General features: G+C 42.2%; 3 protein-coding genes and 1 long non-coding RNA gene across 8 annotated transcripts; 3 read left to right on the top strand and 1 right to left on the bottom strand.

Annotated features, from left to right (window-relative positions):
- Positions 1-30,480: 30,480 nt before the first annotated feature.
- PFKFB2 (6-phosphofructo-2-kinase/fructose-2,6-biphosphatase 2) lies at positions 30,481-67,323 on the bottom strand. 5 transcript variants are annotated; one of them, XM_049858561.1, is made up of 16 exons: positions 67,018-67,127; positions 65,596-65,703; positions 54,802-54,927; positions 54,188-54,284; positions 53,712-53,778; positions 53,502-53,576; positions 53,081-53,137; positions 51,829-51,953; positions 47,300-47,507; positions 46,718-46,864; positions 45,834-45,938; positions 41,909-42,038; positions 41,122-41,184; positions 40,784-40,848; positions 32,319-32,383; positions 30,483-31,688 (listed from the first exon to the last, which is right to left on the bottom strand). In XM_049858561.1, the coding sequence occupies exons 2-15, from the start codon at positions 65,681-65,683 to the stop codon at positions 32,321-32,323; spliced, it is 1,416 nt and encodes a 471-aa protein (XP_049714518.1). In that variant the 5' UTR covers positions 65,684-65,703; positions 67,018-67,127; the 3' UTR covers positions 30,483-31,688; positions 32,319-32,320. The 5 variants fall into 5 exon arrangements, with proteins under 5 accessions (XP_049714517.1, XP_049714518.1, XP_049714515.1 ...); XM_049858560.1 differs by having other exon boundaries at positions 30,481-32,383; XM_049858558.1 differs by lacking the exons at positions 30,483-31,688; positions 32,319-32,383; positions 67,018-67,127 and adding exons at positions 32,498-40,152; positions 67,175-67,323.
- A 61-nt stretch (positions 67,324-67,384) lies between these two features.
- Positions 67,385-68,812, top strand: LOC126061792 (uncharacterized). Its single transcript, XR_007513881.1, has 3 exons — positions 67,385-67,523; positions 67,609-67,848; positions 68,771-68,812. It is a non-coding gene; the product is annotated as an uncharacterized LOC126061792 (long non-coding RNA).
- A 33-nt stretch (positions 68,813-68,845) lies between these two features.
- YOD1 (YOD1 deubiquitinase) lies at positions 68,846-78,687 on the top strand. Its single transcript, XM_049858565.1, has 2 exons — positions 68,846-69,358; positions 70,350-78,687. The coding sequence occupies exons 1-2, from the start codon at positions 69,016-69,018 to the stop codon at positions 71,051-71,053; spliced, it is 1,047 nt and encodes a 348-aa protein (XP_049714522.1). The 5' UTR covers positions 68,846-69,015; the 3' UTR covers positions 71,054-78,687.
- An 18,907-nt stretch (positions 78,688-97,594) lies between these two features.
- Positions 97,595-109,621, top strand: C18H1orf116 (chromosome 18 C1orf116 homolog). Its single transcript, XM_049858552.1, has 4 exons — positions 97,595-97,790; positions 102,997-103,173; positions 105,507-105,690; positions 106,504-109,621. The coding sequence occupies exons 2-4, from the start codon at positions 103,069-103,071 to the stop codon at positions 108,078-108,080; spliced, it is 1,866 nt and encodes a 621-aa protein (XP_049714509.1). The 5' UTR covers positions 97,595-97,790; positions 102,997-103,068; the 3' UTR covers positions 108,081-109,621.
- Positions 109,622-144,179: the final 34,558 nt, after the last annotated feature.

Here is a 144,179-nt window from a genome sequence, read left to right as displayed (position 1 = left end):
TAAAGTGGTTTCAAGACAGGCTAGAGCACTAGAGAAAACCTGTTTTGCCAAATTTGCAAGAAGTGGTGGCTCAGTACCTGTTTTATCACATAATTTCTTAATAAAAAATCACAATGTCAAAATTAAAACCATCAGTAGCTACTTTAAAATACTTTCCAATTTGTGGTAGGGGAAAAAATATCACAAAGTTTACTAAAGCAAAAAGAATGTTTTATTTGGCATATATTCAAAAAGACAAAAGTGGAAAGTGGACAAGAGCTGATGTCTGCCCGAATCCGAGGAAAGTTACAGAGTCATCAGTATATATTATCACAAAAATCAGTAGAACCGTTGAAGGCTTCATCTTTTCACAGATTGGCTAGAAACTGTGATCTTACATTTCGAATTGCCTTTCTTAACAATCATTAGCATAGGTTTCAGTAACTGACATTCAGGAGGGTCTTCATTGGTCCAAGAAATTTCTATTCCCTAAATGTTAATAGAAAAAACAAGAGTGGAAAGTCTTTTGTGTTCTGTTTGATTGGCTTTATGTGAAAAGTTCCCTAAAAGATATTTGTCTTCCCTAAAAGATAATTTCTAAGATAGTCCCATCTATTGTCTTTATCTCAGGACCCAATTGATGTGTCCTTGTGAGTCCTTGTGGGCCCAGCTTCAGCTGGTTCACATTCTGTATGCTCAAGGACGGGGAGTAATAATTCCAATATTATTTTCTAAATCAAATTAAAGAAACTAGCATATTTAAGGTAAAAAAAAAAAAAAGAGAGAGAGACTAGGTCTCTAGCCAACAAAATGAATTAAGCTCAGAAAAAAAAAAAAAATAGAGAAAACCAAAAGCTTGAACCTTAAAACTTAACATTTTTGATAAATGAGCCTGGATTTTCCCTGCTGCTGAGACACTGGTTTAGGGCTCATATTTAAAAACACTATAAGCTGAATATACTAGAAACAATTTAGAATTGCAATGGCCACTTTGGGAAAATTAGCTTCCATTTGTGTTGTCCTGTCTTTTCCTTTTTGGGGAAATTTTGCTTGATGCTCAGGTTTTGTCAAAAGGTCTAATATTCCTCCATCTGAGGCTCTACCAAGGTTATAAACTTTACCTAGAACCTGTTTTTTTCTGTGGATTGAGTCAAGAGAGTGAGAGTGCGGCAAGTTCAGGTCTTCCCTCACCCCCCACCCCATCTTCCTAGCCAAGAATTGATGGATTCATTTACAAAATTGCTAAAGAGCTTTGGTAGACAGCCTTTTAAAATGCATAGGACAACTTAAGCATATGTAAATAAATTGGGATGACCCAATCTTGTCTTCCCTGAGTCAAGAGAATAAGGGAGGAAAGAGACTTAAGGTTATATACATCTCAATGAATTGGTCAGTTGAACAGAAACTTTGAGATTTCCAAAGCTAGTTGATAAAATTTTTAAGGGCTAAAAATTAGATTGAGAAAAATAAGAAGAGTAGTAAAATTTAAATAAAGATGGAATGTTTGAACAAACTTCATTTCAACAATTATGTTTTATGGTATACAAGCTTAAAAGAACTTCCAAGTACTTTTAAGTAATTTACAGATATCAATACTTTGCGTTCTCAAGCCGCCCCTCAAAATCTTCAGTTCAGCTCTTTTACTTCATCATTTCTCCGTTTCACTTTAGCTACTCAACATTCAAGAGCAAGTTTCAGAGTCTCTTCTGACATCCATTTTGGTCTTTTCTTTCTTTCTTGTCTTTTTAATGACATCTTGCTTTCTTCATATATGATGTCCTTAATGTCATTCCACAACTGATCTGGTCTTTGGTCATTAGTGTTTAACACATCAAATCTATTCTTCAGATGGTTTTTAAATTCAGGTGGCATATGTTCAAGGTCATACTTTGGCTCTCCTGGACTTTTTCTAATTTTCTTCAGTTTCAACTTGAATTTGCATTCTTCTGGCCTTGTTCTGACTGATGATGTTGAGCTTTTTTCACCGTCTTTTTCCACAGATGTAGTCGATTTGATTCCCGTGATTCCATCTGGCAAGGTCCACGTGTACAGTTGCCATTTATGTTGATGAAAAAATGATATTTGCAATGAAGAAGTCGCTGGTCTTGCAAAATTCTATCATGCAATCTCCAGCATTGTTTCTATCACCAAGGCCATATTTTCCAACTACCAATTCTTCCTCTTTGTCTCCAGCTTTCACGTTCCAATCACCAGTAATTATAAATGTATCCTGATTGATGTTTGATCAATTTCAGACTGCAGAAGTTGGTAAAAATCTTCAATTTTTTCATCTTTGGCCTTAGAGATTGGTGCATAAATTTGAATAATAGCCATATTAACTGGTCTTCTGTGTAGGCATAATGATATTATCCTGTCACTGACAGCGTTGTATTTCAGGATAGGTCTTGAAATGTTCTTTTTAACAATGAATGCGATGCCATTCCTCTTCAATTTGTCATTCCAGGCACAGCAGACTACATGATTGTCCAATTCAAAATGGCCTGTACCAGTCCATTTCAGCTCACTAATGTCTAGGATATCAGTGTTTATGCTTCCATTTCATTTTTGACGATTTCCAATTTTCATAGATTCATACTTCGTACATTCCATGTTCTGATTATTAATGGATGTTTACAGCTATTTCTTCTCATTTTGAGTAATCCCACTTCAGCAAATGAAGGTCCCAGAAGCTTGACTCCGTCCATGTCATTAAGGTCAACTCTGCTTTGAGGAGGGAGCTCTTCCCCAGTCATCTTTTGAGTGCCTTCCAACCTGAGGGGCTCATCTTCTGGCACTATATCAGACAATGTTCTGCTGCTATTCATAAGGTTTTCACTGGCTAATTCTTTTAATTCTTTTCAGAAGTAGACACCAGGTCCTTCTTCCTAGTCTGTCTTAATCTGGAAGCTAAGCAAAGTATTATAATGGCATGTGCTAAGACTTGGATGTAGAAAACCAAAAGGGAAGAACACACTCAGCATTTCTCAAGCTGAAAGAACTGAAGAAAAAATTCAAGCCTCAAGTTGTAATATTGAAGGATTCTACAGAGAAAATATTAAGTGATGCAAGAAGCATTAAAAGAAGATGGAGAGGCGGAGCCAAGATGGCGGACTAGGCAGACGCTACCTCGGATCCCTCTTACAACAAAGACACGGAAAAACAAGTGAATCGATCACATACATAACAATCTACGAACCCTGAACAACAAACACAGATTTAGGGACGGAGAACGAACTAATACGGGGAAGCAGCGATTGTTTCCAGAGCCTGGAGCCAGCGTACCAGTCAGGTACGGCACAAGCACAGAGACCTGCTCCACCCCCCTGAACTAACCCCGGGAGGGGGACTAGCCGGTTCCACGGGCGGCGTGGGACGCAGCCGTTAGGAGAAGTCCCCGGGAGGCAGTGACTGATCTTGGAGCAGAAAGAGCAGCATCCGAGCCGGGGAACCGTCCCACAGGGATTTGGACTGCACGCAGGCGGCTTCATTAACATCTGAATAGCCTGAGCCAGAGGGAGAACTCTGATAGGGATCTGACTGCAGTTTTTTTTTAGCGGATTTTCTGGAAAAACTAGTTTCCCAGTGATGGCTCGGAGACAACAATCCATATCAAACCACTTAAAGAAGCAGACCGTGACAGCTTCTCCAACTCCCCAAACAAAAGAATCAAAATCTTTCCCAAATGAAGATACAATTTTGGAATTATCAGATACAGAATATAAAAAACTAATTTACAGAATGCTTAATGATATCACAAATGAAATTAGGATATCTGCAGAAAAAGCCAAGGAACACACTGATAAAACTGTTGAAGAACTCAAAAAGATTATTCAAGAACATACTGGAAAAATTAATAAGTTGCAAGAATCCATAGAGAGACAACATGTAGAAATCCAAAAGATTAACAATAAAATAACAGAATTAGACAACACACTAGGAAGTCAGAGGAGCAGACTCGAGCAATTAGAATGCAGACTGGGACATCTGGAGGACCAGGGAATCAACACCAACATAGCTGAAAAAAAATCAGATAAAAGAATTAAAAAAAATGAAGAAACCCTAAGAATTATGTGGGACTCTATCAAGAAGGATAACCTGCGGGTGATTGGAGTCCCAGAACAGGGAGGGGGGACAGAAAACACAGAGAAAATAGTTGAAGAACTTCTGACACAAAACTTCCCTGACATCATGAAAGACGAAAGGATATCTATCCAAGATGCTCATCGAACCCCATTTAAGATTGATCCAAAAAGAAAAACACCAAGACATATTATCATCAAACTCACCAAAACCAAAGATAAACAGAAAATTTTAAAAGCAGCCAGGGAGAAAAGAAAGGTTTCTTTCAAGGGAGAATCAATAAGAATATGTTCTGACTACTCAGCAGAAACCATGCAGGCAAGAAGGGAATGGGACGACATATACAGAACACTGAAGGAGAAAAACTGCCAACCAAGGATCATATATCCAGCAAAACTCTCTCTGAAATATGAAGGCGAAATTAAGATATTTACAGACAAACACAAGTTTAGAGAATTTGCAAAAACCAAACCAAAGCTACAAGAAATACTAAAGGTTATTGTTTGGTCAGAGAACCAATAATATCAGATATCAGCACAACACAAGGTCACAAAACAGAACGTCCTGATATCAACTCAAATAGGGAAATCACAAAAACAAACAAATTAAGATTAATTAAAAAAAAAATACACATAACAGGGAATCATGGAAGTCAATAGGTAAAAGATCACAATAATCAAAAAGAGGGACTAAATACAGGAGGCATTGAACTGCCATATGGAGAGTGATACAAGGCGATATAGAACAATACAAGTTAGGTTTTTACTTAGAAAAATAGGGGTATATAATGAGGTAACCACAAAAAGGTATAACAACTCTATAACTCAAGACAAAAACCAAGAAAAACGTAACGACTCAACTAACATAAAGTCAAACACTATGAAAGTGAGGATCTCACAATTTACTAAGAAAAACGCCTCAGCACAAAAAAGTATGTGGAAAAATGAAATTGTCAACAACACACATAAAAAGGCATCAAAATGACAGCACTAAAAACTTATTTATCTATAATTACCCTGAATGTAAATGGACTAAATGCACCAATAAAGAGACAGAGAGTCACAGACTGGATAAAGAAACACGATCCATCTATATGCTGCCTACAAGAGACACACCTTAGACTTAGAGACACAAACAAACTAAAACTCAAAGGATGGAAAAAAGTATATCAAGCAAACAATAAGCAAAAAAGAAGAGGAGTAGCAATATTAATTTCTGACAAAATAGACTTTAGACTTAAATCCACCACAAAGGATAAAGAAGGACACTATATAATGATAAAAGGTACAATTGATCAGGAAGACATAACCATATTAAATATTTACGCACCCAATGACAGGGCTGCAAGATATATAAATCAAATTTTAACAGAACTGAAAAGCGAGATAGATACCTCCACAATTATAGTAGGAGACTTCAACACACCCCTTTCGGAGAAGGACAGGACATCCAGTAAGAAGCTCAACAGAGACACGGAAGATCTAATTACAACAATCAACCAACTTGACCTCATTGACTTATACAGAACTCTCCACCCAACTGCTGCAAAATATACTTTTTTTTCTAGCGCACATGGAACATTCTCTAGAATAGACCACATATTAGGTCATAAAACAAACCTTTGCAGAGTCCAAAACATCGAAATATTACAAAGCATCTTCTCAGACCACAAGGCAATAAAACTAGAGATCAATAACAGAAGAACGAGGGAAAAGAAATCAAATACTTGGAAAATGAACAATACCCTCCTGAAAAAAGACTGGGTTATAGAAGACATCAAGGAGGGAATAAGGAAATTCATAGAAAGCAACGAGAATGAAAATACTTCCTATCAAAACCTCTGGGACACAGCAAAAGCAGTGCTCAGAGGTCAATTTATATCAATAAATGCACACATACAAAAAGAAGAAAGAGCCAAAATCAGAGAACTGTCCCTACAACTTGAACAAATAGAAACTGAGCAACAAAAGAATCCATCAGGCACCAGAAGAAAACAAATAATAAAAATTAGAGCTGAACTAAATGAATTAGAGAACAGAAAAACAATTGAAAGAATTAACAAAGCCAAAAGCTGGTTCTTTGAAAAAATTAACAAAATTGATAAACCATTGGCTAGACTGACTAAAGAAATACAGGAAAGGAAACAAATAACCCGAATAAGAAATGAGAAGGACCACATCACAACAGAACCAAATGAAATTAAAAGAATCATTTCAGATTATTATGAAAAATTGTACTCTAACAAATTTGAAAACCTAGAAGAAATGGATGAATTCCTTGAAAAACACTACCTACCTAAACTAACACATTCAGAAGCAGAACAACTAAATAGACCCATAACAAAAAAAGAGATTGAAACGGTAATCAAAAAACTCCCAACAAAAAAAAGTCCTGGCCCGGACGGCTTCACTGCAGAGTTCTACCAAATTTTCAGAGAAGAGTTAACACCACTACTACTAAAGGTATTCCAAAGCATAGAAAATGACGGAATACTACCCAACTCATTCTATGAAGCCACCATCTCCCTGATACCAAAACCAGGTAAAGACATTACAAAAAAAGAAAATTATAGACCTATATCCCTCATGAACATTGATGCAAAAATCCTCAACAAAATTCTAGCCAATAGAATCCAACAACACATCAAAAAAATAATTCACCCTGATCAAGTGGGATTTATACCAGGTATGCAAGGCTGGTTTAATATCAGAAAAACCATTAATGTAATCCATCACATAAATAAAACAAAAGACAAAAACCACATGATCTTATCAATTGATGCAGAAAAGGCATTTGACAAAGTCCAACACCCATTTATGATAAAAACTCTTACCAAAATAGGAATTGAAGGAAAATTCCTCAACATAATAAAGGGCATCTATGCAAAGCCAACAGCCAATATCACTCTAAATGGAGAGAACCTGAAAGCATTTCCCTTGAGAACGGGAACCAGACAAGGATGCCCTTTATCACCGCTCTTATTCAACATCGTGTTGGAAGTCTTAGCCAGGGCAATCAGGCTAGACAAAGAAATAAAAGGTTTCCGGATTGGCAAGGAAGAAGTAAAGTTATCACTATTTGCAGATGACATGATTATATACACAGAAAACCCTAAGGAATCCTCCAGAAAACTACTGAAACTAATAGAAGAGTTTGGCAGAGTCTCAGGTTATAAAATAAACATACAAAAATCACTTGGATTCCTCTACATCAACAAAAAGAACACCGAAGAGGAAATAACCAAATCAATACCATTCACAGTAGCCCCCAAGAAGATAAGATACTTAGGAATAAATCTTACCAAAGATGTAAAAGACCTATACAAAGAAAACTACAAAGCTCTACTACAAGAAATTCAAAAGGACATACTTAAGTGGAAAAACATACCTTGCTCATGGATAGGAAGACTTAACATAGTAAAAATGTCTATTCTACCAAAAGCCATCTATACATTTAACGCACTTCCGATCCAAATTCCAATGTCATATTTTAAGGGGATAGAGAAACAAATCACCAATTTCATATGGAAGGGAAAGAAGCCCCGGATAAGCAAAGCACTACTGAAAAAGAAGAAGAAAGTGGGAGGCCTCACCTTACCTGACTTCAGAACCTATTATACAGCCACAGTAGTCAAAACAGCCTGGTATTGGTACAACAACAGACACATAGACCAATGGAACAGAATTGAGAACCCAGACATAGATCCATCCACGTATGAGCAGCTGATATTTGACAAAGGACCAGTGTCAATTAACTGGGGAAAAGACAGCCTTTTTAACAAATGGTGCTGGCATAACTGGATATCCATTTGCAAAAAAATGAAACAGGACCCATACCTCACACCATGCACAAAAACTAACTCCAAGTGGATCAAAGACCTAAACATAAAGACTAAAACGATAAAGATCATGGAAGAAAAAATTGGGACAACCCTAGGAGCCCTAATACAAGGTATAAACAGAATACAAAACATTACCAAAAATGATGAAGAGAAACCAGATAACTGGGAGCTCCTAAAAATCAAACACCTATGCTCATCTAAAGACTTCACCAAAAGAGTAAAAAGACCACCTACAGATTGGGAAAGAATTTTCAGCTATGACATCTCCGACCAGCGCCTGATCTCTAAAATCTACATGATTCTGTCAAAACTCAACCACAAAAAGACAAACAACCCAATCAAGAAGTGGGCAAAGGATATGAACACACATTTCTCTAAAGAAGATATTCAGGCAGCCAACAGATACATGAGAAAATGCTCTCGATCATTAGCCATTAGAGAAATGCAAATTAAAACTACGATGAGATTCCATCTCACACCAGCAAGGCTGGCATTAATCCAAAAAACACAAAATAATAAATGTTGGAGAGGCTGCGGAGAGATTGGAACTCTCATACACTGCTGGTGGGAATGTAAAATGGTACAACCACTTTGGAAATCTATCTGGCGTTATCTTAAACAGTTAGAAATAGAACTACCATACAACCCAGAAATCCCACTCCTCGGAATATACCCTAGAGATACAAGAGCCTTCATACAAACAGATATATGCACACCCATGTTTATGGCAGCTCTGTTTACAATAGCAAAAAGTTGGAAGCAACCAAGGTGTCCATCAACGGATGAATGGGTAAATAAATTGTGGTATATTCACACAATGGAATACTACGCATCGATAAAGAACAGTGACGAATCTCTGAAACATTTCATAACATGGAGGAACCTGGAAGGCATTATGCTGAGCGAAATGAGTCAGAGGCAAAAGGACAAATATTGTATAAGACCACTATTATAAGATCTTGAGAAATAGTAAACCTGAGAAGAACACATACTTTTGTGGTTACGAGGGGGGGAGGGAGGGAGGGTGGGAGAGGGTTTTTTTATTGATTAATCAGTAGATAAGAACTGCTTTAGGTGAAGGGAAAGACAACACTCAATACATGGAAGGTCAGCTCAATTGGACTGGACCAAAAGCAAAGAAGTTTCCGGGATAAAATGAATGCTTCAAAGCTCAGCGGAGCAAGCGCGGGGGTCTGGGGAACATGGTTTGCGGGGACTTCTAAGTCAATTGGCAAAATAATTCTATTATGAAATCATTCTGCATCCCACTTTGAAATGTGGCGTCTGGGGTCTTAAATGCTAACAAGCAGCCATCTAAGATGCAGCAATTGGTCTCAACCCACCTGGAGCAAAGGAAAATGAAGAACACCAAGCCCACACGACAACTAAGAGCCCAAGAGACAGAAAGGGCCACATGAACCAGAGACCTACATCATCCTGAGACCAGAAGAACTAGTTGGTGCCCGGCCACAATCGATGACTGCCCTGACAGGGAGCTCAGCAGAGGACCCCTGAGGGAGCAGGAGAGCAGTGGGATGCAGACCCCAAATTCTCATAAGAAGACCAAACTTAATGGTCTGACTGAGACTGGAGGAATCCCGGCGGTCATGCTCTCCAGACCTTCTGTTGACACAGGACAGGAACCATCCCTGAAGACAACTCATCAGACATGAAAGGGACTGGTCAGCGGGTGGGAGAGAGACGCTGATGAAGAGTGAGCTAATTATATCAGGTGTACACTTGAGATTGTGTTGGCAACTCTTGTCTGGAGGGGGGATGGGAGGATAGAGAGAGGGGAAGCCGGCAAAATTGTCAAGAAAGGAGAGACTGAAAGGGCTGACTCAAGACGGGGAGAGTAAGTGGGAGTAGGGAGTGAGATGTATGTAAACTTATATGTGACAGACTGATTGGATTTGTAAACGTTCACTTGAAGCTTAATAAAAGTTATTATAAAAAAATAAAAAATAAATAAAAAAAAAAAAAAAAAAAAAAAAAAAAAAAGAAGATGGAAGGAACACACAGAGTCACTATACCAAAAAGAATTGGTTAGCCTTCAACCATTTCAGGAGGTACCATGTAAGATGGAACCAATGGTAATGAAGGAAGAAGTTCAAGCTGCACCAAAAGCATTGGCAAAAAACAACACTTGAGGAATTGATGGAATACCAATTGAGATATTTCAACAAACGGATGCAGTGCTGGAAGTGCTCACTCATCTATGCCAAGAAATTTGGAAGACAGCTACCTGGTCAACTAACTGGAAGAGATCCATATTTATGCCTATTCCCAAGAATGGTGATCCAAACAAATGTGGAAATTATCAAACAATACTATTAATACCACACACAAGTAAAATTTTGCTGAAGATCATTCAAAAGCGGCTACAGCACTACATTGATAGAAATGCCAGAAATTCAAGCCAGATTCAGAAGAGGACAAGGAACCAGGGATATCATTGCTTATGTCAGATGGATATTAGCTAAAAGCAGAGAATACCAGAAAGATGTTTACCTGTGTTTTATTGACTATGCAAAGGCATTCAACTATGAGGATCATAACAAATTATGGATAATATTTTGAACAATGGGAATTTCAGAATACTTAATTGTGCTCATGAGGAACCTGTACATAGATCAAGCAGTCATTTGAACAGAACAATGGGATACTGTGTGGTTTAAAGTCAGGGAAGTTGTGCATCGGGTTTGTATACTTTCACCATACCTATTCAATCTGTGGAAACCCTGGTGGCATAGTGGTTAAGAGCTATGGCTGCTAATCAAAAGGGCAGCAGTTCAAATCCACCAGGTGCTCCTTGGAAACCCTTTGGTGCAGTTCTACTTTGTCCTATAGTGTCACTATGAGTCAGAATTAACTCAACAGCAAAGGTTTTTGTTTGTTTGTTTGTTTGTTTTTAATTCCATCTGTAGTTTGAACAAATGATTTGAGAAGCTGGACTATATGAAGAAGAATGGGGCATCATGATGGGAGGAAGACTCATTAATAACCTGCATTATGCAGATGACACAATCTTGCTTGTTGAAAGTGGAGAGGACTGGAAGCACTTACTGATGAAGATCAAAGACCACAGCCTTCAGTATGGATTATACCTCAACATAAAGAAAGCAAAAGTCCTCACAACTGGACCAATAAGCACATCATGATAAATGGGGAAAAGATTGAAGTTGTCAATAATTTCATTTTACTTGGCTCCACAATCAACACCCATGGAAACAGCAGTCAGGAAATCAAAAGATGCATTGCTTTGAGCAAATCTGCTACAAATGACCTCTTCAAAGTGTTGAGAAGCAAAGATGTCACCTTGAAGACTAAGGTATGCCTGACCCAAGCCATGGTGTTTTCAACTGCCTCATAGGCATGTGAAACCTGGACAATTATTCATTATTCAGAGAGACGGGAGAATTGATGCCTTTGAATTATGGTGTTGGTGAAGAGTATTGAGTATGCCATGGACTGCCAAAAGAACCAACGAATCTGTCTTGGAAGAAATACAACCAGGATGCTCCTTAGAAGCAAGGACGGAGAGACTATGTCTCATATACTTTGGACATGTTATTAGGACTGACCAGTCCCTGGAGAAGGACAAAATGCTTGGAAAAGCAGAGGGTCAGTGAAAAAGAGAAAGACCCTCAACAAGATGGATTGACACAGCGGCTGCAACAATGGGCTCAAGCATAACAATGATTGTGAGGATGGTGCAGGTCCAGGTGGTGTTTCATTCTGTTGTACATAGGGTTGCTATGAGTTGGAGCTGATTCAACAACACCTAACAACAACAACAGATATTCAATTGAGTAAATAGATATTTGTCATAATTTAAGTTTATATACTTTTGCTTTTTATAGTACACACACACAAGAAAATACACATATATATGTATGTGTGTATGTATATTCGGGTCTGCTAATGAGTGTGTTCATTTTTGCCATTTTAAAAGGATGCACTATAAAAGATATAGAACAAAGACAACATGTAAGAGGTTTATTAAAAAGAAATTTATTTAATATTGTCAAAGGTTTTATCTGTCTGACTAAAGTTTAATGGTTTATCAGGTTTTTTAGGAGCTTCAATATTAAATAATATATAAAACAAAAATTGTGTTTCCTACTGTTAAAATAACAAAATTTTCTTTGATTTCTGAGTTAAAGAGTTATTCTTTGTATAATCTGCCTTGATATATATGGATATATATAGATACATGAAAGGCTTGTTTAATATGTTATAAATTACATGGAATGTGTAGTCAAAATCAAGAGAAATGCCTGATTCTCTTTGGGTCAAAATTTATACATTAGTATTTACTCATGTTTTTGCCTAATATTAGACAGCAAACACATAATATTATGCCATAATTTATTATTATTTCTTTATTGCTAACTTGGCTGCAACTTTATTTTTTTTTTCTATTTTAGCATCCAATCCAATAGCTTGGCTGGGGCATTCACATCGTTTACCCATGAAGTCTTTTTATTACTATTCAGGTACTTAGAGACTTGATAATCTTGGCATATCCTGACTATATGGTATTAAGTCTCAAAATTATTATATAGTGTATTATATCTGAAGCTCTTTAAACATAAGGTTAATCATTATACTTTAAAATATTTTTGTCTTAAGTTTTTTTTAAACTGACTTTATTTGGTTCTGAATTAAGAGTACCATATTTATAAATTAACCATGACCATATTAAGATTTGTCATCTGCAGATAAGTTTTTACTCTGCTGATTTGGTGAAAATGTTTGACCAAAATATCTGAACAAAAAGATAGACTGTATCAGACTTATGAAAAGAACTGTGACTAGACTAAGATTTCCAAAACTCTTATGTAGAAGCTGATGAGTTCACAGACTGTGGGTGATCTGGAACCATGTGGAACAGAAATTAACTACATAGGCTGAGTAAAAGAATACTATGGGTTTCATGTGGGAATATTACTGATGTTTTAAGCTCCTACTTTGTGAATATAAGAAACCATTTTCCTTTCTTCTAAATTATTTAACTAATGGGTTTAGATATTGTAACTCTTGAATTAGAAGTTCTAATTGGCAAAACTAGCAAAGTTGTAAATATCATGACCAGAGAAGTGTCTGAAATTCATTCAAGTTGATTTTATAAAATAGAATAGCATTAAAATTCCTATTAGTTCTCTCATAAAAACAGTTTTGCGACACTTCTGCTTCTGAGAAAGTGACCCATGACTGTTAATAGGTAAACCAAGGAGGGGCAGCTTGCCCTTGAAAAGAACACGTAGTATATTTTAAACAGATTAACTGAAGACCTCCAACAGGAGAGGTCCATCCCATATTATCTTGTTAATCGTGTATTCTCTAATGAAAATTTGGTTGTCACCTGTGAATTTTTCTATACCTTCTGTTTCCTCTAGACAAAATTTTTGTGCTTTTTATGGATTTATGTTTTTGTGTGGTGGATCCAACTCTACTGGTTTAAATTATTCCTTTCCAACTGACAGTGAGTTTACATGAGCAATCTCTTGTTTAGATTCCTGGTGAATGCATGGGCAATGCACTTTGAGAATTTTAAGACTACCTGTAGATATTCACAGTAATGATGCTAGTGAATATTGAAATGGCAATGTTAAATTGTTACACATTATAAAACGAGAGTCAAAAAGAAATCCACTGGTCCAAGACTCAGGGTTGGTTGGTAGCTTTAATTCCTATTACGGTATAGTTAAATTGAAAAAAAAAAAACTTTAAGAAATCTACCAGTCACTATGGGTCAAATAACAGACAAAGTTGCTAATGAGATAAAAACACAACAGTAATCTCTGGCTTCATTAGCCAAGGTGATATGAAATAACAAAATAGCCTTAGATTTTTAAACCCAAGGAAGTATAATCTGTACTGTAGCAAATACCTCTTGTTGTATTCAGAAAAATAACTCAAGAGAAATAGAACAGAATATACATAGAGTTAGACAACAAGCAACTTGGTACACACTATAACACCCTTACAAACACTGTATTTTGTTAGTTACCATCGAGAATAAATACATGAGCTAAATCAGTATTGCAAGAAATAATAATCTTAATCTTCATCCTGATAGTACTAGGCATAATAAAACTTATCTTCAATTGTTTTACAGTCTTAAAAAAGCCTCAGTCTAAAATGTTGATGTACATTGAGGCTGCTCACTTCAGCAATGCGACCGATGGGAGCGTTGCTCTTACTTAAGATCCTTGTGAAGGACCAGTTGGTATACAGCGGAAAACAGCACTGTGATTTTAAAGAGCCTGCCAGGGCCACCATCTAAGGGTTCCACTAAGTCCAGGTATTAATCATCAATGTGTTATCTCCAATCTTCAATCAAAAGAAAAGAATGACTTAGGAGATAATATTGGAGCCATTATTCCCTGTCCTTGAGCATAAAGAATGTGACCCGGCTGGAGCTGGACTCACAATGACTCATAAAGACACATCAACTGGGCCCTGAGGTATGAAGACAATAGCTAAGACAATCTCAAAAAGAAAAAAAAAAAAAAAAAAACTTTTAGGGAAATATTGACATAAACAGAGCATAAAAGACACTCTTTTTCTTTTAATATTTAGTAAATAGTTATAAACCAACAAGGTTGGTAGCCACAATGAAAGGCCTAGGTCCAATATTCTTCCCTCCCTGAGAATATGCCAAACAATTCTGAGCTGGGCTATCTAGTTCAAAATGGACACTGGTCCCGAATGACCAATGTCTAAAAAGAAATGGAAGGAGTGAGACAGAGTCCCCGCAGTGTTGTATTAAAAATCCTGTTTCCTTTGCTGGGCTTCCTCCCTCCCAGCTTTGCACTTGAATCCTGCTTGGCATAGTGGTTAAGAGCTGACTGCTAACCAAAAGGTCGGCAGTTCAAATCCACTAAGTGCTCCTTGGAAACCCTATAGGGCAGCTCTACTCTGTCTTATAGGGTTACTGTGAGTCAGAATTGACTTGAAGGCAATAGGTTTGGATTTTTGCTTTTTTGTTTCCATTTTTTATTTTTGTTTGGAGGTTACATGTAAACCTCTTTGCACCTGCGTAGTATGATTAAGAATGTTGCTTACATAACTTGTATGAACTTCCTACTTGTAAACCCCTTAAAAGTAGCTTATCTGCTCACCCCTGGGGAGCAGCCCTAGCAGCAGCTCTGACTGACTCCTTTACTTTGTACAAATAAATAAATGTGCCTTTCCTGTTCTCCCACCTAGGTCTCTTGTTTATTGGCCGATACGAGTCATACCGAGAACCTGGGGTTTCTAGCCAGTAACAGGCTCAAGACACAACCCAACCTTGTAGATTGAGTCCTGTCTCATTAACATAGCTGCTGCTAATCCCATCTTATCAACATCATAGAGATAGGATTTACAGCACATAGGAAAATCACATCAGATGACAAAATGGTGGACAATCACACGATATTAGGAATCATGGCCCAGCCAAGACAGATATTTTGGGGGGACACAATTCAATCCATGACACTCCACCCTTTGGCCCCCCAAAATTCATGTCTTTGCCACATGTAAAACACATTCACTCCATCATATCATATCAAAAGTCTTAAATCAATTCCAAGTTCGAATTCCATCCTGGGGCAAAATTTCTCTTCATCTGTAAAATCCAGAATATAAGTTATCTACTTCCAAAATTCTACAATGGTGGAACAGGCACAAGCTAGACATTTCCATTACAAATGGGAAAAATTGGAGGGAAAAAACAGATAACAGGCACCAAGCAAGTCAGCAGAACATATTAGCCCTCAAGGCTTGAAACTAATCCTCTGTTCTCTGAGACCATTTACACAATGGCCTGCCCTACAGACTCTAGGTATTGGCCACACTTTCCAGATTCTGAGTGGAGGCCCCTAGGCCCTGGGTTTCAACTCTGCCTTCCAGGCCCACTGGAACAACAACTCAGCTCCCTTGGCTTTAGATGCACCATTCTCCTAGTCCATCTGAGTGGCAACTCCACCCTTATAAGCTCCAGAAGCAATGGCTCCACGCTTTGAGATGGAGGCAGCTCTTCTTCCTGTGTTCCCTGACTCTTCAGCATTTGGTTCCTGGTTCCTTGGCCTCTCGGCCCCTCAAACCTCTCTGCCCACGTCCGCCCTGCTGGGCAAGTGTTCCAAAATTCTGTTACTCCGCCAGTAAGTGTCTGGAGGTACCCCACTCTGCCAGTAAACTTCAGCCTGAAGGCACTTAGCTCTCTTGCTCCATGGGTCGGCAACCCTAGTTCCACCAATAAGTGCCTGAAGGCACCCCACTCCACCAGGAAGCCTTCTATGCAAATACTGTCAGCTCCCTCCCTCTGTGGGTCAGCTCCAGCGCTGTCTCAAGCTGGTCTCCTGGTTCTGCTGCTGCCATTTCTCCGTTTCTGCCATGTCTCTGCTGCTGCTGGTTCCTTGTTGCTGCCAGTTCTCTGCTACTCCTTCTCTTAATCTGTGCCATCTCCAGTGTAACAGCTCTCCTCATTTCCTTCTGCGTTCTCTATCCATTCACAATTTTAAAGATCGCTTTCACATTTTAGGTATCTGTTAGAGCAGAGCCCCACTCCCGGTACTAAATTCTGTCTTAGTCATGTAGTGCTGTTATAACAGAAATACCACAAGTGGATGGCTTTAACAAACAGAATTTTATTCTCTCACCGTCTAGGAGGCTAGAAGTCCGAATTCAGGTCACTAGCTCCAGGGGAAGACTTTCTGTTGGCTCTGAAGATTGATTGTCATCAATCTTCCCTGGTCGAGGAGCTTCGCAGCACAGGGACCCTGGGTCCAAAGAACGCACCATTTTCCTGGCTTTTGTTTCTTGGTGGTATGAGGTTCCCATGTCTCTCTGCTTGCTTCTCTCTTTTATATCTTAAAAGAGATTGGCTTAAAACACAACCCAATCTTGTAGATTGAGTCCTGGCTCATTAACATAACTGCATCTAATCCCATCTCATCAACATCATAGAGGTAGGATTTACAACACATGGGAAAATCACATCAGATGACAAAATGGTGGACAATCACACAATACTGGGAATCATGGCCCAGCCAAGTTGACAGATATTTTTGGGGAACACAATTCAATTCTTGACAGTTATCTAGTGCTGGTGTAACAGAAATACCACAAGTGGATGCTTCAAAAAACAAGTTTATTTTCTCACAGTCTAGGAGGCTAGAAGTCCAAATTTAGGGCAGGAGCTCCAGAGGAAGGCTTTCTCTCTGTTGGCTCTGAAGGAAGATCCTTGCCATCAATCTTCCCCAGTCAAGGAGCTTCTCAGCATAGGACTCTGGGTTCAAAGGACATGCTTTTCTTCTGGCTCTTGTTTCTTGGTGGTAAGTGGTCCCCATGTCTCTTTGCTTATTTCTCTCTTTTGTATCTCAAAAGAGATTGGCTTAAGACACAACCTGATCTTGTAGATTGAGTCCTGCCTCATTAACATAACTGCCTCTAATCCTGCCTCATTAACATCATAGAGGTAGGATTTACAACACACAGGAAAATCACATCAGATCATAAGATGGTGGACAACCAGACAATACTGTGAATCATGGCCTAGACAAGTTTATACATATTTTGGGGGGATACAATTCAATCCATGACAACATTCTTGATAAACAAGACTAGATTTTCTCACCACCGGGATGCTGGTTTGTGGCTCATTTTCAAAATATTAAAAGCTGCATATACTAGAAGTAATTTGGAATTTCAGTGATCACTTTTGGAAAATGAGTTCCATTTGCATTGTCCTTTCTTTCCTCTGGGGAACTTCTGTTCGATACTCAGGTTTTGTCAGAGGGCCTGATATCCCTCAGTCTGGAACTCTGGCAAATTAATAAGTTTATCTAGAACCTGTGTTTCTGTTAAATTGGGTCGATCTTACCCCAGAATTACTGTATACATTTTAAGAATCTGGGTTTACCACGTTTGTCTCATGTAATGTCGAATAAACCTTCTCATTCATCAACTATCTCGTTATCCAACATTTCACATTTATGACAATAGTAAAAAATCTACTTTCAACTATTAGGAGCATTAGCAATATATGTCTGGAAGTAACGAATGCCGAGGTGTGAGGCGAGAGTAACATTGGCTTTGATGGTTAAGGTTATGTGTCTACTTGGCTTGGCCATGATTCTCAGTGGTTTGGCAGTTATATAATGATGTAATTGGCAGTTATGTAATGATGTAGTCATCCTCCACTTTGTGATCTGATGTGGTTATCCTCCATTTGCATGTAACACTGATTTCACATAAAGACCTGGTCTTCAGAACTTAACCATGTCAATAAGTGAGGGAAGGGTGGGTAAGCCCAGGTTTTGAGCTGGCCTCACAGATCAGTGAATTTATGTGGTTTTCCTGTCTTGTTTTGTGTCTGGGTTTCTGTCTTGTCTCAGGAAGCCATGAATGACTGTTGCTAGGTTTTTACTCACAAAGCATGTAAAAAATGGAATTATGAAAATATAATAATTTTCTACCTCCAGATGGTACTATTAAACTAGATTACAACATCTCTTCAAAAAACTTACTCTGTCAATGATAAATAAGCACTTATACAAATTGAATAGTCCTAATATCCCCAGGAATTAATGAAAATGAATTCATTCAGAGAAAAAGTTTTTATGTTTTGTAGTGTGTTAACGTACGAGCAGTTTCCAAGATCTTTTTAAGTAACTTAGGACTCGACGGCACTAGGTTTTTTTTTTAGGCTAGACTGAGTATGTGGAATGTGTTTTGTTAAGGGAAAAGATAGTAATTTTGTCCAAAAGTAAAAGAGAATAGTTGTTCCAAGATGAGAAAGAGAAAAGGAATTTGGATGGGTGTGGAAGGTTGTAGAATGTTAGAAGAAAGTAAAATAGAAAGTTGTGATAAAAAGAAGGCAAAATTGCTTACCAAGAGAATAGTAAAGGGAAAGAATTTGTTTATCTCTTTTGTTTCAAAATACCTAGACCAAAGTAAACGTGTGTAAATGAATTGGGATGACCAGTTCTTATCTTTGATCATGTGCCAAAGATAGGGAGGGTAGGGCAGGATCAGGCCTCTTCAGCCCCCAGCCTCTGAGGCTGTGTAGCTCCAGGGAAGCTTTTGAATGACCCCCCCACCCAACTAGGTGAAGATTTTTAAGACAAAAGGAAATAAGAAAAATGCTATCTTGTTATCAGAAATTTGGTGAATGCCTATCATAAAAGAACTGTAAACAAGTTCTCTCCATTGTAGAAGAATTCTAAGCCAAAAGATGGAAATCACAATGAAACAAACCAGAAATGAAATGGTAAATGTTCAAGTGAAAATATAGGCTATTTAAACAAACTTTATTTCAACAGTAAATATGTTTTGTTTTATATAGGCTTAAAATAATTTCCAAGATCTTTAGGTAACTTACTGATGCTAAATTCACTTACTAGATATTTGTTAAAATTTAAATTTATATATTTTTGCATTTTATGCCACAGAAGAAATACATAAATTTAGGCCTGTTAATGAGTGTGTTCATTTTTGCCACTTAAAAGGTTGTACCGTGAGAGATAGACAACAAAGACAGTGTTTAAAAGACTTACTAAAACGGAATTTATTTGATATGGTCAAAGTTCTTATTTGCTGCTACTAAAAGTTTAGTGGGATAATTTACGAGAGTTTTTAAGAGTTTTTAATGTCAAATAGCAAAAAACTGGGCTTCTCACAGTTAAGATAACAAGATTTTCTTTGATTACTGGGTTAAAGAATTAATTTATTCTTTGTGTAATCTGCCCAAAAGGCAAGGGTTCGGCCTTTCATTAGAATAAGTTTCCTGAGACGAAAAGCTAAGGCTTTTACCTTTAAGATTCTTAAATAGCTTAAGCACTGTTTCTCAGTGGCCTATGATAAACTCCCAACAAGTATGAAACTTCATGAAAGCCACAAAAGATTTGTTCCTACTTTATAAAAGGAAACATGCTTTAAAAAAAGGGGGGGGGGGGAGGTATTTAACGTGTTATGAATCACATAAAACATGTGTTGCCAAATCAGGAGAAATACCTTTTTTTATGTTAAAATTTGTATGTCGATAATCTTTGCCTGATATTAGGCAGTGCATAACATTATGTCACAATTTTATTATTTCAATTGCTAAATTAGCTACAAGTTTGTTTCCCTTGAATCCAGTATCATCAAAGCCAATCATTTTAACTGAAGAATTCATATCATTTATTCATGAAGTTTTTGTTACTATTCAAATGTTTAGAGACTTGATAATCTTGATATATTCTTGGTATTTCCTAACTATATGGTATTATGTTTCAAGATTACTATGTGTTACTTCTGAAGTTCTTTAAAAATAAGGTTAATCATTATGTTTAGGAATAGTTTTGTCTAAAGTTTTTTTTTTAATTAACTTCATTTGGCTTTGCATTGGTTTTGTAATTAATTCCCATTAGGTCTTTTGTTTTTAAGAAATACTATTATTATTATAAGTTAATCATAGCTATATTAAGTTTAATCATCTGCAGATAAGTCTTTACTGGCTTGCTGAAAATGCTTGATCAAAATATTTCAAATTGGACTGTATCAGGCTTATGAAGAGAACTATAATATTTCAAACATGGATATTATTGCACTAAGTCAAGATTTTGAGGACTCTTCTGTAGAAACTAACAAAGTTTTCAGACTGCTGTTGAGCCAGAATGGCATGGAGCCAAAATTAACTACATAGGACTAAGTAAAGGAATTACTGTAAGGTTTTTATGAGAATATTACTAATGTTCGATGTTCTATTTTCTAGATATAGAAAACCATCTTTATTTTCTTTTCCCTCTTTTAATATAAGAATCAGTTATTTCTGTAACTAATAACATGTTAGGTACAGAATATCCTGTGGATTAGAAGATGTTATGGCACTTTCAAAGTTTGGACTAAATATATTCAGAACGATTTAAATGATTCTGCCGTGGACTCCAAGAAGCAAATACTGAAATGACTATGATGACAGAAACAGTTTTTCAAAATCAAATGGCCCTTGACATCCTTACTACTGCACAGGCACCTATGCCATTATTAAAACCGATTATTAACACTGCATTTTAATGATCCTGTTGCTTCAACTGATATTATTCTCTATTTTTAGAATCTTTCTCATTGTTTATATTATTATAAAATGCTGCATCTGTCATACTTAGTTCTGCTTTGAAAGACTATTTTTCACAGGTTATAGAAGCCTTTAATGACCAAAATTAAAATCCCAAAAATTGCCTAATACTGCCCTAGAAGAATTGTATTGGAAAAGGCATCAAATGAAAGATTCCTTAGAAGCTCACTAGAATGTTCCATACTTAGTCCTTCTCACTAATCCACATGCTGCTAAATTACAGAGTTAAAGTTGGGATTCACCTGTCTCGACTGAAAAAGATTAAGTATCCCTGGACTGTTCAACCTACTGAAGGACTTAAGCTGAATTTAAAATGCCCTTGTGGCCAGAAACAGGTGACATCTGAAGTAGACAACTAATCCCAAGATCATGAACAAGACTTCATGCAGCCTGCTGAAAATTTTGGACTTTGTTTTGTGGTTACTGGTATTCTTATGAGAGTTGCTTTATTACTCGCTTGTGGTGTTATTCCTTGTTTCAATATTTTATTTTTTCCACACAAGTAATTGAAATTGTTGGATTCTGCTTAATACTCATAGCCTTTGAAATAGGTTTGTTTTACCAATTTAGATTTGTTTCCTGATAAGGATACCCTTATGACTGAAGAAGGAATTTGTTTTATAATAGCCATATTTTCATGCTCTTTGCCTTGTTATATTTTTTTGGTTAGCTATCCTTCACTATGTAGCTTTTATTAAGTATTTATTATTTTCTTTCCATCTACTGTGACTCTCACTAACTCTTGGAATAAAAATGTCTTTAATAGAACAACTCAATCAGTAGCTAGCATTGATAATCTAACTACTGGATTTGTCATCCTATTCCAAAATCAGGACATGACAATTCTTGTTAGATGACAGAACTGCCCTTGATTTTGTTTTAGCCCAGTAAGAAGGAGCCTGCACAGTTACCAATACTTTTTGTTGTACTTGGGTAAACACTTCTAGAGAAGTAGAACAAGATATTAGATAGGTCCACCCAAAAGGATTCTTGACTTCATTTAGTACCTCCAATGCCTGAGTCAGCCTTTTTTTTTTTTTTTTAGCTAGTTTCCCACTGGCATTAGCTCCTGGATAAAATGTTTATCAAATGTTTATACTTACAATGCAACACCACCGGCTAGGCAAAACATCCTGTACTTTGAAGAAACAGCAATACCTTGAAGGATAGTTTGGTTCTTTACTTTGGTCAGTATCCTCCTCTGCCAAGCATTCCTGTTAATTTGGCCCAGCTCTCACATACCCTTCCTAAAAGGATCTCGGAAGTAGAGGCCCAAGCTATGGTATGGTGAAGATGGACCAGATGGTTCCTGGCTGCCCTGCATGGATAGTGTCTGGGGTCTTAAAGGCCTATGCGAAATTGCCAACCATCTAATGAGCAAGGAAAGTAAGTGCATGCAGAAGAAGGCACTCTTCTAAAAATTGTGAATTTTTATGGAAATTTTTTATAAGGGGGCTATGGAAGAATCCCAAAATCTAAGTGCTTGGCATATGAAAGGCTTCTACCTAAGATGCAGGCTGAACTCCATCCATCTTATTGCTTAGTGCTCATTGTAGGCTGTTCTCAGAAATCACATGATAAACTAACTGTTCCAGGAAACTCATGTTGAAAATTGCAACTGCTTGCTCAAGTTAAATATCAACCAATCAGATGTAAAGAATAATCTATTCTAAAATCTTTTGTGGTTCTCCCAGTAACTGCTCAGCATACAGTCAATCAAATATTTTGCTCTTAGTTCCTTGTAACATGTAACCCATCAGCAAATTCTGCTGTTAGTTCCTCATATGCATGTATTTAACCTTTGCTGGACCACCCTCAGTGGAGTGCTTAGTTTCATTTTGTGAACTTTGCATTCCCCCAATTCAAATTGCTTCAGTTTCTTCAATAAAAACCTTTATTTTTACAGAGTCTCAAGTTGTGCTCTTTGACAAAACTTTGATTATGACCCAAGACAAACACTACGGCAAGATCAGCCTTAAGGAATAAAAAGTACTCTCTTCTTTAATTTATGGCAGCTTCAATTCTACAAAGCCTACTCCTTGCCTTATTATATCCCTTCAGACTTTGGACAAAGCCCCAATTACCTACTGAGGCAGATTGCTATTTATTTCCCAATATCCATGCCACCATTCTTTAGTAATTAAACCCTAATTATAGCTAGCACAAGGCCACCTAGAACTAAAAGAAAAAGCTATATGTGGCCATTTGACTATGTTTTGCCCAATGGGATGTAAGCATAAGTGTCATGTATAACTTCTAGGAAATAATCCTTAAAAGAAATTTGTGTATCCTTCTTGCCTTCCTGCTCGTGGATTACAGGCATGAGCCTTGTAGCTTGAGTAGCTACTTTGTACCACAAGGTAGAATTCAACATGTTTTGAGGATAATGAGTTAATATGACAGAAGGGACATGGGTTCCTGATGATTGTAGAGCCTCTATATCCATCCTAGACCTTCACATGTCAGTGTAGGTGAGAGTTAAAAGAGAAAAACTGAGGACCAGGGATTGATAGATTCCTCTGAGTACATAGGATAACTCAAAGGTCACTGATCAGTGTGGAATGCGCTCAAAAGCTGATAAACAGAAATAAGGAAACACAATGGTGACACCAAACCCCCCAAAATCAAACCCATTATCATTGATTCTCATAGTGACCTTATAGTCACAGTGACTATGAAATCATGTAAGTCCCTTTTTGTGACATCTGTTAACCATGGAAACCCGGGTGGTGCAGTGGTTAAGGGCTACAGCTGCTAACCAAAAGGTTGGCAGTTTGAATCCACCAGGCACTCCTTGGAAACTGTATGGGGCAGTTCTGAGATCAGGGTGGAATGGCAGGGATTTTCATGGGGAAACATCATGAGCCTCGAGCAAACAGTAGAACACCACACGCTGGAAAAGAACCTATTATCAGCAATATTAATCAGGGCTTGCTTTTAGCTCACTTAACTGCGAGGCTATTTTTCTTGAGCAACCAGGTGCTGAGCATCAGCCGTGAAGGAGATAACCACTATATGACTCTCCACTAGAGACAGGAGTGAGCAAAAGTTCCTCACAGGGAATTGAACTATGATCTTAACAAAAGGACCTCAACTGGGCATGTGCAAAAGTGACATGGCAGGCACTATGCTGAACAAGAGCGACTCCATCTTGAAAGAAATATACACATGCAGTTCATTATAACAAACTACACCTCTTCCTAGAAGACCATGCCTATCCCCAGAAAACCCACGAATAAAGATGACATGATTATCCTACCCTAGGAGCTGTGACCTCTCTGGCTCTGCCGAGTCAGCCTTTTGGAGGCTTATTCCCCCGCTGACTCCTTTTACCTGTCACCAGTAAAATAAACTTGCCAAAGTTAAGATAAACTCTGTCTCCCTCGTGTATTCGCACTTGGGGAAAGACAAGGACCCTTGGTGTCAACTGGATATCGGTAACAGTTCTACTCTGTCCTACAGGGTCACTAAGAGTCGGAATCGACTGGACAGCACCAGGGTTTTTTTTTCTGTTAACCATAAACTTGCTTAAAGTTTGTTTTGTGTAATGAATTTAACTTTACCCAAAATAATTTGGTCTTTGTTTCTTGTTTCCTTAGAAAAAAACCTAGGAATCTGCTGAGTAGCTGAGGTGGCTTTATTATTTAAAACCTCTGGACAACACTTGAGGATATGCGCAAATAGAGGCTGGTCAGGCCACAAAAACAAGCTGGCGGCCAATATCAACTAACCTCAGTGTTAGGACTGAATTGTGTCCCCCAAAATATGTGTTGTGAATTCTAAACCTTTCACGTGGATGTAATCACATCTGGGAATAGAGATTTCTTTGTTATATTAATGAGGCTGTATCAGTGCAGGGTGTGTCTTAAACCAATCACTTTTGAGATACAAAAGGAGCAGTTTAGGCACAGAAGCATGCAAACAAAAACAAGGAAAGATTGATGCCACATAGAGAACTCCAAGAAACTGAGGAAAAGAAGCTGAAAGAGACAAGGATTTTCCCCCAGAGCAGACAGAGACTTCCCCTAGAGCTGGTCCCCTGAATTTGGATTTCTAACCTCCTAAACTGTGAGAACATAAATTTCGGTTCGCTAAAGCCACCTGGAAACCCTGGTGGCATAGTGGTTAAGAGCTACAGCTGCTAACCAAGAGGTCAGCAGTTCAAATCCACCAGGCGCTCCTTGGAAACTCTATGGCGCAGTTCTACTCTGTCCTATAGGGTCACTATGAGTTGGAATCGACTCGATGGCAAAGGGTAAAGCCACCTACTTGTGCTTCTGCAACAGCTGCACTAAGACACTCAGAAAGAGAAGGGAGCATGGTTCAAATTAGTCAGCTCTTTTAGTTAATTTTCTACTCTATATTTCCTCTTTTCTCCTTTACTGTAACCGGCCTAAAATGAGTCTCCCTGTTTTTATAAACAGAGAGGTCTCCCTGTATGCACTCAGATTAACTATTCAAATAAATCCCATATGCTTTCTTTGTGCTTTGATTATTTTGACGGTTTGAATAACCTTCAGCTAAACCCAACTCTAATCTGAGACACCAATAAATGCAATAAGATAAGTCAATCAGGGTTTGAGTGAAATTACCCAGGAATTTAAATTTGGAAAAGAATGTTTAATAACCCTTATTAAATTGTGTCCTGGGACTCTTCCTCATCCCACCCATAAATTCTAGAAAGGCAATAGATGAACAAGGAGAGAACCTAGAAAGTGAAAACTGACTGTAAACAATGAGGTTAACTGATCACTAAAGGCCACCCAGATGGATAAACAAGCTCCTCTTCAAGTAGGTTGGATGCTGGGTGAATAGCATTAAACTTTTCCAGGTGAGACTTCTATTAGGCCTGAAATGCTGCTTCTAAAGATCTTCTATGCTTCTGAAATTATTTCACTTAGTTGCAAGGAGAAACTCACCTACAGAATCTGCCCTGGTTTTCACAAGTTAGGTAGTGGGTGCAATCAAAAATGGTATTTAAAATGCCTATGGGAATTCAGTAGAGCTCCTCTGTCACATGGGGTCTCCATAAAGTGCAATCAAATCAATTAGCACCCAACAGCAACAAAGAAGCTGACACTGGCTTGATGAGAATAAAAGATTTTAATGTGCCTCGAAATTTTTAATAAAAAGGAAGTATTATTCTCCATGAGTACAGTGAGCTAGCTATCTCATTAAAATTTATTCAAATTCTTAAATATTCCAGTGTCCAGTAAAAAAGCAACAATTTCAGTATCTCATACATTCTCCTTTTCTGCTTAAAAAAGTTATCAAATGGATGTCACTTGATTATTTTTTCTTTTACATGTCAAAGGATGGAAATTTATTTTTTCTTTGCGTATCAAAGAAGAATAATGGAGAAGGGTGGTGAGGATGATCATGTAGCTCCTGGTCCTACCCTGGGGTTCAGGAATGGGCTTCAGGAGGTCATGACCCCCCTAGAGCTGTACAGGTGCCTTTTTCTAGGGAGAGAGTTCTTAGCTTTTGTCAAATTCTTAAATGAGTTTAAGACAATTGTAGGTTGAATGGTGCAAAAGAATACTCCTCGAGACCATTAAAGCACATGAAGTACCAGTAGGATTGTCACAAATGAGGGCAATCTAGTGATCCTGAAGGCTGTTTCTCCCTACAGAGTCCTGAATGAAGACGTCAAAAAGTTTAAGACAAGATGTAATAATTAAGGCTACAAAAGAAAAGCAAATAATGACTATAACCTAACACTGGAGTGCTCTCTGAATAGTCATTTTCTAATCCTGATACAAGCATATCTTGTTTTACTGAGCTTCACTTTACTGCACTTCGCAATACTATATTTTTTACAAATTGAGGTTTGTGGCAACCCTGCATTAAGTCAGTCTATCGGCGTCATTTTTCCAATAGCATATGCTTACTTTGTGTCTCTGTGTCACATTTTGGTAATTCTCACAATATTTCAATCTTTTTCATTATTATTACATCTGTTATGGTGGTCTGTGATCAGTAACCTTTGATGTTACTATTGTAATTGGGGGTGCCATGGCGACCTTAATTGGTAAGTGTTGTGTGTGTTCTGACTGCTCCACTGACCAGCCATTTCCCCCTCTCTCCCTCTCCTCAGGTCTCCCTATTTCCTGAGACATGACAATATTGAAATTAGGCCAATTTATAACCCTACAATGGCCTCTAAGTATTCCAGTAAAAGGAAGAGTCACGTGTTTCTCACTTAAAAAATCAAAAGCTAGAAATGATTAAGCTTAGTAAGGAAGGCACGTCAAAAGCTGAGACAGGCCAAAAACTAGACCTCTTGTGCCAAACAGCCAGATTGTGAATGCAAAGGAAAAGTTTTTGAAAGAAATTAAAAGTGCTATTCCAGTGAACACATGCACGATCAGAAAGCAAAACAGCCTTATTGCTGATACGGAGAAAGTTTTAGTGGTCTGGATGGAAGACGAACCCAGCCACAACATCCCCTTAAACCGAAGCCTAATCCAGAGCAAGGCCTTAACTGTATTCAATGCTATGGGGGCTGAGAGAGGTAACGAAGCTACAGAAGAAAAGTATGAAGCAAGCAGAGCTTGATTCATGAGATTTAAGGAAAGAAATCATCTCCGTAACATAAAAGTGCAAGGTGAAGCAGTGAGTTGTGATATAGAAGCCGCAGCAAGTTATCCAGAAGATCTAGCTAACTGATGAAGGCCACTATACTGAACAGATTTTTCAGTGCATATGAAACAGCCTTATATTGGAAGGTGTCATCTAGGACTTTCATAACTAGAGAGGAGAAGTCAATGGCTGGCTTTAAAACTTCAAAGGACAGGCTCTCTCTCTTGTTAGGGGCTAAAGCAGCTGGTGACTTCAAGTTAAAGCCAACGTACATTTCTCATTCTGAAAACGCTAGTGCTCTCAAGAACTATGCTAAATCTCCTCTGCCTGTGCTCTGTAAATGGAACAACAAAGCCTGGATGACAGCACATCTGTTTACAACACGCTTCACTGGACATTTTAAGCCCACTGTTGAGAACTACTGCTCAGAAAAAGATTCTTTTCAAAATATTACTATTTATTGACAATGCATCTGGTCATCCAAGAGCTCTGATGGAGATGTACATGCAGATTAATGTTATTTTCATGCCTGCTAACTCAATATCCATTCTGCAGCCCATGGATCGAGGAGTAATTCTGACTTTCAAGCCTTATTATTTAAGAAATACATTTCGTAAGGCTATAGCTGCCATAGATAATGATTCCTCTGATGGATCTTGGCAAAGTAAATTGAAAACCTTCTGGAAAGGATTCACCATTCTAGATGCCACAAAGAACATTCGTGATTCATCAGAGGAGTTCAAAATACCAACAGGGGTTTGGAAGAAATTGATTGCAAACCTCATGAATGACTGAGAGGTTCACGACTTCAGTGGAGGAAGTAGCTGCAGATGTGGTGTAAATAGCAAAAGAACTAGAATTAGGATAGCCTGAAGATGTGACTGAATCGCTGCAATCTCATGACAAAACTTTAACTGATGAGGCATTGCATCTTATGGATGAGCAAAAAAGTGGTTTCTTGAGATAGAATCTATTCCTGATGAAGATGCTGTGAACATTGATGAAATGACAACAAAGGATTTATAATATTACATAAACTTAATTGATAAAGTTTGAGAGGACTGACTAATTTTGAAAGAAGTTGTACTGTGGGTAAAATGCTATCAAACAGCATTTCCTGCTACAGAGAAATTTTTCGTGAAAGGAAGAGTCAATTGATGTGGAAAATGCATTGTTGTCTTAAAAAAAATTGCCACAGCCACCCTCAACCTGATCGGTCAGCAGCCATAGAGGCAAGACCCTCCACCAGCAAAAAGATTTTGACTCACTGAAGGCTCAGATGGTGGTATGCATTTTTTAGCAGTAAAGGTTTCTTAAATTAAGATATACACATTGTTTTTTTTTAGATATAATGCTACTGCTCACTTAATAGTGTAAATACAGCTTTTATATGCACTGGGAAATCCAAAAATTCATGTAACTTGCTTTATTGCTACACTCATGGCAGTGGTCTGGAACCGAACCTACAATATCTCCAAGATATGCCTGTATCTTCGTTAGGTGACCAGCTGCATTTAAATAGTGAGGTGTGTGTTTGTTGGGTCCTTACTGTCACAAATCTTACCATTTACTTTGTCCTGAGGTATTGGCTTTGACAAACTCCTTCAGTGTTGAGGTGTGTCTCTTAGTATAGTCAATAGGGTCTTAATTTATTTGTCAAACATGAGAATGATCCCAGACAGCCCCAGCCTTCTACAAATGAACCTTGATGGCTGAATAACACTTGCAAAAGTACCTTGAGATCTTTCAAAGAAAATTATACCCTTGACACCCTCATTACTGTTACGCCTCCAGATACACTAAAGCTCTGTATCTTTCTCACTATCCACTGTCTCACTTAATGTCAAACTTGAGAATCCATAAATCATTCCATCAGAGCCCTGGAATTCAGGAGTTTACAAATGCTATAACGGCACTGGGTTTACTGGGTTTTTTTATATTGTCACTGGAAACCCTTGTGGTATAGTGGCTAAGTGTTACCGGCTACTAACCAAAAGGTCAGCAGTTCGAATCCACCAGGCGCTCCTTGGAAACTCTACGGGGCAGCTCTACTTTCTCCTATAGGGTCGCTATGAGTCGGAATCGGCTCGACAGCAGTGGGTTTTTTTTTGGGTATTGTCATTAGAAACATTTCATTTTGTTCCTATTGCTACTGGCCCTAGATAGTTTTCCAAATTCCTTTGTCAAACATATTTAAATAACTATTATCTAATCATGGAGCCCTGGTAGTACAGTGGTTAAGAACTTGGCTGCTAACCAAAAAGCTGGCAGTTTGAATCCACCAGCCACTCCTTGGAAACCCTATGGGGCAGTTCTACTCTGTCCTATGACTATGACTCAGAATCGAATCGACTGGAAGGCAACAGGTTTGTTTTTTTTAATCTAATCATGGTTTTGGCTAATGTCATTCATGAAAAGGAAGACATCCTTTGCAGGGAGGGATGGGTTACAGATCTATTAACCCTATCCAGAGGGCAGAGATTTTGCTTTATCCATTGCCTGACAACAAACAGGTGGTCACCAAATATTTCTTAAATGAATAAAACCAGGGCGTGGCTAATGTTTGGCACTAACGATCCCACTGATAACATTTTGAAATGCTAACAGTGATTGGTAAGAATAGGAGCTACAAACTAAAAACCACTCGTGGGAAATATGCATACATTCTAATAATTTAAGAATCATCTTACAGAAGCTAGTTTCAAATGCATTTTGGACAATATTATGAATATTTTGTGTAAGTATAATGTACCAAATGTTATTTTCTTTTGCGTGTGACTTAAAAAGTTAATTACATTTTTAAATTAAAAATACCATTTATTGCATTTTCTTATTACAAAAGCAATACATATTAATCATATTTTTGAGCATGGTTTTATTATATCCAGGAGACAGGCTTTTCTCTGGAGAAATGTATCTCTTGGTTTATACTTATAACAAAAACCAATGAGAAAACATTCAAAAGAAGTCCACTGTGCCATAACATAGTTATTATGCTTTTATAGAAGACAGATTCCTATATTATGGAAATTTAAAGTAATACTATGGATATTAGACTTAAAACATCTACCTAATTTCTATAAAAAAATGACAACATAAATTACATAACATTCTAATTAAATACAAGCAAACACTAATATGGAAACTTAAAAATGCCCTTCATGGATGGAATAAATAACTAAATAAAAACATCTGATGATCAGAAGACAGTATACTTCGGTGTGGAAAGAAGCCCGCACCACGAGCACAAAATCATCACAGTACAGCATGCTACAAGCACCAGATGAAAATCACCTGCTACAGAGCAGAGGCAGGAGCCTGTCTGAAGGCAGCTTTGTGCGTGGAAAATAAGCTCCTAGCTGCTGGGTGCTGAACCGCCTGCAGCCCAGCTCCGCACATCTTAGGAAACAGAGCCCTGTATTGTTCACAGTGTAAAAGAACCGTTTGAGAAAAGCCGCTTTTCATTACTTTTCTTGCTACTCACCTCTCACTAAGAGGAGGAAAAAAAAAAAAAATGATTTTGCTTTGGGGCTCCCACATCCTCCTTCGGGAGTGAGAAGTGACACATTAAAATCACATTTACACAGACGTAGTGTTATTTGACAATCACTGATCTAGGGAATCACTATCTGGTTTTCCTTAAAGGCAAACCAAATGACTAATGTACTGAGGGCTTAGTTCTACCCCATTCCCTACAGTTTTACCCCAGAGGCTAGATGACCACAACAGTGACAACTAGCTGAAAGCAGTGATCAGGCTGGCTGTTTCTGAATCCACAGCCACAGTTTTCTTAGAGATAATATCACAATGACAGGCCCTGCAGAAGGGCATGTCACCTTCCACTTGTTCTGAGGCTAAAAGAAATCCCTGGTGGAGCTGAATCCCAAGGACCCTTCTTTACTTCTTCATGTGATATAAATGGCGTGCTACTTTTACCTCTAGCCCTCATTCCCCACCACCTGGGAGAACCACATTACCTTCTTCAGCTATGAGGCAGACAACAGCAGGTAGAAAACACAGTAGCTACCAAAGAGAACTTTGAAGATGGGTACCCATTTTGGGGATTCTTGCAGTCACATCTTGCCTTGAAGGGGCCTGGAACAAGAAAAACTTCTCTAAATGAAAAGGTTGCTCTTGCTACAGCTCTTCCATCACCGTAGAAGACTAGAATGTCTCAGATGCCCTCCATTCACCCGGTGAATTTGTCTCTTGTTTCCAATGTGGCAAAGGTGACTGCTAACGTATGTACGCTGGACTCTAGCCTGTTTGCCTGGAATGGGTGCAGAGTAGAGACTGGCTCTTACTTCACAGAAAAGCTTTCTGGAGTTCGGGCCTCTCACTTGGAAACAACTAAACTTGAAGAGATGCATTTGCACTTTAGGCAAGTAGCCACCAGGGAACACAGGCTGTCACAGGTAGGATGAAAAATGCCTAAGCAAAACGCGGTCGGCCAACTTGGGCCAAATCCAACAAAGAGATAATAAAAACTAACTGATTCAAGCTATTAAAGGTTTTGAGGTACAGGAAAGTTAAGTTTTTCAGTGTAACTGATATTCCCATTAGACACTGGGGGAAGAAATGTGGTGGCGTTTTCCAGGCCTTGTTCTGGTGGCCCCAAATGTCCAATCCCCCATTAACTTCCTGTTCTAGCCCCTGTGGAGCTGGCGTCCCAAGTTTTTCAGTAGATCCCAGATCCCCGGAGAGGTCTGGCCTCAGCCTCCATACCATCAGCAGTGCAGTGTGAGGGGTGCCGAGGCGGAGTGCCTCTGCATGGCCAGCTTAGCCTCTGCCTAGGAGCCAGAGAGGAAGAGAAACAAAGCCATTAGACCACTGCCAGGCAATAAATAAAGACGAGCAGAGCAGAGCTCCTCCTTCACCCTCCCGCTGCTTCCCCCACCCCACATCCTCATACATACACGGACACACTTGTGTGCTTGCACATGTACCTTTACTCTGGCAGTTAGACCAACCCTAATGGCATAGCCATGAGCTCCTTTCCCTGAGAAGCCAACCTCGTGGTCATGCCGGACTAGGTGCTCCTTTCAGACCTGGACCACAAGCTACATACCCACGATTATGGTGGAAGCTGAAGGGATCCCTGTGGTAAGAGGAGAACACATAGGCTACCTCAGCCAGCTGGAAGACCATGTCAAGAGGGTGAGACAGCAGCCAGGAGCTACTTGGCTTCTGAGCAGCATCCCTACCATTAGTTATCCCAGTCCACTCTGAAATCATTCATCAGAGCAGAAATCAGCTTCTTCCCAGAAGCTGGGATTTAATGTTTTTCTGTGTGGTAAATTCTTCCCCTCAGAGCAGTGCCTCTCAAATGTTAAATGTGTATACAAATCACCCAGTGATCTTGTTAAAAAGAAAGATTCTGACTTAGCAAGTCTGGGATGGGGCCTGAACGTCTGCATTTTTTACAGCTCCTGGTCCTTGTTACCTTAGGGTAATGAGCCATAAGGCCTGAGAATGACAAAACTACTCCACCTGTACTCCCTGTCCCAGAAGAAGTTAAATGCCATTTTACACCACTGGCTATAATCACTTTCAGAAACAGGCGGCCATTTGTTAGGACAAACAGCCCACTGAATTCTAAATTATCTCCAAAGTTTTTCATTTCAATAGATAGCATAACTTACAGGAGAGTCATAGCACAGTACCGTTAAATAATATGTTTTCCTTAATTCTTGTAAAGGCACCAACAGGGACATACAACAACCCCTACTGAGGTTCATGTGCCTTCTTCTATAATGCTCTTCCTATCTCCTCCAGAAGGGGGTGGTGGAGAGCCATGGCTACACCAAGGACACCAATCACACTGGGAACTTGCTTTGGCATGTCTGCAGTTCAACCACTCAACCACTGTGCAGCATAAGGCAACATTTTGGGGGTGGGGGAGTGTTTGACAGGGGCAACACAACCCAAAATACAAAACAAAAAACCCAGAAGCCTTCTGTAGGTTTAAGTTACTCAGCAATTTTATTTACCCATTCTACACACACAGAGAGAGAAAAATACATTGCAAGTACAGTTATATATACCTTATGTGGATCTGGGTGGCATGTCATGATATCAATGTCACCAGATTAAATCAGAATGCTGTTAAAGACTTACTTTCCTTCTTTCAACAGAGCTGTGCCTAGGAAATTTGCAGTAGACCTCTATTTCTTGGCTTCCCAACCCAGTCCATTCCCACTCACCTAGTGGTGCTCAGCCCTACTCCCTCACCCCTCCAAAAGGCACAGCTTGTGAACAGTCTTCTGCTTTTGCCATAGCAAAACCATTACCATGTCAGAATGAGTTGATCTAGTTATTTGCACACAATAAAAAATGTACACAAGCAATTCAGATACAAACACACTGAGTAGGTAAATACTGGTCACAGACCTCCAATAAAAAGGCTCTTGGAACGAATGCTTTTACCAACTCTTAAAATCGAATTTTGAATGCAAAATTTCCTTTGCATTTTGTTTTATTAGATTAGAAGTAAAAGCCAAATGGATGGCAGACTAAAAATGGCCATATTATCCAATAGGATGCTCCATTCCACAACAGGGAAAGCTGAAGGACATAAAAGGTTTCAGAAACAAATGGTGAACGTGAAGTCCTGCCTAGAAGTGGGGGACTAGGTGAGATGGCTTCAAGTAGAGGTAACCGTTTCAGGCTTCGAACAGGTATCCCCTCAGCTGAGTTCACAAAATACCACACAAGGAAAGTACAACCTTCATCTTTTACAAACTGATGAGAATTTGCCCACTGCTCGAAAAGAAACGTCTATTAAAAATCATAGTGCTTTTTAAATGTCTACTAAAAATCCATAGTGTTTGCTTCCTTCTAAAGCAAACATGTGGAGTGTTTAGTTCCTTTCTTTGTAGCACACAGACTAGAGACAGAGAATGACAACAATGTGCATACACTACCCAGCAGTACAATCAGAAAACAGGCAGACTGTCAGAAACAGGCAGGACAAGAGTCTGTCTGTCTGCACACAGACCCTTCTACGCTCTGTCAGTAAGTCAACACAGAAATCTTGCTAGAGTCTGTCACTCAGTCAGCATCTAAACACTATTAGAGTGTCAGTCAGTCAACTGACTAGTAAGCATACAGATACTACTTGAGACAGTCTTTTGGACACTATGAGTCTAAATTAAATTCCTGGACATATTTCTGGTATCTGTGTCATCCCTGGGAGAAGCTGAAGATCTACCCTGCCAATGTTGCAACCCGGGTTAATTGTTACATATTAAAAAAAAAAAATTTTTTTTTTTTTTCTTTTTTTCCAAACACAAACAAGTCAAAATGCATACTGGACAACCTGGGCAGATTTATCAGATTTCTTCACAATAAACACAGCATGGCTTCTGGGCTTGGCAGAAGACAATCGAATAAGACTATATAGCCCAAATATAGTTTTCTCAATTATAAAACACATTTTCCCTTGTTTTGTTACCCCAAGCACCAACGACTTTCTCTGGAATTCAAATCCGCTCACAGAAAAACCAGAAGACATATTCCTAAACAGCTATATGTATCATACGATTCTTTGAAATGCCAGGGCTCTGAAGATCAAACGTGGGTTACAAAGAGAGATACCCAGAAGTCCATGTAAAAAATTCATCCATTCAGACTAAGAGTACGACTATATTGTACCCCTAACTTTTCACAGAAAAACCCCAGAGACACTGATATAGGACAGACCCCTAGCACAAAGCATATTTTTAAAAAACCTTTTCATATGCTGCTTTCCAGCTTAATGTAAAATTACCCCTCTACCAAAACAAAAAACTATATAGTTAACAGGTAAGAGCTAAATTCCAATTGGGACATTAGGAAATAGGAAAGGAAATGAGTTCTCTGTCTTTAGATTCCTCTTCCAAGTCTGTCACACAATTCCTCATTCACCTTTGAAGCAAGGAAAGGAAAAGTGATTTTTTCCTTTCCCATTTTATACCAATGGATTAAATGCCAAAATCTTCACCTATTTCTCCTGTGAAAAACCTAAAGCCTCAGCAAAGGGTTCTCTACAGTCCATCCTTCCTTCGTAGGATTGTGATACAGACACAATGATAGTCATGTGAGTATGCTCTAATCACTTCAACGAAGACAAAGAGAAGAGGACAGGAAAGAAAAGACGAAAAATAGGACTTCTCTAGGATTTGGAGAATGGGAATTTGAGAACACTTAATTGTGCTCATGAGGAAGGTTCGAACAGAACAAGAGGATACTTCGTGGTTTAAAGTCAGGAAAGGTGTGTGTCAGGGTTGTATTCTTTCACCATTTTATTCAATCTGTATGCTGAGCAAATAATCTGAGAAGATGGACTCTATGAAGAAGAATAGGGCATCAGGATTGGAGGAAGATTCATTATGCAGATGACACATCTCCCTGGCCGAAAGTGAAGAGGACTTGAAGCACTTACTAATGAAGATCAAAGACCACAGCCTTCAGTATGGACTGCACCTCAACATAAAACAAAAATCCTCACAACTGGACCAACAAACAACATCATGATAAATGGAGAAAAGAGTGAAGTTGTCAAGGATTCATTTTACTTGGATCCACAATCAACACCCATGGAAGCAGCAGTCAAGAAATCAAAAGACACTTGCTTTGGGCAAATCTGCAAAAGACTTCTTTAAAGTGTTAAAAAGCAAAGATGTCACCTTGAAGACTAAGGTGCGCCTGACCCAAGCCATGGTGTTTTCAATCCTCTCATATGCATGTGAAAGCTGGACAATGAATAAGGAAGACTGAAGAACTGACACCTTTGAATTATGGTGTTGGCGAAGAATACGGAATACACCACAGACTGCCAAAAGAATGAACAAATTTGTCTTGGAAGAAGTACAGCCAGAATGCTTCTTAAAAGCAAGGCTGGCAAGACTACATCTTATATACTCTGGACATATTATCAGGAGGGATCAGTCCCTGGAGAAGGACCTCATTCTTGGTAAAGTAGAGGGTCAGGGAAAAAGAGAAAGACCCACAACAAGATGAATTGACACAGTGGCTGCAACAACAAGCTCAAGCGTAACAACAATTTTGAGGATGGCACAGGACCAGGTAGTGTTTTATTCTGTTGTACAAAGGGTTGCTATGAGTCAGAACAGACTCAATGGCACCCAACAACAACAACAACTAGGATTTGGAGTAAAAATTCTACTCAGTTCTGTATTCTCCTGGCTTCTTCCTGCTGAACCTTCTCTGAAGGGATCTCACTCTAAAAACTGAGGGATGCTGAAACTCTTGCTGTCGTCAGGTTCCAATTTCTCAAGGCCAGTGGTGCAAGGGTTAAGCGCTCAGCTGCTAACTGAAAGGTTGGTGGTTTGAATTTACCCAGAGGCTCTACAGGAGACAGACCTGGTGATCTGTAAAGATTACAGTCAAGAAAACCCTACAGGGCAGTTCTACTTTGTCACGTGGGGTTGCTGTGGGTCAGAAATGACTCAAAGGCACCCAACAATAAAAACAACAGCATCTAAGGATAATAAAACTATGTGAGGTGCCTTTTTGGGGGGATGCAAACTAGTACAGGGGAAGTGTGAAGAAGTAACTATCAGGCTGAGAGCCAACATCAACATCCCAGTGAGCTGCCTCCAATGCCAGGGTTTATAACAAGGTAACACAATGCTAGTTTGAGAATTCTCCTCACTAAGAGTAGGTACAGCCCAAATCCAAAATCTGTGGATCAGGGTGCTCCCTCTTCTCTTTGATTAACACTCAATACCTCTCATCTCACAGCACTATACCCACTTCGGCTAAAGATGTCACTAGCCAAGCGAACCTAGTCAAGGTAACCTTAAATGAAAAGTGCTGCATATATCCCCGACCCCACACATCTCTTTCTGGCACAGGATCCCATCTGTCCCATTCCCATCTCCCAACTCATGCAGCTCGCAGCCACAAGACATGAGAAAAGTCAGGAGAAGCAATCTGTGCTCCACTCTAATGACAGCACTTAACAGGCTCAACATGCTGCCCTTTTGCGTATGTCCATTTTTTATAAATTACATGCCTTGTCAATAAAATATCCTCCCAGAGGGAAAGAACCTTTTCTTCCACTCCTTTGTATCCTTCCCCACGAGCGTCCTCACCCAGCTCTAAGTCCAACAAACACAGACACTAAGTACACCATTTATAATGGCTAAACAGAAACACCAGGTTACTTTAAGTCTTGGACCAATTGACCAAACAGGATCTAGGTGAGCAACCTTTGGAAAGTGGTTGTGGTGTTCTACTCAGGGTATAAGAGTGAAGGACTCAAGGTCAGGAGCCAGCTGCCTGAGATGAGGACCTTTCTCATCCTACAGGCTTCACCCTAGTGCCTCTCTCCAGGCTGCTTAAAATCCCCGGCTATTATCAAGGACATTTATTGAATTTAGCAATTTGTTCCACATCACACTGCAATATAAAGGTTAAACATGATATGAGAACCTAGAATATTCTTCTAAAACACAGCAGTCTGCCTTCTAAGGAGTTATTTAATATCGTGCTTTGTCCAAACATCTAATTCAAGAGAGCTGTCCTTTTAGAGCCTCAAAGAATTCAGAATTCCTAGGTTGATGCCTTGTCCAAGAACTACAAGCCCAGTACTGCTGCATGCGCCCTCATAAAGTGGAAGTCTTAACCTGGGGTGTGAGTCAGAATCACCAAGGAAGCTACTTACATACCAGTGCAGGCCACACCACTCCAGATTCTGAGTTAGTGCCAAGTCTCAGGTGGACCCAAACTGTGCCTGTTTCCAGAGTTCTAAAGGGGATTCTAACAACTACTCCAGGAGGTCCTCTATTACCAAACAAAAACCAAAACAAAGCGACCTTCAGAAAAACAGCAAACTTGCTCTCTCTGCTTACCTCTAAAAAATAAGTTTATAACTTCAGGGTAGGAGAGTCACCCATGTCTTTTAAAAAATCTCATAAGAACTCTAGAATTGCTCCCCAGAAAAATCATATATTGCTCCCCAGAAAAATTCATATATTTTGCATACAAAGCAGAGGGGGGAAGGTCTGAGCCAGCACAGATCACCCGGGGGGTTAAGAATCTCCGCTCTATATATCTCCTGTTTAACCCCACAAAGAAAATAAAATGATCGAAGTGAATAAATTAGGCTAAGAGAGGGGGAAATAAATACAGTCAAAAGCTAGACCCCAAAGAGTCCCAAGGATTCTTCCGGACCTCAAGATGGGGTAGTTTTTCCCGGTGAATAAAAGAAAGAATACCCCAGTGAGAGAGATCGCTTGTGCAATTCTTTTTTCTCTTTTTAATTTTACTTAAGAAGGAGAATATGCTGAAGGTAACTCAAAAATAATAGCTTTAGTGAACTCTTCTCTGCCTTTCGCCTCAGGCAATTCAAACATCAGTGGCGACTCCTGAATCTAACTCTATCCTTCTAACAGTCCAGAGGTCACTGGCTTTGGCAGGAAAGTTGCTGTGGTTGGCAAAAAACCTGGGAATCACTGGAGAAAAGATCCAACTGCCCTACAAGACCCTTGCAAGAGAGAGAGAGACCACCATACTCTCCTAACCCCACTCCACAGCAACCAGAAGACCTTATGTCAGGTTCTTCCAGTTAAAAATACAAGCCAAGATACTTCCCACATACTCAGAGCCAGCTTCACCCAGAAGGGAAGACTTAGGGTTGTTTCTCATGAAAGGAGGCAAGAACTCTCACCCTAAGTCCACGTGCACACTCTAAAGCATTCTGTGGATGTAGCCTGGAATGACCCTTGCAGGATCTGGCTCGGGAAGAGTAAAGAAGGGAAAGAAAATACTCCCCCAGTGCACTGCAGAGAGTACTCCTCGAGCCTAGACTTCTCTCTCGCCTACCACCCTTCCTTCCTAGACAGAGACCACAATGTCATGCATGACACTGGGCAATCCGAAGGGCAGACGAATGAGGGGGAAGAAAGCAGGCAAGTAAGGACAGAGTAAAACACACATTCAAGAGACAAACAAAAGTGAAGAAACAATGAGCTTGTGTGGGGCTCCTCCATCCCACTCCCTCTTCACCAACACAAATGACATTATGAGTTTAGGCACCAGGGAATGAAAGAAGAACCAGGTGCATGGGGCATGCTTAGCCTCAGCCCCAGCTGTGCCAATCACCCCACAAGAGTGTATCCCTTTTCCTCCTCTGCCACGCCACCCCATCTGAGGACCTGTCCTAAAAGACCCAACTTGCCTCCGAATAGGGAGATGTTTCAAACTGAAGACTACTATAGCTGGTCTGAAAACACACAGCCTCATGTTCTGTGTTACGATTAATGATGGGGTAGGGTTGGGGAGTTGGAAGTTAAATGGTTCCTTGGTGATTAGTGAGGAGGGCAGGAGGCCAGGGCTGGAGGGAAGCACACAGTTACACCACCGGAATGCTGACTTGGGTCTTCGGCTGGTCGGCCCCTTCTTGCATGTCCCGGGCATGGAGAGGGCTGAGGGGCTTGAGGGGTCGGCTCCCAACACTGTAATTTCTCGGGCGCCTTACTGTATCCGAACTGGACAGAGGCGTAAAGCTGTTCCTTCTCATCCTTACAGGGGTTTGGTTCTTGGGAAAGTTGTTCTGATTGGAAACGGAGGGACACCATACAAATGAAAGCCAAGCCAAAAGCTCCCTCAGAAAGGTTCAATAATGCTTGTGACCACAGCTGCATCCTTCACTCCTGCTCCTCTACAAATAGGGTCCCTCATAAGACACGGGACATGTCTCCTAGCCCCAGGAAGCTAACAGGGTTGTAGAGGGAGAAGCTCGTTGAGCACCATACTCCAAAGCAGAAAACAGACCCAGAGTAAGGAAGGGCTTACTTAAGATCACACAGATCACCAGGGACAGATCTACAAGCAAACCTAAATCTCTTGACCCCTCCTTGTAGGTACCTCTGGACACAGCTTTCTACGGGAGAGCTTCCGGGTGGGGGGGGGGGAGGATCTGCATTTCACTTCAGTCAAACACTTTCCATATTTAACTAGAATTCCAGGAGCCAACTTTCAAAGTTAAGACTCATGAAAGAGGGACTAATTAAAAATAATAATTCCAACATCTCTTCCTCTTAGAAGCAAGCAGACTACACAGGACATTTGCTCTGGATCTGTCTTCCTTTTGTGCATAAAAGAACCCTTAGTCTCTTGATGCAAGAGTTCAAAGACTCCAGGTGGCAGGGAACCTGGTGTGTTCACCTGTGGGAAATACTCACAGTCGGCTTGTCGCGGTGAGTGTTCACAGCCTCCACATCAAGTGTAACTGTTTCCACTTTGCATCCTGAGGAAACAGAGAAGAGAAGAGTCCTTACGGAAAAAAGTGTGAATCAATACTCCTTAGTTTCAGTATGGGAAAACATACCTAAAGGTAAATACGTATTCCCAAGTACATACATACACTCGTACATACATCCCTTTAAAAATGGAACACAACTAACAAAACTTTCCTGGCATACAGAGGTGATAAATTTGAACCTTTAACCAAACTTCAGAAAAAGCTCAAATATCCTGCCCTTCCTCAGTTCCCACCTCCTGCCCAGGCCCTCATAGTTACCATAGGCCACTGGAGTAAGTTTGAAGATGGTATGGAGAGGGCACCTCAAGTATGGTAGCTCATCTGAAAGCAGAAAGGACCAGATGAGGGAAGTCTCTTAGCATTATGGAGTAAGGTCAAGTTAGTGAGAAACAGCATCTAAGGAGCTCAGAATGAGCTTTCTTTACCCTGACCACCATCCGGAGTTGTACAACTCACCCCCTTCCCTCCAAACCCCAGACAATTATCAGGAAGGCCACCAAAGAAGCCACCCAAGCTACGGTGTGGTTAAGGAAGGAAATAAGTTAATTTTATTTTACAGCCTTCAGTGCAAGAAAACTAGAAGTACTGCAGCCAGGGTCCCATGGAAGGGAAGACTGTGGTCCACCTGAGTACAATGGGTCAATCTGCCAGCTTCCCAACAGCTCAGGTAGATCAGGAGGGCAGGAAGTATGAGAACTACTTCTCCACCCAGAAACAACTGCCCTACACTGAATCCAAAGAATGAAGGTGCTTCTAAATTACCCCTTCCTCATGGCCAAAGCTGCCAGGAGTGCCAGCTCAATGCCAGCCCTTTAGCTAAGCAGGAGCTCCAGCAGCAGCCCTGCTCCACTGCTGGCTTTTGTGCCAGCAGAGTACATTCAGCAAGGGGCTGACACAGTGGCTGCTGGGAGTCCCACACCGCTGCCTGAAGAATGTACTCCAGCGTGAGCAGAGGAGGGGAAGGTCTGGTTGCCAGGGATCCTGGTACCCCAAGTCCTGCCCTCTCCCCATGCATGTGTCCCCGGGCCCTTCCCACAAATGGCACCTGCACTCTTATCCAAGAAGTAGGCCAGGAGGCAGCGCATGACAGCCTGGTGGGAGATGACGAGGACATTGCCCTGACGCTCCAGCTCCATGATGACAGGCTCTAGCCGCTGCACCAGGTCCTGGTATGACTGTGGGGGCAAGTGCAAAGGCTGGGAGGAGGCCAGGTGCAAGCTGGCAGCAAGTCGGTGGCTGGGTCCCAGAGTGGAGAGGTCACTTCTCCTTCTCCCCAGCTGGCCTTCTTCCTAGAGGCTCAGCAACTTTGTGTCACCTGCTCACTCCCCCAGAGCCTGACAGCTCTTGAGAATACTCAGACCCTTCCAAAGCAAGATTTCAACTAAGAAAACTATAGGTCAGACTTTCCAGAGCCATTGAGGCTGGCAGAACCCCCTGAAACTATTGCCCCAAGATTGTTTCTTTTTTTAATTAATTTTTATTGCGCTTAAGTGAAAGTTTACAAATCAGGTCAGTCTCTCATACAAAAATTTACATACACCTAGTTATACACTCCTAATTGCTCTCCCTTCTAATGAGATAGCACAGTTCTTCCCTCCACACGCTCTCCTCGTGTCCATTCAGGTAGCTTCTGGCCCCCTCTGCCCTTTCATCTCCCCTCCAGACAGGAGATGCCAACATAGTCTCATGTGTCTACTTGATCCAAGAAGCTCGTTCTTCACCAGTATCATTTTCCATCCCATATTCCAGTCCAATCCCTGTCTGAAGAGTTGGCTTTGGGAATGGTTCTTATCTTGGGCTAACAGAAGGTCTGGGGACCATGGCCTCCGGGGTCCTTCTGGTCCCAGTCTGACCATTAAGCCTGGTCTTTTTATGAGAATTTGGGGTCTGCATCCCACTGCTCTCCTGCTCCCTCAGGGGTTCTCTGTTGTGTTCCCTGTCAGGGCAGTCATCAGTTCTGGTGGGCACCATCTAGTTCTGGTCTCAGTGTGATGCAGTCTCTGGTTTATGTGGTCTTTTCTGTCTCTTGGACTCATAATTACCTTGAGTCTTTGGTGTTCTTCATTCTTCCTTGCTCCAGGTGGTTTGAGACCAATTGATGCATCTTAGATGGCTGCTTGCTAGCATTTAAGACCCCAGATGCCACTCTCCAAAGAGGGATTCAGAATATTTCCTTAATAGATTTTATTATGCCAACTGACTTAGATGTCCCCTGAAACCATGGTCCTCAAACGCCCATCCCTGCTACACTGACCTTTGAAGTGTTCAGTTTATCCAGGAAAATTCTTTGCTTTTGGTTTAGTCCAGTTGTGTTGACCTCTCCTGTACTGTGTATTGTCTTTCCCTTCACCTAAAATAAAACTTATCTACTATCTAATTTTACTATCTAATTAGTGAATACCCCTCTCCCTCCCTGCTCGTAACCATCAAAGAATATTTTCTTCTCTGTTTCATCTATTTCTCCAGTTCTTATAATAGTGGTCTTAAATAATATTTGTCCTTTTGCAACTGACTAATTTCACTCAGCATAATGCCTTCCAGATTTCTCCATGTTATGTTTCATAGATTCATCATTGTTCTTTATCAATGCATAGCATTCCATTGTGTGAATATACCATAATTTATCCATTCATCCATTGATGGGCACCTTGGTTGCTTCCAACTTTTTGCTATTGTAAACAGTGCTGCAATGAACATGGGTGTGCATATATCTGTTCGTGTAAAGGCTCTTATTTCTCTAGGATATATTCCAAGGAGTGGGATTGCTGGATCATATGGTAGTTCTACTTCCAGTTTTTTAAGGAAGCATCAAATCAATTTCCAAAGTGGTTGTACCATTTTACATTCCCACCAGCAGTGTATAAGTGTTCCGGTCTCTCCACAACCTCTCCAACATATATTATTTTCTGTGTTTTGGATTAATGCCAGCCTTGTTGGAGTGAGATGGAATCTCATTGTAGTTTTGATTTGCATTCCTCTAATGGCTAATGAGCGTGAGCATTTCCTCATGTATCTGTTAGCAGGCTGAATGTCTTCTTTAGTGAAGTGCCTGTTCACATCCTTTGCCCATTTTTTAATTGGGTTATATTTTTGTGGTTGAGTTTTAGCAGAAACATGTAGATTTTAGAGATCAGGCGCTGATCGGAAATGTTATAGCTAAAAACTTCTTCCCAGTCTGTAGGTAGTCTTTTTACACTTTTGGTGAAGTCCTTGGATGAGCACAGGTGTTTGCTTTTTAGGAGCTCCCACTTATCTGGTTTCTCTTCTGCATTTTTAGTAATGTTTTATATACTGTTTATGCCGTGTATTAGGGCTCCTAACATTGTCTCTATTTTTTCTTCCATGATCTTTATCATTTTAGATTTTATGTTTAGGTCTTCGATCCATTTTGAGTTAGTTTTTGTGCATGGTGTGAGGTATGGGCCTTGTTTCACTTTTTTGCAGATGGATATCCAGTTATGCTAGCACCATTTATTAAAAAGACTGTCTTTTCCCCCAGTTAACTGACTTTGGGCCTTTGTCAAATATCAGTTGCTCATATGTGGATGGGTTTATGTCTGGATTCTCAATTCTGTTCCATTGGTCTATGTATCTGTTGTTGTACTAGTACCAGGCTGTTTTGACTACTGTGGCGGTATTAATAGGCTCTAAAAGCAGGTAGACTGAGGCCTCCCACTTTGTTCTTCTTTTTCAGTAATGCTTTATTTATCCAGGGTTTCTTGCCCGTCCATATGAAGTTGGTAATTTGTTTCTGCCCTGAGATATTCTTTAAACCTTAATCCAACACTATCCCCTGAAGTCATCTTTGAACCAAATGGTAGCTTACTTAATTCGTAAAATATGTCTGTCTTGAGCATCGTACTCTTTTAAAGAATTATCTGTGGGATCAAAGTGGCAACAGCAACTCAAAAAGGGTAACAAGAATGGCTGCACAACTTGAAGAATGTAATCAATACCACTGAATTGTATGTGCAGAAATTGCTGACATGGTGTATCTTCTGCGGTGTATATTTTCACTAAAATATACACATACATACATAAGATGCACCCCTCCACACACACACATATATAAACAAAAAAGAAAAAGAAGAGGTGGTCTGAACTCAGCCTTTTTTAGTTTTTCTCTCCCCATAGATTAACAGACAGTGTGTGAGGCAAGTAAGAGACTCCTGGTGTTTCCCTGGACCTCGGCCATTCTCTTTCATACACCTCTGCCTTGCACATCCCTAGAGTAGGAAGTCACTTAGACCAGGAAATAGCCTAAAACACTAGAGATGATAAGGAAAGAAATCCATATCTCATACATTTACTCAGTGATTATACCTGTCAGGTGGAGGTGGGATGGAGGGGATGGAACATAGGAAGAAAGATTGTTGATTTCTGGATGTGGTGACAAAAATGCTTTGGAAACAAAAAGTGGTGTTGCCTGCACAGCATTGTGGATGAAATGATTAATGCCACCAGACTGTGCATGTAAAATGGTGAAAATGGCAAATTTTATGTTGTTTATACCCAGAAAAAACCAGTGTCGTCGAGTCGATTCCGACTCATAGCGACCCTATAGGACAGAGTAGAACTGCCCCATAGAGTTTCCAAGGAGCGCCTGGCAGATTTGAACTGCCGACCCTTTGGTTAGCAGCCATAGCACTTAACCACTACAGATGTATTAAAATACATTAAAAATTAAATGATAATTAAAAAAAATATATCATGTTGTTTCCCCTACATCTTAATGCAGAGAACATCTTCATCAAAACTTGTCACCCATTTCCCTGGAGATCTAAACAGATTAATGAGGCATTTGACTGCCTAAGCTGAATTAAACACAGTATGACCCCAAGGCAGAAGGATAAACCAAATGGCCCCAAACCACCCTTTCCAGGACCCCAAAATCACATTCAATCTTCCTCCAAATTAGTTAACTCCTCAGCAAAGGGTGGGGCAACCGTGCCATGTGAAGGGAGCCTCACCTCCCCACCGGGGTACCGGTACAGGTACTTCTCTTGATCTCGAAGTGCAAACTCTTCTGGGTACTGCTCCTCAATCTCCGCATAGGTCATCTCCTCACACACGCCCTGCAAGGAGCCACACAGGCTTGAAGAGGTAGACAGACCAACACTAGCCCCACTCCAAATAAGGACAACACCGAACAATGCTGGTTTCTTACTATGTGCCAGGCACCGTGCTGGGTCCTTTCACATATCACAACTGACTGGCCAGGAGAGTATCTGGGACTCACAGGGTGAGGGTGCTGCAGGGAGCAGGTGGCTTCCCTAGCTTAAGCAGCCACTTCTCCTACTACTGTAGGAACTTACAGGTCAAGAAAAATCAGCAGGAACAAATGTGGGGGAGGAAGGGGAGCTGAGGGCACTGGAGACTTTTTGTAGGAGGGGAAAATAAAAGAGTACAGAGGAAGAAAAGAAATGCCAGTTGTGTGCTCAGGGACAGAGAAAGCCAAGAAAACTTTTGGAAAGGACTTTTGTAGAACAGCTGATCAAGAGATCTGTACAGAAATTAAGGACATGAGCTGTTAGCTATTTCTTCTTCCCAGGAAGAAAATACACAAAGGAATAGATGAGGCCTTGGTAGCCCCACTCTACTTCGGTGCCAGAGTGGTTAGGTGAAAGCTGGTTTAGGTGCCATCACTGGCACAGCTGCTAGACGCAGACAAGAAGCCCCAACTGTGAGTGCAATTATCCCCCTTCCTTTCCCCAACGCCTGAACTGACCCTAGATTCAAACTTTCAACTAGGTGGTTCTAACTTTCTAGCTAAAACTGCCCAGACTGTGACTGAGAGTTTTTGCCTGAATAGAAGACTCTTATTGGCTTTTAGCCCTTGGAGCTTCCTACTCACAGCATCAATCTCATTCAGAATCTTCCACTGTTCATAGGTCACCCCCAGGGATTCAGCAGTCTGGATTGTCCTCTTCAGCTGGCTCGTCCACACTTTGAGGTCCACTATCTCCTGTTCCTCAAGAAACTTCCTTAGAGCCTGGGCAAACTGGGGTTTGAAAATAGAAATTCTAAAAAAAAGAAAACACACACACGCACATACAACTGCTAACTCTGCTCATAAAGGACAATGCGTATGGTCACAGTCAGAATCTGTGAGGTGCTACATAGTTACTATAAACCCAAGAGGAAATGAACTTCAACTGGAGCACCCTGTACTGTGCTAGGGACATAAGGAGTGCCCAATAAATATCCGATGGCTGAATGATCACAGCAGAAATGGTTCCAATTTACCCAGATAGATTTCAATATAGAGCTAATGTCAGAGAGCAAGGAAACATCCTTAGCATTTGCTTGAATATCTGAACCCACAGCCTAAGCCCAAACAGGATTTAAGAAGAAGTATGGAGCTAAAGGAGATGACCTCAGGCATGACCTTCCACACATCAGCCTAGGAAATCCAGCCTGCCAGATAACTACTTACCTGCTTTCCCCGCACCGAGAGGCCAGAGTCACCCCCAATCTTCCCCAAGAGATTGAACTCGCTCTCTCCATGCCGGCAAAGGTAAATGGTGCGAGGCTGGACGTGGATATTCATGAGGTAGTAGACTATCTTGCTCTGGATGTAGTCTTGGACTCGGTTCACTAAAAATCGCTGGCCTACATTTATCACCTTGATGAAAGAAAGATCCCTGGGAAGAGTGGGGAGGAAAAAACCCTAGGTATGAAAAGCTGAGGATAACAGTTGTTGTTGTGGTTAGTTGCCATCAAGTCGATTCTGAGTCATGGAGACCCCATGTGCTCTCCATAGAGTTTTCAAGGCTGTGGGCTTTCAGAAGTAGATTGCCAGGCCTGTCTTCCCAGGCATTTCTGATAGAGTCCAAAGTTTCAACCTTTCAGCTAATAGTTGAGGGCTTATCACCACTGCACCACCCAAGGACTCCTCAGTTCCTACTCCACTATTTCCTAACTGTGTGAGGATAACAGTAGAAGGGGAAGGATTTCTATAGTTACTTATAGGCTCACAGCAGTCCTGCCTCCTCTCCTTTGTCATACCCCATCCACATTTATGGATCCAAAATGTAAGAAATGGATTACTCCTCAGGACTAAGATTAAGTCAGGTTTCCTGAACTTCTAGTAAGTCAGTACTATATAAGCAGTGCCATAGTGTGTCATGCAATGTAGCTAAATATGATAAACAGAATTCAGCCTTCTTCCCAGGGGCTGGACAAGATTTGGCCTGAAGATTTTGATAATCCCGAAATTTGTTGAAATGCACAACTCCCCTCTGAGGCGGTCAAGCTCTGGTCAGAATATGGTATCACCAGCAGTGAGGTGAGGGGAGGAGGTGGCAGAGCCACTGACAGATCTCTATGTGGTCCCTGCATCTACCCAATCAAGCCTTTCTCAAAGGTACTTCCATAGACCATACACTTTGTGGTCATCATTAAATTGCCCTCATAAAAGTAGCAAGTGCTTACTAACAAAAAGATTCAGGAAAAACAAAACAAACAGAGATAGAATGATGCAAATAACCCTATGACCAGGGACAGCACCTATAAACACTTTTGATACATACAGATATTGTTTTAATGTTTTTCTAGGTAGGACTTTGAGCTAACCAAAGAATATACTATTATGCCATATTAGGGCAGTGGTTTTCAACCTCTATATTAAGAGAACACTTCCAAATGCTAAACTACCGGGCAATACAACTGAAGGAATTCAAAGTCTCAAACGATAGCAGTTGTTTAACAGAGTATCATGCCCACCTGTCTTGCCATTTGCTTGTCCTGCAGGGCTGTACCCCTTGAATAGACCTGTTAACTGCCCTGTGCTTTCTTTCACAAAGCCACATTCTCACACGTCTCCAGGTGCATATCATCTTTCTCTGGCATGGGCTTGATGTTTTACCACGGCTCTTACACCTCACACAGGCATACCTCGGAGATGTTGCGGGTTCGGTTCCCTGACCATCGCAATGAAGTGAATATCACAATAAAGCGAGTCACACGAATTTTTCTGGGTTTCCCAGTGCATATGAAAGCTATGTTTACACTATACTGTATGTAATCTATTCGTGTGCAACAGTACTATGTCAAAAAAAATGTATATACCTTAATTAAAAAATACTTTATTGCTAAAAAATGCTAACCATCATCTGAGCCCTCACTAAGCCGTAATCTTTTTGATGGTGGAGGGTCTTGCCTTGACACTGATGGCTGCTGAAGACTAGGATGGCTGTGGCAATTTCTTAAAATAACAATAAAGTTTGCCACATCAATTGACTCTTCCTTTCATGGAAGATTTCTCTGTAGCAGGTGATGCTGTTTGATAGCATTCTACACACAGTAGAATCTTTCAAAATTAGGGTCAAGTAAATCCTCTCAAACTCTGCCACTGCTTGATCAACCAAGTTGATGTAATATTCTAAATTCTTCCATGTCATTTCAACAATGCTCACAGCACCTTCACCAGAAGTAGATTCCACCTCAAGAGACCACTTTCTTCGCTCATCCATAAGATGCAGCTCCTCATTCATTAAAATTTTACTATGAACATTCATTAAAATTTTATTATGAGATTGCAGCAATTCAGTCACATCTTCAGACTCCACTTTTAATTCTAGTTCTCTTGCTATTTCCACCACATCTGCAGTTACTTCCTCCACTGAAGTCTTGAACCACTCAGTCATTCATGAGGGTTGGAATCAACTTCTTCCAAACTCAGGCTGATGTTGATATTCTGACCTTCTCCCATGAATCACAAATGTTCTTAATGACATCTAGAATAGTGAATCCTCTCCAGAAGGTTTTCAATTTTCTTTGCCCAGATCCATCAGAGGAATCACTATCTATGGCAGCTATAGCCTTATGAAAAATATTTTTTAAATGATAAGACTTTAAAGGCAAAATGACTCCTTGATCCATGGGCTGCAGAATGGATGCTGTGTTAGCAGACACGAAAACAATATTAATCTCTTGTATATCTCCATTAGTGCTCTTGGGTGACCAAGTGTATTGTCAATGAGCAGTAATATTTTGATAGGAATCTTTTTTTCTGAGCAGTGGGTCTCAATATTGGGCTTAAAATACTCAGTAAACCATGTTGTAAACAGATGTGCTGTCATTCAGGCTTTGTTTTTCCATTTATAGAGCACAGGCAGAGCAGATTTAGCATAACTAGCAAGGGCCCTGGGATTTTTGGAATGGTAAATGAGTATTGGCTTCAACTTAAAGTCACCAGCTGCACTGGCCCCTAACAAGAGAGTCAGCCTGTCCACTGAAGCTGTGAAGCCAGGCATTGACTTCTCCTTTCTAGCTATGAAAGTCCTAGATGGCATCTTCTGCACTGAAAAATCTGTTGTTTAGTGTAGCCACCTTCACCAATTATCTCAGCTAGATCTTCTGGATAATTTGCTGCAGCTTCTATACCAGCACGTGCTGCTTCATCTTGCGTTTATGTTATGGAGACGGCTTCTTTCCTTAAACCTCAGGAACCAACCAACCTCTGCTAGCTTCAAACTTTCCTTCTCAAGCTTCCTCACCTCTTAGCCTTCATAGAATTGAAGAGAGTTAGGGCCTTACTATGGATTAGGCTTTGGCTTAAGGGAATGTTGTGGCTGGTTTGGTCTTCTATCCAGACCACTAAAACTTTTTCCATATCAGCAATAAAGCTGTTTTGCTTTCTTATCATTCGTATGTTCACTGGCGTTCACCGGACCTTTTCCTTTGCATTCATAACTCAGCTGTTTGCTGCAAGAGGCCTAGCTTTTAGCCTATCTCAGCTTTTGACATGTATTCCTTGGTAAGCTTAATCATTTCTAACTTTTGATTTAAAGTGACATATGTGCGGCTGTTCATTTCCCTTGAACACTTACAGACCACTGTAAGGTTATTAACTGGCCTAATTTCAATACTGTTGTGTCTCAGGGAACAGGGAGGCCCAAGGAGAGGGAGAGAGACGGGGGCACGGCCGGCTGGTAGAGCAGTCGGAACACACACGTTTATCAATTAAGTTCACCGTGGCATCCCAAAACGATTATAATACTAACACCAAAGATCACTGATCACACATCACCATAACAGACAATAATAATGAAAAAGCTTAAAATACTGTGAGAATTACCAAAATGTGACACTGAGACATGAAGTGAACACATGCTATTAGAAAAATGGCGCCGACAGACTTGCTCAACACCGGGTTACCACGAACCTCCAATTCATAAAAAACACAGTATCTGTGAAGCACAATAAAGTGAAGTGCAATAAAACGAGGGTATGCCTGTATTCTATACCACACTGCTGAGAGACACTGCCATAGTATTGATGGCTAGCAACTGTTAGACATGTCTCTGAGCCAGGCATGTATTTAAGGACTTTACATGCAATATATATACATTATGTGTAATACATAAAAAAAAAAAAATATATAATGGGTTATATACTACACGGTATAATATATATTACATACATACCTATGTATTTTATGTGTGCTTGTGTGTATACATAAACTTTAAATATCAACTAAAAAGTAACCAAAAAGTAGTGATGTATCTCCTGAGGTGTATCCTGCAACACCTTAGTTCAGAGCTACTAATCTAGGGTAGTGGTTCTCAGTGGGTAGTAATTTTGCACCCCAAAGGCACATTTGGCATTTTTGGTTATCACAACTAGGGGGTATTACTGGCATCTAGTGGGCAGAAGTCAGAGCTGCTGCTAAACATTCTACTGTAATGCATGGGACAGGCAGCCCCTCACAACAAGGAATTATCCTTGTTCAAAATGTCAATAACACTGTGGTGAAAACAGGATAAAAAATGATTAAAAAAACCAAAAACTTCAATGTTAAGTATAATATGCAACCCACATAAAAGCCACAAGACCCACACCTTTTTTCACTTGAATGTTTTACATATTATTGGTCCTGATTGTCAGAGGAAGTTTGGAGACAGAGGGAGAAAGGCTCTTTTCCCAGATGAGACCCCTTCAAACCGTGGCCTCAAACCTTACTTGTCATAGTTGTCTGGGTCCAGGGGCTGATAGGTGACTTTGTAGCACTCGATTCTCTTCAAGAAGTCCTCCATCACGTTCTCTCTGTTCCTTTCAGGATAGTCAGGGCTCGACACCTTTACCTCCTGAAATCATGAGAATGGCAAGGGCCTAGTCACAGGTCTGACCTTAACAGCCCTCTTGCAAATAGCCACTGCTTAAAAAAAAGTTCATAAAAGTGGCCTTTCGGATTAGACAGGCCCATGAAACAAAAGGAGACTCAATGGGCACACCAGCCCAGGGGCAAGGACGGGAAGGCAAGAGGGGACAGGAAAGCTGGTAATAGCGAACCCAAGATCAAGAAAGAAGAGTGTTGACATTTCGTGGGACTGGTAACCAATGTCATAAAACAATATTTGTACTAACTGTTTAATGAGAAGCTACTTTGCCCTATTTAAACCCTCATCTAAAGTACAATAATAAAAAATTGGGGAAAAAAAAGTGGCCTTTCACTGGAGTGCTGGCAATTCCCATTCATTGAGCACCCCTCCCCCATCCTGTGACCCTGGCAAACAACACAAGAAAGACAACTGGGGAGTCATGCGCCTGCCCTTGGCTGGAGGTCAGAGACAGTCAGGGCTGAGGCTGCTCCTGGGCCCCGATCCCTTTATGTACCTTCCTGGGAACAGAATGCGATTCAATTTTTCCCCATTACCAATCAGAATAGGGTGCTTAACCTGATACATGGATGCCTCTTCCCTAGATGATCCTGAGTTCCTGAGCTGCTGGGAAACTACCACCGTGATACCATGCACCGATGTCTCCTCAGCACAGCCCAGCCCATCAAATGGGAACTGTCTTATCCTATGACCCCATAGGACACTAGAAGCTGAAATGCAGAGAGCGCTGGCTGGAACCTTAGACAGCTGGGCAGATGGCCGTCCCATAAGGCAGCCCTGACAGATAAAGCAGAGTGTGATCTTTTCTAAGCACATGCGTCTCCACCCTAACACCCAGAGCCCAGGGCCAGGACTCCTACAGTCTGAGTCTTGGTCTCCATTCCACAGTTAATTCACCCTCCAAAGCCTGTTGCCTCTCTCAAGGGAAGATACGGAAGTGCAGAATGGTGCTCTGGCAGATAGAAAGGATCACTCTGTAATGTGAGACATGTCCATTTCTTTCTGACATTACCCACTTGCCCTCCCTGTCACCCACCAAACACACACAGGGAACAAAGGATGAAGAGGAGGTGGTACGCGGGGGTGTCACTCACCAGGATGTTGGCAGCAATGACATCAGGGTCATCACAGACAGATTCCACAAAGAATACCTGGCCAGGAGAAAGAAGGCAGTGATAAACAAGTCACAAATTAACAGGTCAGGCTGTTAATTAAAACCACCTGTTTACACCACCCTATCCCAGCCACCACATCTCCCATGATTTTCTTCATGAAAGTGGCCTTGAAGGTCTACGCATTGGAAAAATAGCTCTTACCACATGCCCAGGGCCTCACACATATAGACTAAGGGCCTGAGAAAGGACCTGAAAGAAAACACTCAAGGATTGGGGGGTACGTCCAAGAAAGGAGAATCAGATATCCAATCCTGTCCTTACCCACAAGAGCCACCCCTTTCCCATCCCTGCTCCTCACCTCCACTCATCCCTTCTCCCCAGCATGGGAGTCAGATCCTACCTTGAAGGAATTTTCCTTTGCAAAGTTCAAAATCATGTCCCTTCTCTCCCGGGTGGTATTGGTGGCATCAAACACCTGGGAAGAGAGGACACAAGGTAGATCCAGGGAACAGAAAAATGGGATCCCACCAAGGCGAACTCAAAGTGAGTGTGAGCAGCCAGGCTGCTGAAAGGTGAAGACCAAGAAGGGGAGCATGCAGATAATGCTCACCGCAATCTGCCCACTCTCCTCAGTGAGATACGCCTTCACATCCTCCAGTGCCACCAGAGCGCACTGTCTGCCAGGAGAGCAAAAGACATCGGCAAGGCAAGTGGGGCAAGGTCAAGCTCAATAATAGCCAGAGATACAAACAGCTGGATTGCTATGAGTCACATCCCTTCCCACTTACTTTTCCTATTGGTCAAAATTTTTCCTTAACTAGACCTTTCAACTCTTTCCTTGAGGTTTTTGTACTATCCTACATCCTTCCCTTGCCCCAGTGCATACATCTTCTCCCTCTTTAGGCTTAGCCTACAACCATTCAAGCACCTTTCTGAATCTGTTCTTCTACCCACACAAGCCCAAGCCTGCCCATCACATAACTTCCACTTAAAATCCCCACTAGATCTTTACTGAAAAGAAAACAAATCCCTGCCACATCCAATCCCATGATGGCTGAGAGAGAGTTGACCTTAAAAAAGACTTACTTGCGGATCTTCATGGCCTCCTCGTTGTCATGCCGGAAGAAGTCATAGGACTTATAGGACTTGACCGCTTCACGCCGATACACCCCAAGATTAAACACTGCAGGAGACACCCAAACCCTTTAGCAGTGAAACAATACAATGACTCCATCAGAGGGGACTCCTTGGCCTAATGTCTGGGTAGCCAAGAGGGTGAAAAAACATCTTGTTATGTTGGGAAAAATACAAGATTAAGAGTCAAAACAGTTGGGTTCCAGTCCTAATTCACTAGACCTTAAGCTGTCTGAGTTTCAGTTCCCTCAGCCACTCTATTTCACAGAGGTACTATTAGGAACAGACAAGATGACGCATATGCAAGTACTTTGAAAATGTGAAGCCCTAGACTCACTTTGTTCTTAATATTTCTATCAAAGGCATTCCCTCAAAACTAGTCCAATCTGCCCAGGCCAGGAAGAAACAAGTCTGGGGACAGGAAGTCAATCCAGCAAATACAGGAAACAACCACTATTTCTTCTAGGAACACCATGTAACCTTGGCGCCAGAGAAAACACATCTCCCAGAGATCTGTAAGGCCCAGAAACTGATCATTTCCCTTCCCAAGAGCGACTTGCACCTACCTTTGGTGGGCACCCCAATCCAGTTGAGGTAGCGTGTGAGTTTCTTGGACACATAAGTTTTGCCCCGGGCTGGCAAGCCAATCATGACGATGAGAGTCGGGGAGTTGGTCATATAGGAGGCCCATGCTAGAGGGAAATGAAAACAGAATAAAATGAATTGATTAGGGAACTAGAAACGCTTACACACTGGGCTAGGAACTTCAGCCACTATATCCTTTATTCCTCATGAACCTGTGGGGGCATGGGTCCAGGAAGACTGAGAAGGCAAACTAAAGAGGTATCAGGTGGATTTTCCAGAAACAAAGGCAAAGGGTCATACAGACTTTCTGAAAGTTCCCAAACCAGGACATCTCTTCCCCATGTGCCCGAGGTCTTCACAGAAGTATCCCAGGTGGCAAGATGGAAGAAATAAGTGATAAAGGTTAGAAAGAAAGTAACCATCAACAATAGGAGAATGATATAGCTGTCAAGGAAGCTCTTATGCCTGGAGATTCCACCAGCGCAGAACTGAGCTGACTTCTGTAACAGGTCCAGCAGTTTCCAACCCGAGGGTCTCCGCCATCCTTTCATAGCCACTGGCAAGAATTAGCTTGCCCATCACAAAAACGGCCTTGCCTCAAGCTGCTTTGGCCTTTACAGGAAGACCATGAGCTCCTCCTTAAGCCAGGATTTCTAAACTATAGTGAATATTTCCCATACCTCTAACAGACCGCAGGAAGTGTCATGGTAGAGCTAGCCCACAGGGCATCACAGCCAAAAATGCGTCTCAGACATGGGCTAGCAGTCTCAATGGCCCACATAAAGGCAAGACAACTTAAAAGCTGGAATGTCACTGTTCTGTCCTTGCTTTGAGGATTCATTGCAGGAACGCTCATTTACAGAGATATGTCTCAGTGGACAGGTGGGAGCAAAAGAGATGTTCTGAGCTCACCGGGCTTGCCTACGGACACGTAATGAGTCAAGGTAAAGCTACTATCACTGGGATCCAGATCTTGTGCTGCCTCAGTTGTTTCTCTCCAAAGAAATAGGCTGTGACTCCTCGTCAGTTTGCTACAGGGGCTGGCTCCTTCCTGCCCCTCCGGCTCCAGAAGAGTGGTGGGTGAGGAGCCCACACTGCTGCCAGCTGCTTTCCTGGGGCCCGCACCCAAACTGCCGTAATCTGAGAGGCTCACAAAAGCCTGGCAAATACAAAGAAGGCCCTGCACAGGGACAAGAAAGGAAAGATGGCTTTGCCTTCCAACTCCCTGCTCCAGCACTGCTTTCCAGAGGCTGCCCTGCAAACTGCGGCTGCTTTTCTGCCCTGGGACAAGTGACCCTATAATTCTAGGCATAATAAATCAGTAAAATTGGGCTTCAGGGGTGCAAAATTCACCTTTCATCTTTGAGGAAGAAACGTCAAGAGATCTCAATGGAGAAGTGGGAAGAAGGGCCAGAATGGAAGAATGCTTCCTCAGGGTGTTTGCAAGAAGTACTCAGAAGGCGAAGGGAGTGCCCCTGGTGGTAAGGGAGGAGTGCGTGCCTAGACTGAGAGTCAAAGGACTTGGCTTTTAGTCCTTTACCCACTCTGCATGAGGAAAATCTTGACCCTGGGTTGGAGCTCCCTGCAAGGTGGGTACCTGGATAACAACAAACACAGGTAATTTTCAGCCTAGTCCAAATAGGGCATACAGGGCACAGCAAACACCATCTGCAGCCTTGGCTGGCATTAATCCTGGTCTCTGACCCTAACGGCAGGTACACACTGCACGGGATAAGCTGCCTCAGGCTTAAGCAGTAAAACCCCCTGAGTCTTCACTTTCTCCAGCTCAGCATTCTTCTCCTTCCCCTATGATGGATGGGCTCATTACCTGTACCTCTCGGAGGCCTGCTTTGCCCTTACCTTCCAGCCCATTAGGCACTTGCCCCAAAGGCCCTTTACCCTCCTCAGAACTGAAAATCAACTCATCTTGGGAGCTGCTCTACAGCCATCCGGGGGCCAGCTGCTCCATGTTTACCCAACTGGACAGAAAGTGCTAAGAACAAAAGAAAACACCTGCCACTAGGACTCCCCATGGTGCCCTCCAACACCACACCTCCCACTGTACCCATCACTCCCACACACACCTGCCCCCACCTGTGCCCATCACCCCCGACACACCTGCCCCCATCTGTACCCATCACTGCCACATACAACTGCCCCCACCTGCACCTATCACCCCACACACATACCTGCCCCTCCTGTGCTCATCATCCCCACATACACCTGCCCCCTGTGCTCATCACACGCCCCCCACCTGCACCCATCACCCCCCGCACAGCTGCCCCCACCTGCATCCATCACCCCCACACACACCTGCCCCCACCTGTGCCCATCACCACCACACACACACCTGCCCCCACCTGTGCCCATCACCCCGACTGCCCCCACCTGCACCCATCACCCCCCACACAGCTGCCCCCCCTGCACCCATCACCCCCACACACACCTGCCTCCACCTGCACCCATCACCCCCATACACACCTGCCCCCACCTGAGCCCATCATCCCCACACACACCTGCCTCCACCTGCACCCATCACCCCCACACACACCTGCCCCCACCTGAGCCCACCATCCCCACACACACCTGCCACAACCAGTACTTCTCATTCGAGACTTCCGGAGCACAAAGCTAAACCACATCTTCCTATCTCAAATTGCCACATCAGCAAAACTAGGAACATTCTGTCTTGCGTGTTAAAACAAAACCACGACTGCTACCTTATTGTGAATAATACCTTACACTGATAAATTTCAGAGACAATGTAACACCCCACCCTATTCCCAACATACAACAGAAAGCTGTTTCAATCCTGAAATTCTCTTCTACTTTCTTTATGCAAGGTTTAGCTCGCTTCTCAATCTTAAACTCAGTTTCCCTTTATAACCTCGCTTGGAGGAAATGAGGGTTTGATAACTTCCCTCGTACAGACAGGAAAACTGAAGCCCAGAGAAGTCAACACCTTTGTCCACTATACCACAGTGGAAAATCAAGATCAAGGCTCTCACTATGCTCCTGTCCTCATGACTGCCCATTCAGTCCCAGCCACCCGTTCTCATGCCTCCTGTCAGCACTTGAATGGACCCCCGGGGTAAACACGACTGCCCGGGGTAAACACAACTGCATCCTAATCTCATCCTGAAGGATGGTGAGGAGGGTGGTGGTCCCCAGCCTTTCCATGACCATAGTCTTCTTCCATTGTTTTTTCTAAAGAGGCCTCATATTTTGAAATATGCTGCCCATTAAACTATATTTCATTAGTAATTACCTTCTCTTTATTCCTCAGAAGTCATAATTATTTCCTGTTGCTTGGTTGACAGGCATGAAATAACCGAGTTCATATGGCTGCAAACAAACACTAAGAAAACCGACGCTTCAGTTAAGCAGCACAGTTATAGCTGATAATGCCCAATTTTCATCACGCATTTTCAAATATTAAAAACAGCCTCTAATGTAGAACTTTTTGAGAGAGCAAATTAGTAACACTGATCAACATTTCAAATACGTCTACCTTTTCTCCTACTATTTCTGCAGAAGTCGCCAACATGACGTGCAAAGGTGTATGTGCAGGCGTGCTCGCTGCAGCACTGATTTGGATGCTGAAAAACTGGAAACCATTTAAATGTCCATCAGTGGGAGGCTGCTCTAGCCATATTTTCTATACTACGCAGAATAAGGTAAATCTGCATTAATTGACATGCAAAAGATTTCAAAAATGTAGTAAGGGGAAAAAAAATGGAAATGGCATAGAACAGAATATGTACAACATGAATGTGTTTTCATTAACAGGGTACACCGAATAAAATATCTGAAAGAATCAAACTTTACAGAGTCAGGAGAGGCCGAATAAAATGTCTGAAAGAATCAAACTTTACAAAGTCAGGAGAGGTTGTGAGATATTTTTTATTTTCTTTCTTTATTGTTTGAATTTTTTTATGAACACTGTTATGGATTAAAATGTGTTCCCTGCCCCCACCATATGTGTTGTAATTCTAACCCCTGTATCTGTTAATACAAACTTGTTTGGAAATAGTTTTCTTTGCTGTGTTAATTAGATCACACCTGAGTAGGGTGGGTTCTAAATCTAATCATTCCCGAGTTATAAGGAAATTAGATGCAGGTATACGCAGATACACACATACACACACATACACACACACAAGGAGGACAGATGACATGGGAGGGCTGTCTACAAACCAAGGAACAAGGAATGCCTAGTGTTACCAACAAGGAATCAACACAGCCAAACCCTCATTTGGACTTTTACGCACCAGAACTGTGAGAAAATAAACTTCTGTTCTTCAAAGCCATTCACTTGTGGTATTTCTGTTACAGAGCACTAGGAAACTAAGACAGAATTCAGTACCAGTAAGTGAGGGTGCGGAAACCCTGGTGGCATAGTGGTTAAGTGCTATGGCTCCTAACCAAAGGGTAGGCAGTTCTAATCCACCAGATGCTCCTTGAAAACTCTATGGGGCAGTTCTGCTCTGTCCTATAGTGTCGCTAGGAGTCGGAATCAACTCAATGGCAGCAGGTTGGTAAGTGAGGGTGCTGCTCTAACAAACACCTAAAATGTGGAAGTGGTCTTTGGATTTGGGTAATAGGTAGTTGTCATTGTTGTTTTTAGGTGCCAATGAGTTGGCTCTGACTCATAGCAACCCTATGTACAATAGAATGAAACACTGCCCCGTCCTGCGCCATGCCCACAATCATTATGCTTGAGCCCATTGTTGCAGCCATCTTGTCGTGGGTCTTCCTCTTTTTTGTTGACCCTGTACTTTACCAAGCATGATGTCCTTCTCCAGGGACTGATCTCTCCTGAGAACTTGTCCAAAGTACGTAAGACATAGTCTCGCCATCCTTGCGTCTAAGGAGCATTCTGGTTATACTTTTTCCAAGACAGATTTATTTGTTCTTTTGGCAGTCCATGGTATATTCTCCACCAACACCACAATTCAAAGGCGTCAATTCTTCTTCTGTCTTCCTTATTCCCTGTCCAGCTTTCACAAGCATATGATGCGATTGAAAATACCATGGCTTGTGTCAGGCACACCTTAGTCTTCAAGGTGACATCTTTGCTTTTCAACACTTTAAAGAGGTCTTTTGCAGATTTGCCCAATGCAATGTGTCTTTTGATTTCTTGACTGTTGCTTCCATGGGTTTTGACTGTGGATCCAAGTAAAATGAAATCCTTGACAACTTCAATCTTTTCTCCAATTATTATGATGTTGTTTACTGGTCCAGTTGTAAGGATTTTTTTCTTTCTGTTGAGGTATAATCCATACTGAAGGCTGTGGTCTTTGATTGTCAACAGTAAGTGCTCCAAGTCCTCTTCACTTTCAGCAAGCAAGTTTATGTTATCTGTATAATACACGTTGTTAATGAGTCTTCCACCAATCCTGATGCCCAGTTCTTTTTGTAGAGTTCAGCTTCTTGGATTACTTGCTCAGCATAAAGACTGAATAGGTATGGTGAAAGGATACAACCCTGACCCACACCTTTCCAGACTTTAAACCAAGCAGTATCCCTTTATTCTATCTGAACAACTGCCTCTTGATCTATGTACACGTTCCTCATGAGCATGATTAAGCATTCTGGAATTCCCATTCTTCACAATGTCATCCATAATTTTTTTATGATCTACACAGTTGAATGCCTTTGCATAATCAATAAAACACAGGTAAACATCTTTCTGGTGTTCTGTGCTTTCAGGCAAGATCCATCTGACGTCAGCAATGATATCCCTGGTTCTATGTCCTCTTGTGAATCTGGGTAATGAGTAGAGGGTGGAGAAATTTTGATGTGCTTGATAATAAGATTGCCTTGAAGAGACTCAACAGAATCATGGAATGTAAGCTTGATTCTGATAAGGGCTCAGAAAGAACTGACAGCTGTGGAGAAAGCTTCTACTGCCACAAACAGAATGTTGTTAGAAATGTGGAAGTTAAATGTGTTTCTGGTGAGGCTTCAAAAGGAAATGATGAACATGTTATTGGCACTGGAGGAATCCTTTTTATAAGGTGGCAAAAAACTTGTCTGAATTATGTTCCAACGTTTTGTGGAAGGTAGAACTTATAAGTGATTACTTTGGATATTTGGCTAAGGAGATTTCTAAGCAAAATCTTGAGCAAACATGCAATGTGCTTTCTCCTTGTTGTGCATTGTAACATGTGAAAGGAAAGAAACACATTTAGAGTAAACTGTGCAAAATTAAACCAGAATTTAAAGATCTGGAAAATTCTGTTGTACAAACTAAGAAAGTATATCCTGGAACTTTCAGCTAGGGCATGGCTCACAGTCATTTGCTAAAGAGATTAGGCCTGTGACCAATGATTCCAATTAATCACTGAAGCAGAAATCCTGTCAGCTCAGACTGGAAAGGACTGAGACAGGACAAAATGAAGGAAAGCTGTTCGCCTCCTGGAATTCTACAGATAGGAAATGGGCCAGTGGAGCTATTTGGCTGGGAACATTTGTTGTCCTTCAAGAAATGGAAAGCACCATCCCAGAAGCACTTCAGAAATCAGTAAGACTGTCAGAAGGAGCATGGGAAGCCGGGGCTGCTACTTTCTCAGCTTCTAAGGGTGGAGCCACAGCCTTCTAGGTTTCAAGGAATGGGGTCTCCACCACAGTTCCGGAGGGTGGAGCTGCCATTCAGGTGGGCCAGGAGAATGGGGCTGCCCAAAGATAAGGGGGTGACATTGCCATCCCAGTGGGCCTGGAGGGTGGGGCTGACACCTAGGGCCAGGGCTCTCCACCCAGAATCCAAAGAGTGTGGCCAAGGTGGAGTCATTGCCCAGATGTGACAGGAAAATAATTATTTTCAAGACTTGAGAGCTAATAAAATATGCCCTGCTGGGTTTTGGGTACCCATTACCCATTCTTTCTCTTCAATTTCTTCCATTTGGAATGGAAATGTCTATGCTGTGTCTGTTCCGCCATTGCCCTTTGGATGCAGATAACTTGTATTCTAGGCTTCACAGGTCTACACGTGGAGAGGAATTTTGCCGAAAGATGGAAGACACCCAAAGTCATACCCATACTTAATTTAGATGATTCAGAAAATGAGATTTTGGACTTACAGTTGATGCTGGAATGGGTTATGACTTTTGAGATGATGAACTAGGGTAAAGGTGTTTCGCACGTGGGAAGGACATGAACTGAAACAGTGGCTGCAACAATAGGCTCAAACATAACAATAATTGTGAGGATGGCACAGGACCTGGTAGCATTTCGTTCTCTCGTGCATAGGGTCACTATGAGTTGGAACTGACTCCAGTGCACCTAACAACAACAACAAAGAGTATAATGTTATGTTTTAAATTGTTTCCCCCCAAAATCTTTGTTGAGATCCTTACCCCTATACCTGTCAATGCAAGTCTGTTTGGAAACAGGGTTTTGTTATGTTAATTAAACTTTATCCACATAGGGTGGGTTGTAAATCTAACCACTTCTGACTTATAAAACAGCAGATTAAATAGAGATATGCACACATCAGGAGTGGGAGACAGATGCCCCATGAGGATCACCAAGGAACACCCACAAGTCTGCAAGTAAGGAAGGAATCAAAACAGCTGGCACCCTGATTTGGACTTTTAACCTCCAGCAAATAAATTCCTGTTCTTTAAACCCACTCACTGAAGGTATTTTTATTACAGCAGCACTAGGAGACTAAGAGACATGGATTGCTTTTGGAACATGGGTAAGGTACACATAGGAACCTGTCTGCTTCAGACTTAACTCAAAATATGAAAAAAATAAAGAACAGGAGAGAAGAAAGAAAGTAAATCACATAGACCTCCCCCAAATCCTGCTTTCACAGAACCCTGAAACCACTCATCCCCTCTCCCCTCCTCCCTGGAAGAGCTCAGGTTCCAGTTATGCTCCTTGGAGGCTGGAGGTTTGGCTTCCCTGAAGTCACTCTTCGGCCCTGAAGCCCAGTCACTTGTCAGACTAGAAGTCAGTCAGCCCAGGGGAAATTGGCAGCAAGGGGATAATGGCAGACCTATTAACAAAGCCACAGCTGGGTGAATGCTAAGGAGCCATAGCATTTACCAAGGGGCAGGTAAACAGCAAAACAAAACAAAACAAAACAAAACAAAACCTAACACACTCTCCTACCTATATTTTCTCCCTTGACTATGGTTGTAATAGTCTCACAGTCTACTCCTTGAGGCAAATAGACAAAAAAAAAAAGCCCAAACCTGTCTCCTTCGAGTTGATGCCGACTCCTAGCGACCATATAGGACAGAGCAGAACTGCCCCATACAGTTTCTGAGAAGCAGCTGGTAGATTTGAACTGCCAACCAAAAGGTTAGCAGCTGCATCATTTAACCACCACGCCACCAGGGTAAGTAGAGAGGGGCTAAATGAATGACGGCTGCTTTAGAACAACCCAGATGCTTCCAGTGGAGGATAAAAAGCCTTGGGAGAAAAGGGTGGAGCTTACAGAGGAGAAATTAGAGCCCAGGGCAGGAATTAAGAGGCCACTCATACCCACTGCTGTCCAGTAGATTCTGACTCATAATGACCCTACAGGACAGGGTAGAACTGTCCCATAGGGTTTCCAAGGCTGAAATCTTTACGGATGCAGACTGCCACATCTTTCTTCCCCAGAGTGGCTGACAGGTTCGAAGTACCAGCCTTTCAGTTACCAGCTGATCACTTTAACCACTGTGCCACCAGGGCTCCTGAATTAAGAGGCTAGAGAACAGAAAACAGACCTGGGACTGCTCTTCCTTATCAGAAGGTGACTCAAGTCTTCAAGGCAGAAAAACTGTAGAAAAGATAGGAAGGCAGGTAGGGGCGATTCCTAGTGTGGAGAATAAAACGAAGCAAGAAGGACAGTGGACATTATGCAGGATCAGGGACCCCCACAACCATCAGCATGTTCCCCCTCCCCAGTTCTCTCTCTTGGATTAGCTGACCTAGTAACACCAGCTCACCTCCCTTTAAGAGATGCACCCGATACCCTAAAATCTGGCGTTACAATATTGTCAAACGAGAGGCTTTCTTTACGGAGAAAAGTTCTTCACGGGGCTCTTTGAAATAGTGAGCTCCCACCACAGCATTAGAGTATAATTCAACTTATACACAATGTTTCAGGAGTAAACACTACATGCAGCTAGAGACACCTGTGAAAAATAATGTATGTAAGCTATGTGTCCCGCCTCTTCTAAGTGGCTCACTCTATTCACCCATTTAATCCTCACATCACTTTGGGGGTAGATACTGTTAGCATTCCTGTTTTATAAAGAAGCAAGCTGAGGCATGGAGAGGGTAATCAACTTGCTCAAGGGTACACAACGATGACGACTTAGGAAAGCCAGGGTTCAAACCCAGGCAGGCAGACTCCAGAAGGAGCACTCAGATATCATGCTATATTAGCTGTCTTCCATGGGTTGTTTTGCCCTTGGTACCTGGCATCCTGCCCTGGCAGAGAAAGGAGACACTAATCATAGAGGTATACCAACCCCGGTATCACATCCAAGCCAGCTGCCTTTGCTGCAGTCCAAACTCCAGCATGCCACATTGGTGTTAGGTGAAAGGAGATCATCATCGTTAATCATGAGACTGACAAGGGTATGACATCAAGGCTGAGGTTCTGGGGAAGGCTTCTGAACATGAGACACTTCCCAGTCTCATGCTGGTCGGCTGTTTCCACCTGCTGATATATATAACCATTGAAGTGAGAACTGACTGACAGGGTTCCAAAAAGAAAGAGGTGCACTCTGGAAGCAGGGGCAAGAGTTAGCATTCCTTGAGGTTCCCAGAAACAACACATGGGGGCCAGGTGCCCCGGGCCTTTTGGATTGGGCTGTGCAGACTATAATGACGGTTAGGATATGCAGATGCACAGAGCATAGGAGACGCTGCTTCATCTCCCCACAAACCCCTGTGCTGTCTCTAGCTAAAAGATCAGCTTGAAAATGTTCACCCAAAACCTGTCCCCAGGGGAAAGTGCTTGCAGGAATAATAGTTTGCAAAGAGCAAAGGCTAAACCGGTTGAGAAAGAAAGGTGCCTGGAGAAATCAAATGTCAGAGCTGATTCCCCTGGGACCTGTAGGAACGAGAGCAGCCAGGAAGCACTGGCTCCTAACTGGGATTTCTACAGTGAGCAGCACCCTCCCAAAATGCAGCCCAATTTTGGGAGGGTGCTGATAACAGTAACAAATAACAGGATGAAGGGAAACTGATAACAGTACCAAAAACAAAAACCCATTGCCATGAGTCAATTCCAACTCATGGCAACCTCATGTTACAGAGTAGAACTGCTCCAAACAGTTTTCTTGGCTGAGATCACCAGGCCTTTCTTCCACAGTGCTGCTGGGTGGGTTAGAAACTGTTTTCCTTTAGGTTAGTAGCCGACAGCAAACCATTTGCACCACCCAGGGATGTGCCTCATAACGGAACCAGCCCCAAGTAACTCCTGCACCCTGCCACTCTGCCTTACTCATTGTGTGTACAATAACGCTTGCCCTAACTTCCAATGGCAAGTGAGTGTGCAGAACTGAATCTCCCTGGAAACAGAGATTCAGTTAAAGAAAGCAGTAAGAAACTGCTGAGCTACACCAGCAGTACAGCTCCCAGGACCAACATATCACTGAGTCTATTTGTTTCAAACAGGAAATTTTCCCCTGGAGACTGCTTTAATTCTTATGTCAAAGAATTATGTCTTACTCCAACCAATCAGCAGAGTCTAGGATTACAACCATACAGAATTCCCAAAACAAAACCCTGGGAGAAGGCAGCCCCTCCTTTTTCCCAGAACTCACAACACTTCTTCTCGGCTGTTCGGAGATTTGGGGTTTTGGTTTCATGGGTGTTGTTCTGTTCTGAGGAAGATGCAAAATCCACAGACATGGCAGCTCTTCAGGAGATGTCTGGAAAGGGGAAAAGGAATGTGAGGCAGGGAAGGAAGGAGACATTCCTCAAAACACTCAATGAGGAGGAGCAGGGCAGTGCAGTGAAGCCTGGGAGGGCCAGAACTCAGCAGCACCACCTTGTTTTTCAGAGTCTCAAAAGTTTTCCATCTTTGACAGGGTGCAGTCTTACCACTTTTCTATCACTCATCATAGTGGAAAATATTTGAGTTTTCCTTCTCTGACAGGTTTCCACCTTACACTGGTCTGGCTCTTGCAAGTTTTACTGTATAAGTGAAAGAACCCTGTGGAGAGTCAAGTCAGTCTTCTTACTTGTCCTTGGCTTTGAAGTGAACCTCCCCAACCTTGTGCTTCCTCAGCTATAAAGAGTTTCTCTAGACCCTTGCATTTATATGCTGACTGAGGCATTTACTTTTACATAAAGTATCTCCATCAATCCTTCCAGGTCGATTTTGCTTCCATTACATCTGCTCATTTTACATATTGAAACACTGAGTTAACTGACATTAAGTGGCTTATCCATGTTCTTTCTTCCATGACCCAGATTTCAAAGTTTTAATAATCTGGGAGAGTAGTGGGGGTTGGAGAGGAACAGATCAAGTTCATTATTAAGAAAGTAATTCCAGCTCAATGGTAGGACTCAGCCTTGAAAAAAAATTAGAGGGGAAAAAATCTCAAACCTGTTCTCTGCAGGAAAAACTGTAAGCGGATGCTGAGACAGCCCTAGCGCATCCCCATCTCCCCTCGGTGTTTTTCTTCGGAAGCCCTGCTCTGCACCCTCTCCTCCTCATCTATCCCCTGAGACGCACTCTGTAAAAAGGCCACTGGGGCCCTGGAGGGGCAGTGGTTAAGAGGTCGACTGCTAACCAAAAGGCCAGCAGTTCGAATCCACCAGCCGCTCCTTGGAAAACCTACGGGGCATCCTACGGAATCGACCTGACGGCAACGGGTTTGAGGTTGCAAGGAGGAAGTAAATGACTTCCCCAAGGTCACCTGCAGATAAGGGGCAAATCCTGGCTCGAACTGAGGCGAGAGACGCCCCGGTCCATCCGAGTCCCGAGCTCACTCCCCAAACCCCGACAACAAAGAGGCTCGTCAGGGCGGAAGGTCCTATTGCTTCAAGAACCTTGAACTGTTCCTCCACTGACCACACAAATCCTCACGCCAAACACCAGCTGCGGCGCCCGGTCCCTGAACGTCCGCACTCCCGGCAATGGCCCGGGGCCGGGACTTCCAGAAACGGCGAGGCACCACTGCCCTGCACCTCATCCCGCCCGTACGGTCCCTTCCAGGCGCTGCGCAGCTGCCGCTCACCCTACGATCCCTCCTAAGATTCCTGGCGGCAGTGGCCCCGGCGCTTCCCGGGATAACGCGGCCGACCCGAGCCCACAGACTGGCCGGGGTCCGGCCACGAATCCGGGCAAATCACGTGTCCCTGCCTGGCTCCGCCCACTCCCGCGTAGGTCCTCACCTGAAGCGAATCATCGACCAATCGTGAACCTGCAGCTCCAGGGGGCGGGGCTCAAATATGAATCCCTGACCCAGGCTCCTGAAGGAGGATGGAACCGTGAAAGGGAAAGATCACAAGTCCCCAAGTTTCCTACCACTGTACAGGTTGGTTGCATCGTTGCCTGGCAACTAACATGGCTGGGGGCGGAGTTAATAAAAGCATTACCTTTTTTTCAAACTCTCGCGAGAGTGGACTATAACGTAGCTGTCTACAGGGGATGTGACCTTTTAGGTGGGGGGAGAATGGTGCAAAGATTAACGCTTTCATCTCTGAATCCCAGCGGGACCTTGTTGGACCGATACATTGGAACGTAAGTTTAGAAGGCGCTTTACTGGGTAAGCGACCACGGTACTGGAGCTGATATACCTTAGGGTGTTTTCATGTCTGTTCCATAGGTCAGACACCGTAACTGAAGAAAATAGCCCCGCTGCTGAATCAGGAGTTTCCCTGGATCTATCCACGTAGTCCAAATGTCTTCTCCGGCACCGTCTCCCACACACAGTAGATCGTCTGTTACGGTTAGCTTGAAGGACCAAGGAGGAAAAGTGCTTCAGCAGAAAATTGGGTCGTGAAAAGTGTGAAAGATACAAACGTTTCATATAACTTATTCAGCTGTGGAGGTTTTTACAGAAGGGGTGAGTTTGCAAATTCCAGTAGAACGACACTGTTCATTTTTGCCCAGGTACGTGTGATGCTTGATTTTATTGATAAACACACCCTAGGCAGGGTGAGACTGGCAGCTCTGGATCGGGGGTAAAAGAACCGTGAGTGCTGATTTCTTGGAAAAGAGAGATAATTCGGGGATGTTTTTATTTCTCCTTCACCTGGAAATTAAATCATTCTTCAAAACAGCTCAGATACTATCTCCTCTTTGAAGCTTGTTACAACTCCGAGTGCGTCGTAGTTGCTTGCTCTGTGCCTGTACAACTCTGTCTTTATCCATTCAGCAAATACTTATAGAACACTTTTTATTTGCTAGGCACAGTCCTAGTCCTAGGAATACAGAGTTGAAAAAAAGATCCCATAATCGAGCATTATCAGGTTGCTCTGAAATTCAGTGGCTATGTGTTCCTGCCACCCCACCCCCTTCACCGACTTCAGAGTACTTGTTTTACTGAAAGCAGGAATAGGGTCTTCTTCATTACTGGTATGCCCAGGGCCTAAACTGAAGTCCTGATGACAAGCGTTAGTCCCCATCCCTCTTCATTCCTCCTCTACATACTTCATTCATCCTTCACCACCTGAATGTAGCAATTGCCCTACACCCAGATGGTGATCTCATACTGTGCTGACGTGGCAAATCAACGTTTTCAAGTCCCACCGAGGTACAAAGGCCAGTTGTCAGGCCCTCAACCTCAATGAGTCAATGTTTGGTGCAGCCACGAGTCTAGTCACGAGTATCTGATTGTTTTCAACAGGTCCTTTGACTCACTGATCATTCTTGGCGTGCCTTTGCGTTCTAAACTATGACTCTGTTTCTCTCCGTGTAGTTTGGAAGCCCCAATTTAATCATTTCCGGCCAAAGTGCAAGGTCACATTCCAATTTATTTGATTCAGGAACTCCTCCGCCCTCTTCCCTTGAGCATATATGATCCCGACGCGGAGGGCACCTCTGTGGCACTACAGGTAATAAGACCAGTTGTGCTTTAGAGATACGGTCATATCTTCACCCTTTAGCTCTTTAGAGTGGGGCAGTGGGGGAAGTTAGTTGTCACTTTAAGAGAATTCAATCCTGTTGAAGTGCTAAAGCAGAAGCCGTACTTAAGTGTCGCGAGAATTGTCATCAGCAACAACTTCTCGCGATGTTTGGCCCGACGAAGGGTGGCCATTTTGGAGTCCCCCCGGCGGCTGGTTGCCCCGGCGGCGTCTGCCAATTTGCTGCCGGGACCAAAGCCGGCCCCGCAGGTGCCGGGCCTTTGAGCAGCCGGACCGACACTATGTGGCGGCTCCGCTGCAAGGCCAAGGATGGCACCCATGTGTTGCAGGGGTTGTCCAGCCGGACCCGGGTGCGGGAACTCCAGGGCCAAATTGCCGCTATCACCGGGATAGCCCCCGTCGGTCAGCGAATCCTCGTCGGATACCCGCCAGAATGCCTAGATCTCAGCAACGGGGATACTATTCTGGAGGACTTGCCCATCCAGTCAGGTAAGGGGATCGGGACCAGGGCCAGGGAGAAACCTGGGAAGGCGGAGAGGGACATGAGGATGGAGAAAGGACTAGTCACGGCAGGCGACTGTGGGTCAACCGGTGGCGTTGAGGGCAAGAGTGAGGCTGTATTAGTGAACTGAGAACTCCAGCGGAGGCCGGGGCAAGTCTGGCAGCTCCTTGTTTTTACAAATGGTTGGAAAAGACAAAGAGGACCCAACCCTGCGGGAAGCCCAAGGCCTTGGAGTCCCCCTTCCCAATTCTCTGTTCCGGTCTACGTTGAAAATGTCTCATTTTTTTCGCCTCAACATTTACAAAAATATAAAAAAGGGCAGGACTTATTTTCCCCGTCCGGACCACTCAGTGGCTCATTTCCCTTGTATCAGCAGATCTGAAGAGTGCGCGGTGCTGTGCTTTCCTGGTCCATTTTTGCAATCATTTTTATAATATACTTAATTTCATAGTTAGGTATGTTCATATTAGAGTTAACTTCCAGATATCCGCGGCAATACCTCTCAAGTCGAAACAAGTATTCAAACTTGAACAGCAGCTTTGGTGATTAAAAGCTTTCAGCTGTTACATCAGGGATTCTGCAAACACCAGAGTAGATATGTTTACTTGCAGGAGGAGGAGATCCCCCTGGTGGACTAGTCTATGATGAACACTTTCTAGAAGGTTTGTGCTTTTTAAATTCAGAGAGCAAATACAAAGAAATTTTGGTTTTGAAGTGTATCTTTTTAAGTATGTATGAAGATGTATAACTCAGGTCCCTTCACTAAATTGGGCGGCAACATGAAGTGTTTTGCTCTTTGCTTTATTTTCACGTTTATGAAGTTTCAGTGAACAAAAAGTGTTAACTGATGACTTGTAAAGCTGTGTAACCCAGTTTATCCTTTGATTCTTTCTGTTTATAATTTACAGACTTGCCTAGTGAACACTCAATTTCATCTATATTCTCTCTGCAGTTCTGGATTTCTTTTATTTTTAACAGGTGACATGCTGATCGTTGAAGAAGACCAAACCAGGCACAGAACTTCACCTGCATCTGCAAAACACGGTGCTCCTAGTTACTACAGGGAGTCTTTGCCTGTGCTTACCAGAGCCGCAGTCCCAGCAGACAACTCTTGCCTCTTTACCAGTGTGTACTATGTCGTTGAAGGGGGAGTCTTGAATCCAGCTTGTGCCCCTGAGATGAGACGCCTCATAGCACAAATTGTAGCGAGTGATCCAGAGTTCTATAGTGAGGCAATACTGGGGAAAACAAACCAGGAGTACTGTGACTGGATCAAAAGGGATGATACTTGGGGAGGAGCGATTGAGATATCAATTTTGTCCAAGTTTTATCAATGTGAAATCTGTGTAGTGGATACACAGACAGTAAGAATTGATCGTTTTGGGGAAGATGCAGGATATACCAAAAGGGTTCTGCTTATTTATGATGGCATCCACTATGATCCACTTCAGCGTAACTTCCCTGACCCAGACACCCCTCCTCTGACCATTTTCTCTTCTAATGATGATATTGTTCTTGTACAAGCACTGGAATTAGCAGATGAAGCTAGAAGAAAGAGACAGTTTACTGATGTAAACCGCTTCACCCTAAGATGCATGGTGTGTCAGAAGGGATTAACTGGACAAGCAGAAGCAAGGGACCATGCCAAGGAAACAGGCCATACCAGTTTTGGAGAAGTGTGATCTATGCATGATGAGGGTTGAAGCCTACTACCTCACAGATCCAGAAGGCTCTGGGTATTCCAATAAGCTATTTGCATAACCCTAAAGAACAAAAGGACACATGCTTGAGCCACCCTTTTAACTTAAAACCACTAAGACACTGAAATTCCTTGTTAAGATTAAAATTAGTGTGCAAGTTTACAGTGTGCAAGTGTCTATAGTGGTGATACCCTCTTTCTGCTGGGGTGACAGAATAGATGGTGCTTGCCACCTGCTGACACTAACCTGAAGATTGAGTTTTAGTATTATAAACTAGCATCCAGCAGCATTAACTTGTAGAAGAAAACAACATCACAGGTTGGGTGATGCAGAAGGCCTCACATAAGGCCACTGGACATATACCACAGTGTCTCTAGTAATTGAGTCCTTTTAATAATAACTCTGAGTGAGTTAATAGTTTCTAAATTATGCATTGATTCCTCAAATGAAGATATTCAGAATTGTCAAAACTGATTTTATATTGCAATTTGGTAGACCTTATAAATGTGTGCTTTACCTATTATGAGTACATACCAACCAATTTTTATAGGGATGGGTCTGTTCCTTGAGGCTGTTACCTAAAAACAGGAACAGATAGTGCTCTGGTTAGGATTTCTAATGTATAAAAGTGGAATGTTTGAGGGAGCAGGGGCCTGAAGTTGCCGACTGAAGCTTTAAAGGACTGTTGGCCTTGTGTTTTAATGCAATTTATTTATTGGCCTTTGTTATATTGGATAAAATTTTTTAATTAAGCAAGGTATTTTTTTAATTGAAGCTCCTTGAAATCTGAGTGCTCCATTTTTGCATTTTTATGCATAAAAATTCATCTGGAGGGATTTGATTTCCTTGGCTTTTTAAGAATATTTCCTCTGACTCCTGGTTGGGGTGGGGGGAATGTTTATCTAAAGTAATAATGCTGTGCTTTTTTTTTTTTTTTAATGTTTTGCTTACCTAAGCAGTGTTTGTTTTGATGTTAGTCTTATCCCTCCACTAATGAATGCTCTTTCAAATAATTTTACACTTCTGCAAATTAGAACTTTGCTTATCAGTGATCTTTTACTTTGCCTTTTGAAGAATTTAGAGTAATTGGGATGGTAATGTTGATTGAATTAGTTTTGCTTCCAGAACAAAGGATTTTAAATCCTTGCCTTATTGAGCTTTCTCAGAGTTCTGCTGCTTCCTGATTCTAGGACCATTTGCTTGGTGGGCTCATCTGCAAGGCACCCTCTCCAACATAGCTTGACTGTGAGCTCTGCCAGATGAAGTGTTCTACCTCTTTTCCTAATTCTTTGTAATATCAGGGATGCTAAATTTAAAATTTATGTATTTCTCAACATGATGTGAAGAGGGTTAGTGTTGTGAAATTTTGTTAGCGTGCTCTCATTTCTTATGAAGTATCTCTTAGAAAACTGATGGTATACTTCAAAGCACTTACCTCTTTCAGCAGACCTTGGCAGATGTTTCAGAATTAAGATTTAGCACTCTCACTTGGTGAAGGTGGCCATGTAAAGTTAAGAAACATGTAAACAATTTAGGGAAAAAGCACCTTTAAGGAACAGTTCACAAAGTATGCTTAAAATCATCAGGTGACGTTTCTTGAGCACCTATGTGTGTATGGCTGCTTTAGGCATTGTAAGTTACTCTGGTCAGTATAACTAAACAGTGTTGAATTTTCAATTTACTGAGCCTTAAAAACAGCATTGTGAGCTTACGATACTGAATGTTTGGCAATCATGTATGTACAAATGAATATGATTGAAAATCTCTTCACACCTGTCTATCACCTGGTCTAGATAGTTTGTGTATCTTTTATTTCTACAAAATACTAAATTTAAAACTGTAAATTAAGTATATACCACTGGGTAACATCCATCAAATTGAGCTTTATGCATCATCATTCATAAAATTTGCCTTCCTCTCTTAGTACTTCAAGAGCCAAAGTTGACTTTTCTTACTGAAATTTTAGATTTAGAAATTTATTCACACAACAAATATCTATTGAGTAATTTATAATGTGCCAGTCATGTATCCTAACAGACATTTCTGTCACTTTAAAATTGAGTCTGTATTTTATCTACAGTGGCTTAATTTAACAAATGGAGATAGAATTCTGATGTTTTACATAATTAAACCCTTCATTTTATGTGTTTTTGTTTACATATTTAAGCTTAATATTTTTATTGCAAGCGTCAAATTATTTATTCCAGGGATCTTATTTTATTGTGTTTTACCTGTTGTTTAGCTCGTCTGTTCACAAATTGGACACTGATACTCAGTCAAATGGCTGTCACTGATCCCTTTATTTATTAGCCATCTGCTGAAATTCAGCACTAGTACTTCAGTGTTCTGATCGTGGAGTATTCAAAATGAAGCACTATTTGAAGACCAGTTGATTTAATTATTGAGAATTAAAAACCAGAATTTATGCTTATTCTAAACTCAAGCTTGTGTGCCTCATATAGTTAAAAGATTTTTTTTACCGTGCTTATTAAACTTTCTTGAAATTAATTATTTGTGAGTAAATGCTAATCCTGAGAACTTTGAAAATCTGTGGCTTTAATACTTGCAGCAGGATCAAAAGAACCGTCCTGAATTTGCACTTGAATAAAATGAAACCCTTCCTTTTTCATTTGGTTTTTGACTGCTGTACAAGAATTTTCTTTTAATTAAAATGAAGACAGTCTATGCTTTCCAACCCCCTCCTCCTCTCCCTTGCTCTTCTGTGGACCTAAAGATGAGGTGTAGTGCTGTAAAGATAGCCGTATATGTGCTGCGTCATCAGTGTGTAACATCTGAATGGCTCTAAGTGGATTTCTTAATTGTTCCAGTGAGTGAGAAATGGGTATAGCCAGGTGGTGGTAACCTTGAAAGCTTGGCTGCTGGTCAGCTTGACCTTGTTGGTAAGAACTAATGTAGTCCTGCCACTTGATTATTCCATGAAGTTCAAGTCCCAGCAGAATCATAATCAGAAATGAGCACCTTTACATTATCTCTCTGTACATGCCACTAAGTGCCCATGCCTAACTTGCTTATCTAGCTTATTCCTTCTGTCCTGTCTAGAGATTAAAACACGGGTATAGCAAGTTGCCCTAGCTAAACATAGTTTTTTATGTCTTTTTGAAAAAAAATTTGAAGAGTATGCAAGATTAAGTAACAGAGTGATACTTTTTCTTTACAAATCACGTGGCCTTCCTAAACTTTCATATATAATTAGTAATCATGTTTTTCATATATTGAGACACACATTTGTTATTATTTGCAGCACTTTAAAAAATATGAAATAAAAGTTGACATGTTTGCCCTGTCTAGGGGTCTTGTGAAGGACATGAGAATAAAACTCTTGAGCTCCTGACCACCAGCTCTTAATCGCCTGCTGCCACCAGCATATCCGGCGGCGGCACAGCTTTCTGGCATTGGTAATGGTCGAACTCTGTTTCAGTAAAAGGAGCACGCTCTATGCCCAGTATTCAAAATGCTACTTCTTATTGTAATGTGATTGCCATCTGTCATTTAGTGTACAGTGCAGTATTCAAATGTGTCCTTGTAGCACAAAGACGACTATAACAACTTCTAGAAGATTAGATTCTTAAAACTTCATTTACTTCTAAGCAAACTTATTTTAAGGGGGCCAGTTTTTAGTCAGAGGCCTGGAAAGTGACATTTTAAAGACTAAAGTGAAACACTAATTTGAATAAGCTAGTTTATTAACTAATGCTTTCCTATTAGAGTTATAATATTGCAGCATATTTCATCTAACTTAAAAAGAACGTAAAACTTCTCAGTTTGTGCCAAAGTGTTTTATTTTTCCTTCTCCAAAAATTAGCTGACATTTTGTTTACAGTGTTCTGAACAAATTTGATTTAGGAAAAAAAAAAATTACACTGATATTGAATATTTAGAGTTCCAATTTGCGTCTTGACTCATAAAGATTTAGAGAAGATTGATAACCCTCCCCTGACTTTTGGGGGGCAAAGGGAGGGAAGGGCAGGAGGGTAAAGTACCACTAAAAAACAAGAGACTCTCAGATGGATGCAATCCTGGTGATGAATTCGGTTTTTCAGAAAAATTTTCAAGCAATGCCCTTCTCCCCAATTTCTTGGCATAGAATGTAGCAGGGCTGTAAGTGAAAAGGCTTGTTACTAAAGAATAAAACCAGGAATATAAGCATTTTGCTATGGTGTCTTTTTAGAGTTAGTGAAGATACGATTTGGTTAAGTTGTAGGGTAAGTAGACAAGGCTAACTTAAGAAAGGTTTAGAAATTTCTAAGATTACATGAGCTGGACTTCATAACTGTTTTTTTAGGTAGGTAGGTGTAGCCTACAGTTACTTGAAGGACCACCCGTAACCCCACTGCTGTCCAGTCAATTCTGACTCATAGCCACCCTATAGGATAGCGTAGAACTGCCCCATAGGGTTTCCAGGGAGCACCTGGTGGATTCAAACTGCCGACCTTTTGGTTAGCAGCTGAACTCTTAACAAAGGCACCAGGGTTTCCATACTTAAAGGATACTCTAGGGGACCTAAATTCTTGTCAGTTTTCCAGTTCACCTTGGTGCCATACAGGATTCAAGCTGTTAACAGGAAATATATACATACAAAGAATAAAGTTTTTTTTCCCTTTAAAAATGTGAATTCTGCTTGAAATACAGAATAAATATAGTTTGTCAAAGGGGATAGGGAATGACATAGTCCTATAATTCCTGTATTAATGCAGTAGAGAAAGGTTCCTGAAGCAAGAGGAGAATCACAAGTAAAGACTGTCAAATTTAGAGCCTAGGAACATGAAAAAGCAGTAGGGAAGGGCAAAACAGAACAAAGTTCTGTTTTTTTGGCATAGAAAATGGATTTTCATAATGAAGATGAAAAGTGTTTTCTTGTTTTGAAAATGTCCTTTTATGTATTTGCCAGCATTTTTTTCTAAGTTAATACTCTGCTGCTACTTGGAAGATGTCTAATTTCATTATGTGCAACTCATGTGATTTTGCCATTGTCATTAAGATGCATTAATTTTATTTATGAGGTGTATGATTTTAAATGTCTAAATGCTGTATGAAGTGACTTGTTTTGAAAGAATAAATGAAGTGAAAACATTGTCATTTGAGCATATTTTGGGATGAGGGCAGAGGGCCAGTGAACAGCTGCTGCACTTAAGTTACATATTTATTATCAACAACTAATAGACCACAGCTTTGACTTGCCTACTAGCCTGCAAATCTCACTGTAGGTGGAGTCTTCATTGCTTTGCCAGGAGAAGCTGAAGTGTTTCTCCTCCTCAGCACCAAAGGGCATGTGAAATTTCTCTACGTCGACTAAATTTTCTGGCATGCAGTCAGCCCCTGAAAGTTGTAATTTGGTGTCCGTTGTATTCCTTTCATTTGTAGTAGACTTAGGTTTGTTTGAAAACTAACATCTCCGGGAGATGATTTCAATTTTGACAATGTCAACATTTAAACATTCGAAGCAACATGATTCTTACACTTGGCCATAGTTTAGGCTCCCCAAATTGAACTACATATCCTTCTCATTGAAAAATAAATTTCAGAGGAATTCAGTTTCAACTAAAAATTGTGGAAATGGAGCAGTAATAATGTAATCAATTTATGCAACATGACCATGTCTCATGAAGTCAGCACAAGTCTACCATAAATCAAGCCAAACCACGTATTACAGGAGGATTGTGAGACGTCTCATGGGCTGTGTCATGGTAGCTGTCGAACAATTTACCCATAAAGCAGTGCTTTATGTGGTCTCCATATTGCCTGGGTACTTGTTAGAAATGCAAATTCTCAGAAAAATCAGAAATTGATGTGGTCCAACAATGTTTTAATAAGCCCTCTAGGTGATTCTGATGCTCTTTGAGAACCCCTGCTATAAAGTTGTTTAAATAAATCAGTATCGACTTGGAGAGGCCTCTGATGGCTTATATCAGTTCTATGTCCTTGACTGCATGCAATTCATTTTCACTCACGGCTAGTCCTGGTGGTACAATGGTGAAGTCCTCAGCTGCTAACCAAAAGGTTGACAGTTTGAACCAACTCAGGCTCCACAGGAGAGAGACCTGGTGATCTGCTTCAGTAAAGATTACAGCCAAGAGAACCCTATGAGGCAGTTCTACTCTGTCACATGGAGTTGCTCTGAGTCGAAAACCAGCTAGACGGTACCTAACAACTTAAATACAGTTAATAAATTTACAGATAATGTAAATCTAGAGAAGACAGTTCCAATATCTCAACAGGCTGGGGAAAAAAAAGATCCTAAGATTGAATACTCATAAGTGTTAAGTCCTGCCCTTCTAAAGTGATCCACTGTGAGTCCCGCATGGGAGAAGCTCCACTTTGTATATGGTTCACTTGCAAAGATGTAGCAATAGTACTCAATTAGAATTTTGTTTCCCTCAGAGCAGTATGACTTGGGCTGCAGACATCGTTAATAGTTCAATGGTCCAGGAAAAAAGGCAGTAATGTTGATGTGCCCTACTTCAGTCACATTGCATCACGGGTTTGAATGCGGGTTTTACATGTAAAACTGATAATTTTACGTGTAAAACAATGAAAAACTAAGGTCTGACACCTGTCATGTGACAGCGAACAAAAAATATTGAGCTGGAGAAGGGATCTCAGGTTGGCATAATGGCTAAGTTCAAATTTTTGAAAATACATGAAACAGGAGTAAGATTTATTCTCTGAAGCTCTAAAGGAAAGAGTTCAGACTAATAGGTGAATGAACATTGATAAATAAAATTTAACAGCCTAACAAAAATGGAAAGGGGTGCTTTGATAATATCAAAAAGCCAGAGTGTGTGCTGTGATTGATGTACATGTCCTGCGTTGTGAGAAACGGGGCTAGAAGTCATTAAGCACTGTTATGGGTTGAACTGTGCCCGCCTAAAATATGTTTTGGAGTCCTGACCCCTATACCTGTGGAAATAATTCTATTTGGAGTAGGGTTTTCTTTGTTATGTTAATAAGGCCATATCAGTGTAGGGTAGATCCTGACCTTAATCACTTCTGAGTGATATAAGAGCCTAGAGAGACAAAAAGCACAGATGTGAAGATAGATGCCACATGAAGATTGCCAAGGAACCGAGGATTGCCGGCTACTAGAAGCTGAAATACACAAAGAAGGACTTCCCCTAGAGCCACCCCCTGAAATCGGACTTCGAGCCTTCTGAGCTGTGAGAAAATAAATCTCTATCCTTTAAAGCTGCCCACTTGTGGTGTTTCTGTTATAGCAGCACTAGGAGACTAAGGTAGCCCCCTAAAAAAAACTAAGGTAGCCCCCTAGCATCTTGGAAATGTTTCAAACGCTAGTTAAGAAATCACTGGATAATTACAAAAAGCACCTCTTCGCTAAAAATAAAGCATTTGATCTTTTTGTTTTGTTTTCTCTTCTTTACTGTCTCCATGTTTGGAAAGAAGTGGTTTGTGTTCCTGTTTAGTTATACAGTGGAGCTTGCAAAGTAGGACTTACATGTTTGGCAGAGGTATATACTTGTTGGGTAGATAAAGGAAGGTGCATATATCCCTTGGCCTACCTGAATGGAGAGATTCGAGAACAGAGAAGCAGGCATCTCAAATATTTTTCTGTTCTAAGAATTTGTTCTTACTTGGGTTGTCTGTCTCTATTGTGTTTATAGATTTTATGGTTATTTATTTAATGAAATCAAGTGCCAGGGTAGCACGGGTATTTCCCTAAGCCCACTCAAACATTTATAATTTCCCAATGTGTGTTAAAAATTTTTTTTTAAAAATTCATGTGGAACAAGGTCTCAGAGGATGAGTAGTCCTTTCTCTTTGTTTTGGTAGCTACCTCTCTTCTGCTCCTCTGCCTTTCTGTTCTTCTAAAATTCCTTCTGTACACTGAGAAGTTCTCTGATCTTAATCCCATGGCGTTTCTCTGTATTTACTGCAAGAGCTTCATTAGTGAATCTTGAGATATTACAGCAGGTGTCACAGTGACTTGGCCATGTTTTAAAACCGTAAGGATGGCTCTCTTGAATACATCTGCTAGACTGAAAGATACTATTTTGGAGTTACAGCTTATTCAGGAGTCAGGTTCAAAATCAGTGCTGAAATTATCTATAAAACATAGTCAAACTTATTCCTGATGACTCATTAACTGGCTCATAAAGCTACAGCTTATACAGGAGCCAGGTTCAAAATCGGTGCTGAAATTAACTATAAAATTCAGTCAAACTCATTCCTGATAACCCATTAACTGGCTCATAAAGTATAGTATATAGACGTAACCATCACTTAGTAAGTCCAACACAGCTAGTCCCTATCATTGGTGGGCCCTGGATTCCAATCCTTGTTCCCCTAGGTTTGTAAATCTATCAGAAGCACAACTCAACCTCTTAGTCACCTCTTCTGGTATACACAAATGTCTCCAGAGGAAAAATGGCCCCAATGGGCTTACCACACCAGCCTCCGTCCTTGTCCTGATTAAGACCTGTAAAGTTTTCACTGTCTTTTAAGCTCTCCAGACCTTCAGCAGGAGGGTTTGTTTGAGTTACCTACTCCAACATTACTGGAAATGGAAGTTCTTAGCTTTTTTATGCTAAGAAACAACTTGATTTACAAAATTAGTTATATATATATACATATATATTTGCTTCATATATATAATCTTGGAAATGAAAACATCAGGTATGAAGCAAGTAACACATTTTTGGTTCCAACATTGGAGGAAGGGAGAAGCAGTTAGGAATTTGTGAGTTTTTTTTTATTTAGAATGTCCAAAAGGAAAAGACGCTTTATCAAGTAACCATGAATATTTCTAGCACAGATTATTTTAGTCCTTTAGGAATATTTGTATTGAGTTAAATAAAAACGTGTACGTTACCATGGGATAAACCCAAACCAAACCCTTGCTGTCAAGTCGATTCCGACTCACAGCGACTCTATAGGACAGAGTAGAACTGCCCCATAGGGTTTCCAAGGAGCACCTGGTGGACTCGAACTGCCCACCTTTTGGTTAGCAGCTGTAGTTCTTAACCACTGCACCACCAGGGTTTCCTATCATGGAATAGGAACCATTAGTTTTTAGGGTCTATTTTATGGGATGTTTTATAAAACTATCCATGCTAATTATGGACAGCACTTTACAGCTATTAGAATGCCAAACCTCCTTCTGGTATGACCTAACTACTTGATATTTGGGTTGATAAGTCCTTCTCATAAATTTTATTAGATTGAATTACTCTTCCCAGAGTTTGAATATCATGGAGTAAACTGATCAAATCGAGTTCTTAAACCTACAAAATTCAGGAAGAGACTTTGAACTATGCTGATCTTCAGCCGGAGTGGTCCTTCCCATTAAATCCATCCTTTAACAGCCAGCTTTGCTTTTCTCATAACAATGAGAACTGAGAAAATTATCTTGGTTTTGACTAGGAGAAGCCAAAGTCGTAATTTATCTCAGATAAATTATTAAGGTAATAGTTTATCTCAGATAAATTGTTAAGCAGTTTTTTCTAATTTAACAAATCATTATTGAGCTTCTACTTCTTGCAAGACATGGCATAGGATACCTCAAGGATTACAAAGGTATTAATTCATTCAGTAAGCATGTTTGAATGGTAACATTGTACCAGGAACTGCCCTGGATGCTGGGTAAACACTGGGGGAGGAAAAAAAAAAACAGTGCTATAAAAGAATAAAAATACAGTTGCCACAAAGAGAATAGTGCGGTAAAAGAACCTAATTAGGTTAGGTGAATCTGGGGAAACCTTTTTGAGAAAGTGACATTTAAGTTGAAACCTGAGACATGAATAAGAATTAGTTGAAGAGTAGGACCGAAGGGCCTTCCAAGAGGGGTGGGAGGGTGTATAGCATTTGGGAACATAATGTTACAGGAGGAAATGAAATATTTTCCAGGCAAATCTGGCCAGAGAGTGGTGAACAGGGTAAGAGGGCATGAGATGATTTTTTAGAAACAGGCAAGGATCCAGATTTGTAGCATCTATAAGCTATTATTAAGCACTTACCCGAGTTCATATTTGCCACACTCTATTTGCTTGTTTCTTTCATATTTGTGTTCCCAACTAGTTTATAAACTCCATGAAAGCAGGGACCACTTCTGTCTTTTACTATCTTTGTATCCCCAGTACCTAACAGAGTACTGGACACATAGTAGACATTCATTATATATATGAGTGAATCAACACGTGAATGAATGAAATCAATGCGTGAGGGAATAAAATCATCTTTAGGATTGCAGTGCATTTTAAGGAAGGCATCTGATTTATGTTTCCCAAAGTTTAACTGCTCTTTGGAGAATGGATTGAAGGGGGCAAGAGTGGATGTGGGGGTCCTAACAAGAGTATTGTGGTAACCTATGTAGGTGATGATGGTGGTAATTATAAGGTTAGCATATACTGAGTGATTATAATGCAATGGGCATTTTGTATGTATTATCTCATGTAATCTTCATTCTTCTATGAGGCAGGTATTATTATTGTCTCTTCTGTAGATGTAGGTATTGAGTATCAGAGTCAACTCGGTATATGGTATAATGGGTATAGGTAACTTCCTCAAGGACACACAGCTAGTAAGTGGTTGATGGCTTGTACTAGGTAATGTAAAGAGAAGAGGATAGGTTTGAGATAGGTGTTGGAGATAGGATCCCCAGGACTTGATAAAGTGGGGAATAACTGAAAGGGAATAGTCTAGGATTTCTCTCAGGTTTCTTACTCCAGCAACTGGTGGATGGAAGTACCCTTTACTGACCCATGGAAGATGGAGAAGGAGCAGATTTGGCAGAAAAAGAGAAAATAAGAGTTCAGACCTGTTAAATTTGAAATGTCTATGAATTACCTAAAAGGAGATGTCGTGTAAGAAATTGCATTTACAGGTCTGAAGTTCAAAAGATTTATCTAAGATAAAGTTCTAAATTTTAAATGTGTTAACCTATAGATAATGAAAAGTTATGTGGATGGAAGAGATCAACTACAGAGCAGATATAAAGACAGGAAGTATCAGCACCAAACCCCAAGGAACTCCAGTATTTAGAAGTCAGACAAAGGAGGAAGAGACAGCCTTTAGAAATGAGGTAAAGGAGGAGCCAATAAAGGTAACTGAGAGTTCAAAGGCAATCAGAGATGCAAGAGAATTTCATATTATGAAATCCAAGAAAAAATAGTTTTTTAAGAAGCAGAAAGGGGCAGACTGTGTTGGCAATTAGAGAAAGATGGAGTCAGTGAAGGACTGGAAAGCGTCCATATTATTTAGCAACATGGAGATTATTGATGACCTTAACAAGAGCTGTTCCAGGAGACTGGTGGAAAAAGAAGCCATATGGAGGTGGGCTGAAGAGTAAATAGGGCTGTCTGGTTAAAAATAGCTAGTTAAACATACTTATTAGCCTCCACTCTCCCAAAAGTATAATAAAATAATAGTAATAGAATTTTAAAAGGCATAAGCCCTCAAGGACAGAAAGAATGGTAGAATAAAAATAGCCAGCAAGCCGTTGGATGAGTTAAGTAACTGACTTAGGAGGCTCAAAAAGGCTGAGGCCCTCCAAGAGCTCAAGAATTGGTGGTGTTAGTACTTTCATAAACAGAGGTAGAAAAAAATCAGGAAGATTGGTGGAAAGTCCAGTTAGGAAGCAATTAGACCCCTCAGGTCTCCTCTCCATTCAGCAACTCAGGGCTTCATCCCCTCTCCAAAGAGGGTAAAATGTATGGTCTCTGTATTAAAAATAAGGGTATTCCATCTACACATACAATGCACTTCCGATCCAAATTCCAATGACATTTTTTAATGTGATGGAGAAACAAATCACCAACTTCATACGGAAGGGAAAGAAGCCCCAGATAAGTAAAGCATTACTGAAAAAGAAGAAGAAAGTGGGAGGCCTCACTCTACCTGATTTTAGAACCTATTATATAGCCACAGCAGTCAAAACAGCCTGGTACTGGTACAACAACAGGCACATAGACCAATGGAACAACATTGAGAACCCAGATATAAATCCATCCACATATGAGCAGCTGATGTTTCACAAAGGCCCAGTGTCAGTTAATTGGGGAAAAGATAGTCTTTTTAACAAATGGTGCTGGCATACCTGGATATCCATTTGCAAAAAAATGAAACAGGACCCATACCTCACACCATGCACAAAAACTAACTCCAAGTGGATCAAAGACCTAAACATAAAGACTAAAACGATAAAGATCATGGAAGAAAAAATAGGGACAACCTTAGGAGCCCTAATACAAGGCATAAACAGAATACAAAACATTACCAAAAATGACGAAGAGAAACCAGATAACTGGGAGCTCCTAAAAATCAAACACCTATGCTCATCTAAAGACTCCACCAAAAGAGTAAAAAGACCACCCACAGACTGGGAAAGAATTTTCAGCTATGACATCTCCGACCAGCGCCTGATCTCTAAAATCTACATGATTCTGTCAAAACTCAACCACAAAAAGACAAACAACCCAATCAAGAAGTGGGCAAAGGATATGAACACACATTTCACTAAAGAAGATATTCAGGCAGCCAACAGATACATGAGAAAATGCTCCCGATCATTAGCCATTAGAGAAATGCAAATTAAAACTACGATGAGATTTCATCTCACACCAACTAGACTGGCATTAATCCAAAAAACACAAAATGATAAATGTTGGAGAGGCTGCGGAGAGATTGGAACTCTCATACACTGCTGGTGGGAATGTAAAATGGTACAACCACTTTGGAAATCTATCTGGCGTTATCTTAAACAGTTAGAAATAGAACTACCATACAACCCAGAAATCCCACTCCTCGGAATATACCCTAGAGACACAAGAGCCTTCACACAAACAGATATATGCACACCCATATTTATTGCAGCTCTGTTTACAATAGCAAAAAGCTGGAAGCTACCAAGGTGTCCGTCGACGGATGAATGGGTAAATAAATTGTGGTATATTCACACAATGGAATACTACCCATCGATAAAGAACAGTGACGAATCTCTGAAACATTTCATAACATGGAGGAATCTGGAAGGCATTATGCTGAGTGAAATTAGTCAGAGGCAAAAGGACAAATATTGTATAAGACCACTATTATAAGATCTTGAGAAATAGAAAAAACTGAGAAGAGCACATACTTTTGTGGTTACGAAGGGGGGAGGGAGGGAGGGAGGGAGAGGGTTTTTTATTGATCAATCAATAGATAAGAACTGCTTTGGGTAAAGGGAAAGACAACACTCAATACAAGGAAGATCAGCCCAATTGGACTGGACTAAAAGCAAAGAGGTTTCCGGGATAAAATGAATGCTTCAAAGGTCAGCAGAGCAGGGGCGGAGGTCTGGGGAACATGGTTTGAGGGGACTTCTAAGTCAATTGGCAAAATAATTCTATTATGAAAACATTCTGCATCCCACTTTGAAATGTGGCGTCTGGGGTCTTAAATGCTAACAAGCGGCCATCTAAGATGCATCAATTGGTCTCAACCCACCTGGAGCAAAGGAAAATGAAGAACACCAAGGTCACACGACAACTAAGAACCCAAGAGACAGAAAGCGCCACATGAACCAGAGACCTACATCATCCTGAGACCAGAAGAACTAGTTGGTGCCCGGCCACAATCAATGACTGCCCTGTCAGGGAGCACAACAGAGAACTCCTGAGGGAGCAGGAGATCAGTGGGATGCAGACCCCAAATTCTCATAAAAAGACCATACTTAGTGGTCTGACTGTGACTAGAGGAATCCCGGCGGCAATGCTCCCCAGACCTTCTGTTGGCACAGGACAGGAACCATCCCCGAAGACAACTCATTAGACATGAAAGGGACTGGTCAGCAGGGGGGAGAGAGATGCTGATGAAGAGTGAGTTAATTAAATCAGGTGGACACTGGAGAGTATGTTGGCAACTCTTGACTGGAGGGGGGATGGGAAGATAGAGAGGGAAGATGGCAAAATTGGCACGAAACGAGAGACTGAAAGGGCTGACTCAATAGGGGGAGAGCAAGTGGGAGAAGGGAGTAAGATGTATGTAAACTTACATGTGACAGACTGATTGGATTTGTAAATGTTCACTTGAAGCTTAATAAAAGTTTATTAAAAAAAAAGTGGGCAAAGGATATGAACATGCACTTCACTAAAGAAGATATTCAGGCAGCTAACAGATACATGAGAAAATGCTCTCTCGATCATTAGCCATTAGAGAAATGCAAATTAAAACTACAATGAGATTCCATCTCACTCCAACAAGGCTGGCATTAATCCAAAAAAGACGAAATAATAAATGTTGGAGAGGCTGCGGAGAGATTGGAACTCTTATACACTGCTGGTGGGAATGTAAAATGGTACAACCACTTTGGAAATCTATCTGGCGTTTTCTTAAAAAGTTAGAAATAGAACTACCATACAACCCAGAAATCCCACTCCTCGGAATATACCCTAGAGAAATAAGAGCCTTTACACGAACAGATATATGCACGGCCATGTTTATTGCAGCTCTGTTTACGATAGCAAAAAGCTGGAAGCAACCAAGGTGTCCATCAACGGATGAATGGTTAAATAAATTGTGGTATATTCACACAATGGAATACTACGCATCGATAAAGAACGGTGACGAATCTGTGAAACATTTCATAACATGGAGGAACCTGGAAGGCATTATGCTGAGTGAAATTAGTCAGAGGCAAAAGGACAAATATTGTATAAGACCACTATTATAAGATCTTGAGAAATAGTATAAACTGAGAAGAACACATACTTTTGTGGTTACAAGGTGGGGAGGGAGGGAGGGTGGGAGAGGGTTATTTACTGATTAGTTAGTAGATAAGAACTACTTTAGGTGAAGGGAAGGACAATACTCAATACAGGGAAGGTCAGCTCAACTGGACTGGACCAAAAGCAAAGAAGTTTCTGGGATAAACTGAATGCTTCGAAGGCCAGCGGAGCGAGGGTGGGGGTTTGGGGACTATGGCTGAAGGGGACTTCTAAGTCAATTGACAAAATAATTCTATTATGAAAACATCTGCATCCCACTTTGAAGTGTGGCGTCTGGGGTCTTAAATGCTAACAAGCGGCCATCTAAGATGCATCAGTTGGTCTCAACCCACCTGGATCAAAGGAGAATGAAGAACACCAAGGTCACATGACAGGTATGAGCCCAAGAGACAGAAAGGGCCACGTGAACCAGAGACTTAGATCATCCTGAGACCAGAAGAACCAGATGGTGCCTGGCCACAACCGATGACTGCCCTGACAGGGAGCACAACAGAGAACCCCTGAGGGAGCAGGAGAACAGTGGGATGCAGACCCCAAATTCTCATAAAAAGACCAGACTTAATGGTCTGACTGGACTAGAAGAATCCCGGCAGTCATGGTCCCCAAACCTTCTGTTGGCCCAGGACAGGAACCATTCCTGAAGACAACTCATCAAACATGGAAGGGACTGGACAATGGGTTGGAGAGAGATGCTGATGAAGAGTGAGCTGCTTGTATCAGGTGGACACTTGAGACTGTGTTGGCGTCTCCTGTTTGGAGGGGAGATAGGAGGGTAGAGAGGGTTAGAAACTGGCAAAATCGTCACGAAAGGAGAGTCTGGAAGGAAGGAGAGGGCTGACTCATTAGGGGGAGAGTAAGTGGGAGTATGGAGTAAGGTGTATGTAAGCTTATATGTGACAGACTGACTTGATTTGTAAACTGTCACTTAAAGCACAAAAAAAATTATTAAAAAAAAAAAAGAAACAACCTCTGATGGTAATGAGGGAGGAGGGGGTGGGGATGGAAAAACACTAAATAGACAATAGATAAGTGGTACCTTTGGTGAAGGGTAAGAGAGTACACAATACTAGGAAAGGCAGCACAACATGTACAAGGCAAGGTCATGGAAGCTCCATAGACACATCCAAACTCCCTGAGGGACTGAATTGCTGGGCTGAGGGCAGTGGGGACCATGGTCTCAGGGAACATCTAGCTTAACTGGTGTAACATAGTTTATAAAGATAATGTTCTACATTCTACTTATGGTGAGTAGCGTCTGTGGTCTTAAAAGCCTGTGAGCGGCTATCTAGGATACTCCACTGGTCTCGCCCCTTCGGGATCAAAGAAGAATGAAGAAAACTAAAGATACAAGGCCAAGATTAATCCAAAGGACTAATGGACCACATCTACCACAGCCTCCACCAGACTAAGTCCGGTAAAAGTAGATGGTGCCCAGCTACCACCACTGACTGTTCTGACAGAGATCACAATAGAGGGTCCCAGACAGAGGTAGAAAAAAATGTAGAACAAAATTCTAACTCCCAAAAAAAGGCCAGACTTGCTGGCCTGATAGAGACTGAAGAAACCCTGAGAGTATAGCCCCCGGACACCCTTTTAGCTCAGTAATAAAGTCACTCCCAAGGTTCATCCTTCAGCCAAGGATTAGACAGGTCCATAAAACAAAACAAGACTAAAGGGACACAGCAGCCCTGAGGAAAGGACTAGAAGGCAGGTGGGGACAGGAAAGCTGGTAATAGGGAGCTCAAGGTTGAGAAGGGAGTGTGTTGACATGTTGTGGGGTTGTTAACCAATGTCATAAAACAATATGTATACTAACTGTTTAATGAGAAACTAGTATGCTCTGTGAACCTTCATCTAAAGTACAACAAAAAAAAAAAGAGTGAGAAAAATGAAGAAAGAGAAACTCCAAAAAAAAAAAAAGATAAGTGTGTCTCGTGGTGGGAGGGAAATAAATGAAATAAGAATGACAAACTGTTGATAAATATTACTAAAGCTGAATAATGGGTATATTATTTTTCTTTTGTGTAAATTTGAACTTTTTTCATAATAAAAGTTTCAAAATATGGCAAAAAAAAAAAAATAAGGGTATTAAGTGAAATTTTATGTACTGAATGTTGAGATCTCCACCATTCTTCCACCACTAATCTCTTAGAATGCTAGCTGCCAGAATTATTTTCCTTCAGGCAGGGTTTTGGAAGACCCTTTCCTGAGGAACCTTCTTGGAGGATTCCAACTAGGCCAACAAAAAAGACTAAAAATAGTGACTTCAAAGGTTCCCCAACCGAATGACCCTGAACTCTACAGTGAAGTCCACAGTCTACCAGCCCCACCCATGCCACAGAAACTTCAGTCAGCTTTTAGTTGCCACAGTCTTAAATTTGAGCGGACAGCCAAGAATCATTAGATAGTTTAAGAAACCCTTAAATAAAAAACACAGAGGCCAAAACAGACAGAAAAAAGTAACTTGGAGAAAACCAAACTAGGCCATACAGAAACCCAGAAACCAAAAATAAAACCTTGTTGCCATTTTGATGACTTTGACTCATGTGTTAAGAGTAGAACTGCCCCATAGGGTTTTCTTTGCTGTAATCTTTACAGAAACCAATCACTAGGCCTTTCTTCTGTGGTGCCTTTCTTCTGTGGTGCCGCTAGGTGGGTTCAAACCATGAATCTTTGGTTAGTAGCTGAGCGCTAACCGTTTGTGCCACCTAGGAACCTTCATGCCATACTTTGCTGTTGTGTTTGCCATCGAGTCTATTTAAACTCATAGATGGGGCTTTAAATTTTCATCCTGAATGCTATGAAAGCCCATCAAAATATTTTAAGGAGAGGGATGACAACTCAGATGTACATCTATAAAACGGAAGGTGTATAACAAGTAGTTCCTGTTATCTCTTCCATCTCTAATAGCCCATGATCCTACAAATAGTGAAGTCCTGAACCAGACTAGTGAGGAGGAAGCGTTGGAAACAGATCTGAGAGCTATCTCACAGGGGACATGGGAGGATTGCTGTGAAACATTGGGCCTGGGTGGGAGGAGACTTGGCGATGAAATTAGTTGGGATGGGGAGACAGGAGACGACTGGCTTAAGACAAGCTCCATTTTGAACATGTTCAGGTTTGATATCCCTTAACCAAAGCTCTCTGGTGCTAACAGATGACTCCAGTCCTCAAAGTTTCATTAGCACTTGGAAGAAGACAACTGCTGACTCCTCCAAATTTCTGTGGTAGGCAGGCCAAAAAAACACTGTTCCCAAAAAAGAGAGAAAGAAAAAAACTGCTCCCAGGAACTACTTAATGATTAAACAATTTCAGAACTACTTAATTACACTCTTTAGTTCCCATCTAATTATTTTGGGCTTAACACTAATGTCATTGGTGAGAATTTTGCAGTCTATTTGATGTCTTAATCTGGCCTGTCAATTCCATGGTTTATAGCCAAATTATAACTCCCCTCATCTGAATCCTTCCCTAGCTGCATTCTTTTCAAAGCAAGCTCTTAGTTCCCTAGCCCGAACTTGAAGAACAAAACTTTCTGTCCTCTGGTACCTTAGCAGTCACACACAGAGCCCCAGCATATAGTGTGAACATAGTGGGCACTCAGGGTTTGCTAGGCATAGTGATAACATGCGTTCAAAGTAACTCGATTTCTCTTTTAGAGAAGACAGACACTGAAAAGCTTTGATGGTAATGTGAGGGAATATGTATCTTGAATAATTGGAACAGGGGTCCACAACTATTTTGCAGAGAGTCCAACTTTATAAGGGACCCAAAGAGAACAGATTGACCAATGACTGTGACATATTGTGGTTTTGGAGTGGTGTGTGTGTGCGTGCCTGCTTGCTCAGGTTGGGGAAAGGAGGTGCTTCAGTGGGGAGTTTTTACTGAGGAAGGAGATAATAAACTCACTTCTGACAGTCAAGGTATGACCAGAGAAGGAGTGAGGAAACAGGCAAGTCAGGTAAGCTGGGCTGTAGTTAGATTTCACAGTCAGTCATCAAACAGGAACTCATCTGCAAAAAGCAAAGACACACCCTCTGCCTCAAGTGATGGCCTGCATCAACCATGGAGCCTCATTCTTTCAGGTATTTCTGATTTCAGAAGTCCTCTTCTTTCTGTAGGCCAGGCCTTCTTCCCAATTCTCCTGGAACCTTAGAGACTTGGTATTTGTCCAAGCACAAATCAAAACCAAGAAAGATTCCAGGGACAATGTTTAAAGACATAGAGAATGAAAAGTACCAAATTCAGAATAGTGATTTATTTCCGCTGGTGTATATGTGTTTTCTGAGGAGTGGGAGTGGAGGAGCTTGTAAACTCAACTATAATGTTAATGTTTAGTTTCCTGAGCTGGATGTTAGGTATAGCGATGCTTGTTATGCTGGTATATCTGAAATATTTCACAATTTGCAAAAGAAAGACGTCTGAAAGGAAAAAAGAAACAGATTTTTTGTCTATTTCCTTGCTTCCACCTGAGAAAAAGTAGGCACTATTACTATCTAATGGAGCCCTGGTAGTGCAGTGTTTAAGAGCTTGGCTGCTAACCAAAAGGTCGATGGTTCAAACCCACCAGCTGATTTGTGGCAGAAAGACATAGCATTCTGCTTCCGTAAAAATTTACAACCTTGGAAACCTTATAGGGACAGCTGAACTCAGCCCTATACGGTCGCTATGAGTCAGAATCAACTTGATGGCAACGGATTTTTTTTTTCTTTTTAGTTTATTGCTATCTAAATTTTACAGGCAAGGAAAGGGAGGCAAAGAGAGGTTAAATAATTTGCCCAAAATCACGTTGCTATTAATATGTCTTATAAAAAGATGATAAACCAAAAAAACCCACTGCCATCGAGTTGATTCCAACTCATAGTAACCCTATAGGACTGAGTAGAACTGCCCCATAGAGTTTCCAAGGAGTGTCTGGTGGATTCGAACTGCCAGCTTCTTGGTTAGCAGCCATAGTACTTAACCACTATGCCACCGGGGTTTCCTAAAAAAGATGATACATTATCCAAATTTTATTGTAAACTGAAACTGTATCTGTTCCCAAACAAGGCTGTGTCTACTATCATCCATAAGGTTAACGCTCAGAAGTAAATCCTTTTTTTTTTTTTTTAGCAAATGTTCAAATCACACACCTATGGTGCTGGATCACCTTCAGTAATTCCATCCATGGGAGCAACCCTTGTTACATTGAACTCCTGCTTTGGACATGCCTTTCCTGTTTTGTCAGTGTTATGATATCACGCGGTTGAATGGCATATCAGGAAGAGAGATCATTGCCCTGAAATGCACAGTCAACTCTTGTCAGCCATACACTGGGTCATCCCAGGCCTCTCTCCTTCCTCCTCACTAGTCCTGCCCCACCTCTTCTTTACCTTGGCCCCAGTGTCATTGCAATTCTTATTTCCTACTCAACTAGGATCACAGAGAGACAATGAAAGTTGTGTGTCATCTTGTTATAAAACATATTAATAGCTATAAGAAGTGAGACGGGGAAGGATGAATCTAATGGTTAGAATTGTTGTTGTGTGCTGTCCAGTTGGTTTTTGACTCATGGTGTCACTATGTTAGAGACTAAAACTGCCCTATAGAGTTTTCTAGGCTATAATCTTTATGGAAGGAGCTCTGTTGGTGTGGTGGCTAAAGCACTCAGCTAGTAACTGGAAGGTTGGCAGTTCAAGCACACCAGCTGCTCTGAGGGAGAAAGATGTGGCAGTCTGCTTCTGTAAAGATTGTTGTTGTTAGGTGCCATCACATCAATTCCAACTCACAGCAACCCTATGTATAACAGAACAAAATACTGCCCGATCCTGCACCATACTCGCAATCACTGCTGTTTGAGCCCATTGTTGCAGCCACTGTGTCAATCCATCTTGTTGAGAGTCTTCTTCTTTTTCGCTGACCTTCTACTTTATCAAGCATGATGTCCCTCTCCAGGGACTGGTCCCTCCTGATAACAGGTACAAATTACGTGAGATGAAGTCTCGGCATTCTCATTTCTAAGGAGCACTCTGATTGTACTTCTTCCATGGCAGATTTATTCTTTTTTTTTTTTGACAGTCCATGGTATATTCGATATTCTTCACCAACACCATAATTCAAAGGCGTCAATTCTTCTTTGGTCTTCCTTATTCATTGTTCAGCTTTTGTATGAATATGAGGCAATTGTAAATGCTGTGGCTTGGGTCAGGCGCACCTTAGTCCTCAAAGTGACATCTTTACTTTTTAACACTTTAAAGAGGTCTTTTGCGGCAGAATTGCCCAATGCAATGTGTCATTTGATCTCCTGACTGCTGCTTCCATGAGTGTTGATTGTGGATCCAAGTAAAACAAAAGCCTTGACAACTTCAATTTTTTCTCCGTTTATCATGATGTTGCTTATTGGTCCATTTGTGAGTATTTTTGTTTACCTGTGTTTTATTGACTACGCAAAGGCATTCGACTGTGTGAATCATAACAAATTATGGAGAATATTGTGAAGAATAGAAATTCCAGAACACTTAATTGTGCTCTTGCGGAACCTGTAAGAGGCAGTTGTTTGAACAGAACAAGGGGATACCATATGGTTTAAAATCAGGAAAGGTATATGCCAGGGTTGAATCTTTTCACTATAAGTATTTGACCTGTAGACTGAGCAAATAATCCTAGAATCTGGACCATATGAAGAAGAACGCAGCATCAGGATTGGAGGGAGACTCATTAACAACCTGCAATATGTAGATGATACAACTTTGCATGCTGAAAGTGAAGAGGACTTGAAACACTTACTGATGAAGATCAAAGACCATAGCTTTCAGTATGAAGTATACCTTGACATAAAGAGAACAAAAATCCTCTGTAAAGTTTATAGCCTTGGAAATCCTATGGGGTAGTTCTACTCTGTCCTATACTGTCACTATGAGTCAGAATTGACTTGATGGCAAAGTGTTTGGTTTTGAATCTTTATGGCAGCAGATCACTAGGTCTTTCTCCCACAGAGGTGCCAGGTGGGTTTAAACTGCCAACTTTTGGTTAGCAACTGAATGCTTAACTACTGCACCACCAAGGCCCCTTAATGGTTAGAATTAGACCTACAAATTATCTGTGCATGTCATGTTCCATTTTCTCCAAAACAGGCAGATTGGCATCATTCTGATGTCAGGCTGCCTGAATTGAAACTACTGCCCTGTCACTTCCTGGCTACTTGTTCTTGGGCAAGTTATTTAACCTTTCTGTGCCCCCATTTCCTCACCTATAAAATTTAGGTAGTAATAGTGCCTACTTTTCAAAGTTGATATTAAATGTTAATATTAAGTTTATATTAAAAGTTCAAGATTCAATGAAATGATACATGCAAGTGCCTAGCAAAATACCTAGCAAAAAAGTAAAAACATAATAAAATTTGGAAATTATTGCATTTATTATTAACTTTAAATCTTCTTCCTGCCCCTTTAATGTGAGTAAGTAGAGTACCTTAAAAGTTGATAGGTATCATACCATATACACCAGGATAGTTCAACATTAGAAAATCAATGTAATCGACCACATAAACAGAACAAAAGAAAAGAATCACATGAACATCTCAATGGGTACAGTAAAGCATTTGATAAAGTCCAACACCCATTCCTGATTTAAAAAAAAAAAAAAAGTCTTAATAAAATAGAAGGTTAAGAGCTCAGCTGCTAACCAAAAGGTCAGCAGTTTGAATCTACCAGCCGCTCCTTGGAAATCCTATGAGTTGGTTCTACTCTGTCCCATAGGGTCACTATGAGTCAGAATAGGCTTGATGACAATTTTTTTTTCTTTAATATACAAAACCAACAGCCAACTTCATTCTCAATGGAGAGAGGCTGAAAGTATTTCCCCTGAGAGTGGGAACAAGACAAGGATGCCCTTTATCACCACTCCTATTTAACATTATGCTGAAAGTCCTAGCTAGAGCGATAAGGCAATAAAAATAAATAAAGAGCATCCAAATTGGAAAGGAAGAAATAAAACTATCCCTATTCACAGATAATATGATCCTATACATACAGAACCCCAAACATTCCACAAGAAAACTACTGGAGCTAATAGAAAATTCAGCAGAGAAGCAGGATACAAGATCAACATGCAAAGATCAGTTGGATTCCTATACACCAGCAAAAACAACTTTGAAAAGGAAATCAGGAAAATAATACCACTTATAATAGCCCCTGAAAAGATAAAATGCTTAGGAATAAATCTAACCAGGGACACAAAAGACCTATACAAAGAAAACAACAACACACTACTGGAAGAAACCAAAAGTAATCTACTTAAATGGAAAAACATACCATGCTCATGGATAGGTGGACTCAACATTGTGAAAATGTCAATTCTACCCAAAGTGATCTACAGATATAATGCAATCCCAATCCAAATACCAACAGCATTCTTTAATGAGATGGAAAAACTAATCACCAACTTTATATGGAAAGGAAAGAGGCCCGGGATAAGCAAAGAATCACTGAAGAAGAACGGCAAAGTAGGAGGCCTCACACTACCGATCTCAGAATCTACTATACCACCACAGTAGTCAAAACTACCTGGTACTGGGACAATGGCAGACACGTAGACCAATGGAACAGAATCAAGAACCCAGATGTAAATCCACCCACTTATAATGAGCTGATTTTTGACAAAGGACCAAAGCCCATTAAATGGAGAAAAGACAGCCTTTTTAACAAATGGTGCTGGCATAGCTGGATGTCCATCTGTAAAAAAAAATTAAATAGGACCCATACCTCACACCATACACAGAAACTAACACAAAATGGATCAAAGACCTAAATATAAAACCTAAAATGATAAAAAAAAAAAAAAAAAAAAGATCATGGAAAAAAAAACTTGGGGACAATGCTGGGGCCCTAATACGTGACATAAATATAACACATAACTAACAATACACAAACAGATAAGCTAGATAACTAGCATCATCTAAAAATTAAACACTTATGCTTATCAAAAGACTTCAGCAAAGGAGTAAAAAAAGAACCCACAGGCTGGGAAAAATTGGGGGCTATGGTACATCTGACAAAGGTCTAATCTCTAAAATCTGCAGAATACTTCAACACATCAATAACAAAAAGGCAAATGATCCAATTAAAAAATGGGCAAAAGATATGATCAGACAACTTCACCAAATAAGACATTCAGGCAGCAGGTAACAGACACCTGAGGAAATGCTCGTGATCACTAGCTATTAAAAAAAGCTACTAGAGAAATGCAAATTAAAACAATAATCAGATGCCATGGCACCCCAACATTACTGGCACTAATTAAAAAAACAGAAAATAACAAACGTTGGAGAGGTTGTGGGGAGATTGGGACTCTTAATCACTGCTGGTGGGAATGTAAAATGGTATAACCACTATGGAAAACGATATGGTGCCTCCTTAAAAAGCTAGAAATAGAAACACCATATGATCCAGCAATCTCACTCTTAGGAATATATCCTAGAGAAATAAGAGTCATCTCACGAAGAGACATATGCACACCAGCCATGTTCATTGCAGCACCATACACAGTAGCAAAAAGATGGAAACAACCTAAGTGCTCATCAACAGATGAATGGATAAACAAATTATGGTGCATACACACAATGCAATACTACACAACAATGAAGGACAATGATGAATCCATGAAACATCTTACAACATGGATGAATCTGGAGGCCGTTATGCTGAATGAAATAAGTCAATTACAAAAGGACAACTATTGTATGAGACCACTATTATAAAAACTCAAGAAAAAGCTTATAAACGAAAAAAGAATTTTGGCAATTATGAGGGAGGGGAGGGTCGGAGGGGACATCACTAACTAGATAGTAGACAAGTGTTAGCTTTGATGAAGGGGAAGACAACACACAATATAGGGGAAGTCAGTACTACTTGAACAAGGCAAAGTCATAGAGGCCACCTAAACATACCCAAACACCTTGAGGGACCAAGTTACTGGGACTGAGGGCTGGACGACATGGTCCCAGGGGACATCTAGGTCAACAGGCAAAATATAGTTCATAAAGAAAATGTTCTACATCCTATTTGGTGAGTAGTGTCTGGGGTCTTAAAAGAATGTGAGTGGCCATCTAAGATACATCTATTGGTCCCATCACATTCAGAGCAAAGGAGAACGAAGAAAACAAAAGACAGAAGGAAAATATTAGTCCAAAGGACTAATGGACTATATAACCACAGCCCCCACCAACCTGAGTCCAGATGAACCAGGTGGTATCCTGGCTATGACCACCAACCTCTCTGACAGGGATTGCAGTAGAAGGTCCTGGACAGAGAGGTAGAAAAATGTAGAACAAAATTCAAATTCACAAAAAAGACCAGACGACCTGGTCTGACAGAGACTGGAGGAACCCCTAAGATTATGGCCCCTGGGCACCCTGCTAACTCAGAACTGAAGCCCCTCCTGAGGTCCACCTTTCAACCAAAGATTAGACAAGTCTATAAAACAAACAATAACACACGCTAGGGATGTTCTTCTTAGTTCAATCAAGTATACGAGAGTAAATGTGCAATACCTGCCCAAAAGTAAAGATGAGAAGGCAGAAAGGGACAGGAAAACTGGATGAATGGACATGGAGAACCCAGGGTGGAAAGGGAAAGGGGGAGAGTGCTGACACACTGCGGGGATTGCAACCAATGTCATAAAACAATTCGTGTGTACCTTTTTAACGAAAAACTAATTGTGATGTAAACTTTCACCTAAAAAACAATAAAAAAAAAAAAAGTTGGTAGGTATCAAGTATAGCCTACCTTGAGGAGAAACCAACTTCCAGGCAAAAATCATATCTAGGAAGAGTAGCCAATATCTGGCGGGAGATTGTTTCCTGAAAGCACTGAGTTATTCTACCTCAAGCTGACTGAGATTCGCCCTGCTCTCTTCAGGTTGTTTTAACTACAGCTGCCAAAAATCTGCCCATGGAAGGAGACAAGAGTTGCTCAGCTAGTTGGTTGCTATTTTGTTTTTATTTCTTAATGCTCATTGCCCCTTCCTAGAACAGCTAAAAGAGACGGGAGACCCAAATGACAGGGTATATGTTCCCTCCCTTGCGGCTGCTGGTCACTTTATTATCAGGGCAGGGACCACCTGGGGGAAAAATAGTTTCATTTTCCCCAGAAATAAATGAGACCAAGAAGGTCGTTGGCCAGCAGTGGGGTGCGAGTATCTCAGCTAACACATTCCTAGCTGTAAGACACCCTCCTCAAGACAGCAGAAGCCTTGGAGATGAAAGTGATTCTGCTTAGCTAGAAAAGCAGAAACTGGCCACAAAGGATTTTAACTTGGGGAATTCAGGAGAATACTTAATTCCTGGAGCCCTGGTGGCACAGTTGTTAAGCATTTAGCTGCTAACCAAAAGGTCGGCAGTTTGAATCCACCAGCCGCTCCTTGGAAGCCATATGGGGCAGTTCTACTCTATTCTATAGGGTCACCATGAGTCGGAATCAACTTGACGAAAGAGAGTTCGGTTTGGGTTACTTAGTTCCTAGTGGAACAGGCCCACAGAAACGCATGCTGCCCAATGGATGTGCTCCTTTAAGTAATAACAAATAACTATGTTTTTGCCTAGCCCCTTCCTGCCAACCCTGCCGTCTTCCAGTACCAGTTCAAACCTGTCCCTCAGTGCTCCAGCCCTCCTTTTTTTACGGGCTCATTATTGGCTCTAAGGAAGAAGAAGGGTAGGGCAAGAGAGGATTGGTTAGGTGAGAGCAGTACTGCCTTGCCCATTCCCCTCCCACGCCCTACCTGGAGAAACAGCTGGAATGAGAAGTAGGGAGGGGAGGCTGGGATTGGATGAGAGGCAGTGGCAGGGTGGAGTGAGGCAGTCCAAATGAAGCATTTACCTGTCTAGGTAAGTCAGGAGGAGGTCAAAGGAAGAAAACAGTAGGAGGCAGGGGAAGCAGGCTCTGTCCGGTCTCTGCCCTTTGAAATAAAGGGCTATTCCTTTCCTCTCGTCAGCTGCCCACCAAGTGCAGGTGAGTCAGTCACTAACTACTGCTTATTCTGCAGCAAGAGGAGGGGTCTGTGGAAAGTCAGAGCTCCAGGATTGCGAGGGTCCCCCTACTCTTTATCCCAGCAAGGGGGCTTTCCTCTCTGTTCCTCAACTCTTTGTGTTTAGTGTGGGATTGGGGTAGGCTGGTAGCTTCATGAGGTTGCAGTATTTTTCTGGAGACTAGGGCCAAGACACATCTTTTTCATTTGCCTCTTTACATTGGATATGCATACTGTGCGGACAACATGGACAGGAAATAAAAGTGTGTTTGGGAAATGTCCCCCTCTGAGCAACTGAAGTGGGGCTGTGACTTTGAAAGAAAATAGTTGGAGTGGAGGGAGTCAAAGTGGGAGACGGTCCAAATAAGTAGAATGTTCCCTCCTTGGTCCTCCATTGCATTTATAACAGGAAATTCTTCCATGGCTTTATCAACTAGATGTCTATCTTTATTTAAATAAAGGGTGCAGTGTGTGTATGTTCAATCATGGTAGCTTGATAATGGAGCTTTGTGGGCAAGTGTGTAAGGTGTGCCCTGGGCTAGATTGTTTGTGAGGGATGTGAGTTTTAGGCACATTAGGAGAACCCCCACTCAGGCCACCAGCTCCTACTGGAAACACCATGGGTAATCTAGTTGTAAAATCAAGTTTATTTGGGTTCAACTCAATTTTCCAACTTTGCCTGTTAATAGATACAGAGACTGGCAAACAGAAAGTTAGCTGGCTGGCTGGAGCCTCACCCACATTAATGTTTCGCGGTAGCATGTCGAGTCTGGTCAGAGTTCTGAGTGGGGCTCAGTCCAAAGTGGGTGGCACAGTCCACAGAGAGGAGAACAGACCAATGTAAGGGTTTTATTTGGTTTCCCCTCAGTTGTCCCAATTGGCAATATGTATTGGCAGGTTTACCTGCACAAGGAAGCTGGATGTAAAAGTCAGAGCAGCAAGTCAGCTTTCCCTGTTATCTACCTTGGAATTAACACTCTGGTCCCTAACTTCGCCACTTTTCCTCCTGCCACAGGGCAGAGAGAAGAGGGAGGACCCAGTGCCAGGCTCCCAGAGCCTGGCACATGCCAACACTGGAGCTCTAGGCTTTAGCCTACCCACCCCCCCCACCACAGGGCCAGCCCTCTCACTCACTGTGAGACCTGTGGTAGATGGTGACCTTGTCACAATGAAGATCATCTGTAGTGCCTACCAAAGCTTTTCTGTGCAGAGGGTATTTCTACTCACCCCTTCCCTCAAACTCACTGGTAAAACAGGAGATTATAATGTTGTCTAAACACACACAGAAACTTGTCCGCATGCACGTGGCAAGGGACACATAGGCAGCCGTCCCCTGGTGTTTTTCTTAGAATGCTCTCCAGCCCTAGCCTAGGTGCATTTCTGGGTAGTCAGCAGAAAGCAGATCCTGGTCAGAGAGAATCAGGAAACCTCTTTGACTACTGGGAGAGAGACTGTGTTCTTGGGGGACTTAGGTGTGGGCTACTGGGAGGAGAGTGACAGTGGGCTCTGGGTCTGTTTAGAAGGTACCAAGAAGCCGAACTGGAATGGGACTGGAGTCCACTCCTCACCCCGCCCCCTCTAGATGCCAGAACTCCACATTATTTACTCACCTCCAAGGCTTGGCTGGTTTCAGTGGAGTAGTTAATATTTAACGCAGCTTTGAACGGGTGGTCCTGATGATAGGCTGTGCATGTTTCTTAACCAATTCCCTCCACCCTTCAAGCCTCCAAAAGAGGTCGAGGGTTAAAAGATACCAAGCTCTCACCTTGAGTGTTTTGCTTGTTTCTCGGGCTTCTTATCAGATAGAAATATCTCAGGTTTCAATGACTACCCTGAAAAAGCTCCCAAGTTTCAAAGTTGTAAAGTTGTTGGAAAGAAATGAAGCCAAGCTGGGTAGAAGGGTGGGAAGAAGAGAATTTTTTTTTTTCTCTTTAATATTCCAAACTCTTTGGGTCAGAAAATTTGGTGTGGAGATGAAGTGCGAGCGCCCCAGGGCTCACTCGTCTTTGATTTCAGATTCAGATTCATCTCTGCGGTGATTATGTAGTGCCTGGTGACATGATCTTCAGTGGCGTTGGGTGTCATTTCTTTAGTCTTTGGAAATATCTGTCTGTTACTGGGCAATAAATTGGCCTGGAAGCATACGACTAAGCTGGATAACTCACAGAAGTTAAGGTATGAAGGGGAAGGAGAGGATGATTTCAGGGCTTTCAGAATTTCATCGGGGTAGCCAATGACACTTCTTTGGGTACATGCCACTCTTGCATCTGGACAGTCCTTGAGATGCCCTCTGGAGGTCCCGGATCCACAGGTTGCCTTTTGCATGCTGTTAAAGGTCATTCCTACTTCCTTTAGGAAGAGGTAGTGGAAAGACCCCCAGCTTTCTCAACTGTAAAATGAAGGAAATGTCACATCCTGCCTATGCTGCAGGTTATTATGAAGACCTGATTAGCGTATCTGTGAGCCATAGCATGCTATGCTCTTTGGAAGCAGTGCTATTCCTGTTGTTTTTATCTCTTCTTGCTGTTTTGGGCTCTGCTAGAGGGTTTCCTGAAGTGAGAGTAAGACAGGCTTCCCTGGAAGGAAGGAGAGGCTAGCAAAGCACTATGAAGTCTGAAGCGTACTCAGAAGAGCAAGGGTAGTGATTTTCTGTGAAAAGAAGAGGCAGCATCTTCTCACCCATGCAGAGAGAGTATTACATTAATTACAGTGAGTCACTTTAAATACCTACTGCCCCAATTTTATAGATAAGAAAACTAGGTCTGAAAACTAGACCCTTGGATCTACACTGGCTTCTTGAAAACAAGGCGTTTGTCTCGTACAGTTTTTCACCCTCAGTGTCTCTTACGTGTTCATAAATGTTAGTCTAACTGAAAACATTGCCCAAGTTTCTTGAGTCACATATTATCTGAGAAATAAAACATTTAAGGAAAAATTGCAGTGGTAAGTTAGAAGCCAAGAAAAAGCCTTCCAACAGCTCAACCCAATAGGCACTAAAATGGATGAGAAGTTAATCACCCAGCATTGTGTGAAGGCCTTCTGTACGTCTGGCCTATGAGATGGATCTCCTTTGCTGTCGTGGCCTCAGCCCTATAAAATGTTTAGAATGGGCAGTTGTAAATGAAGTGAATAGCTGGAATGACTGACCTTTATCCACGTGACCTCTCAAATTCCTCTCAATGTTTGGATATGCACAGTGGTTAAAGCAATTGACTGCTAACCAAAAGGTTGGCAGTTCTAAACCCCCAGCACCTCCGTGGGAGAAAGATGTGGCAGTCTGCTTCTGTAGAGATTTACAGCCTTGGAAACCCTATGGGGCCGCTATGAGTCAAAATTAACTTGACGGTAGTCCCAGACCCAAATTAGTAGGTTTGTTTTTTTTTGTGGGGTGGAGGGTGAAGGGGGACTAACTTCACCAAGGAGCCCTAAGAGATATCTCACCCAAAGTTGATTTATCGTTGGATTTTTTTGATGTCTCTGCCTCCTCTGGCCCCTCCCACAGATGTCTGGTTCACCAGGAATCTTCCCTCTTCCTTCCCCGGTACCCTGCCCCTCCCTACCTGCCCCTCTTGAGGGACTCCTCCCAAGCACGAGAGGAGCGCCATGTGGGCTTGTGCTTGCCAGCTCTGTATGATTGGCAGGCTGACTCACCCAACCTGGCCCAAACCTGACTGTGGCACTAGAAGAAATTCTTGCAGAATCCAAAGAGATACCTGCCCATGTATCCAAGCACCCAGATCTCAAATAGAGCACGTTTTCTAGGACATTTTACCCAGTATGGAGATGGGGGAGAGGTGTCGGAAAATATAACATGGTATTACGGGGAAGATGGAAACCCTGGTTGTGTAGTGGTTAGAGCTACGACTGCTAACCAAAAGGTCAGCAATTTGAATCCACCAGGCACTCCTTAGAAACTCTATGGGGCAGTACTACTCTGTCCTACAGGGTCGCTATGAGTCGGAATCAACTCGACGGCAACAGGTTTGGGTTTTTTTTTTGGTATGGGGAGGATATGGATTCACAATCAGGCAAACTATGTTCAAATACCAGCTGTGCCTAAGAGAATCATCCCTGGCCTGCCCAACTCTAGTGGAGTGTTTCCCACAAACAGGCATATGAAAATGCTTAGGACTTTTAGAGGAAAGATAGCACTGCCTTATCAGCTGCTACTACTTCTGTCACAGTCAACTTGAAAGTTTTTTCCCTTTGGAGTTGGAGTTGGGGGGGGAGGGGAAGCTACATAGCGTGTTTCTCTTGTTTGAAACAGGCTGGGGAACCTCACTGGGAGTAAGTGCAATAACAGAGAGGGTGATACGCAAGAAGGAGATTGAGTTTATGTTAACCATTCCAGGTGCCACGAACATGTCTCCCAGGCTAGGGAGGTGATGGTGGTTGTGGTGGTGGTTTGTAGTGATGGTGTTGATGATGTTGACTCTGATAGCAACTAACAACCACTGGCCTGTGTACCGTGCAAAGGTTTGCATGGAGTATTTCCTTATACTCACGTGACAGCCACATGAGGTGGGTACTGTTAAGGGCCCTGTTCCTTCTTTCAAGCCTATAGCTTCCCATTTAACCAGAAACATCCCTTTCTACACTGTTGTTTCCTTTGCTTCAATTTAGTGGGATCCTTGGTGGATCTTGTCTCTTTCTTATTACAAGAACAGTAGTAGTTATTCATTTATTTGTTAAATATTTGAGTATTTACTACCAACTAAACTGGGCTAAGTGTTCTCTCATTCAGTCCTTACAATAACCCTATTTAATAAGGGAAGAAAGACAGACTTAGTAATTTGCCTCAAGTTGCATAACTCTAAATGACTGAATTGGGATTTGAACCCAAATCCAACGACCTCCAGAACCCAAGCTATTAACTCCTATCATATTTATTGTTTATAGTAATGAAAATGTAGGTTAAGCTCCCTGGTTCAGAGAAAAAAGTGACTTAAGAGAAGTGATGGGATCTCCTTTCGCACTAGACTCCTCTCCATACCTGAGTCTTTCTTTCCGCATGTGTCTGAGCCAGCTCATGTGTCCTTGCATGCAGGCCCGGGCTCAGGCAATGGCTGTTCACCACCCCCTTCCAGCTCTCTGCTTGCTTGGTGTCCCTGCTGCCATGCTGCTCCAGGGCCTGGGCAGAGCCTTGCCAGAGCCTCGGCTCATACGTGGCTTTGATTCTTCTCTTTTCAGGCCCGGCCTGGGACATTCTTCACTTCTCTTCGCTTCCCTCTGGGAGCCCCTTCCTGCACCTTGCTTCAGGCGATGCCCGAGAGAGAGCTGTGGCCAGCGGGGCCTGGCTTGGAACCCGTGACCCGAATTGGCAGCTGTGACAGCATGACGAGCAGCACCTCCACCCACTCGGGATCTGTACGTACTCCTTCCTCCAGCCTCGCCTGATCTCTGCATGCCTGCCCGGCCCCGCCCTGCTCTACCACCCCATCTTGCTCACTACACCTTCTCTTTCGTCTTCCTTGTCAGAGAGTGAATCACAACCTCAACTGGGGCTTTCTTCCCCTGAGTCACCCCTTGTTCTATAGAGAATAAGGTCAGTGGCACCACCTCAGAGAGCAATGGCACAAATGAGGCTTTCCTTCCCCAATTTTCCTTAGGTTGGGGGAGGTTGAGTGGAGGTGAGAGGGCAGGGCAGAGATCTGAGGTCTTGGTGGAAACTGGATGTAGGTCCTTGTAGCAAGGGGATTCCTTAAGTTTTCTGCTGTGAGCAACATTACTTCAGTCTTATACAAAGATCAAAAAGAGTAGAGTAATTAAGAGCCTGGGTTCAAGAGTCAAACAGATCTGGGCTGTCTACATATGCTATATGACTTGGGGTACATTACTTAATGTCTCTAAGCTTCAGTCTCTTTAGCGTTAAAATAGGGATAATATTAATGCCTCATGCCTGGGGCTCTTGGAGGAGTCCTTAAGTAAAGTACTTGGCACATACCTCTATGTAGAAAAGAAATAATCTATGTACACAAATTTAGATTCTCCCCAAGTCCCTGTGTTTCTCTATTTGTGAGCGATATTGAATAAGTTGTACTTTTCCTGGACATGAATTTGAATTTCAGATGTTGTAAGACTATAAAAGAGCGAATCTACCCAAACCCACATCTAAACTTTCTTTTGCTGTTCGTACGTAGTAGCCTTTAAGAATTTCCACTTCGTTGCTTTATATTCTATAGAGGTATTTGAAGATTTAAGGATTATGAAGGTCTCTGCTGAATGTCAAGGATGTTTAATATAGTCAATGGGTTGTAATCTGTAAAAATGGAGTGGGAAAAGCATCACGAAAAAATTCAAAGAGCAGACAATCTGTAGATCATTTCTCTTGATCCTATATGATGGGGCACAGAGACATCTTCCTGTTTCTATTAGGCTAAAGTCAACCTGAATGGTCACATACCATTGACACAGAATGTGGCAGGGATTAAAGGTTTTCAAAATGAACCATTACAAAGGAGAAATTTGGAGTTGGCTTATCTATGGCATGGATATTTGAGGGAAAAGAGGGCAGTCCAAAGACTACCTTTGTTCAGGGAGCTCCTGGAATTGCCTTGGAGCTTCCTAGATTTGTGTTTGAGGTATAGGCTTCATTCAGTCAGTCAACTGACAGATATCTCTCTAAGGGCTCCGGAGATACTATTCCCACATCTACCTCCCCCACTCCCGGGATGTTTTTTAGAGCTGTCTCAAAATCTTTCCTGGCCATCTAAGTGGGTCTGGAGATATATAACTCTGAGGTGTCCCAAATGTTAAGAAGAGGGATGGAGATGGCAGCAAGCGACACAGGCCAAATTTCTTTCATCGCCATTTTCCTTTTTGAGTTCTCTTCATCCTCCTCCTTTGGAGAGCAGCTATCCCCTGGTTTTTCCTGGACTGGTGGAGTACAGGCAGTAACCATCTGAGATGGCCATTTTCTCCTTCTCCTATGTCCATCTGGTTTCTCCACCTTTAAGTTAATATTTGCTTAAGAAATTTGCACTTATTTGAATGTTAGCCAGAGTCAAATGCCATCAAGAAAGTAAATATTCAAAGGGAACAAAAAATCCAGTATGGAATGCATTTCAAAGTTAAGTATAAATTATTTAGTAAATTTATCTGTTCCCTTTGGCCTGGTAGCCAGTCCTTGACCACATTTCTTGTTTGTCCTAATACTGTCCTTGACACACCAGATCAAGTATGCAAAAGTACTTTGAAAAATTAAAAGCAACACCATTCAAGTTTAAGCTCAAATCATTATAAGCCCATTGTCATCAAGTTGATTTCCAACTCATATCAACCCCATGTGTATTGCCCGTATATTTTGGAGCTAAAATGGAGACACGCAAAGTGAAATACTTGACAATGGTTATATGGAAAAATTGGGACTAGAATTTGGGACTGCTTCTGATCTATACCCCCATCCCTTCACCCAGAAAGGGACAAAAGAAAGGTTGTTTGCCGTCTTCCTGCCCAGCTACCAGAGCTGGGTGCTAGTGGGGCAGCCCAGCAGTCTCTACTACCCTCCCCAGGTGCCTGCGGTTTCAGGAAGCAACTCTAGCAGGTTTGCAGAGTAGCACCGTGGAGAGGTTTCCAGCTCTTCAGCATTCCTTCCCCACAGCAGGGTGGTTCTCAGGCCCCACCAGTTTCTGCAGAGCCACAGGCTCCCTCTCACAGCTCCCTCTCTCTCTTGCCCTTCCTCTCCTCCCCATTGGTTGCAGAGTGACAGCAGCTACGACTTCCTGTCTGCTGAAGAGAAGGAGTGTCTGCTTTTCCTGGAAGAGACCATTGGCTCATTGGACACTGAGGCTGACAGTGGACTGTCCACTGCCCCTGACCAGTCTGAGCCAGCCCCAACTCCCCAAGCTTCGTGGGCACTGCCTCTAACCCAGCCTGCTCCGCAGGGTAAGAGAGACTGTCTGGGCTAGCACCTCTGGTCAAACCCAGAAAATTCGTGCACACTTCCTGCCGCTCTGTACCTTGCCTGCCCTCCACTCCAAGGGTCATGGGCAGAGTAAGAAACAACTCACTCCCCACCACTCTTCTAGCTAGAGTGAAGCCTTGTTCTGGGAGGCATGGAGGGGCTGCTGACACACCAGCTTCCTATGTCTTTCCATGAAGTATTAGAGGCACGAGTGGGGAAGGGGTTTGACCAGCTCCCATCTTCTCTCTAAAGAGAGATGACCACAGAGATCAGGGAGGGAAGCAAAGAGGGTGGGTGTTTGGCTCTGGAGAGACTGAGTCAGTCTGGGGAGCTAATCTGAGAGATCCAGAGGAGGAGGCTGCAGGAGATAAAGCGAGAAGGGCTCCCTTAACTGCAGTGGGTGGTGCCTTGAGGCCCTTGTGAGAGTGTAAACCCAGTAGGGTTCAAGAACATGCAAGTGATCACAAGACCCTGCATCCCAGGGATGGGCCACTTTACCCCTGAGGGCAGTCCCTCTGGTATCAGGGCTACAATATTTAGTCCTTCATTCAGCAGGTATGTATTGACAATGTGTCAGAACCTCCCTGGAGATAGAGCAGTGAGTGGGACTTGGGGCTTTTCTGCCCCTTGAGGCTGATTCACTGGCCCAGTGGGCTTGAGACAGTGCTACCCCTTTAAGAGCAAAGAAAAAACCATCCTTTGCTAGTTGGAGACCAGAGCTCAGGGGGTATTTGCTTTTCCCTTGGCAGAAGGGCTCTCACCTTTGCTATTCTTTGTCCTCCCGATTCTCATAGCACATCCGGAGGAGACAATCATTTGGCAAGCATCAGAGCCAAGGAGAGAGACTCAGTTCAGCTCATCCCACACCTCTGAGCCCCAAGTCCTGGACTTCAGGTCTGGCTCCCAAAGCCTCCCCAGAAATATCCACATTGGCAGAAACCAGAAGCCCAGGAAAAGCACCACCCAGGCTAACAACCATATCCCTGGAGAATCTGAGGAGTTTGTACCAGAACCTCAGAGCAAGAGGGACAGCCAGAGCAGTGAGCCCATTCTGGCACCCACCAGCCCCCAGAAGGCTGCCCTCGAGTTGGACGTGGTGCTCATCCCCCCACCAGAGTCCTTCCGGGACTCCCAGCCAGAGCGGTGTGGAGAAGACAGCCTGCCCAAGAGGCCAGGGGAGCTGAGCAGCACACCCCAGCTCCACAAGTCCTTTAGTCCCCAGAAGAAAGAGGAGGCTTCCTCAGAGGCCATGTCCCAAAAAGTCAATGAGAAAGGCTCAGTGGGTGACCCAGGGCAAACCCGGCCTCCTCCTGCCTTGTCATCTCAGAATGCTAGAGCTGAAGATGCTCCCTTCCCATCTGGGGGGGATCCACATGCCCATCTGGCACCCCTCACAGCCCCTAAGCCCCGGAAGCTGCCCCCCAATATTGTTCTGAAGAGCAGCCGAAGCAGTTTCCACAATCATCCCCAGAACTGGAGGTCCCGTCACTCTGAGGTGGCCCCTGGAGATTCTGGTCTGGTCTCCTCTTTGCTACAGGAGCAGAAGAAAGCACGTAAAGAAGCACTGGAGAAGCTGGGGCTACCCCAGGACCAAGACGAACCAAGCTTCCAGTTAAGTAAGCCCACCAGCTCCCTTAGACTCAAAGATCCTCCTGCCCTGGCCACTGCCCTGGCTCCAGCTCCAGCTCCGGCTCCAGCTCCAGCTTCAGCTCCAGCTCTGGCTCCAGCTCCAGCTCCAGCTCCAGCTCCAGCTCCAACTCCAGCTCCAGCTCCAGCTCAGGGACCTTCTCCAGTGAAAGCTCCAGCTCCAGCTCCAGCTCTGGCTGCAGCTCAAGGGCCCTCCCTAGGGAAGGTTTCAATTCCTGCCCAGGACCCCTCTCCAGGGAAGGCTCCAGCTGCCAAATCCATGCCAATTCCTATCCCTAAGGCCACGAGGGCAAAGCCTGACTCAGGGCTGACCCTCCAAGAAAGCAACATTCCTGGCCTGAGACAGATGAACTTCAAGTCCAAAACTCTGGAACGTTCAGGTATAGGGCTGAGCAGCTACCTCTCAGCTGAGAAAGACTCTAGCCCCCAAACCAGCTCATCTCTGGAAAAGGGCTCCTTCATGGACAAGATCTCGCCTAGTGTCTTGCGTAATTCCCGGCCACGCCCTGCCTCACTGGGCACAGGGAAGGATTTTGCAGGTATCCAGGTGGGCAAGCTGGCTGACCTGGAGCAGGAACAGAACTCTAAACACCTCTTCTACTCAGGACAGAGCCGTGACAAGCTGCCTCGACCCCTCTGTGTCAGTGTCAAGATCTCCCCAAAGGGCATCCCTGATGAACACAGAAGGGAGGCTCTGAAGAAGCTGGGACTGCTGAAGGAGTAGGCCCTGGCCACCAGCACTCCAGGCACCCCTACCACTGCACAGGAAGAGACTCCGGGCTCCACTTAGCCTCTCCCAACTCCCAACTCTCTTCTCTGTGAGGTGAAGGACAGAGATTCAAGTCAGGCATGTGTTTATATTCAGAGAGGTAGTCCCAGTGAGTGCCCTCTTTAACTCATCCTGACGATGATTTCCACAAGAGAGGTGTGTGTGTGTGTGTGTGTGTGTGCGTGCGCGTGTGGATGTGTGTGTATACTGCAGCTATATATTTTCCTGAACCTATTTTTGTAACACAGGGAGTTCTTGCTCAGAATTCTGCTCTTATTGGAGATTTTCTTACATTGGGTGGACTTCGTTCTAGCCAGAATTGAGTAGGGAGGGATAGCTAAGCCTGAGAAGAAAAATCAAAATGAGGCAATCGATGTGTCAGTGATGCAAAAAAAAAGTAGTTAAGCAATGAAATGAGGGTCTCCCAGAATCCCTGCAATGGGCTTCTCACCTTCTGGACAGGGGCCTGGGACCCTCTCACCGTCTCTAGTACCAAGGACAAGCCATGTCCATGTAACTAAACCTCTTGGCTGACTGATAGCACAGCAACGCTTGTTGGTTTGAGAAGGTAGGAAAGTGACCCCATACGCATGCCTCCGCCTCCACTCAGACACTCTTTGTCCATTGGCTGGAGAAATTCACTAATAAAATATACTGTGGCGTGCCTGCTCTCTTATTCTCTGTCTCAGCCTGCACGTGACTGACCCCTGGGCTGAGCCAACAGTGAGATGGGAGCCCCAGCCCAGAGGCTTTATAAACACTAAAACACTGTCTCAGACCTTGCTCACTCTATTGCAGGTGGTTTTTTTAAACGTCCCCACACCCTCTGGTGGAAAATCAACACAACACATTCTCTGCTGGTTGTTCATTGACTCTTGGAGCTGGGAGGGACCTTAGAGATGCTCCTCTCCAACCGTGTTAGAGAAGGGAAGTGACTCATCCCAAGTGACTCAGTGGTTTAGTGACAGAGCTGAGGCTGGAACCTGGGCTCCTGATGCCCATGGCATGCTTCACCTGCTGCCTGCTCTCAATCAGTGCTTTTGTAGGTCCGCAGACAGCCCTAAGAATCTTCAGTCGTTATCAAAGACTCAATCCTAAGGCTCCACCAGAGTCCTAACGTGTTTTGTGAAGAATCAGAAATTAAATGTTGTTCAGGATAATATTTAGTGTTATGTTTTTCTGTTCAATCTTTGAAAAACAACAATATAGTAATATCATTAACCAGAACACCCCTCCCCTGCAATTCTGTAAGATGTGCAACTTGAGAAAATGGCACAAACGGGTAATATGCCTTGTGAAAGCTGGCCTGGGGATCCACATGGTTGAGCACGACCCCGGCTTCCCCTGAGGAAATAACTCTTATGTATGGTTGTGACCTGGTTGGAGTTCAGATTTCCAGATACGAGGGTCAGATAAAGGGAACAGTTGTTGGAAAGATGCCCTTTAGGTCTGCTGAGAATTCCCTTGCCATGGCCTTAGGGACCCAGCACCGTCAAAGCTGTATACTTCTGGAAATGATGAGGAGGTTAAGAGAAAGACAATACATGGCTCCACCTTGTTATGGTATGGCGTGACAGTTTCTATGTACACTCTTTCACACACACCCACACCCAAAAGCCTAGTGCCTTATTCCTGGCCCTTGGGGAAGGGCCTGGTCTGTCACAGCTGACAGGGATCTCCACAAATGACCAAAATACATCTTTTCAGACTCCCCAAAGAGAGAAGGCACCCTTCTGGACGACTGATTCAACACGCTGTATTTGGTTGAGTTGTTTCATGTTTGTATTTCATGACACTACCTGAGGTGCAATCGCTTTATTCCTTACTCATTAATTTCCTAACTAATAGGGAAACCTAAGACTAGTATGAAGTAAGACTTGGGAGGAATCTGGGGCCCTGGCGATGCACAAGGCCCAGCCGCTCAGGACTAACCAGCCCAGTGACCCAAGGTGTGTCAGAGTAGAACTCCACAGGGCTTTCAGTGGCTGATTTTTCAGAAGTAGATCACTAGGGCTTTCTTCTGAGGTGCCTCTGGGTGGACTTGAACCTTGAAACTTTTGGTTAGCAGTCAAGTGTTAGCCATTTGCACCACTCAAGGACTCTTGGCCAGGAGTACCTCCAGTTAAATCCTCACCCCCTGGTAAAGATAGTTTCTTTCCCAGACAAAACACAGCTACACCCAGCCTGCAGCTTTCTACTCTGCATCCTCATCACTGTGAAGTGCCCGTTTCCCCAGTTCTCCTGAACTCAGGGACTCTCTTTCCTTGTTATTTAAAGACACCATGTTTCCCCTGTCTTCATCTTTCAGACAAAGAGCATGTTCTTCCCTAAGGATGCTCTTTGAAATTCAAGAATAGAATAATAAAACCAAATCTATTTGTCCTCATTTGGAAGAGGGGCAAGGGAGACCCAGGAGGACATCCAACTAACTGAAGGTGAGGCTAGACTCACCTGAGGTAATTTTATCTATCCTCTGGAATCCACATAGGAGTGCTGTTCATTCAGCTTGAACTAACTGGTGGGAGGAGAGAGTGGTGTCAGGGCTGATATTATCCCTTCTGGAAGGACTTTGGGTGGAAGTATGTGAAGGGCACTCATTTAATTTTAAAAACCAAAGAAACAACTCTACTTCCACTTATCCTCAGGTCTCTGTGATATCCTGCCTTAGTCTTGCTGCCACTGGGCACAAACCATCTGCCAAATTCAGGAGCTGGCCTCTCCCCAGCCTGGCCCAGTGGGGCCTCTGCCCTCGGATGTGTTGCCAGCTGCTCCTCTGAATCGCTACTCATGTACTCCCCTGGCAGTTCTGCATTCAGATAGGCCTATGTGCTTTCCTACACAGAGGCTGGCACAGGCCCAACCCTCTCTTAGGTGCCTTCTTCAACAGTGGGAAATATGGTGTGGCAGGGGCTACCATGTAATCTGGCAGGTGGGCAAGTATGCAGAAGTTGGTGGTTGTTTCATGGAAGGAAGGACAAATGAAGGACTGGTGAGCAGACCATATGTGATGTTGTGGTTAGAGTTGGAAGTGAAGATTTAAGAGTCTACAGTGTAGGTAAGTGTGCGATATGAACAATCCCATCCACTGATCCATAACCATACGTGAAGGCAGAGAAGGATCATACTGTCAGAACATGAAGCTGTAGGCTGCTAGACTAGAGGAGGTGGGGACCAATGGGATGGGCAGGAAAAACCATATCCATTTCAGTCAGAATCTCAGGGGATTCAGATGTAATGCCCCCATGATTTTTCCTCACAAATGTGAGTGACTACAGAGCCATATAGACCTGGGTTCAAATTCAATCTCCATCACTTACCAACCAGGAAACCCTGGGAATGCCACTTCCTGGACTTCAGTTGTATTATTTGTAAAACAGGGATAATAATACCACCCTTTCAAGATTGTTGGGATGAATAAGTGATATAAACCATATGAAGCTCAGCGCTTGACACAACGTAGATACTCAATAAATGATAGTATTGTCTTTTCTCGAGGGAGAATGTAGAAAGGGTTGCAAGCCAAGTGTTTACCCATATCAGCTCTGGGAGGAAATGAGATTCTTGCTGCAAATAAAAGTCCAAAGTAACACCTAGGCTTTGGCACACCCTCTAGGTGACTCAGCTTCACCCACACCATGTTTCCTGGAATTTGAAAAGAAAGATCAATGGGAATATGGTGTTTGTGTCTTGGTGAAGGCTGAACCAGCTGTTTCCACCTTCTGCATTTCCAAACCCAGCTTCCTTTTTATTATCAATCTCTAGCTGCCAATGACCATATAATTTACTTCTTTTTGCTCTCTTTAACTTTCTTTTGCCGTGTGGTTCAGGGAAGTATATGCTGTCCTATATTATTATTTAATTTATTTTTTAAACAGAGGAAAAATGAGCTTAGATTATAAAATGAGGGAATTCTAGCTAAAATCAGGAAGATATTGAGAATAGATCTCAAGATTTATCAGACATTTTTTAAAAAATAGAGTAGGAATCTAGCCAGAAAGAACCAGGCATGAGCTATCAGAAGGCAAGAAAGTATATTGGATGACCTCTCCAAGTCCCTAGAACTGCCCCATAGAGTTTCCAAGGAGCGCCTTGATATAGAAGACCCTATGAATTGCAGGAGTCATCACCAATCATCATCGCCACCGTCATTAGCATCATCATCATCAACCCTTAGCATATATAAGTGAGGTAAAAACAGATGACCTTCTAATTCCAGGCCATCATTTCCTCTTGCTTATTCATTACCTAGCTGAATCATTGTCCTTATTACCCCTTGCCATGTACACAGAGTTCAAAATAACACTGAAGCAAGATGTTACCCTGGAAAAGTTCTGGGTCAGGTGAGCTTTAGGGGGTTACTTCATCTCATTCATAAAATGAGGTGCTTGGACTAGACTGTCTCAGAAATCCACACCAGTCCTGAAATGCAAGTTTCAATAAGTTCAAGTCCATTTAATTGGGAAAATCAACACCCTGTCAAAAATAATCTAAATATATTTTAAGGTAAAATATAACTCATAGAACCTATGAGTTGAAAGGAAATTTTAGGTTGTCTAATCCAACCACCAAAAGAGGAATTTTGTCTACAAGTGGATATTGATATAGTCAGAAAGATGGTTGGGTGGATAAAAGGACAGACAGGAGGAATCCTGTCCATTTCAATCAGAATTTAAGGGAGGATATAGACACAATGCCCACATGATTTTTCCTCATGAATGTGACAATGGAGCTATATAGATCTGAGTTCAAATTCAACCTCTGTCACTTATCAAATAGAGAACTCTATGGATGGATGGATGGGTGGGTGGGTAGATGGGTGGATGGGTGGATGGATGGGTGGGTGGATGGATGGATGGATGGATGGATGGATGGATGGATGGATGGATGGATGGATGGATGGATGGATGGATGGATGGATGGATGGATGGATGGATGGATGGATGGATGGATGGATGGATGGATGGATGGATGGATGGATGGATGGATGGATGGATGGATGGATGGATGGATGGATGGATGGATGGATGGATGGATGGATGGATGGATGGATGGGTGGATGGGTGGGTGGGTGGGTGGATGGATGGATGGATGGATGGATGGATGGATGGATGGATGGATGGATGGATGGATGGATGGATGGATGAAAAGAAGAGAGGAAGGAGAGGAAGGTAGAAAAGGGGAAAGGAGGGCAGGGGAGAGATTGAGAACATGTAATGGTCAAGAGCACTGTCACTATCAGGCTTCCAGACTCCCTGTGCCTCAGTTTCCTTATCATTTTACTTCTTGTTGTTCCTTTAACTTTCTTTGCTGTGTGGTTCGGGAAACTATCTACTATCCTACAGTTATTGTTTACTTTTAAAATGGAGGGGAAAATGAACTTCATTATAATAGAAGGGAACCCTGTAAAGTAGGGGCATTAATAACACTTCTCACAGTTGTTATGAAAATAGGCTCAACTGAGGTAATACATATTTAAAAAAAAAAAAACGCTTAGCACTTTGCTCTATAAATATTAGCTGTGAATATTATCATGTACTTATGTAATTCAGATGCCATCTCACCTCCCTTGAGAACAGGATTTGTTTTAGCCTGCACCTAAATTCCTCAGCCTGAGATAGTCAAAAATCATCCTCCAATTTCCACAATTTCCTACAGCCAGCCTCCTCACAATTCTCCTGGGTTCTACATCTGTGTGCTGCCTCCCAGCATCCTCACGCTACTGCTGTCCCCACCACACCCTCCCCACCCACATATCTGTCCTCCACCCTCCCCACCCACATATCTGTCCTCAGCCCTAACAGCCCCCACACTGCCCTGGCACTCCCCCGCACTGCCCCCACTCACTATCAGTCCAGACCCAAAGCCCACTTCTCTAATTTGTTCCTATGAGAACTCAAGTTACTTTAACCATATTGTTGTTTTTTCAGGTTTTATTGAAGGCTGTGGGGCGGGGAGATGCTAAGGGGCCTCTCACAACACACACTGTCTGCCCCCACCTCCCATGCCACCTGGCTTTCTTCACTTTTCCCCTCCCAACTTACAGCACAACCATGACAGTTTCATCTCCACCCACCCTTAGGGCCCCTAATGAGTGTCTACCCTAAGGGACTTTTATCTCTTTGAAATGAGCTCTGGAGATTCTGGTGTTCTCTACCTTCTCACAGCCATACCTGAAATGGGGAGGGGGTACAAAACAAGATCACTTGTGTCATCTGCACCTCCTCCCACTCACCCTGATCCCTACTGCTCTCTTCCAGGGCTTAGCAGGACTCTACAGGGCCTTCTTTGGATTGATTCCCTGCTTTCTTTGATTGATATGGGGAGAGGTTTTGTCATCTCCTCTCTCGGAGTGACTCCCCTACCTCAGTCCATCAGACAGGGGCTCCCCTGCATCAGCAAAGGTCTCTGGCAGGCCTTGGTGAGCTGTGTGTAGGAAGGTACCACTTAGTTGCAGTTAGTTCAAATTTGGCACCATTAGGATTTTAGGGTAACTTGAAAACAGGCACAATTCTAGCCCCAATCTCTGTCATCCCTCCTCCACCTTGAGAGTCAAGGACCACCCTCAACCTCCAACCCTACCCACTGGGAAGGAGCATCATCTGGTGGGCACCTTGCCCTGAAAAGCCACTCTCTTCAGGCTCCTGGCCACCCGCAAGAAGAGGTTGGGATGACTACCAAGGTTTGATTTTGTTTTCATTTTTCCTCAGGAGATAGAATATCTTCCCAAGCTAGGTGAGTTGTCATTTCTAGACCCAGGGGACCAGAAGACCAGGGCAGGATATTCCTCTTGAGAAATTTCTCTTCAGCCTTCTCTGAGCTCTACGTTCCACTGCCTACCACATCTCTCAAACTCAGTGTGTCCAAAAAAGGACCCATGTGGGGGAACACTTCACAAATATGATCTCTTACAGTTTTTCGTACCTCAGTGAGCAGCACTAGCATCCATCCGCTCTCAAAAGCCAGAAGCCAAAACGTCACCAAAACTGCCCTCCCTCTTTCCCTCAATAATCAATTCACCAAATCATGTCAATGTCACCTCAAGCATCTTTCAAGCTTGTCCTTCTTTCTTCTTTTCTGCTTCCATGACAGATAGACCAGTGCCCCCTCCTTTCTCCTCTGAACGACAGCAGTAGGTTTTCAATTGTTCTCTTCATATCTGCTCCAGCATCTCCCCAGCCCCCTCTCCACCCGGCAACCAGGACAAGATCATCTGTAGAGCATGATTTTTCATGTAAGAAACAAGAGGACATAGAAAATACACATGTGCAAACAGAAACACAGGAGGGATAAGCCAAAAACCAATGTGATTGATCCTACAGAGGGTGGGTGAGAAAGTGGAAAGAAATGGGGATGGGAAAAGAGTAGAAGAGGCAGGGGAGAACGACAGATTCTAGGGCCATGGCAATGTTTCACATACCCAGAAAATATGTACGTACATATGTGTATACACCAGTTGCCATCAAGCCAATTCTAACTCATAGAGACCCCATTGTGTCAGAGTAGAACTGTGCTCTGTAAAGCTTTTAGTGGCTGATTTTTCAGAAGTAGATTGACAGGCCTTTCTTCTAAGGTGCCTCTGGATGGACTCAAACCTCCAACCTTTCAGTTCACCATTAATGTACTACTGAGAGCATTAATCATTTACACCACCGAGGGACATACCTACATACATACATACATGACAACCACGGTGTGTGTGGTGGTAGTGGCAGTGGGGTTCAAAATGGAATACAAACAGTAAAAAATGAAGGGTAAATGTGTTTTTCACATGTATGGTCAGCTATTCTGAAACTGCTTTACGTATTATAAGATTAAACAAACAAGTAACTATATTATAGATGAAGAGACCCAAGTTTCTTACTTTTTGAGAAGGGAGTTATAAATAAGACGGGGAAGACAAGAATGAACCCTGTGATGTTGGATTGGAATTGGAGGTATAGTATGAACTCGTGGTTTTTAATATATATACCAGATAGATGTATAAAGAAAAAGATAGATACAGGTGTTGTGTACATACATGTATTTTCTAGCTCTGTCTGCTACAAGGGGGCTCACAAGAAACAACACCCTATAGCAATGAGCACATCTAGTACCCACATCTTGGTTTCTAGTGCCATTTCCAAAAAAAAAAAAAAAAAAAAGAACCAGCACTCCTCAGGTAATTCCAGGGCAAGGGCAGAGAAAGGATAAGATGGGCGTGAAATATCTTTGGATGTCAGAAAGTAAAGAGATACTTAGAAAATGATGGGGTGTGTCAAAAGGACATAAAGGCCAATGTAAAGGGCTCTCAGTAGTCAAACACGGAATAAACTGCACAACAAAGTAAATGATAGTCATGGATTATAACCCACAGAATAAAATAAATATCCATAAGTCCATACCGATATAAGCAATTGAATAAATAATTAAAATGGGGGAGAAGGAACAGTTCTTTCTTACAGTAATTAGTTCCAATTGATAAATGTAGAAGAAATGAAGGAAATAAAAAAAATCATGATTTGGCAAGGACCACAGTAATCTTGTTGCAGGCAAGTATCCATAATGAATGCTAAAATTAATTGAAGAAAGCAGGAGAAGAAATAGCATATTTCCATGGCCTCAAAGTACCTACCTAAAAAAAAAAAAATTACAAAATACTTATTCATTACAAAGGAAGAAATAGTAATTTTGCAGTGAAAAAACCTGGCAGACACAACTTTAATCAAGTGATTAAAGTTAACATTAACCAGTGGTGACACACATTAACATCAGCTATCTCCTACTGCAATGTACTTAGAAGGACACAACACTCCTTCTGTGGTGTTCTTGCCAAAAATGCACAACCTGAGGAAACATGAGAAAAATGCAAATCAAGAGACATTCTACAAAATAAATGGCCAGTACTCTTCAAAAGCATACAGTCTTGGAAGATAAAGAGAACTGGGGAACCATCACACATTGCAGGTGACAGACCAACAAATGCAATGTGGGATCCTGGGTTGGACCTTGTACCAGGAAAAGGGCATTCCAATTGGGTTTTGATACATGTACTATGTGAGATATGGGGAGAGCTAGGTAAAGGGTATGTGGGAACTCTTGGTACTATTTTTGCAAATTTTTTTTGTAAATTTGCAAGTATTTCAAAATAAAAAATTTTCAAAAGCTTTTTTTTTTCCCCCCAAAATAGAAGGCTGAGGTAGGCTCCACTTTGGGCAGGGCCTCCTCACTTCTCAGGAGCTTGAACCTTCCAATCCTCCTTCTTCAGCCTCTACATCCCCCTCATGTCCTGGCAGAGGCGAATCAAGGAAAGATTATGGGGCTCGGAATTGAAGACTTTGTTCTTCTACCTTGTGACAGCTGTGTGCCCTCGGGCAAGTCACTTGACATCTCCAGTGCTTTTCTTGCTTTTCTTTTTTTTTAACACTCAAGTGAGCTAACATTTGCAGAAGCTCTGGGAGACCTTTTCGGCATTGTGCAGATATTGGTAACTGTTCTTACTCCCCCCAGCCTAGGGGCAGAGACCCCGAGCAGCTCTGCATGGACCCACTGTCACTGGCTTGGTGGTGTGGTTGCCTCTGTCCCCACAGTCAAAGGAGGCAGGTGGAAATCTTTGGTTTTGGGTGCCTAGTAGATTTGAACCACAACACTTCTCCAGGAACTGGCCATCCCAGGTGTGATTCCACCAGAGACTGAAGACCTCTCCTCCATCTCCACTTCAATGAACATTTATGCAGTCTCTGTTATGAGCTAAAAGATCTTGCATACAATATCTTATTTAAAACTCAAAACAAAACCAAAAACCAAACCCGTTGCCGTTGATTCCAACTCATAGTGACCCTATAGGACAGAGTAGAACTGCCCCATAGAGTTTCCAAGGAGTGCCTGGTGGATTTGAACTGCAGACCTTTTGATTAGCAGCCATAGCACTTAACCTCTACACCACCAGGGTTTCCAACAACCTCACAAATTTATATACAACCTCCTGTCAAATAGAAAACTCAGGCTCAGAGAGTTTACTTAACTTGCCCAAGTTAATAAGATAGTAATTAGCTGTTGCTGTTGTTGTTATTAGTGCAGTTGAGTCAGTTGTGACTCACGGTAACCTTATGTATAACAGAATGAAATGTTGCCAGGTCCTGTGATATCTTCATGATCATTGGTACGTTTGAGTCCATTGTTGTGGCTATGGCATGAATCTACTCTTGTGGCTATAGCATCAATCCATCTTATTGAGGGTTTCCTCTATTTTCGCTGACCCTCTACTTCGCCATCCATGATTTTTTTTTTTTCTAGCTATTGGTCTTTCCTGATGACACGTCCAAAATAAGTGAGCCAAAGTCTTGCCATTCTACGTTCTAATGAGCATTCTGATTGTGTTTCTTTTTGAACATTTTATTGTGTTTTAGGTGAAAGTTTACACAGCAAATTAGTTTCTCATTCAACAATTCATACACAAATTGTTTCACAACACTGCTTGCTATCCCTGCAATATGTCAGCACTCTCCCCATTTCCACCCTGCCTTCCCTGTTTCCATCCTTCCAGTTTCACTGCCCCTCCTTGCCTTCTCATCTTTGCTTTTGGGCAAATGTTGCCTGTTTGGTCTCGTACAGTTGATTGTTCTAAGGATCATGTTCTTCACAGGTGTTATTGTTAATTTTATAGGCTAATCTATTATTTGGCTGAAAGGCGACTTTGGGGAGTGGCTTTGGTTCCAGATTAAAAGAGGGCCTTAAAATGATTGTCTCAGGGGCTCCTCCAGTTTCCATCAGTCCAGTAAGTCTGGTCTTTTTTTCATGAATTTAAGTTTTGTTATACATTTTCTTCCCGTTCTAACCAGGACTTTCTATAGTGGCCCCGGTCAGAGCGGTAGATAGTGGTAGCCAGGCACCACGTAGTTCTTTTGGTTGTGGTTTATGTGGGCCATTAGTCCTGTGGACTAATTGCTTCCTTGAATCTTTAGTTTCCTTCACTTTTCTTTGCTCCAGATGGGAGGCGACCAATAGTTGTGTCTTAGATAGCTGCACGCAAGCTTTTAAGGCCCCAGATGCCACTCACCAAACTAGGATGTAAAACGTTATCTTTATGAACTATGTTATGCCAATTGACCTCGATGTCCACTGAGACTATGGTCCTTAGCCTTCAAGCCCAGTAACTCAGTTTCACAAGGTATTTGGATATGTCTAAGAAGTTTCCATAACTGTGCCCTCTATGTGCTCTATTATATGTGTGAATATATATGCAGCACATACAAATATGTGTATACAAATGCCCACAGCTACCTATATATGCACACACAGGTACTCCCATATGCCCTACCACGCCTATACAGCATATAGATCTATCTATGTACTCGACAGCACTGGGTATGTAACCACTCACAATTTTTTATTATTACTGTTGTTGCAGAATTGTACATGTTATAGTATTGTACTGTTCTTTTTTCCTATGTACATCGCAGTGTCTTCGTCTACCTTGGTCACATTTTGCTGACTTCCTCCATATCATGTATTGACTTTCCCTTCACCCAAATTAACACAGTGTCTACTATTAAGTAAGTGATTCTCCCTTCCGCTCCCATCCCTGGTAACCATCAAGGAACATTGCTTTCTGTGTGTAAAACTATTCCTGACTTTTTATAAAACTGGTGTCATACAATATTTGTCCTTTTGGGACTGAATTATTTCACTCAACATGTCATCCAGGTTTATCCATGTTATAAGATGTTTCATGAACTAATTACTGTTCTTTATTGATGTATAGTATTCTATCATATGTATGTACCACATTTTATTTATCCATTTATCCATTGATGGACACTTAGGTTGTTTCCATCTTTTTGCCATTGTAAATAATGCTGCAATGAACATGAGTGTACATGTCTATTTGTGTCACTGCTCTTATTTCTCTAGGATATATACCTCAGAGTGGGATTGTTGGATCATACGGTATTTCTAGCTTTTTGAGGAAGTGTCATGTGGTTTCCATAGTGGTTGCACCATTTTACAATCCCACTAGCAGTGTATAAGAGTTCCAATCTCCCTACAACCTTAGCAGCATTTGTTTTCTGTTTTTTTTTTTTTTTTTGATCGGTGTCATTTTTGCAGGGTGAGTTGCTATCTCATTGCAGTTTTGATTTCCATCTCTTTTTAGCAGCTAATGATTGTGGGCATCACTTCATGTGTTTGTTAGCCACCTGAATATCTTCTTTGGTGGAGTGTCTGTTCATGTCCTTTGCCCATTTTTTGACTGGATCGTTTGTCCTTTCGTTGTTGAGATGTTGAAGTTTTCTATGTATTGTAGAAATTAGACTTTTGTCAGATATGTCATTGCCAATTTTTTTTTTTCCCAGTCTGTATGTTCTCTTTTTACCCTTTTGGTAAAGACTTTTGATGAGCATAAGTATTTACTTTTTAGGAGGTCCCAGTTATCTAGTTTCTCTTCTGTTGTTTCTGCCTTTTTAGTTATGTTTGATAGTGTATTTATGCCATAAATTAGGACCCCTAGCTTTGTCCATATGCTATCTTCCAGGAACTTTATAGTTTTAGATTTAACATTTATATCTTTGATCCATTTTGAGTTCGTTTTTGTGTATGGTGTGAGGTATGGATCCTGTTTCATTTTTTTGCAAATGGATATCCAGTTTTGCCAGCACCATTTCTTAAAGAGACTGTCTCTTACCCATTGAATGGACTTCAACCCTTTGTCGAAGATCAGCTGTCCTTAAGCACACTGTATTTCTTCTAAGGCTTATTTGTTTGTGATTCTGGCAGTCCATGTATATTCAATATATTTTGCCAACTCCACAATTTGAACACATCAATTCTTCTGACTTCCCTTTTCATTGTCTAGGAATTAATAGAACTATGAATTTGAACCTGGATTGACCTGAGACCAAGCCCAGTGCTGTTTCTGCTATTACAAAGCTGCCACACACAAATGATTTCATTTGAACATCAAACACCCTCCTGATCTAGACAAAGGTAAAACTATTACCCTTAATTTGCCTATGATGAAAATGAGTTTCAGAGAGCTCATGGAATTATATGAAATAAAACTAGGGATAGAATCCAGGTCCCTGGTTCAGGGCACTCATTCATGCATTCATTCATTTCACAATAATTTCCAGAGCCCTAGTCCTCTACCCAATATTGGGGAAATAAAGATGAATAAGACAAGTCCAAATCCTTGAGGAGCTCATAATCTAGTGAAAGGAAGAGATAACAAAATGTGGTTATGATAAAGACAATAAAGATATATAACCATAGAGGATGGAACCCTGCCTAAAGTGGGAGGGTGCAGAGCGACCTACATAGAAGAAGGCATCCCAGACATGGATAACAGTGTATGCAAAGATAACATAAAAGAACATGGTGTATTTGGAGCACTGTGTTGATTTCCAGTGCTAAATAGCAACGCTGGAGAAGCAGGCAGGGGAGATTGTAGAGGGTGTGTGTGCCATGTAAAGGAGTCTGAACTGTAGGCAGTGGAGTGCCAGCATAGGATCTCAACAGGGAAATAGCAAGATCAAATCTGCATTTTATAAAGGTGACTCTGGCAAAGACTGTGGAGAATGGAACACATTGCAGTGAGTCTACAGCAAGGAAATCAGTTAGGACATTCCATCAGTAAAGCATGCTTTTGGCTGCAAGTAACACACTCTCTATGGCTTAAATAAGAGGGGATCCCCCCCCATAATGAGAAATCTTGAGGAAGGTGGTTATTGACATTGGTCAGGGCTAGAGGCATTGTGATTTTATTAATCTTTTTTTCAGTGATTGCAAGATAGTTACTCCATCTTGTCAGCTTTCAAAGAAGAAAGAAGGGATGCAAACAGTGGAAGCAGCTATATCTGTCCTTTATTTTTTATTCAGGAAAGCAAAATATTTTCTACAGACTGCTCAGCAGACTTTTTTTTTTTTTAATGTATCTTTGGCCAGAACTGTGCCGCTCACCAATCTCTAGCTGTAAAGGAGGCTTCCTTGTCCTTGCTGATAAAAGCCAGCCTTGGAGAAGGGGTGGATATGAGTATCCTGTCAGCGAATCCACAATTTACACAATTGTCCAAGTGAGAGTTAAAATAAGTCAGTGAAGATAGAGAGGGGAAATCGATGCTAAATATATTCACAAGTCTAACCAGCATCTTAGTGACTGACCACATATAGAGAGTGAAGGAGTAAGAGGAGTTCAGAATGACTCCCACATTACTGACCTGAAAAATTGAGTGGAATTCATGGAGTAGAACCAAGAGGAAGAGGAAATTCCATTTTGGACATGCTGAGTTTGAAGTTGCTGGGGGAACTGTAAGCTGGCATGGCCCCTGGGTAGGTAGATTTGTGGGACTGAAGCTCATGAGGGAGACATGGTAAGACAGTTAATCAACAGTATGGATGAGACAGCCAAGGGAGGATGGGAAAACTAAGAACAGAAGGTATCATGGATGGGTCTCAGAGGCACATTGATGTCTGAAGGGAAGTAAAGAAAGCTACCCTTCCAATTTCTACTTGAACATTGCTATGCTGTAGTATCTTTCATATTAAAAATTTAACAAAAAACCAACAAAACAAAAGATTTTATAGCCTTCCTTAACTTCATATTCTGCAATGATGAAAATGTTCTATATCTGCTCTGTCCTATTGTGGCTATTGAGTACTTAAAATCTGGCTAGTGTGACTGAGGAATTGAATTTTCAATGTTATTTAATTCGAATTAATTTAAATTTAAATAGCCACATGTGACTAGTGGCTACCATATTGGACAACACAATTCTAGAGTTCTAGCTCCATTTCTCTGTTCCCCTGCCAGAAATACTCCTTGAAATGTCACTGCCTCTCCTTTCTCACATCACAGTCACTCCTCCACCCCCTTCACACAAGCATCCGTCCTCTCTATGCCCCTGAGATGGTGCTTGTCAAGGTCACCAACGACGCCGATGTTGGCAGATCCAATTGTACCTTTTGCTCTCCTTTTATTTTATCTCTAAGCAATGTCTGACACAATTAACAACTTTCTTCTTCTTTTTGTAACACTTCCTATTCTTGTCTTCCAGATGCTGTTTTCTTCTCAGTCTTCTTTGCCAGCTTGTCCTTCTGGACCGCCTTCTTAGATCCATCTACAGGTTTTCTGTTAAACACACCAAGTTTGTACCAACTCCACGGCTCTGCCCTGAATATTCCTTTTGCTGAAATTCTCTTTCCCTTGTCTTTATATAACTGGTTCCTTCTCATCCTTCCAGGCTCAGAATAAATTTCAGATGCTCAGAGGGGCCTTTCCTGAATGCTCAATCCAAACAGGACACCTGATCTTCTTTTTCATAATATCCCACTTTAATTCTCTGCAGAGTATTTACCACTATCTTTTTTTAACATATTCTTGTTTATTTGTTTGCCGATTTTGTTTATTTTTTCTTTCCCTCAACCAAAATGTAAATCCCATGAAAGCGAAGACCTTTTTCATCTTGCAGAAGAATTCTTGGCACATAGTAAACACTCAACAAGTATTTGTTTAATGAATAGATGAAAGGAATACTCTGAAACAGAGGGGTGAGAGAGAGATGTTTTGAGAAGTCCAGAAAAAATGCTTCTAGAAGGAGACATGATCAACAGTATCAAATACCCCAAGCACATCAACTATGACAAAAACTAAAACATTTCTACTGGATGTGAAAATTACAAGACCACTATCTCAGCAAAAGCAATTTTGAGAAAGAAATGGTTGTGCAAGCCTGACTTCAGCAGGGTGTGACATGAATAGAGTGGAAAAAGTGAGTATACGTTCAAGCTTGGATATAAATGGAGGAAGAAAGCTAGGAAAATTGCCAGAAGGTAGTCGTGGGTCAAGGAGGGTTTTCTTTTTCTTTTCTTCTTCTTCTTGCTTTGAGATGGAATAGATTTAAGCATATTATCTCCTAGGGGAAAGAGTAAACAGAGGTAAAAATTAAATACATAGGAAAAAACCAGTGGCCTTCAAGTTGATTCCAACTCATGGCGGCCCCATGTGTGTCAGAGTAGAATTGTGCTCCATAGGGTTTTCAATGGCTGGGTTTTCAGAAGTAGATCATCAGGCTTTTCTTTCCATGTGCCTCAGGGGGGCCTCAAACCTCCAATCTTTTGGTTAGCAGCCAAGCATGTTAACTGTTTGTACCACTGAGGGACTCCCAATTATATAGGAAAGGTGATATAGTGTAGATTCTTAAAGTGGAGAAGACAGGATCTAGGGAAGAGGGAAAGAAGGTGGGCACTTTCTCCCCCAGGTCAGGAGAGAAAAAGGAAAGGACGCAGAGAAAGGATGCAAAGATGCAAAAATAAATAACCTTTGTGGGTGGATCTTGAAAAACAGGGAGTTCCCACTTAATGGACTGTATTTTCCCTCTCCATTTGGAGGCAATGGAAACTGCTGAGAGTGAGGGAGGTATGGTAGGGTAAGGTACTTGGTAAGAGAGAAGGTATAGCATAGACTTTGGGGGTGGGGATGAGAAATAAAGATAATTTGTAACAGTGACAGAAAAGAAGGCGTGGTGACACTAGAGGTCTAAATCAGGACAGACCACCTTGGTGTTGTAGCCCCAATCTTCAGAAAGTGTAAGTACAGAGAAAGGAAGATGGTGGCCAAGTCAATTCAGGTTTGAGGGAGTGCAGGGTCATATCCATCCCTGGTCCTTTGCCTGCGACACACCCGCTCATTCACCATTACACAGCTACCATATATGAATCACCCCAAGGAGAATATGATTGTTCTCAGTAATCGCCCCTGTTTTTTACTTGATTAAGCCAAATCTCGTACATGAATCTTGCTGCCATTCTTTCTAATTCCCAGAACCTCTGAAAGACACCCAGCATCCTGAGATTACCAGGACTAAAGGCTGGTCAAAAGAAACTGAGCATACACTCCCAAAGCACTGAAGAGTGGTGCTGCAGTTATGACAGCAGAAAAGGCATGCTCTGGAAATGGTCTGGGGTATGAAGAGAATGCTGACCCTACCTTCCAGTGACTCCTGGGGGCTGGAGAAGCATGTTTTAATTTGGGCATGAGATAGAAGGGGGGTTCTGTGAAATACTAAGAAGGTGTTAGGGTTTAGTATCTTGTAGAAAACAGGCTTCTGAGGGCATAATGGAAAGGGTGCTGAGGGAAGTCAACAGTGAGAGGCTGAGCTGAGGAAACGCACCTGGAGCCAGAGCAGTGGGATAACCAGAGGAACCAGCATCTGAAGCCTTGATGGGGTTGACAGGAGCATGGAACATGGAGAATGAGTTGGACAGAATGCTTGTGTAGAGGCCTCCACTTGGGCAAAGCTGAGGCCCTCCCTAGGTGGAGCCAGTGTTAGACAAGCCTGGTGCCTAGACAGCAGTACACAGATAGGGAATAAATTGTACCCTCCAGAGTTTTCACTTCCATGTCATGGGAGGTGGGGGAGGGGATCAGAGGGGAGAGAAGGTGATGAATTAGGTTCAAAGACCGTCAGTGCTTACTTGCTGAAATAGCCTTCAAGGCCTGCAGAAATCCAGCTAAACTCATTTTGTATCATTTACTCTTGTGAAAAAAGACCCCTGATGGAGCACGGATAGTGCAAGCAGTTCAGTGCTTGGCTGCTGATGAAAAGGTTGGCAGTTAGAACTCATACACGGGCTCCACAGGAGAAAGACCTGGAGATCTGCTCCTGTAAAGATTACAGCCTAGAAAACCCTGTGAGGCAGTTCTGCTCTGTTGCGTGAAGTCATCATGAGCCTGAATTGACTCTATGGCACCTAACAACTATTGACAAAGCAGTAAGTTTTGGTAGATCTATGTGAAATAACATACTGCTTATGTCCATTCCTGAGACAGAAGGGGGAAGGGAGGGGAGACAGTTTCCCAGACACTGGGAGCTGCCTCCCTCCACCTTGTCTTCAAACTTTTCTTCCTTTTCCAGATTTAATATCTCCTCCAAGTCCTGGTGGCACAACGGTTAAGTGCTTAGCTGCTAACCGAAAGATTAGAATCCACCCAGCAGCTGCATGGGAGGAAGACCGGACAATCTGCTCCTGTAAAGATTACAGCCTAGAATACCCTATAGGGCAGTTCTACTTTGTCACATGGAGTCACTGTGAATTGGAATCAACTGAACAGCACCCAACAACAACCACACAGACAACCACACAGACCTATCAAACATTGTCCTTAGGAGAGGAATGGCTAGGATCAATATTTAACAGACATGTAAACAACAGGATGTGTTGTATTCAGGCTTTGCTTTGGAAAGAAAGGGAGCTCTTGGTGTAATGGGGGACCTGCCCACAGGAAGCATTCTGACATGGGAGATGGGGCACACAGAGGACAAGAGCACAGAACCATGAGGCAGATGAATGTAACACGGTCGGCGTACAAACCACTGAGGGGCGTGGGGCAGAGTGCTGATGGAAGCTGACTGAAAGCCAAGGGTGTTGAATCTGCTTTGAAGGATGAGGCCTTAACCTGAGAGTAAAAAAAAAAAAAAAAATTTTTTTTTTTTTTTTTTTTAAGCAAGTGGAAAAACATTCTTTAACAGGCTTGGGTTAGAAGAGAGGAAGGAAAATATATAGAAATCCCTCTTCCAGAAGTAAGACACCTGTATAACCAGTTGTCCAGTTGAACCCCAATCTTCCCCAGACAGGAAGCCCTGGGCAAATGTGTCACCTCGGCCTGTCCTAGGGTTTCCTCCTCCTTAAGTTGGGCCTTTCTCTCCTTCCTGCCCCATTGCTTTCAGAGGCCAGAAACCAAAACCAGAGGCTCCAGGAGGCTTCCTCCCTCCGGAGGGGCCCAGGCAGGGAGTAACAATGGGCCAGTGTTTAGCGCAGGAGACAGAGGCCCTTTGATAGGATCCTGGCTTGGCAGACTTCCTCTCTGCAAATAAGGTTGGATCCCCCTCAGGGGAAGCAGGAGCAGGAAGCAGGGTTAGCTAGGGACCCCTTGTCCTTTCGGACGCATGTGGCTGTAGAATAAGAGTAGTTTGGACCCTGGTCTGGCTATCAGGCTTCTGTGAATCCCCTCTGATAAGGCCCTCTTCACACCCAGGAGTTCTGGCAACCATGAGAATAAGAACATGCCTTGACACTGCAGATCCCAAAGCAAGGCTGCCTGGAACAGGACTTCCCCTGGTTTAAGGTTCCAGAGGCCCAGCTGCCTCTGTGAATCCCCAGTTCCTGGGTGACTCTCAGCTATCTAAACTAATCCTTTTCCCAAGACAGGAGGTAGAAGAGAAGGCTAAACAGATGGTTTTGCAGCTCTGCAAGGAAGCAGCTTGAGAGGCCAGCATGGTGTGCTGGGATGAGGGGAGGAGACATCCATCCAGGGGGCTTAGGGGCTGGGGAGGAGAACATGGCAATGAGGGAAGCTGAGAGAGGGCTCCAGGCTCAGCCCTGGGGTGCCTGCCACATCCACCTCATAATCTTCTAGAATCATCCTCCCGACATGCTGTCGCAAGTTGTCCACATGCTTCAGAATGATCTTTCCTTCCTCTCTCCCTTTGTTCCCCATTTCCTGAGGACAGTTTTCTTAGAATAGATAGAACACTCTCTCCCTGGTTGGGCTATTTCATCATGAGGAAGCCAGCAGAACCAAGTCTAAGCCCGTATATAGCTGCTAGGAGGGACAGTGGTGGTTTAGTGGTAGAATCCTTACCTTCCATGTGAGAGACCCAGGTTCAACTCCTGGTCAATGCACCTCAAGCACAGCCACCACCCATCTGTGTGTAGAGGCTTGTGTGCTGCTGTGATGCCTAACAGATTTCAGCAGCGCTTCCAGGCTAAGGTGGACTAGGAAGAAGAGCCTGGAGATCTCCTTTTGAAAATCAGCCAATGAAAACCTGCAGATGACAGCAATGTTGTGCATGGGGTGGCCAAGTGTAGGGGGTGACTCGAAAGCAGCTAACAACAACATATCGCTGCTGGAGGCCCTGGGTGCTGCAAACAGGTAATGTGCTTCGCTGGTTGAAGTCTACCCAAAGGTGCCTCAGAGGAAGAGCCTGGAGATCTACTTCCAAAAAATCAGCCATTGATAACTCTGTGGAGAACAGTTCTACCGTGACACACGTGGGCTGCCATGAGTCAGAGTAAACTAGACTGCAACTGGTTTTTCAGTCAGCTTTTGGACATACGTGATTTATTTTTGTTGTTGAGAATACACACAGCAGAATATATACCAACTCAACAGTTTCTATATGTACAATTCGGTGATACCGATTACATTCTTCAAGTTGTGCAATCATTCTCACCCTCCTTTTCCAAGTTGTTCCTCCCCCATTGATACAAACTCACTGTCCCCTAAATTTCCTATCTGATCTCTCAAATTGCTGTTGTCCATTTGATCCCATATAGATAGACCTTAAAAAAGCACAACGCTCAAGGCAAACATTCTTTACTAGTTAAGCTAAACTGTTGTTTGGTTTTAAGACGAATTTAGGGGATATTTTTGGTTTAAGATTTAAAGATTATCTCAGGGCAAGAGTTTCAGGGGTTCATCCAGCCTCCATGGCTTCAGAAAGCCTGGATATCATGAGAATTTGAAATTCTATTCTTCATTTTCCCTCTTTTGATCAGGATTCTTCTATAGAATCTTTGATCAAAATGTTCGGTAGTGGTAGCTGGGCACCATCCAGTTCTGGTCTCATGGCCAAGAAGGCAGTTCTTCATGGAGGCAATTAGACACACGTTCCATTTCCTTCTCCTAATCCTGACTTTCCTTCTTCTCTGTTGCTCCAGGTGAGTAGAGACCAATTGTTGGGCCTTGGATGGCTGCTTGCAAGCTTTTAAGACTCCAGGCACTCTGCAATGAACTAGGAGGTAGAACAGAAGCAGTAAACACAGTATTAGGCCAATTAACTGGGATGTTCCATAAAACCATGAACCTAAAGGTCCAAACCAAGGAACCAAATCCCATGAGGCATTTGGTTATACATACGCAGCCTCAGCAGCTACTCTTTTTTGTGTTTGTTGTAAATATATCTATCGCATAGTTTTTGCCAATTCAACTTTTTATAGGTGTGCGACTTATTGACAGCAATTACAATAATAAAGCTGTGCTATTTTTTCCATCACTATAAACTGAAACTCAGTACTCCATAAGCAATAACCCCCCCTTTTCCCTTCCCCCCGCCCCTGGTAACCACTAACAAACTTTGGTCTTTATACATTTGCCTGTTTTTCTCTTTTACAAAAGTAAAGTTATACAATATTTGTCCTTTCGTGTTTGACTTATTTCATTCAGCATAATGTCTTCAAGGTTCATCCATACTGTAGCATATATCAAGATTACGTTTCTCTTTCTGGCTGAGTAGTATTCCATTGTATGTATGTACCACATTTTGTTTATCCATTCATCCACCGATGGGCATTTAAGTTGTTTCCACCTTGGAGCCATTGTGAATAGTGCTGCAATGAACACTGGCGTACAAGTATCTGAGTCTCTGCTCTCAAGTCTTTGAGTATATACTTAGGAGGGGAATTTCTGGGTCATACGGTAGTTCTATTTTTAGTTTTTTGAGGAACTACCCTACTGTTTTCCACAATAGTTGTACCATTTTGCATTCCCACCATCAATGGATAAGGATTTTGTTATGGACTGAAATGTGTACCCCAAAACTATATTTCGTGAATCCTAACCTCTATGCCTGTGGTTATATCCCATTTGGGAATGGGTTGTCTTTGTTATGTTAATGAGGCAGGATTAGTGTAGGGTATATCTTGAGTCAATCTTTTTTGAGATATAAAAGCGATTAAGGAAACCCTGGTGGCATAGTGGTTAAGAGCTGTGGCTGCTAACCAAAAGGTCGGCAGTTCAAATCCACCAGGTGCTCCTTGGAAACCCTATGAGGGAGTTCTACTCTGTCCTATAGGGTCATTATGAGTCAAACTTGACTCGACGGCAATGGGTTTTTGTTGTTTTTTTTGTGTGTGTGAAAGTGATTAGACAAGTGAGCAGAGCAGAGACGGGGGAAAACTGATGCCAAGCCACATGAATATCTCCAAGGAACCAGGAAGCAGAAGCTGAAGAGACAAGGATCTTCCTCCAGAGCTAACAGAGAGATAGACTTCCCCTTGAGCCAGCTTTCTAAATTCAGACTTCTAGCCTCTTGAACTGTGAGAAAATAAATTTCTGTTTGTTAGTCATCCACTGGTGGTATTTCTATTATATAGCAGCACTTGATGCCTAAGACAGTTTCCAGTTTCCTCACATTCTCACGAACATTTGTTATTTTGTTTTTTGAATCTTAGTCATCCTAGTGGGATGAAATGATATCTCATTGTGGTTTTGATTTGCATTCCCGTGATGGCTAAAGATGTTGAGCATCTTTTCATGTATTTGGTGGCCATTTGAATGTCCTCTTTGGTAAAATGTTTATTCAAGTCCTTTGCCCATTTTATAATTGGGTTATTTGTCTTTTTGTTGTTAAATTGTTGAAGTTTTGTATATATTTTGGTTATTAGATTCTTATCAGTGCAACTAGTTTTTACACCATTGCTACACCTAAGTGTTGGCAGAGTCCATTGTGGAAGAAAATCCTCCACTAGCATAAGCCTTTATTCAGAAATGCAGGGCAGGCGAAGGAGGGCAGAATGTTTAATAGGGCCAGCAGGGGTCAGTCAGAGTTCAGCTGGTTTCAGGAATAGTTGGTCAAGAGTGATTCTCAGAAGACAGAGGAACTGTGCTGGAAGATCAGGTTGGGGGAATTTGGATTTTATCAGGATGGTGGAGAGGGACATTTAGGGGTGATTTAGGAAATAATATTAGAGTCATTACTCCCTATCCTTGACCATGGAGAATGTGACCCAGCTGGAGCTGGACTCACAAGGACACATCAACTGGGCCCTGAGGTATAAAGACCATAGCTAAAATAATCTTGGAAAATATTTTTTAAGGAACCTTTCACTTAAGCCAGAACACAAAAGACTTCCCACTCTCATCTTTTTCTATTAGCAGCTAGTGAATAGAAAATTTGTTGGATCAATGAAGGCCCTCCATACTGTCGTTACTGAAACCTGTACTAATGATTGTTAAGAAAGACAATTCAAAATGTAGGATCACAGTTGCTAGCCAATTTGTGAAAAGGTGAAGCTTTCAATGGTTTCGCCCATTTGTAACGTTAATAAATACTGACGGCTCTGTAACCTTCCTTGGGCTCCGGCAGACATGGCTATAGCAGCGTGCGTGCCCGTTTTCCCACTTGTGTCTATTCTGTAATATTCTCTGGACTTGGGCAGACGTGGCTGTGGCAGCATGCTTGTCCATTTTCCCATTCTTGTTTATTCTGTAATATTTCCTTGGACTTGGGCAGAAATTAGCTCTGGCAGCATGCTTGTTCACTTCTCAACTTTTGTTTTTTTTGAATATATGCCGAATAAAACTTTCATTTTGCTTTACTAAACTTTGTGATTTTTTCCCCCTACAACAGTGGATAAAGTCATGTCCGAGAGAGGGTGCAGGAGAACAGTTCTGGGGGATAAGAACAGTTTGGGCTGCAGTGAAAATGCTCAGTCCTTCCATGTCTTTCACAGCATTACAAGTGAAGACATATACGAACAGGTAAGTGTGCTCTTAGGGTCTCTATGAATTGGAATCTACTCGCCGGCAAGGGGTTTGGTTTTTTTCTTTCTCCTTTAGTATCTGCTCCAGCCCCTTCCTTTCCTCCAGCACTGCCCTGAACCAAGCCTTCCAGTGGGTACCGAGGAATCTGGATGCAGCTGGGCCTGATTTGGGCTGGGCATTGGACGGCCTGTAAGACTTGGGCTCCAGGGAAGAGAAAAGAAAGTGGAGGAACCGGTTGAACTAGGAGGAAGATTCTTGTCATTCTTTCTGTGGTTGAGCAGGTCAGAGGGTAGGAGAGCAAATGAGGTGAGCTGTGGGGGTGGACAAGGAGAGGCCCCAGAAGGCTGGGCATTGTCCCCTCATGAGCCAGAAGTGAGTGCCGTTTTGTCCTCTCCATGTTTTAGCAGGATTTAAAGAAGTCAGGCTACTTACTGACACCTTCTTCCTAGGGACCACCACCCTCTGCCAGTTTGTTGTACTGTGGTGGCTTGCGTATTGCTATGATCCTGGTAGGTATGCCACTGTTACTTCAAATATCAGCAGGGTCACACACTGGGAGACAGGTTTCAGCAGAGCTTCCAGACTAAAACAGACTAGGAAGAAAGGGCTGGCAGTCTACTTCCAAAAATTAGCCAGCGAAATGGATCACAACAGAATATTGTCCAATATAGTGCTGAAAGACGAGCCCATAGGTTGGAAGGTGCTGCACAATTGACTATATCATAGCAATGATCATGAAGATGGAGCAGGACCAGGCAACATTTTCTTCTGTTGTACATGGGGTCATTATGAGTTGGAGCTGACTCGACAGCAAGTAAACAACATTCTTAGGGGTGTGTGTGTGTGTGTGTGTGTGTGTGTGTGTGTAAGGAGGGGGGTGTATGGTGAGTTGCTTGTAGGAGGATGGAATTTGATGAAGAGAAGAGAACGGGGGATAGGCTGATCAGCTGAGCACCATGCATGGACATGCCAGTCCCAGATGAAAGATGACATAGAAGGCATACCTGGTCCTGCCCGTGAAGGCAGGGGGAGCCTGAGGATCCTTGCTGATCACTCAGCATTCCATCATGCCCACTTCCTGCCTCTGGGCTGCTGCCAGCCACCAGACAAAGTATCCAGAACCTCAGAGGTGCAAAACCGAGGAGGGTCCAGAAAGATCCCAGGTCAAAGAGGGACAGCAGTCCCAAATCCTCCCCTGACCACTCTACTGGTCAGCTGGGATGGCTCGGGTCACCCTTGTTATGGGTCTCTGCTCATTCTGCCCTCTAGGGGCCCCAGCTGGGCGTAGACTATTCCTATTTCTCCTTGGTTTAGTTGAGACAAGCCTGAAATTATTTCCAAAGGATTTTATAGAAAATTACAGGAAAGGCAAAGCCTCTAACCACGAAAATGCAGGAGTTGTGACACAGAAGGCTCTTCAGAGCTCTGACTCCATATTTGAGCCCAGCCACCCATTGACTTGGCGGGAAGGAGTCCTTGCTATCACGTCTATGGCTTTGCCAACCTGTTAAGTGGGGGACTGGTTTCTGTTTGTGCATCCCCAGCTTCTAGCTTGGTGCCTGGCATCTTACAGGAGCTTAATGGTAAATGCGTGTTGAATGAATTCCTAGTATACAAGAGGAAGGGGTCGCTTTCCTTATAGGCCACTTGTCCAAAGGCCTGGTTGCCCTTGGGAGAACACAGCTTTTCTCCCATCCCTTCCAAACTGCTTCCCTCAGGGAGCAAAGAAGACCCAAGCCAACTGATTACCCAGACCTGGGCTAAGTGATGGAAAAGGCCAAGAGTGTTTAGAAGGCTCCCCTAAAGTCAGTTTCATTTTCAGTAAAGAGGAAAAACTCTCCTCTCTGGGCCGAGTGGCCATGCCCCTTGATGTCCCTTGAGAGCTGTCTGTCTGTGGGCGCTGCTGCTCACCAGCCTCTCCATTCTCTATCCCAGGGGTCTGTTCCTGTAACTAGTACCCTCCTCAGACTGGCCCTCTCTGGCTGTCATCTCCAGAGGTGTCACAGCCCCTTCAGGATATTCAGGGCTGAGCAAACAGTAAGCCAAGCGGTATGAACATCACCAGTGAGCTGTCTGTAGGGAAATGTGTCCCCAAGAAAGCCTTGAGCATTGTTTTCTGAGGCTACAGGAATGGGTGGGGCACATCCAGACATTTTTATGGTTGTTCTGTTTTTAAGAAAGTTGCACACTTCAGCAGTATTCTAGCAGTTGTACTTTTTCCTTAGAGGGTTTGGCACAAATACATGAAAGTACCTATCCCCACTAATGCAGTTTCTGGAAAAAGTAAATTCACAAGCCTTCGTGCCGGCCAATGAGTATTGATAATCCACAAGAATTTTTTCCCTTTTTTTCTATGGCTGAATCTGATGAGCTATGTCCATAATTTATAACACAAATGTGCTGCAAATTGTGAGTTCAATGGAAAAAGGAGACAGAATATGTCTCCTGAGGAATATGTGAAAGAGGCATTTTAATATGTCCTGATGTTAGGCTATGGACAATTCACTTTGTGTGTGTGTGTGTGCTATAGGTGAAGAGAATTAAAAAAAAAAAAAAAATCCCCAGAAGCCCTAGTGGCACAGTGGCTAAGAGCTTGGCTGCTAACCAAAAGTCAGCAGTTCAAATCCACCAACTGCTCCTTGGAAACCCTGTGCGGCAGTTCTACTTTGTCCTATAGGGTTGCTATGAGTCCGACTCGACAGCAATGGGTTTTCGGGTTTTAGATGAAAGTTTAGAGAGCAAATTAGTTTCTCATTAAACAGTTAACACGCAAATTGTTTTGTGACATTGGATGCCGACCCCGCGATGTGTCAACACTTTCTGCTTCTCCATCCCAGTTTCCCTGTTTCCATTCGTCCAGTTTTCCTGTCCCTTCCTGCCTTCCCGTCTTCTCTTTTGGGCTGATACATCCATTAGTCTCATACACATAATTGAACTATGAAGCATGTTCTCACGTGTGTTATTGTTGGCCCTATAGACCTCTCTAATCTTTGGCTGAAGGGTGAACCTCAGAAGTGACTTCAGTACTGAGTTAAAAGGGTGTCTGGGACCCATACTCTCAAAGTTTCTCCAGCCTCTGTCAGACCACCAAGCCTGGTCTTTGTGTGTATTTGAATTTTGTTCTGCATTTTTCTTCTGCTCTGTCCGGGATCCTCTATTGTGACCCCTAACAGAGTAGTTGTTGGTGGTAACCAGGCACCATCTACTTGTTCTGGCCTCAGTCTGGTGAAAGCAGTAGCTGTGGTGCACAAATCCTTTGGACTAGTCTTTCCCTGTGTTTTTGGTCTTCTTCATTTTCCTTTGCTCCAGCAGAGATGGGACCAGTATATGTATCTTAGATGGCCGCTTACAAGCTTTTAAGACCCTGGATGATACCCAAAGTATCATGTAGAACATTTTCTCTATAGACTATGTTATGCCGATTGAGCTAGATGTCTCCAGAGTCATGGACCCCAGCCCTCAGCCAGGTAGCCTGGTCTCTCAGGGAGTTTGGATGTGTCTGTGAAGCTTCTATGACTTTGCCCTGGTCAAGTTGTGCTGACAGTATTGTGTATTATCTTACTCTTCACCAAAGTTACCACTTCTCTATTATCTAATTGGTGTTTTTGCCTCCCCACTGCTCCTCCTCTCTTATAACCATCAAAGATTGCTTCTTTTTGTATGTAAACCTTTTCTTGGGTTCTTACAATAGTGATCTCATATAATATTTGTTCTCTTGTGATGGACTTATTTCACTCAACATAATGCCCTCCAGATTCATCCATGTTGTGAGATGTTTCGAAAATTCATCACTGTTCTTTATCATTGCATAGTATTCCATTGTGTGTATGTACCATAGTTTGTCTATCCATTAGTCTGTTGATGGGCACTTAGGTTATTTCCATCTTTTTGCTATTGTGAATAATGCTGCAAAGAACGTGGGTGTGCATAGGTCTATTTTTGTGATGGCTCTTATTTCTCTAGGATATATTCCTAGGAGTGGGATTGCTGGATCATATGGTATTTCTATTTCTAGCTTTTTAAGGAAGTGCCATATCATTTTCCAAAATGGTTGTATTATTTTGTATTCCCACCAACAGCGCATAAGAGTTCCCACCTCCCTGCAGCCTTTCCAACATTTGTTATTTTGGTTTTTTTTTGATTCCTGGCAACGATGTCAGGATGAGGTGGTATCTCATTGTGGTTTTGATTTGCATGTCTCTAATCGCAAGCATTTCCTCATGTGTCTGTTAGCTGCCTGAAAGTCTTCTTTGGTGAAGTGTCTGTTCATATCCTTTGCCCATTTTTTAACTGGAGTATTTGTCTTTTTTAGTGTAGAGGTGTTGGATTTTCTTATAGATTTCAGAGATTCGAACTTTGTTGGAATATTTCATAGCCAAAAATTGTTTCCCAGTCCGTGGGTTCTCTTTTTAATCTTTTGGTGAAGTCTTTTGATGAGCATAAGTGTTTAATTTTTAGAAGATCCCATTTATCTGGTTTCTGGTGGTTGTGTGTTAAATGGTTTGTATCCTGTTTATGCCATATATTAGGGTCCCTATTGTTGACCCTACTCTGTTCTACTCTGTCCTGTAGGGTCGATATGAGTCAGAATCGACTCAATGGCACTGGGTTTTTTTGGTTTATTGTTGACCCTATTTTTTCTTCTATGACATTTATAGTTTTTGGTTTTACATTTAGGTCTTTGATCCATTTTGAATTAGTTTTTGTGTATGGTGTGAAGCATGGGTCCTGTTTCATTTTTTTACAGGTGGACATCCAGTTTTACTAGCACCATTTGGTTAAGACCTTGGCTGCTAACTAAAAGTTCAGCAGTTCAAATCCACCAGCTGCTCCTTGGAAACCTTATGGGGTAGTTTTACTCTGTCCTATAAGGTTGCTATGAGTTGAAATCAACTTAATGGCAATGGGTTTGGGCTTTGTGTTTGTTTTTGTTAAAAAGACTGTCATTTCTCCATTTAATGAACTTTGGTAGGCAAGTCACTTTTTACCAAAACACAATAAATTTATCTGACTACCTCTCCTGATAGAAAGTGAAAAGGAAAAGGAAAGAAAGAGTTTAAGAGGACTGAGACAAGAATTGCTCAGCATAGTGATGTAAATAGCCAAAAACCAAAAACCAAACCCACTGCAGTTGAGTCCATTCAAACTCATAGTGTCCCTATAGGACAGAGTAGTAATGCCCATAAGGTTTCCAAGACTGTAATCTTTACAGAAGCAGACTGCCATATCTCGGTTCAAACCACTGATCTTTCTTTTGGTTAGCAGCTGAGCGCTTAACCCTTGTGCCACCAGGGCTCCTCAATGTAAAAAGAATGGGTACTTAATGAAGGTGCCATGAATGCATTGGAACCGATAAGGTTGGAAGGAGAAGCAATTAATGACAAACATCTAGTACATGGTAACAGCTCAGCAGGAGGGTCCATCAAGCCCTGGGTGGCCCCTGGCCCTCCCTCAGGCTCTGGGCTAGCCTGACTCACCACCATCCTGCTTTCCGAAACCAGCAACCATCTCTTCCACCAGCCCAGGAGTCTCCGTGAACAAAATATGTCCACAGTCACATTCTCATTTGGATCTCAAAACCCAGAAGATGAGGAAATGGAGACTTTCAGTTTTATTTTACAGATGAGAAAGCTGAGGATCAAAGAAGTTATGCAACTGACCTAGATCCTGCAGTGGTTTATCCAGGACTAGCAGTTGCCATTGAGTCAACTCCGACTCATGGAGACTTCATGTGTGTCAGAGTAGAACTGTGCTCCATAGGGTTTTCAATGGCTTAATTTTCAGAAGTAGATCACCAGACCTTTCTTCTGAGGTGCCTCTGGGTGAACTCGATCAACCATCTTTTCGGTTAGCAGCTGAGTGTGTTATCAATTTGCACCACCCTGGGACTTGCTTTCAGAACCATAACCCAGTTCTCTTGATTCCCAGTCTAGGCTGCTTCCCTGGCTCTAACTGTACCTTCTGAGATTTTGTTTTGGATTCATCTCTCCACGTGACTCCTCGCTAGGCTTTTCCCCTAGGACTGACCTCTCACTGCTCCTGACCTCATTGCTAGGCTTGTTAGGGTGAACCCATCTCAGAACCCACACCATGATGCTTTTAGAGCTGGACTCCACAGCTAGGCCTGCTCATTTTCCTTCTATAGCCCCAATCACCCTAGCACCTCCTTGCTGCTGCAACAATCTCCAGACTGGACACCTGTCTGGTGAAGCTTGTGATATAGTGGAAAGGTTGCTGTACTTAGAGCCAAAGTCCCATGCTTCAGTTCTGGCTCCTACATGGCCAAGCAACCCCTGGCAAGTTGCTTCACTTCTTTAAATTTTATTGTGCTTTAGGTGAAAGTTTATGGCTCAAGTTAGCTTCTCATTCAAAAATTTATACACATATTGTTTTGTGACATTGGTTGCAATCCTCACAATGTGACAGCAGTCTCCTCCTTTCCCTTTTCACACCCATTTGTCCAGTTTCCTGTCCTTTCCTGCCTTCTTGTCTTTGCTTTTGGGAAGGTGTTGCCCATTAGGTCTCCTATACTTGATTGAACTAAGAAGCATGTTCTCACATGTGTTATTGTTTGTTTTATAGGCCTGTCTAATCTTTGGCTAAAAGGTGGACTTCAGGAGTGGCTTCAGTTTTGAGTTATCAGGGTGTCCAGGGGCCATAGTTTTGGGGATCCCTCCAGTCTCTGTTAGACCAGCAAGTCTCATCTTTTTTGTGAATTTGAATTTCGTTCTACTTTTTTCTCCTACTCTGTCTGGGACCCTCTGTTGTGATCCCTGTCTGAATGTCTTCTTTGGTGAAATGTCTGTTCATACCCTTTGCCCATTTTTTAATTGGATTATTTGTCTTTTTATTGTAGAGGTATTGGATTTTCCTATAGATTTTAGAGATTAGACCTTTGTCAGAATATATTATAGCCAAAATTTTTTTCCAGTCTGTAGGTTGTCTTTTTACTCTTTTGGTGAAGTCTTTTGATGAATGTAAGTGTTTAATGTTTAGGAGCTCCCAGTTATCTAGTTTCTCTTCTGGTATTTGTGCATGGTTAGTTATGGCTTGTACACTATTTATGCCACATGTTAGGGCACCTAGCATTGACCCTATTTTTTCTTCCATGATCTTTATCATTTTAGATTTCATATTTAGGTCTTTGATCCATTTTGTGTTAGTTTTTGTGTACGCTGAGAGGTATGGGTCCCGTTTCATTTTTTCACAGATGGACATCCAGTTTTGCCAGCACCATTTGTTAAAGAGACTGTCTTTTCTCCATTTAATGGACTTTGACCCTTTGACAAATATCAGCTGCTCGTAAGGAGGATGGATTTATGTTTGGGTTCTCAATTCTGTTCCATTGGTCTATGTGTCTTTTGTACAAGGACCAGGATTTTTTTTTTTTTTTTTTACACTACTGTGGCAGTATAGTACCTTCTAAGATCAGGTAGTATGGGGCCTCACATTTTGTTCTTTTTCATCAGTAATACTTTACTCATCCAGGGCCTCCTCCTCTTCATATAAAGTTGGTGATTTGTTTCTCCATCTCATTAAAGAATGCTGTTGGATTGGGATTGCATTGTATCCTTAGATTGCTTTGGGTAGTATGGACTTTTCCACAATGTTGAATTTTCCTACCCATGAGCAAGGTATGTTTTTCCACTTATGTAGGTATCATTTCGTTTCTTGCAGTAGTGTTTTGTAGTTTTCTTTGTATAGGTCTTTTATGTCCCTAGTTAGATTTATTCCTAAGTTTTTTATCTTCTTGGGGGCTATTGTAAATTGTATTGATTTTCTGATTTGCTTTTTGAAGCTTTCTTTGTTGGTATATAGGAATCCAACAGTTTTTTTTGTTAATCGTGTATTCTGCTACTTTGCTGAAATTTTCTATCAGTTCCAGTAGCTTTCCTGTGGATTCTTTGTATATAAGATCATATCAGCTGTGAATAGGGATAGTTTTACTTCTTCCTTACCAATCTGGACGCCCTTTATTTCTTTTTCTTGCCTTATTGCTCTAGCTAGGACTTTTAGCAAGATGTTGAATAAGATGTGTGATAAAAAGCATCCTCATCTGGTCCCCATTCTCAAGGAGAAAACTTTCAGTTTCTCTCTCTTTAGAATGATGTTGGTGTTTAGTTTAAACTCCAACTTCTTTATCTGAAAAATGGGGGTACTAATAGACACAGTTCAGTGTTATTGAAATGATTCAATGATATATATTTTATAAAGGGCCTATTAACAATGATGTCACTTTGATGTCTAAGGTGCCTGTGACCCAAACCATGGCATTTCAATCACCTCATATGCATACAAAAACTGGACAATGAAAAAGGAAGACAAAAGAAGAATTCGAATTGTGTTGGTGAAGAATACTGAATATACTGTGGACCGTCAGAACAATGAACAAATCAGTCTAGGAGGAAGGACAGCCAGAATGCTCCTTAGAAGCAAAGATGTTGAGACTTTATCTTGCTTACTTTGGACATGTCATCAGGAAAGACAGATCACTAGAAAAGGACTTCATGTTTGGCAAAGTAGAGGGTCAGCAAAAATGAGGGAAACCCTCAAAGAGATGAATTCACACAACAGCTGCAGCAATGGGCTCAAACACACCAAAGATTGTGAGGATGGTGCAGGACCAGGCAACATTTTGTTTTGTTATATATGGTATCGCAGTAAGCCAGAGCTGACTTGACTACAACAACAGGTGTTCAACAAATGCTACCTCTCTCTCCCTCCCCCATCTTTTTATTCTTCCTTCCTCTCTCTCTCCTCGCCTGTCTTCCTTTCTTCTTTCCACTTTCCTACAGTTTATCCAGCACAACACTCCCAGGCTGACCTTCTCTTGACCCCAACTGCATCAGGCCACTCCTTAGATTATAAATCCCATTGCCAAGTGCAATCATTTCTCTGTCTGCCATGCAGGATTCTCACTACAAGCACCATCTTCCCTCTCTAATCTTCATTTTCAGAACTCAAGCAAGCATGGTCAGGTTGTGGTATTCCCATTCATGCTGAGTCACTCCTCTCTGCCCCTGCTTCTGTGTCTTACCGTCCTGCAATGCACTTCTGCATCTTCATCCCTGGGAGCTTCGCCCACTACTCCATGGATCTCTTCCTTTTCTGATGTCCAATTTCACTTCTGTCCCTATCACTTTCGTTGGCACAAAATCAGAGTCCACCTCTGTCTTCAGGTTGTTTCTTGTGTGTCTGTGTCTTCTTAATTATACTGAGTGATCCTCAAGGACAGACTGAGTTCTTTTACATCTTAGTTGCCCCAATGGCCTAGCAGAGCTGAGTGGGAATATGGATGAGATCTGGACTCACATTTCCAGACTGGGGTCCTAAGCCCAGTTCTAGCATTTATTAGCTATATGATCTGGAGAATCTTGTTTTTCCTCAGCCGTAAAATGAATAAGCTAACATCTTCATCAGAAGGGTTTAAAAAAATGTATTTTTCCTTTGACTAAACATTATTGAGGATCTACTGTGCACCACGCCTATACTTTCCTGTGCATATAACGTCATCTAACCCTCAGAATCTCAATATGGTAATCTGAGCTCTGGAACCCCAAACCCTACCATAAAGTTCATGAAGATTCCATAAATTTATTAAGGGTATATACCAAGGTGCACTGTGCTTGCCACATAATAGTTGCTCAGAAAGTCTGCTGAATCTGGGTACTAGTTCCTCCGTAAATACATACAGTACTGAATTTAATGGGCTCAATCACATAAAGCACTGAAGAAATTGTTGTGAGCAAAACAGGTGGGTTCCCTGTCCTCACGGACATTAATAAATAACTGCAATTGCTTTAAATTTCGCTTAGGGTCATTACAACAAAGGGAAAGCATGGAGCATTATGAAAGCATATGGGGGGACAGGGACAGTGCAGAGATCAGCTTCTGGAAGAAGAGACTTTGAGCTCAGATTTAACAGATCTGAAGAATGTAAATGGAAGTAGAGAGAAGAAAAAGAGTCCTGGTGGTACAATGATTAAGCACTGGACTGCTAACCGAAAGGTTGGTAGTTTGAACCCATCAGCTGCTCTGTGGGAAAAAAGACCTGGTGATATGCTCCCATAATGATTACAGCCTAAGAAACCCTATAGGGTAGTTCTACTCTGTCCTACAGGGTTGCAATGAGTCGGAATTGACTCGATGGCACACAACAGCAACAGGGAGAAGAAAAGGCTTGAAAGTGAGTACAGTGACATTCTAAGCAGAAGAAACAGCAGATGCAAAGGTTGTGAGGCAGAAAAGTACAGAAACTGGAGCTTAGACTGGTAAGCAGTGGGGAGAGTGGGGCAAGGTGAGGCTAAAGGTGGGCTGCTTCAGTAAAAGCAGGGCCTTGCTGGTCTGCTAAGGAGTTTGGACTTGATGCATAATGGGAAGCCACTGAGGGTTTTAAGCCAGGGGAGCAACATGCCCAGATCTGTGTTTTTGGAAGCTCACTCTGGCTGCTGTGTGAAGAATGGACTAAATGACAAGGGTGGATTCAGGAGAACAGACTTGAGTTAAAGAAACACTGATGCCTGGAATACTCCCTACAAGGACGCCAAAATGCCTGCTGGCTTGAAAGCTGCCTTCAGGGGCCTGTGCTCAGAAAAGCAGAAGCAGCCTCTAGTCCTGAGTGACCCCTACTCCTGAAGCAAACTTGGCCTGCCCCGCCACCTCCTGCCTTGCCCACTACCTTCTTTCTCAGTGGGACAGCCTGGTTTGGGGTGGAGATGGGAGAAAACTACTCCAACCACCAGCCCATTCTGTAGGGGAGCCTAAGCCACAAGCTGGTTTGAACCTGTTGGTTCAGAACTGCCTCTAAGGCAAAGACCCACGTGGCCTGGCTCAGAGTGGCCTCTCTGCATTCCTGAGCCCACAATCACCCTGGGGAGGGCCGGGCAGTGGCAGGGCCCTCCCCCTACCCCTTCCTGCCCAAATGGCTGGCAGCAGCCCAGCTCCACTTACACAACCTGAGCCCCAGGCACTACTCCGTCCTCTTGTTTGGGGTTTGGTGTCTTCTGGAGGTGTGATTAACAGGCAGGTTCCAGGTTGAATACGTAGAAATAAGAACCAGTTTCTGGTTCCTCTAGCTACCCACCAAGACCAAAGGGTATAAACTTTGGGACTATCCATAGCTCAAACACCTCAACACTCTGTGTTCAGCCTTCTGTTCTGGTATAAGAAATTGAAAGGAGCATTGACTGGATCAGGAGACTTTGGGTTTTCCACCCCTGCTTTGTCACCAGTGTAGGCAAGCCACCAATTTCTCAGGGCTTTAGTTTCCCAAACTGTGAAATGTGGGAATAATTACTCCTTTTGTGTATCCCTCACAGGGCATGGAAACCCTGATGGCATAGTAGTTAAGTGCTATGGCTGCTAACCAACAGGTCAGCAGTTCAAATCTGCTAGGCGCTCCCTGGGAACTCTACTCGACTGCAGTGGGTTTTTGTTTTTGTTTTTTTCTCACAGGGGAGAAAGAAGACAAATGTGAAGGTATTTAGAAGAGTTAAAAATATGATACCAATTGAAAATAGTATTCCTAACAACATAAATGCTAATAATGATAACAATAATAACCTAATATGCCAAATTTTTTGTTTCCAACTTTTGCGTTCCAATCACCAGTAATTATCAATGCATTCTGATTGCACATTTGATCAATTTCAGACTGCAGATATTGGTAAATGTCTTCAATTTCTTCATCTTTGGCATTAGTTGTTGGTGTGTAAATTTGAATAATAGTCGTATTAACTGGTCTTCCTTGTAGGCATATGGATATTACCACTGACAGCATTGTAATTCAGGATAGATCTTGAAATGTTCTCTCTCTTTTTTTTTTTTAATAATTTTTATTGTGCTTTAAGTGAAAGTTTACAAATCAAGTCAGTCTCTCACACAAAAACCCATATACACCTTGCTACATACTCCCAATTACTCTTCCCCTAAAGAGACAGCCTGCTCTCTCCCTCCACTCTCTTTTTTCGTGTCCTTTTCGCCAGCTTCAAACCCCCTCCACTCTCTCATCCCCCCTCCAGGCAGGAGATGCCAACACAGTCTCAAGTGTCCACCTGATCCAAGAAGCTCACTCCTCACCAGCATCCCTCTCCAACCCATTGTCCAGTCCAATCCATGTCTGAAGACTTGGCTTCGGGAATGGTTCCTGTCCTGGGGCAACAGAAGGTCTGGGGGCCATGACCACCGGGGTCCTTCCAGTCTCAGTCAGACCATTAAGCCTGGTCTTATGAGAATTTGGGGTCTGCATCCCACTGCTCTCCCGCTCCCTCAGGGGTTCTCTGTCGTGTTCCCTGTCAGGGCAGTCATCGGTTGTAAGCAGGCACCATCTAGTTCTGGTCTCAGGATGATGTAGTCGCTGGTTCATGTGGCCCTGTCTCTTGGACTCTTAATCGCCTTGTGTCCTTGGTGTTCTTCATTCTCCTTTGATCCAGATGGGTTGAGACAAATTGATGCAACTTAGTCAGATGGCTGCTTGCTAGCATTTAAGACCCCAGACACCACTCTTCAAAGTGGGATACAGAATGTTTTCTTTGTAGATT

Source organism: Elephas maximus, chromosome 18 (genome assembly GCF_024166365.1).
Source record: "Elephas maximus indicus isolate mEleMax1 chromosome 18, mEleMax1 primary haplotype, whole genome shotgun sequence".
In the NCBI taxonomy this organism is placed as follows: Eukaryota; Metazoa; Chordata; class Mammalia; order Proboscidea; family Elephantidae; genus Elephas; species Elephas maximus.
Note: the sequence above shows the minus strand (reverse complement) of the source record. Positions and strands in the feature narration are given on the sequence as shown.

What these genes read in the sequence shown, in the direction of transcription:
- PFKFB2 (XM_049858558.1), bottom strand. Translation starts at nt 65,683, where the DNA reads ATGTCTGTGGATTTTGCATCTTCCTCAGAACAGAACAACACCCATGAA. An exon ending in TTCTGAATGAGATTGATGCT is followed by an intron (nt 45,939 to 46,717) that starts GTGAGTAGGAAG and finishes GGCTCCTTGCAG; the next exon opens with GGCGTGTGTGAGGAGATGAC. An exon ending in ACCGGTACCCCGGTGGGGAG is followed by an intron (nt 42,039 to 45,833) that starts GTGAGGCTCCCT and finishes TTGCCCCCACAG; the next exon opens with TCATACCAGGACCTGGTGCA.
- YOD1 (XM_049858565.1), top strand. Translation starts at nt 69,016, where the DNA reads ATGTTTGGCCCGACGAAGGGTGGCCATTTTGGAGTCCCCCCGGCGGCT. An exon ending in GGACTTGCCCATCCAGTCAG is followed by an intron (nt 69,359 to 70,349) that starts GTAAGGGGATCG and finishes TATTTTTAACAG; the next exon opens with GTGACATGCTGATCGTTGAA.
- C18H1orf116 (XM_049858552.1), top strand. Translation starts at nt 103,069, where the DNA reads ATGCCCGAGAGAGAGCTGTGGCCAGCGGGGCCTGGCTTGGAACCCGTG. An exon ending in CCTCCACCCACTCGGGATCT is followed by an intron (nt 103,174 to 105,506) that starts GTACGTACTCCT and finishes CATTGGTTGCAG; the next exon opens with AGTGACAGCAGCTACGACTT. An exon ending in AACCCAGCCTGCTCCGCAGG is followed by an intron (nt 105,691 to 106,503) that starts GTAAGAGAGACT and finishes CGATTCTCATAG; the next exon opens with CACATCCGGAGGAGACAATC.